We start from the raw sequence: 144,179 nt of genomic DNA, 5'->3' as shown, positions 1-144,179 counted from the left end.
TTTTCCTAACCTGGCTAAAAGGATTCAAATTACTAAGTGCCATGCTCAACAAAACAAATGCCAGTGTCCATAAGCATTTTTATTAGTAGTTCCACTTACAGGAGACTCCCTACAGACACTCATTCCTATCCTTACTGCCTTCCATTTCATTAGCCATTCCTTCCATCCCAACCCCATTTCTGCGCCAACCCTAAACACAGTTGCACCAACAAAACTGAGGCAGCCATGAGCAGCATTGCAGAGGTAGGAATCCCATGACACGGAAACAGTCTGAACATTTTACAGATGACATATACCTGTGACAGAACTAAACAGCGATTTTGCCTTTATTACATCAGCAAGATGCAAGGGTGTAAATGCTAGTCAGTCTTCTACCCACCTGTTCTAGAGATTTTATCCTAACAACTGAAATAATACAGCAAACACTTTTGTCAAATAGAAAAAAAAGGAGCAAAGCTCAGGAATATGGGTAAATGTCAAAAAGCAGAGCCTAGAAGGTCATTAACAGTTTTATCAATCCCTAGAAAATAAACAGGGATGTGAACTCCCAGAGCACAGCATGTTAGCTCTCTACTCTTACAATGCAGAAGATATGGCTGTGTGTATCATCATTACATCGTTAAGTTTTCTCTCAGACTGAATATGAGTCAGAATTTCTCACAAAGCAAATCAGGCCTTAGAGAAGGTGGAAGGTGAAATGGATCATGTGTCTTCATGAGGAAGAGTATCCTTTTCTTATGAGAGACAACAGTAACTGGGCCTGTTTAGTCTAGAGAAGACTGAGAGGCAATCTGATCAAAACATGCAAACATCTTAAAGGTGACTGCCAAGAGGATGGTGGCAGATTCTTTTCAATGGTGCCCAGTGACAGGATGAGAAGCAATGACCGTAAAATAAAACACAAGCAGTTCCACCTCAACACGAGGAAGAATTTCTTTACATTGAGAGTATCAGAGCCCTGGAACAGGCTGCCCAGGGAGTTCATGGATCTCCCTCTCTGGAGAATTCCAAACCCACTTAGACATGTTCCTATGTAACCTGTTCTAGGCTACCCTTCCTTGGCAGGTGAGTGGGACTGGATGATCTCCAGAGGTTGCTTCCAACCCTAACAATTCTGTGATTCATGTCACACTGCCTGGAAATAGGAATGCAGGGCTGGGCTTTCTTCTAAAATAAGAAGGGAAATGGAGGACACTGGCTGCTTTTATTAATTCTTTGCTTCATTGTAAATGCAGGGGAAACATTTTTAGATAAAGAAATAAAATAGGCTTATTTAAATGGAAAATACAGTTGGTTTTTTAAACTTTCCAGACCAGTTTCAAAAAAATTCTACCTCTGCACTCCTAAATCCCTATCTTGCATTCACATTTTACTGATGCAACACACTGGAGTAAAACATGAATAGAAGTATTTAATTTCTGTTGTTTCAGTTTTAATCTGATTCCTCTGTAAGCACCTTAACAGCTCTTTCTTGGGGGAATTCTGTTGTCACAAAGCTCCTCTAGGGTTTTCCTGGTAAATTTGCTGGGCCTCTCTGTCCCTGTACAGATGATGTGTTGTCCTGCCCATTTTGGTATTAGCTATCCAAAGGGGATGTATTAATTGATGATGGGCTTAGCTTTCAACCTTTAATTATAGTTTTCACTTAAAATGTTGCATGATCAGTCCGTTTAAAGTCTCCTGAATATTAAAATTTGGGGTGTTTTGCCTGTAGTGAGTGAATCTGGGCTACAACTGAGAGATGTCCAGTATTTCTTGTATCTAGTGATCCACAGAGCAGAATTTCAGTGGAAGTACCTAGTAGGAAAGCAGGCTCTTTGCCATAATTTTGTCTCTCCCCTGCTCTCATCTGCATGCATTGCATCATGCAAGGAGGCAGACAGTTCTCTCACCTATTCCTCCAGCCTTCCCTGGGAGCCTTCAGTGCCTTTTATAAACTCATTTCTCATGCCTGGAAATAAAGGGTTAGTCTTCCAGATTCCAGCTGAAACAATGTGTTGAGCAGACTATGAAATCCAGCATCTCTCTTGCATGTCCCCTCCTCCTGAGAAGGAGTTCACTGTCTTAATCCCAAGAGATTTTAATGTGCAAACTACATGCCAGAGCAGAACACTACACACCCATCCAATGTGCACAGAAAGCAGGATGAATCCACTAACTAATATGTTGCTACATGACATGAACTCGCTGCTTCTTCCCAGGAATATTGCCAGTGAAGGTATTCAAGGTCATCTTGCACAGAAAAGAGACATATCACACACACATGAATGATTGTTCCTTGAACTACAGCTAACTTCACAGAAAGATGAGTTAATCTTGGCCAAGTTAAAATAAAATATTCCAGAGACTATAAGTATTGTGCAGGGAAGCTACAGAAGCTGTCCAAATGGATAATTAACAGTACAAGGAATAGTGGATAAAATGTTATTGGTGGAGAAGAGCTTAGGCATTCAGTTAGAGACGAGAATTTAATTGTATTTCAAAAGCAGGCATCTATAGCACCAGCCTGATTCATATGGGTCTCCTTTTTTTTGCCCTGAAGGATATTCCCCAGCTCATCTAGATACTCCTTGGCTTACTTTTAGTTTAAGTCTACATTAAGTTCAGATGTGTATGTGGACATTCTTGTCAGTCATATTGCTATAATTCGTTAAAGAAAAATAAAAGTGAGGCTACCTGAATAAAAGTGTACAAATCATATTAGACTAAGTGGGAGCTTCTGTTCAGTTTGATCCAAACACAGTAGTTTATACAGCAATAATGCATAGTAAAATAGGTAGAACAGATTGCTATGAAATCTCAGTGTTCAGGTTATGTACATGAGCTTATATCTTATCATCTAGGATTAATATCTTTACAGTACAAAATCATTTCCTCTACATCCAAATTTCTAACCATTAATGTCATTCAGACATCCTGAATTGCTGGTCTATAGAAGTCAAACAGTACTAAATTTACTTCTGGGTGCATGAGGATTTTCACAATCAGAGCTCTTTGTATTAAATGCCATTCATATTTGATAACTAAGTGGAAGACAGCAATCCCCATCCAGGGGTATCCATCTCATCAGCTAGTGTTGAATCCCACAAATTTTGTGTGCACTAAATTACTTTTCTTGGTTTCTAACATGTAAAACCTGTTCAATACTTGCCATACTGTAGTTACAGTTATAGTTTTTCTGGAGGAGTCCCTACCATGGGCAGAGGAGCAGTCACAACACAGATCATTAAAACTGATCAACTGTGAACCTAAGGTCTGGATCCACTTTGCAGGAGTGATTCCTTCTGACATCCTTGCCTTCTCTTCAAAGTGTCATTACCTCTTAGCAGTTCTCCTCCCTTACAGGAGGTAGGTCCTTCTTCTGAGGAAATGGCTCATGGTATACATTTCAAGTAATGAATTCCAAAAGGGACACAAACTTCTAGCCCACAAGCTCTTGGGTATCTGACCTGAATAAATGGGACTGCAAGCCCCTCAAACTGTGTAATCATCTCCCTTGGGCACAAACCAATTTAACAGAAAAATTAATTCCAACATGATTCACAACTAAGTGTTTCATTCGTTGTGAGCAAAGAGTTCTCAGAATTTCAGTTCCCATAGGGAGAGGGAGAAGGGATATTTTAACTATCAACCACAGTTTGGGGTAAAATAAGCACTGAAACACTTCCCCAGAAGTGTTAGGTTCAGGTTTTTGTTTTTTCTGGTTTTTTTTTCTCAGCTTGATTTTTCCATCTGTAGGTGAGAAGAAGGTGAGAAGGCAGCAGAACACAGATATGGTGATGGAAGCTGGAAAAGAAGTAAAAAGGATTGTGTTAGCACTTGCATCCAGTCTCAACTACAGAAAATATATGAGCTCCTGTGGACTGAAATGCTGTAGATGTGTACAATGCATGCACTTACACAAGCCGAAGAAACCATTTGCTTGGTTTTTCTTCTTTTTTCCTTTTTTCTATCAGCACCAGAAACACGAGTTTTGCCCCTTGCTAGAGGCCTGAACTCTTCGTGTGCACATTTTAGAGTATGATTCAGACTAAGTTCTTTTTTTGTCACTGGCCCCATTACCTAATGTTTTGCAGTCCTGCCCAATAAAGATTTATTCATCTCATATGTTCCTGGTTGTGACCTTATGTTCGGCCGCAGTTGGACTGCTTTGCAATCCAAGGCTCTTTCCTCAGCATTCCAAACCTGGGAGCTGCTGTGCCTGGGAAGACCAGCCTGCAGAACCTCACTGGACAGTAAAACAGCCCTTGAAGGCCCAAACTTTTTCAATCAAGCATTCAGCCTCATCTGTTTTGTTATTGCATTAATACTGCCCTGAGGAAAATCACAAATAAGAGTCCAATATTTCAAATATGTTATTTAACTGAAGCACGTTTTCTTAGATTCAGTTTGAATATTGCAATGCTTAACTTTTCTTTGAACACCCCTACGTGCTGCTTATGATGAAAGTGTCAAACCCAAATTTTCACTGAAAATAGGAACCCGCCATGAGGTTTTACGTGACTGAAGTGGGCACTGTACACCCAGTGGGCCAGCCCCCTGATCCAGACTTATTTCACACTGGAGTTTTCTGCAGCAAAATCTCATCCTTTCACAAACTGTGTGCAGCTGTGCAGTTCAGAAAATGTGACTCAAAAGTTTTCTTTTAAAGCATTTCCCTCCTTCACTCTCCCTTGATGGTCAGAAGTCCATGAGGATCATCCCCACATTTGTTTTAATCCCCTCAGCATTTAGTTCCTCAATCCAGCTATTTTTCCCTCCTGGTGAAACCCCATGGCAGAACTACCAGCAGCATTTCTTTCTCTGCTCAGGGAAAATCAATGATTAACACAGGAGAGGCTCAGTGCTGACATATCTGAGGAAAGGTGGCATTTCAGTATCATGAGATACTCACCTTCTAATAGTTATTTGACAATGATCAAAAGATCTGTGATATTAATTGCAGCTAATTTTTCTTACTCACTATGCTGAAAGTGAGGTTCAAACTGTGCAGGATTAATGGCCCTTTGCTACTTATGAGGTTCTTTATGGCTAATTTGTCCCCATCCATCAAGCTTGGTTCACTCATGTATTCAACAAAATGAGCAAGGCTTTAACTATCAGGGAAGGTGACTTAATAAAAAATAATGAAGGCTATTTCTTAGACACTCTGAAGAGCTCAGTACTTGAATCTTTCAACTCGCATTTATTTACCCAGATGACCATTTAATGCAATCTTCCATTTTTCTTTATTCATTTTGCTCAATATATTGTTTTCCCATGTATTTCACTATCTGTAAAAAAAACTTAAGACACCAAGAACATAAAAAAATAAGCTGTCATTATTACATCAGTGGTTTTGATAGGAGGCGGTTGGGCTGGTAAAAAAGTTGTTTAATCTGCACTGTATTCACTGACTTTATAAGGGACCTATCTTTTGCTCTTGTCTTAAGTCACAGAAAGGTGTATTTGAGGTGCTGCCACTATCTGAAAAGTACTTTTCATTGATCTGAGAAAGAACATATATGGAGACTGCAATCATTGTGTATTTCCTCAAAAAAAATCATAATATCAAGCCTTTCCTTCAGATTGTCACTGTGAGAGAAAATTCAACAGTGTTTGACCAGAAACCTTAGACTTAAATAACAATAGCTGCAGAAAAAACAGTTTTTAAACAGGATTGCATTTCACAGCTTCAGAAAAACGTGAATTTACCTCACTTTGTGTGGGTTCTCCAAACAGGGAAATCAAATTCCCTTTGGATTCTTCCCCTCCGAGCAAGGGTGAGACTGAGTCATCCTCCATTTGTTTGTCTTTGATGACAAATATTACTCTCAACTTACAATGTCAGCAAGAAAACAGAGCATCTGGAGCTTGTTCAATTATGCTTCTACCTTTCCAAAATGCTACATAATAAATATGCATATGGTTAATTTCGAACACCTGAATACCTCCACTGGCTTTAGCTGGGATGATTCTAACATTAAAATTTGCTGATTGAAGACCATCATACTTATTGAAGCTGTGCCCCATTTGTGGTAGCAATGTGTTGTTCCTGGCAGCAAGACAGACCTTGAAATTCCTTAGTTTAGACATGCTCTTCTGCGAGCACCATGACATTCAGGATTTAACATAACCACTTATGCTGAAGGCACCACCTCTACCCACATGGGTAGGTTTTTGGACAAACTACACTGTTCCCTGCAGAGAGCACTGCTAAGACTGCCACTTTTGCCTTTGAAAGCTGCTAATTCCCTTTGCGCACCTGTGAGTCCAAAATGCAAGGTGTATGATAGAAACCTTGTGAAAACATAGCCCGCTCTGCAGCAAGCAATGGATCTAGTCTGGAATTTCATGTCTTCTTTCTTCAGTGACTCAATTACAGCGCTATCTGAAGCAGTGACAAAAACAGAATGCTGGAACTTCAGCTGTCCAATTTAAAGGCAAATAATTCCCCACTAGACTACAAAATGCTGCAACAGAAACTATGAATATTAATGTATTGCAGTTTCAGCACTCAGAGTCTTTTTTCCTTGCTGTATTTTGCCCTGCTGAGCAATGAAATAGGGGTTCTGTAGCGCCAGGCTCTTTTCACAACAGACAGGATGAAATTGTTTCCTTGGTTAGACAGCTCACCCTTGAGGTATGCTCTAAGCATATCCTTTTTTGCACATCTATACTGCGACTTCCAATTAGGGAGGAATATAAGCAGCGAGAGTCAGCAGGGGAGAGAATATGTTCTTTGTTGCCAGACAGAAAATTCCTTGCTGAAAAAAGGTTAGGATTCAGCATGTCAAAGTTCCTTTGCTTTTAGTCATGCGAGAGAATTCACATACATGTGCATGGCTGACTTCTTTCCTAGAGCCTGTTGGAACTACAGCTCTCAGAACTTGGACTATTCAAAGAGCTGGGAATGTTTGTCTGATCCTCTGCAGTAACACTTTTATAAAGAAAAGCTTTCTTCTCCCAAGAATATTTTCATCTGCAAATGCAACACAGCCTCTTCGCCATCTGATAGAAGTTTTCCACTAAATTCAATCTGAGCAAAGTAACTAAGCAAATCCTACTGTTATTCCTACCTGTTGTTGTGTGCTGATCTTTTGTAGTCATTCCTAATGCAATACGAGATGAAAAAAATAATATATTTTTAAAGTAGGGGACAAAAATACACAGCATGGGATTATTTCCAAGTTAGTGTTCACCATCAAAGATTGAGATGGCTGGACAGTGCTAAGGCAACATTGAGCAATTAACAACTCAGATTAAATATCCAACAAAGTTCCATCTCAGCTGGGATTCTAAACCATGCCCTTGAGCAAATCTTTGGGGAAACCACCAGTAACACTCCTATCCTCATAGTTCATTACTTTTTTCTGGGAATACAAAATTATTTAATTATTTTCAAGCTTCACAATATTTTAGTCCTTATTCATTTTTGCAACAGATTGCAATGCCTTAACGATGTGCCTGTTGTTTACTTGGAAGCAGAAAGGCTAAGCAGCACCTAGCTCAATCTAGCACAAAATCTGAAGCAGATTTGGGGTTAAGTTTGAGCCCATCATGCCACCTTTGCAGTTTCTGAGGTTTTTTTTAACTTTTGGCTTTGTAGCCTCAAAGTAACTTCAGTCAAAATATCTGAGCATTGTCAGGTTTCAGGTCAAAAGTATGTCAAAAGTAGAGTTTTACATGAATCCGACCCAACAGTAAATCCCTCTCTGCACTTGATATTCAACATAAACTTCCTCGAAAAGTTTTAGGTTTTGTGGTGAATATTTCTCACAGCTCTAGGTTGAATAAAGCTGGAATGTTATACTCCTCTTGGCAGGTTTCATCCAAATCCCAGCTACTTTGACAGACAACCTCCTGACTGTGGGGAGAATGGGTCAAGGCAAGGACTTGCTTGGTGTCCAGTCAGATTCTCCAGCATTATGCACAGGACAGTGCCAGCCAGAACAATAAAACAAGACAGCAATGGTCACTCTCCTTTTTTCCTTACTAGTTTCAAGTAGCAAATATTGAGGACGAAGTTCTAGGGGAATGCCTCATGAAATGCTTATCTTCTTTTAGACTCATTACTACAATAAACAACATTTTAGAGTCACAGCAACAAATATTTTCTGCAGTCTGTCTAAAATAGTCATTTTTGCACCCTTAGAGGGAGTCTCAACTCCCCATTTCAGCTGCCACCCACCTTCAAGAATGCCCCAATCCTCTGTTTATCCCAAGAAAGTCCACTGGATGGTTAAATTTCTGTAAATAGGTACCACACAGCTTTCCTTATCCCAACTACACAGAGCACCAGCATAGGAAAATTCTGCACCAGAAAGACCTGAGAGCAGAGATTACAAAATCACTGAATGGGTCAGGTTGGAAGGGACCACAGTGGGTTATCTCCAGAGAGGGAAGATCCACAGCCCCTTTGGGCAATCTGTTCTAGTGCTTGGTCACACACACAGTAAAGAAATTTTTCCTCATATTCAGGTGGAATTTCCTGTGCTTCAATGTCTGCCTGTTGCCTCTTGGCCTACTGCTTGACACCACTGAGAAGGGCCTGGAAACATGCTCTGACACCCTCCTTTCAGATATTCAAAGACACTGATGCAGTGCCTCTCAGACATTTCTTCTCGAGGCTGAACAGGCTCAGGTCCCTCAGCACTTCCTTGTAAGAAAGATGTTTCAGTCCCTTAATTATCTTTGTCACCCTTTGTCACCTGCTCCAGAAGCAACTGGATGCACAGTTTTCCAGATTCAAATATGCATAGACCAGCCAACAAGAAAAGATTTTTGTCAGAGGTGTGATATGACCATGCACAACCTCTGTCTGTGCCAGGGGATTCTGGTGGGTCAATCACATCACTGAAACTGTAAAGACAGTAGCTTTGGGTGGCAGGTAGGCCCCAGCTTCAGGAAAGAGATCACAGAATCACAGAACCACTAGACTGGAAGAGACTTTCAAGATCATTGAGTCCAACCCATGCCCAAACACCTCAACTAAACCACAGCACTGAGTCCCACGTCCAGTCTTTTTTTAAACACATCCAGGGATGGTGCCTCCACCACCTCCCCAGGCAGACCATTCCAGTATTTTATTACTCTTTCTATAAAAAACTTTTTCCTTATATCCAACCTATATTTCCCTTGGTGCAGCTTAAGACTGTGTCCTCTGGTTCTGTCAATGGTTGCCTGGAGAAAGAGACCAACACCCACCAGACTACAGCCACCTTCCAGGGAGTTGTAGAGAGTGATAAGGTCACCTCTAAGCCTCCTTTTCTCCAGGCTAAACAACCCCAGCTCCCTCAGTCGTTCCTCACAGGGCTTGTGTTCCAAGCCCCTCACCAGCCTTGTTGCCTCCTATGGACACGCTCAAGCGTCTCAACATCCTTCCCAAACTGAGGGGCCAGAACTGGACACAGCACCCAGGGTGTGGCCTCACCAGTGCTGAGTACAGGGGAAGAGTGACCTCCCTGCTCCTGCTGGCCACACCATTCCTGATACAGGCCAGGATGCCCTTGGCCTTCTTGGCCACCGGAGCACACTGCTGGCTCATGTTCATTCAGCTCTTGACCAGCACCCCCAGGTCCCTTTCTGCCTGGGCACCGTCCAGCCTCACCATCCCCAGCCTGTAGCACTGCGGGGCTCATTGTGGCCAAAATGCAGGATTTGGCACTCGGATTTATTAAACGTCATCCTACTGGACTCTGCCCATCCATTCAACCATTCCAGGTCTCTCTTCAGAGCCCTCCTATCCTCCAACAGATCGGCACACACTCCCAGCTTAGTGTCGTCTGCAAATTTAATGATGAAAGACTCAATCCTCTCATCCATGTCAGCAGTAAAAATATTGAACAGAGCAGGCCCCAGCACAGATCCCTGAGGGACACCACTGGTGACTGGCCGCCAGCTGGATGCAGCACCATTCACCCCCACTCTCTGGGCCTGGCCATCCAGCCAGTTCCTAACCCAGCACAGAGTGCTCCTGTCCAAGCCCTGGGCTCCCAGCTTTTCCAGGAGTATGCTGTGTGAGAACTGTCAAAGGCCTTGCTGAAGTCGAAACAGACAACATCCACAGCCTTTCCTGCATCCACCAGGTGGGTTACCTGGTCATAAAAGGAGACCAGGCTGGTCAAATACAACCTACCCCCCAAACCCAAACTGGGTCTGATACCCTGGCCATCCTGTAAGTGCTGTGTGATGATACTCAGTAAAAACTGTTCCATTACCTTACTGGGTACTGAGGTCAGGCTAACAGGTCTATAATTACCAGGATCCTCCTTCCTACCCTTTTCGCGAATGGGTGTCACACTGGCCAGCTTCCAGTCATCTGGAACCTCACCAGTGAGCCAAGACTGCTGGTAAATGATGGAGAGTGGTTTCACAAGCTCATCTGTCAGTTCCCTCATCACCCTGGGAGGGATCCCATCTGGTCCCATGGATTTATGAACATCCAAGTGGCTTAGCAGTTCTCCGACTACCTCTTCCTGGATAACAGGGAGACCATTCTGCTCCCTGACACCATCTACCAGCTGTCCTCAGGACAAGCTGTCTTCCCACTAAAGAGTGAGGCAAAGAAGGTGTTAAGGCACTTCCACCTTCTCCTCATCTGCAATTACTAAGTTCCCTCTCACATCCTGTAGAGAACAAAGGTTGGTCTTACCCTTCCTTTTGCCATTAATATATTTGTAAAAACATTTTTAATGTCCTTTACAAAACTTGCCAAATTGAGTTTGAATTGAGCTTTGGCCTCCCTATTTTTTTCCTACATGCCTTAGGAACTCCCTTAAATACTTCCTGAGAGACCTGACCCTCCTTCCAAAGACGATACATCCTCTTTTTATTCCTGAGTTCCTTCAAAACCTCATTGCCCATCTAGGCTGGATATTTGTCTTTTTAACTCATCTTTTGGCACACAAGGACAGTCTGTTCCTGTGTCCTCAAGATTTCTGTTTCGAAGCACACCTACCTTTCCTGGACTCCTTCATTTTAAGGGACTTCTTCCCAAGGAACTCTCTGAGTAAGTCTCCTAAATAGGCCAAAGTCTGCCCTCTGGAAGGCCAACATAAAAGTCTTATTGATATTCCTCCTCATTTCACCAAATATCAAGAACTCTGTAATTTCATGATCACTATGCCCCAAGCAGCCTCCAACCACCACATCTCCCACCAGCCCATCTCTATTTGTAAACAACAGTTCTAACATAGCCCCTCTGGTGGGCTCACTTACCAGCTGTGACGAAAAGTTGTCCTCCACACACTCTAAGAACTTCCTGGACTGCCTCTTTTCTGCTGGGTTAAGTTCCCAGCAGATGTCTGGTAGGTTAAAGTCACCTACAAGAACAAGAGCTGGTGATCCTGAAACATTCTCCAGCTGCTTATAGAATAAGTTGTCCACCACTTCTTCCTGGTTAGGTGGACAATAACAGATTCCCAGTAGGATGTCAGCCTTTTCAGCCTTCCCCTTAACTCTTACCCATAGGCATTCAACTACATCATCATTAGTTTCAATACCCATGGCATCAAAAGCCTTCCTAATATAAAGGGCCAGCCCTCCACCTTTTCCTCTTTTCCTGTCTCTACTGAAGAGATTGTAGCCATCCAGTGCAGCACTCCAGCCATGTGAGTCATCCCACCATGTTTCCATGATGGCAATTACATCACAGCTTTGCTGTTGCACCATGGCTTCCAGCTCTTCTTGTTTGTTACCCATACTGAGTGCATGCATACATTCACCTCAGCTGGGCTATTGATTTCACCCCTAACTCAGGCTTACCACTCTTGGGCCTGTTCCCAGAGAGCCCAGCTGCATCCCCTTCCCCCCTCAAACCTAGTTTAAAGCCCTTTCAATGAGTTCTGCCAGTTCATGAGCAAAAATCCTTCTGCCCTTAACAGAGAGATGGAGCCCATCCAGTTCCAGCAGGTCAGTGCTAAAAGTTGCCCCATGATCAAAGAACCCATAATTCTGCTGATGACATCAACCCTTGAGCCACTTGTTGATAATGTGGGCTCCTCTATTCCTTTCATTGTTTTTCTCTGCCACCAAAGGGACTGAGCAGAACACCACTTGTGCTCCTGCCCTATCAACCACCTGACCCAGCACCCTAAAGTCCCTTTTAATTGCCCTGGCATTCCTCTTTTCAATCTCATCACTGCCAGATTGGAGTATCAGCAGTGGGTACTAATCAGATGATTGAATCAGCCCAGGGAGTCTCCTGGTGATATCCCATACCCGGGCCCCAGGGAGGCAGCAGAGCTCTCTGTGAGATGGATCCAGCTGAAATATGGGGCCCTCTGCTCCCCTCAGAAGGGAGTCACCCACTGCCACTGCCCATCCCATGCCAAGCTGATATTCAGAAGGCAGATTGCCTGCTTCAGACTCGGGCAGCAGTTTTCAGTATTGGTATCAGCCCTGGAGAGTCCCCAGACAAAAACTTCCGAACACATAGGAACCTGCCTCCTCAGTTTTGTCTCTCATTGTCATGAAGAAGACCCAAAAAATATTTTTCAACAATTTTCCTTGTATTTTTCTTCATAGCCATTACCAAAAGGCCATGAAAACAAAAGTAGCTCAATATTAGAAGTCATATTCCTTCATTTGAAAATTTACATTGTTGACACTTTTCTGTAATGAAAAGCATTGTGCAACACTGCTTTTAATTTATCATGCAGAGTAGATTAAAATATCTGAAGAAATTATACTGAAAATACTGCAAAACAGAAAAAAAACCCTTTGCAACAGTCCTCATTTAAATTATTTCAAACATAGCACTTCATATTGCAAGTTCCCTGACACTCTACCTGTATGTTTGATCACTGGAGGCAAACACTCTCCTTCACAAAAGAGAACATTCAAGGTTTTCCATCATTCAAAGTGTCCTACAGGCTTAAGAATAATAGAGCTGCTGGTAAACTGATGGTGAATTCTAGTCAGGCATGTATTCAGAGGAGAACTTCCTGATCCCTATAGGCTTAAGAAAAAAAAAGGCAAAAAAAAAGCCTGTTTCACCAGTCAAAAAATGAGGCCCTGTGGGTCAGTTCTGCAAAACCACAAACAGCACTAAATAGAAGGGATTACTAGCCTCTATTCAAACAGGGCTCTCTTGGTAGGTTGTGTTACACAACTTTTCCAAAAGCATGTTAGATATTGGCAGACACTGAGAAATATCATCCAAGTCCTGTTTTCGCTCTCTCTCTCCCTCTTTTTCTTCTTTCTTTAATATACTCCGTCAATTTGGTGTCCAGGAGAGAGAAAAAATGTTCCATGAAGAAATCACTTTGAAGCCTAATTTTTCACTGCCAAAATACTTGGGACACTTGTTTTTTCCAGTATTTCTCTAACTCTTGTTATCACTACTGCTGACTCATCTCCTGATGCCGAGGGAAAAACAGTTTTATGGGAACACAAAGAGGTCACGACTGAATTATTTTGGCTGTTATAAATGGCTCTGCAACTCATTCTCTGCACTGCTATTAAACAGATTTTCATAAAATCTGGATCACAGCTAATGTTCCATAGTAGAAATATTCCCAGAGAGGTGGAGAAGCATGCAGCCTTACCTCTCGAGCAGAAGCAGCGTCTCTCAGCCAGTGGTAGTGAACATCACTCTCCTGAGTACTGATGAAGCAGTACTCCACGGCAATTCCATTCAGCACTCTCCAGTGGGAAAAGAATGTCTCCAACCTTCCCTATAAGTTCCTGTAAGGTGCAGTAAATCAGGACTGATATGTCAAAGCGCTTCTGGAAAACATAGAAGTTCTGCTCTTTGTTTCTCCTTTTTTCCCTGCCTCCAAAGCTTGCATACAGATTTTGTTTGTACAGAAACAAAAAAAACCCTCTGAATTATTTCTCCCTCTTTCATAAGAGTCCACATTCTCTCTGCATATGCATATAAATATATTCAAAAGCAAATCAAGTAATTGCAATGAATCACTATTTCAATGAATTTTACCTGCATTTGCTGTCTATTAACAGAAGTTATTTGTAAATTCCTTTAACAAAAACTTGTTTGTATATTATGCTGTTTGTGACTGGTTCAGTGTACACATTTATAGCAACATTATGTGCAACTACATCCCATTAATCAATCAAATGGGTTGTATCTATTTCTTTATCAGAGGTAGAACATTATGTGATAAGAACATGGACAGACTATGCAGCTAAACACAACATTGAGCAGGAATCTTTAAATCTTTCTACTTTTCTCAAGATTTTAATCAAAGTAATAATCAAGAGTATTGATCAGATGGCTGTGTGTGTGTGCTTATGGGAAGATAGCAGGGATAGGTCATGAAGAGACATAAAACTGAAAAGTCCCTTCTATTAAGAATCACTCTTGGATGCTTTCCTTACCATGAGCTAGTAAATTGTTCAGCTAATCCTCATCTGGTGAGATTAAAGAGCATTTTACAGTTCACATGCTAAAATGAATGCCTAATTATTTATAGGTAAAGGGACATAGTAACAGAGGGGAAGCTTTCTCCTGACCTGAAATGTTAGTCTTGCAATTCTCACCCTCATCAGACAAAATATCTCACAAGCAGTAAGAGAAGCACATGGACTGGACTGCTGCATTTAAGGGACAGAGTGGCAGCCTGAGGACAAAGCCCATTGCTGCTGCAGGTTGTGCCTGAGACCACCCTGGGGCAGATGTGCCCTTTTCCCATCACATTCTGCAGCCACACCTACAAGCAAGGCAGACAGAAGAAAGCTGCTCAAGTTTGGCATTTCCTTAGGTTTTAGCCATGGAATGCTTGCTCCATAAATACTATTAGCACAAAGAAAGTTGTTCTGGACAGGGAAGTAGTCAAATTTTGGCTCCTTAGAAAGTCAGAGACTGGATTGCCAACACAGAGTAAACATGTCCAGCTTCGGCTGCAAGTTGAGAGAAGGTCTTGAGGATTGCAGTATCAGAGAGAATCACCTGCATCTTTCCTAAACTCTACCTCAGGTGTCCTCTTCCTTAATAAAGTTCTTGGTGAACTTTGTTCCATCTGTCAGTTACTTGGAACTGTCACTGAACTTTGGAATATTTCATTAAGGCCTGCTGTGGGAAGTCTGGAATAAGCACAATGAAAGAAAAGCAAGAATAAATCTTCTCAGTACATGTTCAACTGAGGGCTGATGGCTCAGATTACTGTTGGCACCAGCTTCTCCTGAGCATTTCTAGTCCTGGCATTCATGAGAGCAGTGATAAAATATGGCTAACGTCTGTCAATCCCCATTTCAGTGGTGAACTTCACAGTTGAATAAACATACTTCTGGGCACTACAGTTCGATTTTCTTTTTAAGCACGTAGTTTCCTTATTCCTTCTCATAGAAATTACTTTCATAGGAAATTTAAAATAAATAGAAGAGAAAATTCAGTATAGACATGTGGTGTTCATCAAGGAGAAATTCCAAATCAGCAGGAGCTTTCCTTCACAGAGCTGGAAGCCACTGCCATGCCATCATCATATGCTCATTTGGATCCCACCAGCTACCATGGCTGAAGGCCATGAGCCCCCTTGTCTGCCAGCTTGACCAACTGCACTTTCAGCAGTTTAGTCTCCAGAGGCTGATAAAATGGGGAAAAAACAACCTATCATGTTGGGTATTGTCCTATTTTTGTTCCTAGGAATGGGTCCTGAGCCATGGATCCTAAATAAGGTTACTCTTTTAGTTGCTATTAAAATGCCAGAGCACCACTGCAACCATAGTAGGAGTTTGCTTACTATGACACTTAGGATTACTCTTGGCCATGCATCCTACAGAAGCACGGGGCACACTTCTTTCATCAGATGGGTGCACATGTGGCCACTTACAGCTTCCAGTGATGAGCAGTCTTTTCCTTTAAGCTTGGATGGCTTGTTTTGAATCAGTGCAGGATAAACATTAGGTAGTATTTCAACAATTCACCATGTCTCTCCATCCCACAGAATTTTCAATGCCTTAGAAAGAATTAAAAAGCATCACTAGCTCTTAATTGTACTCCAGAACACATTTCTAATGACAAGCAGCAAGCGTCCTTTTTATATATTTATCTATATTTGTACACTTCTTCTGAAATATTTTCTGGTTTTACCCTGATGTTTCCATTTAATTCACTTATTCTTTCTTTTCTCATGATTGTATCAGGTCCTGTCAGTTTTCAATTAACTTCTTTCAGTGTTCATATCCCTTAACATTTATAACTATTTTGTTTCTCCCATTATACTCCTTTCCTGGTTTGCATGTTGCATATATTTACACTAATTCAGTAGAGGCTTTGTAAGTTGCAGTTCCTCCACCTGATGTAGGCCGAGGCATAGGATATCTCATATGCCACTATACAAAGGAGAAACATACCATGAAGGAAATCTCTTTTGCCATCATGAGAGATTCTTTCCACAGCCCCCATCTGTGGGATGAAGCAGGTTTGGTTGTGCCAAGTAAAATCCTGGCTCTGTCAGAAGAACATTTGTCATAGCTACTATTTCTCCATTTCTCTCTCTCTCACCACAGCCTTGAACTTGTCTAATCCAGAAGATGCTGAGAAAGTTTTCTAGTCTGATTCCTTCCCAGTTGTTTTCCCAGCTTCTATTTATCTCCCTGTGATATGCTTTGTCCAATAGGAATTATCATTGTGATATTATTTATAAATTAATTTTTCAGGCTAATGTGATCAAGTTTGGATGTAAGGAAAAGGTTTGTTTCCAAAAAACTGCTACTTTTGGCAAACATATAATGTTCTTCTACAGTTTTTATACCATATAAAAACAATACCTGATTCTTTTGGAAACTAGGCTTGAAAGATCTTTGATAGCAATATATTATCTTTACAAATCCTTTGAGTATCACAAAGCCTGTGGACGTTTTGGTAATAACTTACATTGTATCTTGATGAAGATCTCAAGCCAGTATGTCAACACCATAGAAGCCCTCCAGGATAAATAGCACTTTACATACTGCTGAACAAAAGCCATTTTCTCTTTCAAGTTTTCATAGCTAGAGGATACAAGCAAAGTGACTGTGGCACAGCCCCAGGCATACAAGATCCCCTTGTCTAGCTACCTTGCTAATGAAGTGGATCCAAAATGGCAAAAACCCGTCAGTCTGAACTTTTGTTCAAGCAATGTTCAGCCGACACAGTGGTTATTCCCCATGTCAGTAGTCACTGGCATCATCCTCTGCAACAAAACTCAAACCATTTGTTCAGCATCTGCACCCAATTAATTCTGTGCTTTAGCTGTGGCAGGGTGCAATGAATAATCTCTCTACAGTTGTTCATTTGTACTTGCAATAAACTTCACGATTTGTGCACGTTTTCACTTGTCAGTAGGGCACTGAAACACAGATCACAGAAAAGTTATTATAGTCCAGCAGAGCAACAGATAGACCTACAACAAAATCATTTCAGTTCATACAGATCCTAGTTCATTCTTTCTTCACACTGCAAGGCAGAAGGCTCAAACCTGGAAATTTTTTGAGATGTCAGACTTGGGAACTTGGGATCAAAACTCATTTTGAATATCCACCAAGTTTTCAAATCTTTTCCATCTCTCCTCTCTGAGAGGACTAGTGGGGTCTCAGCACAGTCAGTTAACCCAGATTAGGTCTTGATTTCAGACTTTGCCACTCTGATTTTGAGCATATCATTCAATCTTTCAATGTTTTTGCTCTCTTGCTTAAAGCTAAACATTCAAATTGATCACTTCATAGAAATTTTGTGAAGATTGATTATTTTTCTGTCATGTTCACCCATTGCAGGCAAAAAGCATCAGAGAATTTTTTAAAAGGAATATTTGCTGTCTTAAAGCTGCAAGTTATATAAAATCAATCTAGTTATCCCCCTTAATAAAGAGTAGACTACAGCATCCATATGTATAAAAGAACAACATCTTCAAGAAGAAGTTCTGCTCTGTTAGAATTTCCCCCATAATCAATTTGTTCACATCCATTAGGAATATTAATGGTCTGCTCCAGAAGTAACAGCTTTCAACAGTCCAGGTTTTGCAAAAGCATGCCTCTATGAAAACCCTTGAAACCAATATACACAGCAGGCAAAGCAAAAAGTAAAAAAAGTACATGTTGAAAAGAACATGCTGAAAGAAAAAGTGCTGGATTATTTCTTTCAAATGATGAATATAATGTTGTACTTCACTTAAAAGTATCTGCATTTGGATAGTCTCTCATTTCCTATTTCAGGGCTAGGCATGTTATTTCCTCAGGTACTGAGAGGTTTTGTTTCAATATTCAGGAGCCATAATCTTTAAACATAAGCTTCCCCCAAAGTAATATATGCTACCCTGAAAGCTTATCTGTCATCAATTACATAACAATAGAGAGACTAAAGGCTTTCTGTGTGTTTTGCTCTCAGATGTCAAACTGAAGCCACAAGAAAGCAGTAGGGAGAACTTCAGATAAAGAGTATTCACCATTAATGTGAATATGAGTCTAGATTATGTTCTTGTAGTGAGTCCAGCATACTTCCAGAACAAGACTTCATCAGCTTACTGAAGAAACAGCTTTTGAAAGATTTAGAGCAGAAATGAACCCAGACATCTGGGAAACTTGGGTGAGTATGGATGCAATTTCCCAGGGACCGTCTCACCACAACATCTTCTTAACAGGAATCAAAGTTCAGTTTAAGTTCAGGTCCTGTTATGCAAAGCACTTCAAGAGATTGGTTTGAGTTATCTGATAAAGGAATTACCTACCTATCCCAAACCACCTTTGCCATGATGTTGCATTCTCACCTCAGCAAAAAACTGTTACCAGGGCCACAGAGTCAACTTCCACCTTGGGCAGCCTCTTAACTGATGTCTCACACCTAAATGTAACATCTAATGGACTTACTTAAATTTACTGCACATTGACACTAAAATAGAAGAATATTAAAAAACACCTGAAAACGCACAAAGGTATTTATATCATAGAATGTGGGAAATCAATTAAAATAAAATCAACTATCTGGAAGATGCTCAAATGCTGCAAATTATGTAAAACCATGCAGATTTTGTGTTAGAATGATCTTCAAATTCCTCTGTAAGATATTTGTCCTCCTGCTCCCTCTTTTCTTATTTCATGGAAAGGCTCAATGACAAAATAAAAACAAATCTTTTAAGCAGATATGTTTTAGTCTTCTGATTAACATTCATATTTGCTGTGAACCAGATCAAACTTATCTGGGAAAGGAACTTACACTGCAGTAACTTGAGGATGTTTTTGCAGACCTTTTCATTTGATAAGTTAATTTTTAAAAATAACATCTACTATTGCATTAATTAATTTGAATTTCAGGTTTTCATATGATTCTTGAGTTGCCTTAAATTTCTATTGTGTTCTTAGCAACAGCTTGAGCCTGTCACACCAATTCTTCAGAAAAGCCAGCAGTTCAAGTACATTTTTCTTTCACATCTCACTTTTATATATATCTTAGCGTCTTCTTATCTTGTGGTTCAGTCCTGGGTAAAATTTGGGTTTGATAGAATCAAAGGCTACTGCAATTTTTTAATTTTTTTTCAGATACAAATCCTGTAGCTTTCTGGATTCCAAAGTCCTTAGTGTGAAGACAAGGATCAAGGAGGGTCCTTTGGCTTGTGCCCCTCTTTCTAACTCCTATGTCAGAAAACCTCACTGAATTTAGTGCAGCTAAACCTATTCTCCAGCCTTTACAAATACAGGCATAAAAGCTATACCTTCTGCTACAGAACAAAACTGCCAAAAAGAGTGGTTTCATTCAATAAACATTGCTCCCTTTGGACATTATGAAATGTGGAATGCTTCCAAAAATCTGCTGTAAGTCCATGGGCATGCAGTGCCTGTGTTTGAAAATGCTGGTCTTCATTTTTGTTTGCATCCATAGCCCTTTCAGATCTGTTCTTTCCTCTGCTGGAAGCACAATGTGTAAACTAAATTCTGCCACTTAGTAGCTGTGCTGAAGGACAGCAGATCTGCTCTGCCTCAGCCCTGGTCCCTGCTGCATGTTCCAGAACTGCCTGGCAAACTGCAGACGAAACTTAGGTGGTGATGGAGAAGTCCTGGGAGCAGATGTCCCTCCAGTTAAAAAGAAAAAGGGACAGATGAGCTCCAGCCCTGCTCACCTTCACTCATTGCCACTTTTGACACAATTTATACTCCAGGAGTGTCAAGAAAGATCGCAGCTGCTTCTGATTTCTCAGTGGGAAGGTAGGTCTCAAAGTCCCAGATAGAATCCAAATGGAGATGGTACAAGCTATTATTAAATTAATATCCCCTGCTGGAGTGGCAAGTTTATTTAGTACACTTTCCTGTACAGAGAAATATTTCTCCAAAACAGACCTTGGAAGACAACATTTGTGATCTAAAAACCAGGAAGGCAGGGCAAAGGGAAGATAGGAGTGCATTAGGTGCAAACAGGGAGGAGCTGGCAGTGGGGGCTCCAGCAGAAGCCCTGCAGGGCACAGCTGAGCCCAGCAGCTGGAACCTGTTAATTTTATCCAGGTTTGCTCAAATATTGTTGGGGCCAGAAGAATCCTGACTCATCACTACCATTCAGCATGATGTGGTGCATCAAAGATGTAAGGAGTTGTCACCACAGCTGAAAGCTGTTCTCAGCTTCCGCTGAGACAAAATCCATATAAAACCCTCAGCCTATTGATATGGTGAACTGTCTGCTGTGCACCTGATATTTCTGTCTGCTGGGCACCTCATCCTCATTGTGCTCAGTATCTCACAGGATCAGATCAAACCAAAACAGAAGTGGAAACATTGGCTGTGTCCAAATGCTGAATGTTTTTGTGCACTGTGCCATCAGTAATTTACACACTTTGCTTAACCAAGGCCTTTGTCAGACAACCAAGAATATTATTTCTGTCCAATTGAGCAAGTATCACTTGCAATTTATTCCTGATTAAAAATCTGAAATGAGGATCTCAAACCTGTTTTCATACAAATTCATGTAAAAAGCATAATTTCCAATGAGAATAAAATTGTACAGCCCTGATTTGCACCTGTCAGTTTACATTTATTTTATTTTAGGGATAACGTTGCCTGCAAGTTTGCTCCCACATACAAAGTAGAAGAGAAAGAGGCATGACTGATCATTCATGTTTGGCTCTCAACACATTTGTTTTAAAGCAAACATCACTTTACTTGCTGTAGCATATAATAGCAAGTAATTCTTTCAAGGAGAAACAATACATTTTATTGGACTTACTGTAGCCACTGGATAATAGATAAGTTTTCAGCACAAAAAAATAATCTCTGAAAGTGCCCTAAATGTTCATCTGTTTTCTACAAGTCTTTCACTAGTAACAGAGGTAAGATGATAGCTTTCCCTAAAAACTCACCCTCACATTTACTCTGAGATTTTGTTTAATGTTCAGTATCCTAGTGGACAGTGGCAACCCCCTAGCTGTTGCAGAGCAAAACACCACTCCTTTCACCTGAGCCCTGCCTGTTTTCACCTGCTGAGAATGCATCCCCATGCTCTCTCCCGTAGTTTTCATAGTGTAGCAAAGTGCAAACAGAGTGCAAGTATTTCTGTGTGCTTCAGGGGATTTTCTGTTCCACTGAACAAACAGGTCAGTCAAGCCTCTGGCCATACAAACATGAGGAACAGGCCCTGCATTTGGAGAGCTGCCCCACATGTTTGCAGGGTGGTGAGCTCCCTGGCTCAGGAGGGAACGGGGCAGCTCTCATCCATTCATCCATACATTTGAAAGAAGCTATTTAAGTACATTTGGAATGTAACGTAATTCATAATTAAAATTCAAATAGGAAAACAGTTAATAACACTTTATGGAAGTGGGCTGTTTAGGCATAAACTACCTCATGTTGGAAAGGCACATGGACATAGGAATGATTTCCATTCAGATAAAAAAGGAGAGTGTTTGTATCCTAAACACACAATATTCATTTACTGCAGTGACACATATGCCACAAGCAAGGAAAATAATACAATATTGGAAAATTTGCAAAGTGTTTCAAAAGCATCTAAAAGGAATTTACTTATTTACACCAGATGTTACAAATTAAATGCAGCCTTACAAAAGAAGATGAACACTGTTCAAGTATTCAATGTTTTCTAAGGTGTGACAAGAGTATGGAGATCACAAAAACCTCCCAATCATTTACTGCACTTTCCTGCACTTCTGCAACAAGAACTTGAAAAACTTGGGATCATAGAATGGTTTAGGTTGGAAGAGACCTTTAGAGATCATCTAGTGCAACCTCTCTGCTATAGCAGAGACATCATTCACCAAGTCAGGTTTCTCAAAGTCACATCCAACATGACCTTGAATACTTCCAGTACAACTTGTCTGGGCAAACTTTCACCACTGCCTCACCAATTTCATCATAAAAAAATATTTTCCCTTGTGTCCAATCTAAACCCACTCTCTTTCACTTTAATACCATTGCCCCGTGTGCTATCACTACAGGCCCTTACAAAATGTCTCTGTCTTGCTCAAAAGCTCCCTTCAGGAAGTGGAAGGGAGAAGGTTCCAGGTTCTCCCTGGAACCTTCTAGTGCTCTAGCCCTCTGACCATCTTTGTGGCTCTCTTATGGATTTGCTCTGTCTCGAAGCACCTCACAAGAGTGGAGCAGGGAAAATCCTCCCTTTCTCTCTCTCTCTCTGCTGGTCATGCCTCTCTTTCTGCAGCCCAGGCATGGATTGGCTTTCTGGGCTGCAAGTGCTTACTGCTGATTAACCTTCAATTTTTCTTCCACCAATATCCTTAAGTGTTTCTCATCAGGGCTGCTCTCAGTTTGATCACCCCCAGTCTGTATTGATACTGGGGATCACCCAGCCCAGGTGTAGGATCTTGCACTTTGCCCTGTTTGCCTTAAGGAGGTTCACACAGCCCCACCTCTCAAGGCTATCAGGTCCCTCTGGTTGCCATCATCCCTCCAGCATACTGCACCAGCCAGCTTGGTGTCAGCCTCAAAATTAGTAGAGTGTTTCCCATTTGGTTGTGTCTTGTAAGTGAAAACAGCAAGTTGAACCTCTAAGTTTATTCAATTCAACTCATTTTACCGTGCTGATAAATATTTCTATTAACATTAAACTATATACATGGGCAGGGCATGCAATATATATAAATAAATATGATCTACTTCAGACCTCTCTGAGCTGAGACAACTTCTACTTATTCTTTGTAGGCTGGATTCTGCAGGTTGCTTTAGTTTGCCACAAATTGGTCCAGATCATTTTAAAATAGAAGATAACCCAGAGCACAGTAAAAGCTCTGCCCAGTAAGAGCATCTCTCAGCTGACTGCAGTGGTACATAGACCCTCCATCAGAAAGAGCTGTTGTCCTAAAATTAGAGCTACAAAGGATAAAAGGTCTCCCTGAAAAATGTCTCCCTAATCTTATTTTATCTCTTTTAGATGTCTGGAGAGAAGTGTAATTATCTGAAAGACTAAAATCTTGTCTATCTTGATTATTGCAGACACTGACTAGATCCATGTGTAGCCAGTGTACTGTGTTCTCCCTTGACAGTTCAAACCAGAAACAATTCAGGCATTAGCTCCATTTAGTAGCTGCAGAGAGTATGCTTTCCTTTTCCAACTTTGCAATCAAATGCAAATTGTAATTTTATTCACTACTCTTCAAGCCATGTGAGTTTTGTAGAAGGTGTGGAGCCTGGTCTAATTCTGCTGGGCCCAATGGAAGTTCTTTTCTACTAACTTGCTTTAACATCAATTGCACAACAGGAATTCATTGGACCTCAGGCACAGCCATCACTTTTTGAATTTATTAGTCAAGACTGTCACACACACCCACAGAGCCCCAAAACTACATTGGGTAGTAAGAAAAGAATCCTAAAAAGATATTTATTGTAAAATTTAGACTAGCTATATGCTACATTGACTAAGCTGCTGCCCTTGGAAGAGTCTAAACACAAAAGCCTGCAAAGAGATTTAAGGAACTTACCTGTGTAGAGAGAGGGCAAAGTCACACCAATAAATGAGAAAAAGATAATGAGTTCTTTGCAAAGATCTCTGTTGTTGACTTAAGTTGCAGTCTGGTGAATGCCAGAAGGGAATATGAACTTTCACTGAAAAAAGCCAACCTCAAAACAAACAAAAATCCCTAAAATGTCCCCCTGAAAATTAGATCCTTATTTGCCATCAAAACAAGCGCAAGATGGTGAAAGTGAACTGAGTCTTATGACTGTAATTTGTTACACAGTCACTAAGATAATATCTGAGCCTCAGCATCTGCTGACTGCTCACAAAAACATTCTATTTAGCAACAGTTTTGCTGATACTGTATAACAGATTTGCTTTATTTTCTCCTCCTTTTCCCTTTATTGCAAGAGATATTTATACAGAAATAGAATGCTTGCTTCTGAGGAGTTCATCTGTGCCTTCTGGCGTTTCCACCCCTGTTATCACAAACAGATGATCAAGACCTGACACAGAGCACCAGCTGAGAGAGCTGACTAACCCTGCTGGAGCAAAAGGCCTGGCTGGTGATTCAGAACAGAATATTCTCTCAGGAGGACCCTGAGAGACAAACCAATTCTTCTGGACACTGACCTACATTTGCCAGAGAATTACTAACTAATCTGTCACCCTAATTTGAGCATATGTGTTGGTGTACACACACATATTCTCTAGTTCATACATGTCCTGCATATAATTGTTTGGCTATTATTACTTCTTCTTATCACTAATAAAATAAATAACAAGGACCTCTTTGATTTGTTGATGTTGTCATCAGTCCTGCCATGATATGGGGGAAAAGGCTACTCAGATTTTGGTCAAATTAGTTGCCATAGATTTTCCCATGTCCATTGCATCAAGGACCCATCCAACCACTCATCTTCCACTGGCACATCTTCAACAGCCACATCTGTATTCTTTTGATTTTACCTGATACTGCTAAACACAATTCTGGCAACAAAATTTATTCCATCTCATTCCAAATACAAGCCAGTAGCAATCTCCTAGGATTTTCCACCACCTTAAATTATTACTATTACACTGCCATAATTTGTCATGGTGCAGAAATGCTTACCTAGTTTTAAAAGCTGATGAAAGTACTATCAAAGTAGGTGAACACTCCCTAAACAAATTCCAATATATATTTTAAAATAAAGAGACATGCCTGACTTTGATTTTCACTGGGAAACTGAACCAACAGTGAGGATATCCTCAACACAATGTAAAAACACTCTCAGTAGAAATTCTGCTGTTACACTAAATTCAATTGCAATTGCAAAATTGTCCCATGACACAGGCTCTTGGGAGAGGTTTTACTATAAAAAATCCTCAGTCCTGGTTCTCAGACAGCAGGGACTGGCTCATTGAGCATCCCAGAGCAGTTAGATTATGGATAGCATCTGGGTTACTGATGAAAAAAAGTGTCTAATTTTAAAAACTTGCCAAAATCAAAAGCTCCCACTGATGTCTCATTTTCTAAAGACTGTAATGATTCATCATAGATCTTTGCCTTTTCAAGTTCAAGGCTCCCTGCAATCACATCCTTAGGAGGAGAACCTGGTTGCTTAAAACGTAAAGGAAAGGAGGAGGCTGTGAAATTCTGGAAAAACAAATACAACGAATGCTCAAATGCTAGGTACCAATTCAACCCAAGCTGAGAAAAAGAAACTCTTTCTTTCTTTCTTTTCTTTTTTTTTTCCCCTTCTCCCTAAGAGAATAAAAAAGCTGTTTAGGAAGTAACCTTTCTGTGACAGACTGCAAATCCCATTTGTTATTCCACTTCATCCAAGGAGCTGAAACCCACTAAATACACTGCAAGCTGGGGAAGAGCACAGCCTGGTGAAAAGAGCTGTGCAAGCAAATCTCTTCCTATGCAACTGCAGTTCAACAATAACTCAGAAGGCCCTTTTTCCCCAGTGGAAAACAGTGACTCTTTTCCAAAGGGAGCTGTCGAGACTCCAGTTCTCAGCCCTTCTTATATATCAAAATCCTCTGGAGCTCACAGACTCCAAGTGGGGATCATTTGGGCATGGAGAGTAAGAACTGACTCCTCCAGCAGGACCCCACAGCCCTAAGAGAAGGCCAGCACATTCTAGCTGAGTAGGAAAGGGTAGGGCACAGGTTAGTCAGGCTTTTTCAAATTGCACTGTAGCATTTCCACCTTCTTCCTTCAGTAAAAATCTGTTATGGTCTTTTTCCTAACAGAGCACTAGTAAAGAGGAAAATTCTGCTTCTGGGAAGCCTAGGCTATCTGATTTTATAGCAAAGGCTTTGGGTGAAGTAAGTGAACTGAGATAGTTTATGTTTTTTAATTAAACTGGCTGGAAAAACAGAGCTCTGCTGCTGACCCTGCTGCTCAGTGACTCAGAGGGGGTTACAGCTCATCTTATCTTTGCATTTTAACAGCTTTTACCAATCACCTCTCCTACATCTCAGTTAAAGTTGATGGAAATTCACACAACTAAGACACAGAACATTTCAACAGTATAATTCTCAGTTTCACATTCTTTCCTCCTGCTCTAGTTGTGGGAAAATAATGGAAATCTAACATGAGATCTAAAGTTGCACAAATGTGGAGTGGAGGCCTGACTGCTGGGATTCAAACAGGGATGTGACCCTTCTAGAGACCATCATAAGCTTATTCTGAGAAGTGAGGGATGTTGTGGTATAGCTCTGACACATCTGATGACAATTCAGAGCCACCAGAGATTCTGACTCAATTCTCACCACAACTGCCACGCCTGGATGGCATCCAGCAAAACAGATTAGCACTAGAAAACTAGTTGCTAGAGATGTAGGTGGGTAGCAGATCACAGTTACCACCTCAGAAGAAACTTCATTTTTGGAAAAGGATTAGTAATTTTATAACTATCTCCAAATTACATCTGCATGTGTCCCAAGTGCAAACAATACTGCATACTGGGACTTCCACATAAAAACTGTGCAACTTCTTTGCTAGCACTCTGTCATGAATGCACCAACACAGAATTAAGCAACAAGAGCAGCAGACCAGGGGTGTACCAAACAACCAGACTGTCCATCAGCCTAAGACACGATCACTTTCAGAAGGTCTGACAGTTCAGATTTCCAAGGAAAACATAAGAAAAGGCGTGGGAGACTTAATAACTGTGACCTTTTCCTTCTGACTAATGGTCCAATTCAGTGGTTCTTTCAAAATGAAGAATCTTTCCATTGATGTCAACAGATGTTGACCATCACACCCTGAGAAAGAGATGGTGAAACTTCTTGGTCTCTGTGACTACGTTGGTTTTAAGAAAGAGCACAGTTTCCTTTTAGGCAAGTCTTGACTAATAAACTGTTGCTTATGCTAACAGTTTGCCATGGCTGCTGAGAAAGGGACCAGCCCTCGCTGCAGGTCTCTACAAATTTTGTAAACCAGCTGATTGCTGTTCAGGACATGGAGGCAAACACTGCACAGCATTTCAAGGAAAGGAGGTCATGGAAAGAAACTAGAGCTCTTAAAACAAATGAGTGATTGTAAATTACAGAGTTGGTTGATGAAGTTGCTTTAAGTGAAGATGCAGCTAAGAGTCAGAGCTGTCCCTTACTAAAGCCAACGAGATGTTTTTGCACAAACCTGGTAATCAAAGGCTACACAAAAGTTGAATTTTCTGACTCAGATTTTACACCACACTTTGCACCCATCTCCCATACCCCATCTGCCTCTCTTTTCTCCCACAAAAGAGTATTCCTGTCCCAAATTATTTATCAGGAATTATCCTGGGCCATAACATGCCTGGATCACATCAGAGCACTACTGAGACACATGTTGGTCGCTAGTGACCAAAATTATGCCTGAGAGCATGCTGGCAGTGCAATGATCAAAGGACAATTCCCTAACCTCTACCCCAGGACTCCCCTTACCTGCTCGTATAGACATAAGCAGGAAAAAATGGGGAAAAAAAGCCTTGTGAAACCAAGTGCTCCTTACTTGTCACCATTAGGTGTTAAACTGTAATGCTGTCTGCTCTTCAGGAGGTTTCCAGTTTCACCTCAGCTTCGGCTTGAGGCACCAGTTCATTCATTCTGAAGCTGTTTTAATGTGGAATGAGAATATAAAAATGTGTTCACACCTTTAAAATTTTGCTAAATAAAACAATAATCAATTCTCTCATACCTCTCAAGAAGGATCACATCAAAAATGTGCACTTTGCCAAAAGACCCCTTTGGGAACACAGATTAAGGCTGGGCTCCTGCCTCTCAGAAGCTGTGCAGCCAGGAACAGTGTGGTTGCATCCCCAGCTCTAAGTTTGCCAGCCAGAGTCTCTAGCCAGCTGTTTGAGATATTTGAGGAAAAACACAGATAGCAGGCTGCTAGAAATTACATGCATTATCTTATGACAATAAGGTCTGTTTTGAAATTTAGCTCTGAGTATTTCTGTGGAAATAACAAGGAAGGACAAGCATTGTGAAGACAAAACAGCACTGGAGTTTCTATTTCCATAGCAATTTATAAAATCTGTGATTCTATATGGTCACTTTTTGAAAACAGTTTTAAAGGAAAGGAAAGTTTCCAAAGCAAATGTAGTAGCCATGTTCCAAACAGAGGAAGCAAGGAGATTCCAAGGTACATTTGAAATTTACAACTCTACACTAAACTCTGGCACAACTTAGAGCTGCTTTTTCACTGGAATCATCAGCTTGGAGGTTCCTTGGTTGTTGGTTTGATTTTTGTTTCATGTGATTCTCAAGTCCCCTCCTGACACAGTAATTTCACCTTTCTGTTCCTTGGAATCTGCTCTGAAGAGAATATGTTCATTATAGAAAATGACAGACCTGAAACTTGACAATTTTGGGAAATGAATTAAAGACTAGTGTCAAGATCAATGAACTTTCAGGACAAAAGGAGTTCCCTGCTACTTGACATGACTTACCATGAACTGCTGCTTCCACATTGTTTGGATGTTGGCATTTGTTCAGCTGAGTTTGATCTCTTATTACAGCTGGCTATCAGCCTGCTGCAGCTGCTCCTTCTTGACCTTTCACTTGCAGTATATTTTCTCCCCAAAATCTGTTAGGATGCACAAGGCTGGGCAGCACTTCCCTGGGGATGACAAATGTCATTGGCAGGGCCTTCAATACCTGCAAGAAGGCCCCTTCCTAGTATGATGTACATTAGGAGGAGCAGAGTTCTACATAGCAGAGCAACAGGAGTGAAGAGGAAAATATCTAATGTTTCAGGTTGCAGCTGTCTCATCTATAAAATTGAGAGGCAAGCAGCTACTGGAGAAACCTCGAAAGCAGCTACTAGAAAACAACAAGGGACAAAGATGACACTGACAGGGCCTGTAGGAATGCAGTATTTCCCAACAAGTAATTAATTAACAACAGCTTGGTATGGTGGAAGGGAGAGAAATTTGGACTCCCATACTACTGAGAAAGTCTCTCTTTTTTCCTTCTCCTCTTTCTGTCTGCCTCTTCCCTTTCTGCACCCTAAGGCTCTTCTCCCCCTGGTAACTGCAGGGTCGCTCACAGCTGATGCCTTCAGAAAAAAGGATTCTTTGAAACTATTGAAACAGATCATCTCTGGTCCTAATTACACCTGGAATATAAATCACATGTTACAACCAATGGAATGTCTTTATATCTCTCTCGGGGAGAGGGAGTAGTAATCTACTCAGTAAAATCCAGCCTTACCAATAGCCACGGTCAAAAACCAAATCAGTCTTCTGAGGGTACCACAACATTTCCCATTTTGATCTCTGTAGGGAAACTAAAGGAAAACAATATAGGCCTGTCATTTTCTGGGCTCCTTGTTTTGGAGGGCTCCTAAGGTGACTCAGTGATGTAGCAAAAAGCCAGTAACTCACACACCTTACCACCAGGGATTAGGGCATAGGCACCAGAGAACATACTTACCTGCACACATTGCCATTTTGTAACAGAATCTCAGTTAAACAGTGAACAAATGTCAAATGTTAAATAATCCCTCAATTTCAAAAGGAAAAACTACTATAAGCAGTTGCCACCTCTTACAGCAGAATTAACCATGTCAAGAAGAGCTCCTCTCCAGGTGGCACAATCACTCAAGAAAGAATCCTTAGATCCCAATCACATCCAGGAAGGCCAAGAGCAGATCCACTACAAACTGCAGAGCTTCCAGAACTGGAACACATAGCAAGTGTTCCACTCTAAGTCCACTAAACAATGAAATTCAGGAAGTGAAAATGCATTTTGTAGCTCATGGGTTTTTTTCTGTCAGCATTCCAGGAGCAAAAGCAAAGAATAACTGTGGGAAAGATCAAGTGCTTAAAATCCTCTTCAGGAAGGATATTTAGTCCTTAAAGAAAAATATACATTAAAAAAATCCCCATCATTCCAGCATTTCGCAATACACATCTCTTGATCATTGGCATTAAATATAATGTTCTGAAAAGCTTGAAGAATCACATGACTGTGAGACTGGGAGAAAAAGGCATTTATATGGTTATACAAAAAAAAATGCAGTTTATTTCATATCTTGGGACCACATCCTTGGCTTTATTCAATTCCAAGCTTTTTAAAGTACAGTGCATGGAAAAACTAGAGATATGGATTATCAAAATTCATATATTTTCACTGGACACAGGTCTTAGAGTTGTAGGAGAACCATAATTCAGAGTAAAGAAAGGAGCTGAAAACTGCTGTTTGAAAATTATGCACTTTTTATATCATTCATAGTTATAGTGGAGCCCTAGTTTAATAGAAATACTACCTAAAAAATTTAAAAACCAAACCAATAAACTTCACCTTAGAAACAGCAAACGATTCTTTAATAATTTATTTGAAGCCTGCTACACAAAGTTAAATTTTCAGAGCAGTAAAATCACAGAGAAGGTGTTACTTTAAAGAATTTCTACAGGAAATTCAAAGCAAAAGCTGTGTGCCTCTAAGTATACTATGAGTTTCCTGGCAATTGCTAGTCTGGTGCCAACAAGAAAGCTTAGGAATGCCACTATTCCAAGACAACTGGCTAGAAAGCATCTCATTTTTCCAAGGCAATAAATCCTCTCTAGCATATCAGATAAGAGACAGGTCTCTCTCTTGACATGCAGACCTATCTGTTTTCATCCAAGTGGTGAGCTGGAAATCTCAAGACATCCGTTTACTCTAGGCCAAGAGTCCATAAAATTCCAAGAAATCTCTCTGGAGCTTACCTCAGAAACAGAATACCAAAGCAGAACAAAGAAAATAATTAGGAATTTGCCTTGCCAACAAATACAACATCTCTTTGTTCTGCAGCTAACACAACCTCCCTTCCTATTGGCAGCATGCACAGAGTGAGAGAATATGAACAATATGAAGCATTAAAGATAAATTTGGAATTTTGTCCTTTGATTAAACAATGCTTGACTCCCTTTCTGAAACCAAACAAATAAGAGCTAGTGGCAATGACCATGGGGAAATTCTGTTGAACTCCCAGCCCCCTTTTTTTATAGAAATACTGAATGCACATGATAATAACATCAAAAAAAGTCTCATCAGCAAGATGGAAAAAAATGAAACTTTCCTCTTACGAAGATGAACACCATCTTGGCTCCTTTAAATTGCCCCCACTCAATCATTTCCCTCCTTATTTCTTCCTCTTCTTCATATTTCCTAATATAATATGGATTTTATGTAGTCCATTAACAATAACAAGAAATATGCCCAAAAGGTTTGCAAACAAAAACTCCCCTGGACTTTGGTCTGAATCTTGACTTTTCTCAACTCCACCATCATGCTCAAACAATTCATCCATCATGGCCTGAAACGTGCATGGACAGACAAATGGGATTGCAAGAGCTCACAAGAGGAGAAAAGCAAAATGGCTGACAGACAAACACTGGACAGATTTTCCCCTGAAAGAGTTAGCTGGAAAGAAAAGGCAAAGGTAAACACCATCCATCAGGCCTTCTCATTAAATCAGAGCTCTTCTTGTCACACAGTGGTTTCACCCATCTGAGCTAAATGCACAAATTTAGCTGTCTTCAAAGTCGTTTGGCAATTGGTTTTGTTGTATTTGTGCCACTTACTACTGGCAATCTATGTTCCCTTACAAGATCCCTGAGAGGAGAAATCCCCATTCTGAAAAAATAGCCATAAGCACCAACAATGCTGAGGGTATATGGAATTTTTTTCTAGTTCCAGAGGAGCCACAGCACTGCAATCCCATCCTGGGTAAAAGTGAAATAGTCAGGTTTGAAGCATACCTCAAATTTCCATAGGAAACTAGAGAGTAGAGCAAAGAATTAAATTCAGCATCAATTGAATAAATTTCATTCAGGTCTCAGGTCGGCTCTGTCTGACCAGCATGCCTTGTTTCCTTGAGTTCAAAAACCAGTTTGTTTATACTACAGAATCTGCCAGAGAAGCCCTTCATTCTGTTTGCAGTATCCACACAGTGGATGGGATACATTTGACTAAATAGACTTTCTCAATCAACCTAAACTCAAAGAACTCTTTCATGAAGACAAGGTAGTCTTCAAAACCCATCCCAATAAAATTCAGCCCCAAAGAGCGGACTCTTGGATCATTCATTTTATCATCAGTAATATCTGGCTTTGGCTTTAGATGAAATTATCTCATCTGAACACTCATCTAAACAACTGCTCTGACATTCCAGAAGCCTGTGAACAAGATTATTTTATGGAGTTCAGTAGCAAACAGTGCAGCACAGTGGGTGCCGTGGGAGAGGCAATCCCAGCTCAGCACACACCTAAGGTTACACACATGGATAGAACTGTTGAAATTGGTGGCTTTATCTGAGTGTTTTCATATTTAACTTTCAAGTGGGTGCGGGCCAGAGCAAGAACAAACAGTGAAATCTTGATTGGTGTTGTAATCACCAAAGGTCCCACTGAAGTCAGTGCTGTAAAGATGCCATCTGTGGCAGCAACAATTACACCCAGCAATTCCTGCAGACTTGGCATGCTCTCCTTAGTGCTGCTATTCTGGTCTGTGCCAGTAGTACTGAGCACATACTTTTGTTTCATTATTTACCTTCTTTTTCTACTTTTCCCCTCAATAAAAGGACAGATCTGAGACACATAATTTGCATTATTGCACATTCAGGGATTTTCTGGCATTATGAAGAAAGTAATGCAATCTATATATATTGCACACCCAGGGATTTTCTGGAGTTCTGAAGAAAGTCATGCAATCTATATTAAAAAACTGTTTCATTAGGTACCTTATGCTTGCCGTGAGATTCTAGAACAAAATTGAATAGTTGCAGTGACTCAGATGCTCACTGTTACCTTGCTAGGCCAGTATCCTGGAAGAGGGGAAATCTCCCAGAATGTGTGCAATGTTGCCATCTGTCTCCCTGCCCTCTCTGCCTGCTGATAGCTCACAAACACCTTAAGTACTATATCCATTTTAACAGACAGGGGAGAGAAGAACTTTTCTAAAAAGTTTCACATAGCACAGCAGGAATTGCTAGAGAGAACACCAGGTCCATCAAGTCCAAGAGAGACCCTTCAGCATACAGGGTTCTTTTCTTATTTATTCCCTGATAACAATTTTTTTGGTGTCACAGGTTCAATTTCAGAATCTATTGAGGCTCCAATATCTGCTGGGCAAGGCACTCCTGCGTCATAAGACTCAACAGTCTCAAAAATCACGTAGTGGTACACTTGTTAATAAACACAATTCTGGAAGCCCACTAGACATCAGTGTGCCAAAAGCATTCAGATGGCTTGTCCACAGCCTTGTGAACAGACACAGCAACAAGGGTGTCTGGGTAGCCCATATTTTGCATTCAGGGACATCCCTACAGATATTTGGCTTAAACTGCATTACAGGCACTGACTGCAAAGCCAAGGAAAACACAGCTTGAGAGCTATTGTTCCTTGTTCACTTGATTTATTTCAAAGTATGCATATATGCATACAAAACTCAGCAGATACCTCCAACCATATATCTGTTCATCTGTGGTCAAGCAAAAAAAGACAAGATCCCTATGGTGCAGAAGGCACAGACAAGTATCACACGACATTTTTCCACTGGAACAACCGTCATCATCCACCACAAGCAAAAAATGGTGATGCCAAAAACATCACACAGATGCAGCTTTCCAAGTAACCTCATAATCTTCTAAACTTAAACATTTTCTAATAAGGAAGAAAAATTTATTCCATTGTCAGTCTCAATCATTGACTTCAAAAGAATATAACAGTCCAGGAACGAAAAATCAACACCAGCTACTAATGATTCACAGCAGTTAACCAGTCTAAAACTTAAAGCCCTGGGTTTGGGTGCTTGTAATTTTCTGCAAATTCCTGCTTTCCAATAAAAGAAAATATTTTCCATGGTGTGCAGGAGATGTATAATGTCAAGGCCCACATACAAGCATAGAATCAAAGAACAGATTGGGTTGGAAGGGATCTTAAAGATTATCTACTTCCAAACCCTCTGTTATGGGCAGCGATGCCTTCTGCTAGACCAAGTCGCTCAAAGCCCCATCCAACCTGGCCCTGAACATTCCAGGGATGGAGCATCTCACACTCATTCCTGCCGTTGTTAAACATTTCAGCAACCATTTCCTCTCTAAATTGTTTCCTTCCATAGAGGAATAGGAATCCTCAGAGTAGCACAAACCACCTTACATAGTGCTAGGATATGTGTGCAATTGTAAATACAAGGTGAGAAGTACAAAAAGTGATGAGTGCTAAACAGAGAGCAATGCACCTGTAACTCATGTGGAAGCACCATCCCAGTGCAGGCTGAGCTGTCCTCCCTGCTCCCAATGCTCTTCTGTGGGAGCCAAGAGGTCTCAGAGAGAACACAACAGAGCCTCTCACAGTCTGCATTTTCAACCCATTTCTCCTCTCTGGATTTACTCCCTCTTTAATCTGCTGATAGCTGTTTTGACACAGAGTAGTATTTCACTTCAAACCCCTTCTCAGTGCTTCAGTGGCCAAAGCGTGGTGGTGCATCAATATAAATCAATGGAGATAAGCCGAGAGTTGTTAAGAGCTACAGCTGACATCTGTACCCTCAACAGCTCAACAATTCACGCATAAACAATAGCCACATTTCCTGGTTTTATGTTCTCATAAGTTAATGAAAAGAGATAGGTTTCCCATGAGAGGTGCTGGAGCTCCACACAGCATTATTTACCCTTCTTTCAAAAGCATAATCGTCGCCAACGGAAATTACTCAGAATGCAGTAAAACATGTTTTTCTAACAAAATGAAGTCCAAATCCTGCTTCCTGGACCAACATGAACTTTCCAATAGAGGACAATAAAGCTACCTCTCAGACCAGGAAAAACATTATTTGGGCCTTTTTCTGAACCATCCAAGAGCGGTAAATAAATATGTAGAGACAAACATTTCACCTCATTATGCTTTGGTTTATGGGGAACTGGGGTGGTGCATGCACAGGAAGATTCTTTAATGATCTCAGGTTGATACTGAACAGACCATGCTGAAAAGCTTTTTCTGATTCACTAATCCCAATCAAGTAGTGATGTTACAAATACATTTCAACAAAAACACCCACATCTTTGTCAATGCTTTCAAAATAATTAGCTGTAGATCAAACTAATTTAGATATACCATTAAAAAAAGCAAAATTACGAAGCCATTTTTCTTTCCTGTATATTTTTAAAGTGCGTACAAAGAGGGTTTTTGTAGCTTAAATAGGTAAAAAAGAATTTTTATTTCTAATCTTTCTGCTTCTATACTGTGGAGATTGTTTCCAACTTTATAATTTCAGGTCTGCACTAGAAAATTTTACCAGTTTTTGTACTACAGGGTCTGAGTGGGATGGTCTATTTCTTTCTTCAGTGACAAAATTGTAATGGTTTTTCAATTCCTCCACAAGAAGGAAAGTACTTTAGTAAAGTATTCCTCAAGTGTATACTTACAATGCCATGAATTTCTTCAGGCAAAATTTTTATGTTGTCATCATAAACTATGTTTACCTTAGATGAGTTCAGCATTCTGGTTAGAGACAAATCTTTTCTGATGAGATTATGAGGCCACTAAAACTTTTATGCATGAATGGTGGCACTGTTTTTAAACAGAAACTTATTTCTGTTCAAATGGGCTCTTTATAGAGCATTTTCTCATATTATGATTGCAGATATTTGATCCCAGCAAGCAATAAAAAACTAAGTATGTTTAGTTCTTCTCATGTATCTTCAAAAAACGACAAAGTTTTACATTACTCATTTTTTAAATTTTAAAATCTTAAACAACCAAAATTTTAGACAGTATTTGAGAGTAACAGGGACCAACATGGACGACCGGGGATGACTGGTTTTTTCCTGCTGTGTAAATATTACTTTTCTTGTTTAAAAGTCAAAAAACAATAGCCAGATATGGTTACTGGATATTTAATAGACAATCATTACTCTTCTTCAGAAAAGAACCCCAACATAGTAAACAAACACATCTCAATAAGAAGTGTTCCACACCAAGGTCATTACCTGATGTCCCAGACTCTCGGGCACCAAAGCCCACTGCCACCAGCAGACCTGGGAGGGCAGAGCAAACAGAGCTTTTGCACCACAATAAAAGCTGATGACTGAACAAAAATGGTGTGTGATTTTTCAAAGGCCAGATGAAGTGTTTTATGCAGATGACAACTCTGACCTGGACTTCTACCCTCTAAAATGTTTGACTTGTGTTTTAAAAGTATGCACCTAGATGCAGACGGATGCAACAGGTGAGTTTACTTAAATAAATACCCACAAGCCTTTCTGAAATTATTAACTTTTGAAAATTCCAGAGAAAATCTAGTTCTTCAAAAGTTAAGGTCTCTACTTTCATTGAATCTCTTCAGCCAGAAATCATGGTGGCAAAGAAATTCTTGCTCTCTGCAGGCAATTTGCAGTGAGTCCTGATGGGGTTTTTGTTACCACAAAGCATTTTTGGCACAATGGGAAAAGTTTTTAAGGCATCAAGATGGAGCACTTGTGTGCAGGTTGAACACTTGGAGTGTTCAGAGGGTTTTGTGCTGAATGTGGGCTGAAATGATAATGCAGAGTCCTCTAGCCACGCACATGTCCTGTACAGCAGCACCCTGGCCCAGACACCATCCCAGCTGCACTCAAAGTCTGTCGTGGCTCTGACTGCTCTGATAAGCAGCTCAGCTGCTCTTCCTTTGCCATGGAACCTTTTGCAGTCTAGAAACTAAAACAAAATAATAAACAAATAGAAAGGAAAAAGTAATTGTTTACCTCAGAGTAACTCTGAGACTCTAAGATGAGATGTTAACTTAAAATCTACCTTTGAGGGCTTATTCAGTTCAGGTAAGATAGATTAGGCTGATTAGGCTGCTTTTGCACTGCCCAAGGGAGTGTCCTGCCCTATAAGAATACCTGACCTACTCCTATTCCTTCCAGAGTCAAGGAGCCCAGAAGCACAAGGATTTAAAACCAGGAAAAAGAGTTGCTAATCCACCCAAACAAAGCTGCTGATTTAAAACCAGGAAAAAAGAGTTGCTAACCCACCCAAACAAAGCTGCTGAGAAAGCCTGCTTGCTGTAGGTTGAGTAGCCCATCTGTATTCCTTCAGCAGTTACCCACATGGACCCCGCCTACCAGTTCTCATAACACCTAATTAACACTTGCAGGGGTCCTTAAACATGGTCTTCTGAAATGGGCACCCAATCCACAGGGAACACCAGGCCATGTGGGAAGCATTCAAAATATGGATCAAAACCCACACAAGTGCTTTAGAAATTTCAGAAATTCAGGCTTTGCTTCAAACCAATCAACTGATGCTCTACAAAGGATGCATTTTTAACGTGCTTGTTTTGCCTGCTGATTTCAATTTGCTATGATGCTCAGAAAATCTAAAAAACATCAGTTTCAGAGCCATCCAACCTCCAAAATGGAGCTTCTCCTCATCTTTAATTTGATGTCTTCCTGTGCCATGGCCTTTCACTGCTGGTATGTCTTCAGATGGAAAGGTTTTAGGTCTTGGGTGCTGACAGGAAGACTGGGTGGTTGATGAAAGCCTATCCCCTTATCTTAAAAACATTTTAAAGAACTTCCCTTTTACTAAAGATATTACTTAACATATAGACCTAGGTCTAAATGTAAAAGATATAATATGTAGAATATTCAAATAATCTTTACAACATCATGATCAGAAGAAAGTTCGCATAAATGAGAAGAAACGTACTAATTAGTGAACACAACAGAGCTGTATAAACTAAGAGATGCTGCATACCACAGTTGCATTGAATGGCAATGTGATCTAATTTAAGAATAAAACCAACATGAGTCCTCCAGGTTTGAGGTCCCAGGTGAGAGTTTGAATATCTTCTATGACAAATAGCCTGTAATAACTCCAGTAATTGTGTTTAAATAATTTTCCAACAAAGAGCTTGGGGGTTTAAAATGTTCTCTATTTTACTGCATAGACTTGCTAAACGTGTTAGAGGACTACAGAGGTAGATAAAAAGGAGGGCAAATTTAAAACAATAACAGTGAATAAATAGGATCTACTTACTAAAAGAAAAAAATATCCAAATTACAGAAAGATTCCAATAAATCAAACCACTTAGTCCTTGAAAGAGAATTCTACTGTCTCAATGGTGCTAACATTCAATGCCCAGTTAGCCATTACTTCATCAAAATTTCAAGTAGAGAATTACTGGTGTGCTCAGGCTGTCTTCAGATTTCCTAGTATTTCCTCATTAATGTTAATATGCCATTAGAACATTGTGCACTTGAATTAGTGACTCATGATATTAGACATAGCCCTACGGCAATCAAGAGTCACAAATATCTCATAGCACACTTCAGCAGCAGCGCTCTGTAACATATCCTTTGCATCTGAAATTCATCACTTCCTCAGCAATCTCATAAAAATGGTAACTTTTAGAGGTGCCTGCAGCAATGCAGGCAGAACACAAGCCCTTCTTCCACAAGTTACTTCCCAGTGCTGTTATTAGCATTCAGTGATGGAGCTGGCTGGTAGGGAGCAAAGCTCTGACATCTTGTCATGTTGCGTCAGTCACTGCTGATACAAACTGGTGAATAACGTAGGATAAAGCCAGAACTTCTGCAGAGAATGGCAAAACACCAAAACGACAGCAAGGTCATTACTGAGTGATACTCATTTTATAGTGTGTTTTACTTAATAACACTGACAGCAGGTAGTTATTTTAAATGCAATAAAAGTAACTGTTTCTTGGTGTCAGCTGAAAATGAGACATTGTAGGACTCCGGGCTTATAAAAAGGAACCAAACAACCAAGTTTAAGACATCTTCAACGGAAGATGCAAAATGAAAAAAAATCATTTGATGGAGGAAGAAGAATGCAGAGATATCTCCAGTTCCACATGACACTAACAAGTACTGAGCACTACAGTAAGTGTGGAAAGGAGATTAGAAAATGTTATCTATACATCTGCCAGTTGCCCACCTTTCCCCAGGCTCTACTAGCTTTTCTTTATATGGAAATATTCTTTTTCCTTCAGTGCTGATTCCATTAGTGTTATTAACAGTAGTGTTGATCTGTAATCATTGCACTCATTCACCCAACTGCAAAGCACCAACTTCCTGTACACACCAAGACTTCCCCACATAGCACCAAATCTGATAAGGAAATAAAAGAGATCCTTAAATTGCCTGTGCTTTAGGAAGAGTTCAAAGTAATCTGGGAGCCATGAATTGTGCAGGAAAAATTGAAGAACAGATTAATAACTCTAATTACAAAACGGACATTATCCTTAAATGTTTCAATTTGAATGGGTAATTAACTGAGATAATGGTTGCAAATACATATTCTGAAGTGTTCTTACCTTTCATGTTTAGGTAAGGCTAATATCCTTAAGGAAGAAATGTCCTCAAAACATGCTTACTATATTAACCCAGTCTTCCCCACACAATGCGAAGTTCTTCTTCTGGCTTAACTCTTCAAGCAATAGATTTTCTACAGCAAATTTTCTTGCTGGTTTTCTGCTGCATAAGCTTCAGCAAGATTAATCTGACTTCAAAGCAGGCAGTGCTCTCTCAGTACTCATTGGCATCGAGTTTTGTAGTGAAGAAATAAAGTTCTGCTGCATATCTTACTTGAACATTAGTCTTCCATCAGCCATTTGACAAAACACTGAAAACAAACTCTGGTTAAGAAATTAAAAAAAAAAAACAGTTAATGAACACAACTGCCATAGGTGGGCATGACCTGGTTTTTGGATTTTTTCCCAAATGCACATGTTAATAAAGACCAACAAAACTGACTAAGAGGATATTGCCCTTTTTATGTTAGTAGGATAGCTAGACTGGAAACTGCACATCTCATGTCAGGAGCCATGGGGAACAAACCCTGTCTTCAGACCTGCCCCTTATCAATGGGATATTTTCTTATTCAGAATTACAGCTTTGTTTAAGTCAATATGGCACGAAACATTCCAAAAATTTGACTATATCTTCAGACCTGAACTTGGTTACTCCTCCTCACAGCTATTGATGAGGGCACTAGGTACATCCTAGGTCACCTGAGATATGTACCAAGGACAAATCTATTCTTACCTGGAAACTTTCCCACCCACTCCACACTTCTGAGAAACAGAGTCATCAGCAGGCACAGAGAGGTTGCTGCCCACCTTGAGTTCACAGCTGGGGACTAATTGGCATAAACATACTCAGAAGATGTTGTCACTCCCTTTGGCAGTGAAAGCAAAGCAAGAGCATTCCTCCCCAGACACCCAGGCTGCTCCATATGCTCTTTATGGCAAGCTGAGTGGCTGCAAACCCCAGCTATACACCAGCCAGAGAGGAGCTGAGCAGGGAAAGAGTCATAACATGCTTTGGCTTCCAGCTGCTCCCCTACAGGCTGACATCTCTTAAGTAGGTGTACATTTTGTGAAATAACACCCTGAGGCACTCAGAGGAGCGGGAAGTTGTTTTCCAGAGCAGCCACCATCAGTCCCTGTATGCACCACAAAATTGCTGTAAGCCTCAAAGTTTCACACGACTGCCTCAGACTTGGTAGAAACCCTTTGGTTACATTAAACATGAAGATATTGAACATACCTGCTGAGAGACTGGAGGTGTGAGATTTGAGACACAGCAAGCTGGAAAGCAGAATGGAGGGACCTTTAAAATTTACGTTGTTTTTGTCTCTAAAACACATTTCTGGAAGCACAACAAGGAATAAATAGCTACTGCAATGGTGAAATGACAAGAAATTGTAAGAGAAAAGGCGTCACATAGGAAGGTGACAGGGAAAAAAGATACAGCAGGAAGGAAAATGAGGAAATATAGCAAGAACTCAGACTGGAAGCAACAGCCAGAAATTTTGATTCCAGATGAAATGTTCATGGTCAGGCTCAAGCAGAAATAGGTTTGAAATGTATTTAGGATGTGTTCACTCACAAAGATCAAAACCTCTTTGCCAGCTTTCTTTCCAACAGTTCCTAATGCCAGTACACAGAGCCTTACCTCTGCACAAGGCTTCTACAGCCACCCACATCTTAACCACTGGACTTTCTGAGACCTTTCCTTTGATGATTTAGAGGGTATGGCCATGAATTAAGGCTGCACCTTTTACCACTGGTCAGGAGTTAACTGGGTTGGTGGCTTTTGAGGGGCTTTTGTGGGGGTGTGTGTGTGTGTGTGTGGGTGGGTGTGTGTGTGTATGTGTGTGTGTTTGTGTGTGAAATGGGGAGGGATAATGAGGGAAAGTGCAGCCACAGGGTCTTGCTCTGAGCTGCCTTGTCTGAGCCAGTTTCTATTGCAGTTTCCAGACCAAGAACTCACTGTTTGTTCGTGGTCTGTGGAAACCTAACTTGTGAAAGTCTTTTTGGCTCTCCTCCTCATTTCCACTAGCTAAATTGCCATAAAAAGCAGTCGTGTTATGCAGGGATTTTCACCTTTGGCATTTCTGAGATGTCTAACCTTCTTGTTTTTCACATTTCTGCCCTGTGTCAGCAAGTGGTGGGGCTTCAGGAAACAATCTGTGTAGTCATGATTAGCAGAGAAAAAGTCCTGTGGAGCCGTGAACTGTGGAGGCCAAGTGGCCAAGTAGCAAGTGTGATCCACTGCTGGTTTGAAGAAGTCCAAGAGAAAGGGGAATTAAAAGAAAGTTCTGATTTCTTAGCTCTACTGGAATGTCTCAGTGGTACTGGCACAGAGAGATTCAAACCCTTCAGAGATCCCTGCTCTGGCCCCAGCCTCAGAATCTTCTTTACCTCCAAATTCACAACTGAGCCTCGCTGGTAGAGGCTCCTGATTCAAAGGTCCACTAAATCTCTCAGGAACAGGGGGCCCAAAAGCTATGACTGGACACCAGGGAAATCCAAACCTTGTAACCATTCTTCACAAATATCTTCATCATTTAGAATCTAAATAAACCTTTCCAGAGTTGTCAGTGGGTACAACTCTCACAATAAGAGGGAAACAATAGATCTACAAAGTGCAGACACAGGATGTTCTTAGAGGGAAATTGCAAGTTCAGCTGTAGTGGAGGTAAATGGGGTGACAGGACAAGAAGTCTGAAGGCAGGAAGGAAGTTTCCTCAAGGTAAAGAGGATTTTTACAGTAGATTTTGCTTTTTATTCAAAACTGATTTGTTTTGTGCATGCCTTATCCATAGAGCAAGGTGACATTCCACTCCCCTGTCAGACTTCTAAACATTCTCTTTTATTGCAGAGTGTCCCGTCATCCACCTTGAGATCAAGCCCAGGTGGATTGCATTGCTCTGGGCTGATACTGATGGTGCATGTGGTAAAATCTGAGCCTATGCACCAAATCCATGTGGTACACCCTATCTCTCTGTCTCACAGTGGGGTCCAGCCCAAGCAGTGCCAAACCGACACATTGCATTTCTCTAGTGCCCTGCTCGACATTGCTCCTGCTTTTCTCAAGAGATGCCAGTTTATTTCTTTCACTTAGATTTCATTTTTGAATCTTCTTATTGACACTCAAAAGAGGGGGTTGGGGGAATAAAATAAAATCAGCCAGGCCACAGTTACTTTGACTGAGCTAACTATAACTACTAGTGAGTAGAAAAAAACTTGGGAAACCATCACCACAAGAAATGCACTTAAACTAAAAATATTATAGTATGGTTTAATTGGGTCTTGATCTGGGTTACACAAAAATTTCTCTTTTACTGTTTTTTTTTCAATAAAAGGTCACTAGAAAGTCAGCTATTATGTATAAACTCTAAGTGATTTTGTGATTTCTTACAAAAACAGTCTCATGCCCTCCGTTTTACTCAGATGAAAAGAATTTAAACTGAAACCCACAGCTACCATACCTAATTATGAGGTCCAGCAGAACACTTCTCATAGAATGGCTTCATTTATGCTTCTGTAGATGACTTGACACAAAAGGAAGTGCTAAGAAGCTGTCCAAAAATTGATTTTGAGCAACTAAGGGGTGTGTGGACACTATATGAAGAGGATCAGGGCTAAGGAGACTATGTAGTTACTACAAATTGTGAAAATGGAGCAGATTAAATCAGGCACTTGTGCCAACCTGATTTACTTGTTCATGCACACTTGCACATCCATACTGCTCTTGTACTTCTCCAATAAAAACCAGGTATTATGTGCTATACTTCTTCTGAATGCCAGGAAAGAAGCACCTGGTTTTTGCTTCAGTTACTGAACTTTGCAAATCACAGTTATCCTTTTTTAAGAACATCATGGGGTTTTAAAAAGGATGGTTTTTGCAAATTCACACAGGCATAGTGGAGTCAATACATGATTTTCATTGAGACAATGCCAAGCTCTAACTACTTTGAATGGCCCTTTAAATAAATAGATGAATATTAAAAGCCACTTCCAGAAATAAACTGAAATAATTAAAATAATTTCTGACAATGCTTAAAGAAAACTCATTTCCAAGCAGTAAAAATTGATAGTCAAATCTTGCTATCCAGCCATGGCACGTGAGATTTTTGTTTTGATGTCTATTAGTTCTGTAATTGTTTTCCCTCCAAGAATTCATTTCTGCAGATTTGGTAGCTCTCTGGAGTTGTTATTAATTACTCTAAAATAATTTGTCCTGAAAAAATTGCTAGTGTTCTTAATAAGTGGCAGGTCTGAATGCTTACCTGCATGATTCATGAACATCAAACTAATCACAGCTCGTCACTAAAAATACTAAAAGTTCATTGCAGTAATTACAGCCTTTAATGCAGAACATTTCATATAACTGTCTTTATACAAAGGTCTCAGTTTCATACAGATGTCAGCAGTGGCAGAAAATGTTCCCTTTTTAGGAGAGTACTGATCATGATTTCAGGTGAACTACTCTGCAAGAGGCTATCTGCATGAGAAATGGAAGAAATGGCTTGGATGGGAACCCACATCACCTTATCCTGAGATGGGATTAGTTACACCTGCCCTCATACAGCCTATGCTTAAAGACATCAGTGATTAAGACTGCCTAGGGAAGTCATGGCAAGGCTTCATCATACTTATTATCATAAGGATTTTTCAAGTGTTTAAGCTGAGTCCTCAATGATCCTGCTGTGTGGTGTATTTCTATTTCTTTGTAAGATCCACTACTATTCTTTTCTTGAGGCTAAAGAAAACCTCTTTTTTTTTTTTCCAGACCTCCTTCAGTGGTGGTATTTTCTACATGTGAAATAACTTTTCAGAGGAAATGTGTCCACCTCATCCAGAAACCTGCACAGGAAAGCAAGTCCAGCCCACTTTTACAGGCACAGACAGAGTAGGAGGTGCTCCAAAAGCCCCCTGTGACCTCTGACTGCAACAGGCAGCCTCTGTGTGTGCATCTAGTGCATAACTCGGCATGTTGATGTAAAATCAGACATAAAGAGGCAAAAATGAAAGCCACATGTGACAATGAGAGATTAACCGAGGAAACAGGGATGATGAGAAAGTTGGGATCATGACATGAACATAAACACTGAGTATGAGGTTGAAGGGGTTTTGTACATGTCAATAAATCAGATGAGAAAAGCAGGGAAACTATCTACCTCAGCATTTGGTTATACTGTGACATCTGTGGAGTGCTGCAGCAAATGACAGCACACAAATATTCACATTTCAAAGAAGACTTCAAGAAGAAAAGAATGAAAAATCCAGACATGTTTAATAAAGAGCTGTTAAATAACTAAAAAGATGAAAATCATCATAGGAATCCAGCACATTTAGTTCACAAAGTTACTCAGTTACATCCTCTGGGATTATAAATACATTTAGGCCCTGCACACAAAGCAAATGATTGGAAGCTGAAGTTAAGATTCAGAGATAACCAAGATTCAAACTCAACTCACAAGTGTAAAACTGTTCAGAGTGTTTCCCTGGACTTATGGATCTGTCAGTTGCCTTTTGAATAGTAGACTCTGTACATTAAATGTCAAGGACTCACACTTAGATCAGGATTTGATTAAGTTAATGTTGCAATCTCAAAACTTGCTGAGTTTCAAAATTCTTAATTCACAGGGTTATTCTCAGTCTTCAATTTTAATATAAAGCAGTTTTCTTTGTTCAGAACAGAAAAGGAATGGAAGAATATGAAGTTATATGACTTTATGTAGTAAAGCCCACAAGGAGAGACAGCTCAGCAGAGACTTTCACTTGCATTGTCCATCTCTGCCCATGGCATGGCCAGACAGAAATGTTCCTGAGACAGAAATGTGCTGCTGAGCTTCCCACAGCAAGCTCCTCACAAAAATTCAGCTCCTCCAAAATGATGTGTCAGCTTACACAAGATAGGATAAAGGAGACGTGCTTGGTACTGGAGATTTTCTGCTGGAAGTAGCTGAAACACTTTTCTTTTCCTGGTCTGGCAGAGTCCCTCTATTGATTTACCTTATCTTACTCAAGTCTTGTTGATTTCTCTGAATCTGATTTCACAGATATTTAATTAAGCTTCTTTAAAACACTAGCACTACTGTTGAAAATTCACATATGAGATAGTACATTAAAAGGTATCAGATAAGGGGAAATCCCAGAGGTGTATGAAATGGCTTTTAGTGTCTAAATGTGCTGGCTAACAATTAGCAACACACTGTGGGAACAGAAAACTGTAACCAGAGATGTTTCTGACCACAGTTTTACGGGCCCCTGTAGAAGCACAGAAAAGATTGTAAACTTTAATCCCATTTCTAAATTGTATTGAAAAAAAAACTGTTAATCTGGGCTAAAAAAGAAAATTGCTTGCGTCTGGAAGTAATAAGAAGGCTAGAAAAAAAGGAGTGTGATTGTGGCTCCCTGGTGAAGCAAAGTTGGATATAGATTTAGACTGCAGAAACAGACATGAAATCAGATGTTACAAATATTGCAAAGAAATGCATAAATGAAATATAACCAGTGAGAACCTGTTAGTAGATCAGATTCTTGTTTACAAGCAGGTGAACTTTAAAGGGAAGATGTATAACAAGTAGTGTTCCCCTAGATAGAGAGAGGTACCATGCAATTGCAGTAAGAAGAGAGAAAAAGATTGGGAGAGGGAAGTTAAGTGCAGTGGTGCAAGGAGCAGCAATTAAAAATTGGTGCAACACAATGCCAGGGCATTTAAATGAAACAGAATATTGTGGGGAGTGAGGGAGAGGAATCCTGGGAACTTTCCAAAAGCAGTTCAAAGCTGCAGTAAAATGGCATGTGTGAATGACATTTTGAACAGGGTTATCAAGATGTTGAAGGAATCCCACAATAATATTTTGTCAAGCTACAAAAAAAGTTACAGGATTGTGTAACTACCCAGTTTCCAGAGATGAACAGATGGCACTAGTAACAGAAAAGGAAAAGGCAACAGCTGAAATGAAAGCACAGAAAGATGCAAACTCTAGCAAACAGTAGAGACTTGCACAGACCTGAGAAACAAGCTTGTACACAAACAAGAACACTAAAGAGAAAGGGGCATGCAAGCGATACAGAAAATAAACCAGCACACAGTCAATAACAAATGTACAAGATACAGAAAAAATAAAATTAGAAAAGCAGTGATGTCATGTAGAAAACTTAATGGAAAAACCTTATGCACAGAATCATCACGTCAGGGGTTTCAGGAACAAATTCAACTGCTGATAACTTTGAGATTTCTCACAGATGACAATAATGAAAGACAGTAAGTAAAAAGTAAATGTTAGTCATACTCCTCAAAAAAAAAAAACCCCAATAAACAAAAAAAGACAGCAGTGAATGAGCAAGAAAACAGAAACCAACGAGAAAATCAACACTTTTTTTCCCCATGCTAAAGTGTGTCCTAAATAGTGCAAATAAAACCTATAATAAGATGAGTCTGGGGACTTTACTATAAACAACACTTAGACTGATGAAAAGGGGAAAAGACTGAAATTTCACACAGGGAGGAAAAGCCACAGCTTCTGAATAAAAAAAAAAAGTATATGATAACTAAACCTGAGACATACACTAAAACTAAGACATAGGAAAAAAATATAAAATTGAATAAAACCAGGTCATTTACAAGTCAGATAGAGTATATAAGTGACACATTGTCTATCACTGACTCCAAAGAGGTAAAAATGCTACTACATTATCAGAGCAATAATCTAGGGTATAAAACCTCCTAATATTTTCTCAGAAACCTCCAAGTACATCTGCCACCTGATACAACAAATGGAGCAAGCTTCTACAGGATACTGTCTCAGCACACTGCAGCTTGAGTGTTGATGGGAGCTGGAAGCCAGCTACCACATCCTGAAAAATAAAGCATGAATGAAGAGGCAATCAGCATACAGCATGAGATCAGCCAGGCAGAGCAGAAATACCACTCCAGGAAAAGGCAGTGAGCTGCTGGATTGCGCATCAGCTTCATTATCAAGAGATGGTCAAGAAATACTTGGAAAGAACATCTTGAAATAAATGCCTTCTTGACAAGAGCCACCCAGAACTTTTAAGAGTAGGTAAAAACTAGTAGCAAAGGATATTAGAGGGTAATAGCCAATGAGTAGAGGGGAGTTTTTGGGTTTGCTTTTTTTTTCCTGTTTCCACTTAGTTGATTATGGGGTTGTGGGAGTTTTGGGGTGTATTTTTTTCATTCTGTTTCATTTTTAATGAAAAATATCACAATCTTCACTAAAATGACTGAGAGGTGGATAGCTAATTGCTGAGACAATGGCCTTGCTATGTGGAAACACATCCACTGAACAAGAACTTTGACCTCACAATCAGAAAACATCACCATCTCAACTAATGGAGAATTTTAAGGCAGGCACTAGAAAGACACAGCAAAATAAAGCAGCGGTTTCTAAGTGGGCATATTTATTATTCTGCCAGATTGGCCCTGCCAGAGAGGAATTCCTCTCTGTGCCCACAAAGACAAGAAACACAGAGAAAAGCTGAGCCAGGTTGAAAGCATCACTTAAAAGATGACTGGATCATCAAAAACAAAAGAGTTGTCAAAAGTCTGAGCCACTGTCAGCAGGAAAGCTATTTCTGAAAAGTCAGAATTGCCAAATTCGTCCCATGACACTCAGTTAAGTGGTCATGGTACTTGCAGAAGTCAAGTTAAGAGCCAAAGAGATAATGACAGCTTGTAGCACTAGCAGCAGGGTTTAGATTTTAGAGTTACTAGTTCCAGAGAATTTTTCACAGGTTAAAAAAGAAGAAAAAAAGATTGAAAACAAAGAAAAAAATAAAAAAGGAAAAAAATTAAATGGAAAAAAGAAAGCAGAGAAAAGAAAACAAAAAGAAAAAAGAAAAACAGAAGTATTTTATGAGCAAGAAGCTGGGTGGGGCTGAGTTGGTGGCCAGGATTAAACCATGACACAAACATAAACAAGCTAATCTATCCTAACAGATGTCCTGATTTTTAAATTTATATCTCAAACAAATATGACAGAGGGAAAAGTGATGCAGTCTCCCTGAACAGGGCACTATGATCTTACATAAAGAAACTGAAAACAACTTTCAGGACTTTTTACTTGGTCAGAACAACACATGTGAAAGAAGAAGCAGGACTAGGACGCCGCACTCTTGTGTCTCACTCCTATCTCACACAAAATGTGAGGGAGCCAAAAGAGTCTCTGTGACAATTTATCTGCTTGAAATGCTTTTAGCCACAGGGAATGGAGGTAATTTTGCCCAAAATTTACTCAGCTCATTAGGAAGCATTTCCTACCATAGAAGTGAATATGTGAAGGTGCATGAGAAGGAAATTGGTTCCTGATTTCAGTCAGCTCTCCATCCCCCTCTTCACTGCTCACATGCCTGTACCTCATAGCACTGTCTAAAAGTTATTGTAACCTCCATGGCATGCATCAAGAGCATAAGATGGTTTAATGAGAAAATAACCCTTGCCTTTTTTTTCTTTTTTCTTTTAAAGCAAGCTTTCTACTATATAGTTCGTACTTGCCACGAAATACCATCATAAAACCTTAAAACAGCCCTTGGTAATGTTAATACTGCGAGACCATGTTTCAGTTAGTTTAACACATAACACATTAAAATAAGCACAACCTGGTTTGGGTTTTTTTCCTCCCTTTCAGCCTGACCCAAAATATGCTAACCTGATAGAAGGAGGCCAGGAGTGTTGCAAAGGCTCAGGCTCAATACATTGCCTCTACAGCCACAGCTGCACCACCACAGGAGAGCACATGAAGAAGTAGCGATGCTTTCTGGAGATATTCAAGGCACAGATACTTTTGGGAAAACAGGGCTGGCAAACTAGTGTCTGATAAAGTCTGGGAAGCCACAAGGGAACTACTCTATGTGTACAGCTCAACAGGACATAGGACTCTATGACATTTTCCAGTTCTTCCTCACAGTTGGTCTTCACAAAACCCAAGACTTACTTTCTCTCCCCATGAACTGCTCAGCAAGGTTAAAAGGGATTCAACATCCAGTAAGTGAAATAATTCATCATTATGCTGTCAGCAGTAGAATCCAAAAGAGATGTTATTAAAAAAGAGAGCAAGAGTAAAAAAGCCAGTTCTTGAGTCTGTTGGATGTCAGCATACTGCTTCAGAGTCCAAGGCAGCATTACAAGCATCCAACTCTGAACACTTCTAATAAGTTAATTAAAGAAATATTGCATTCCTATTCATAAAATCTTCCTTCTTCCAGAACGGACATTGATTGATGTTCTTAATAAATAAAAGATCATCAACTTTTATTCTATGATAAATCTTTCAAATTGCCAAGTGTTTGCACTTTCCTGCTCTACCCACTGCAACTCCTGCAGCTGCTATGAGCTATTAGCAATATGTCAAGAATGAAAATATGGAACTGTTCTTGTTCCTTCCCAAATGCCAGAACTGACAACCATGAAACAGAAAGTGACATTTTCAACAGTTTTTACCTGATCCCATCATCCTTGATGAAAATATGTGTCCAAATAATAATGCACAGCACTCTACTCCTACTTGAGTTAACCTAATTCTTTCTTTGACTGAAGTAGGAAGAGACCTTTCATATGCCAGTCCACAGTCCCTAACCATATTAAATGTCTCTATTTCTCATTTCTCATCTGTAACTTCACTTGGGGTAGGGGTAGGTGGTGGATGGAGCAATGGATATGACAAAAAACCCAAAACCAGCTCTAACAAACAGGCCGTGAAAAACCCAATCACATAACCCAAAGAAATCCTGAACCATACATCATAGTTGTTAATATCTGGCCATGATAAGCAGTCCACAATTGTTTACAGGACCAAATTAAAGAGCAGAATATGTAAGTTTGTTGTTTCTACATAGCCACATGCCTACAGTTGGGGCAGGTCATGATTCTTTCATGCAAAAACCTTGTGAAGCAGTAGTCTAAAGCAGAGAGGTTTGCATAGAACTATTTTGCAAAAACATTTCATTTTTCAAAATATTCTTTAGCTTTGCGCCCAGAGATACAAAGCTAAAGCGAACAGATTTACAGTCCTTCAGGAGGACCCAGTTAGACTAAGACAAAAATAAAAAAGCAGCAATGAGTTTAAATGTGATAAGGCAAAGCACTGATTTTCAGTCCACTACGTTGCTCCTTTCAAAGGCATCCACATCAATCCCTGCATTGGCTACACAGGGAGATAAAGCTCCTGTGCTTTCCTTGCCTGAAAATAGTTGATGCAAAAATTCTCTTTTCAGAGTTCTTTATCTCCAGTATAACCACCTTACCATAGTACCAGTAAGAAGTCCAATTCAAAGTAGATTGCCTGCAATAGTTCATAGATTCATTTACTTTCCTATTTAAAAAATAAGCTTTAAAAGCTTGCTTGACTTTCATATTCCTGTCCCTGCAGTAAAGTTTCTGAGGATCTGGTCAATACCTTGCTGCAACAACAGAATCACAGTAGTAGCAATAAATATATATTATAGTGTTAGACAAATAATGAGTAATCTGCTTTAAACTATTGTTTAAGGATAATTCTGACCATGCTGACACTCCCTATCAACAACGCCTTTAAGTAAAGCTGAGAAAGACACAAATACTGATGTGGGGGAAGGTGGTGAACAGAGAAATCTCCTTTCCCACTAATGAAACAACTGAAACAAGTAAACAAAGACACCCCCAGTAAGTGAACTCTGACAGCTTTTTTCACCTATCATCTCAGTAACACAGAAACGTGGAGGCAGGTAGGTGGTGAGGTCTGAGATGGATACAGGCAGTAAAGATCTCTTTCACCCATCAGTGATATCTCATCCAAACCAAAGGGAAGGAAAAGACAAGAGGGTTCACACCCTAAATGGAGAGAAATGGAAACACTCCTGAGCAATTGAAAAGGAGACAGTGGTACTCAGACTAATGGTATTGGTTATATTCTGCTTAACCTGTTCTCCTGGGTCACAGAATATCCTGAGCTGGAAGTGACCCTCAAATCCAACTCTTCAAGGGTTGATACAAACCTACAACCTTGGTGTTAATAGCACCACGCTCTAACCCACTGAGCTAATCTCAGCAGTCAAATGGTGTTTGTCCCCAAATTTAGGGCCATTCCACTTCAAAGATCCCACTGTTTGAACGGGGCCCTTGGACAGTCAAAAGGGAAAGCTTGTCCTCTAAATATTCCTACACAGTACAAAGGCATGGCACATTCAATTTTCCCTTGGTGAGATAATTAGTTTGCCAAAAGGGAACCCCGGGCTACAGATCTGACTGCTCTGATTTCCTACACTGTGTGACAGAAAGGTAGTAGTAGAAGTCAGCCTTCTGCTGACCTCTGCAAAACAGGACAAGAGAAAGAGGCTGGAGGCCTCAATTCTTGTTTTGATACAAACAAAAGCATTTTTTATTATCCAGCCTACAATAAAAATGAAATTTAAAAAATCAAATAATAATTCCCACAAAGGTCACAGCAGCATCCAACACACTTGGAAACAGAAGGCAAATGTGATGTTCACCTTGAGGTTCCTGGGTGGTGGGGCAGAGTGCACTGTCAGCATGCATGACACCGAACTGGGAAGAGCAACTGCTACACCAGAGGCTGTGCTGCCATCCAGAGGGACCTCCACAGGCTGAAAAAATGGGCTGACAGGCACTTCATGAAAAACACAGTACTACACAAACAGCTACAGAAAAAAAATCAGTACCAAGGTTATGCTGTGGAGGGGAAAATATTTTGTTGTCATATGATCAAAAACAAGGAAACAATAAAAGTCTTGGTAACTTGCTCTTCTAACTCCTTTTTGTGCTCAGCCCAAGTTGCTGAAGATACTGAAATCTGCAGAGGCCAACTGCACAGGCACAGAAACACCCAAGCATTCTGCAAGGTGTTAAAGTGCTAGTAAAGATTTTCTGTGGAATCTTGCAATATCTTCCAAAAAGACATTTTGTGCTCTAACAAAAGTTTGCACCAGGTCAGCAATTAGGTTTATTTTTCAATGGGCTTAAAATCTCTGTTGCCATGTGCCACGGTAGCACATAAATCTTTCCATCTCCTTGTCCACCAAAGACTTATCAATACTAGACCTTCAGTTATTGCTGCTCATTCTGAAGCTGCTAAGGAGCAGAGAGAAAAAAACTAAGTAAATCCTGGGTTTATTGTTTCTAGGAAAGAAGATGTCGGAAACTAAAAGATGAGAATGAATAAAAGGTAGCTCAAAAAATTGCAGCTTGCAACTTACAATGGGTGTTCAGCAAAATTTCAGCCAAAACCTCATTTTTTATGCCATCAGTGAGAAGAGTGTCCTGGGAGTGGAATTTCCACCTCTTCTTGTGGTGCAGGCATGTTCTTGGAGCAGTCGCACTTGTTTCATAGAGAGGGTCAGAGAAAGAGAGGAAAAAATCTTGGCTGAAAGGCATTCAGCCTTTCAGCATTTAGCCTACATAGCTGATTCCAGAAGAGCTACAGGCTCCACATGGGACAAGAACAGAAGGAGAAACTTCCAGATTCTCCTTCAGGACATGACCATAAATGTACTGCTTAGCCTTAGACTAACCAGCTTCCTACTTGCCTGTTGACAGCCACCACCTGGAAGCTGGATAACAGTCCACAGTCAGTGTGCCTCACAAATACAGTGGGACGTAATCGTTAACATTTGCAAAGCACATAGATAAAGTTCAGATGGAAAGGTTCACTACCACTGAGTACACAGAGATGGAGGGAAGAGATAACACATTAGCTGTATTTGCTGAATGGTGCAATATAATTCAATTCTACAACCATAAGCAAATACAGCTGTGCACACGTGCATGCACACACATTCTCCTTCAGCCCACGTGCTAGCAGCTATTTGTGTAGCACAAAGATGTGATCCTGGAAACCCTGCTGCACTCACAGTCCAATTCCATCTTTGCAGTACGCATGAACGTGGGCAGGGTGTCTTGTAAACATCTTAAAATACACATAGTGAGAAAAAGACTTAGATTTTGCACATTTTTCCCTCCTATTGCAATAGAGGCAGTATAGAGAAGGTCAGGTGAACAAAAATAGCTGTATGTGTGTATACAGAAAAGAGAAAAATAACTTTAATACATCCTTTATGCCTTTTTCTTTTTTGCTAATGTATCAGTTGTCCCCAGTGTTGTATCACCAAATGGCATAAGCACAGCTCTCATCACCAAGTGCTGTGTTGTCATCTATGACCTCTGCAGAAATGGTGGGGTCCCATTCAGAACAAACTTACAACAGTAGATAAAAAATTGGCCCAGAAGCCCAGTCACACTGAAGGCAGTCACAGCTGATGAATCATGAAGACTGCAGAGAGATGAGCAGGAGGCAGGAGCAAGCAGTTTGTACTCCCTGAACAGCTCTCATGACCTCTTCACCCACAGTACAGGGGCTGCAGCCGTGCTCACGCAGCAGGTACAGCGGCTGTGCTTAAAGCAAAGGCACCTGGCACTCTCCCAGTCACCTGACCTACAGCACAGGCAGCTATTTCCTTCTAGTCAGGGTCCACTGCCTGGCAAACATACCTGACATACTCCTACAGAATTACAGGATGGCAAAATGACTGTGTTAAGAAGAAAGACCCCTCTTCTACTTTAATGGCATGCAGTCTGAGGAGACAAATCTGGAAACAGTTTACTCCTGTGAGAAATTAGTTGAGAATCCAGGCTCAGGTGTTGCGCTCTCCCTATCTTCCTGAAACAAACTTTAAAATATAGAAGGGAAAAAAGAAGAGGAAAAAAAAAAGAAATCTTACAGCAATGAGAATGATACAAAAATTTCTGTATCCATTTTTCCCTGCTCATGTTCTTATTTGAGAATTATTCATGAAAATTATGACTATTAAGGAGAGAACCAACTCAGTTTTACCTCAGCTGTACATTTTTGCTTGAGAGTAAATGCAGGGGATCTGTTTAAGTCTGCTGTAAGGTCAATTTGCCTTTGTTTGTTTGCTTGCTTATCTGTTTTTCATACATCCTTTATGCAAATGAAACATGAAAAAATCCCCCAAGCATACCCCTGCTTTTAACAATTATATTTCCGTCATTATCGGAAAACCTCATGCATGATTTGGAAGAATTGACCCCAAACATTACAAATTATGTGTTTTAAAACAACTCTGTATATCTACAAAGAATTCATTTAAATCAAGATCAAGGAGTGTGATGATCTTTCCTAAACCATCACTTGACTCAAACTTTCCTATCTCCCTGGATCAGTTTCCTCCAAGAAAACTGCAGTTGAACGAGCACATTGTTCTCCCACTCCATGAGATTATGAATCCCTTTGAGTGGCCTCATTTTGACTGGGTATTTCCTTCTCCAAGACGAGCCACACAAAGAAAATTCACTCAGCACAAAGCTAATGCTTTTGACAGACTCATGGTGTTTCCATGAAAACACGAACCAAGGAATTTTCCTCCCTCTTTGCAAAGGTGGAGACATGCCAATTCAGGCACCTTCACGTGCTCTGAATGGAGGTGCAGAAGACCCAGCCCAGACACCAGGACCTGGAGAGAACTCCCCTGCAGAGTCCTCAGAAGTCACTCCAGAATTGTCATGCTGCCCTCACTTGACTGCCCAATTCTTTACTGTCTGCGACCTCGGCTCAGTCACTCACCACCCACCAAGGCCCAATTTCATGCTTCAGGCCTGAGCTGAAATCTATATATTGTATAAAAACAGAACATGGTCAGTCACTTGAATCACAGGAAATAAAGCATGCTTTAAGCAACACCTTGATAAACCAGAGTGCATTCTTCAAAGCTGATCGAAAGAGCAGACTTTTAACTATTAGTATTGCCAGTCCTTATCTGAAGCCATTGCAAAAGTTTTCTCTTTTCTCATGTTACTCAGGTGCCACAAAACAAGGGGATAAAAGACAGGTCATGTTAAAGAAATAGTATACTATGTGAGAAATAAAAAGAGAAATCAATATAGAGACTGAAAGAGGAATAGAAATAAAGATAAATAGAGAAACAGAGAAGGAAAAACAAAACCAGAAAAACAGAACAACAGAAAGAAAAACTAAAGAACAGAAAAAGAGGGAAAAACAGAAAAACAGAAAAGAGAACAGAAAGCAGAACGGTTGCTAGAAAAACAGGCACCTCACCTGAGGAGTATCTTCATTTCCAGCACATTCTTCACATCCAGCTTCCTTTCCTCCACGCAAAGTTTACAAGTGCTGAAGGACTAGTGTAATGAGTGTCCATGCAGATATCTGAAAGCTGCTATAAAAATGACATTTTTTTGGTTCCGTGATACACACTGTAGTTCAGGAAGAATTTTACTGGAAAGCAAAAACTTTCTAGGTAGAGTTTGTGTCAGATACCACTCTCTTGAACAAGAAACATCTCACACAAGCCATTAGAGGGACTCCCTAAACTCACAAGAACTTCTCTGCTGCATCATTGCTAAAACTCTTTCACTTCAAACTTAGATTGTGTGTTTGTGAATTTGCTGGCCTTCTGCAATTAATGAAGTTTTTTTTTCAAGGTTAGACACCTGAAACACTACAAAAATAGTCCCTTCTCTCTTGGCATTTCTTAGGTCTGCCACATCTAGAGCCTTGACAGGAGGGATTCATTTTGTATGCCTCAACATCTCACCATTTTCCAACACATCAGGCCATAGAGAAAATCTTTCCCTTCAGTTTAAGTACCTGGCACTTTAGTGGAGTTTTACAAACTTTTCTTGGAGTGAGAATGGATGGAATACATTCCGAGATAATTTGATGCCTTAATTGACAGCTCCTGTTACTACAAAGTGTCTCTGGTGACATCCTGCAAGTCAAGGATTAAGGGCTTAAATTACTTTATTCCTGTGTAAATCTTTTACCTTTATATTTAGAATATGATCTAACAAACCAGTGTTCTGTTCTGACTTGTCTTTACATCAGAGCTAGCAATTGTTTGGGTAAGGAGGAGAGTCCAGGTTGCCAAGGAGCTGCAGAACATCATTTCAATTACAGAACAATCAATGAACACAATCAAGCTGAATGCTGTCAAAAGAGCTCAGAGTCTCTTTTTATATTATTAAAAAAAAAAAGGAGGGGCAGGCATGAGGACAAAAAAATGGACACATTTGAAGTTCAAAAGTGTTAATTTTAAAACATGCAGCTAAAATAATCTATCACCACCTGCAAATGATGCTAACCACAGGGTGGGGGATGGGGAATTCAGTTAAAAAACATACAGTAGGAAGGTATCATCAAGATTTATAACAAAAGCTAAATTAGGAAATTCAGTAATTTTTTTGTCAATTCTGTTTTGTGAAAGGTTGCACAATCAGTCCTAATATGGAAATTTCATTCAACAATACTGTCAGATTAGTCACTAAAAACAACCTCTACCCTTGAGGAACAAAAGTAGCAAAGATTCTGCACCTGACTGAAGTCTCCCATTTTACTTACATTTTCATTTCAATATACAGTGCAGAAAAGTTATGCATTCCTCAAATGCCTTGACACAGTAACAGCAAGTCCTGAAGGTAGTGCAGTATTAAATTTTAAATTGGTTTTTTTTCCTCCATTTGAAGGAGCAAAATTTGCAAGTTTTATTTATCCCTCTATTTTTTAAGAAGTTACTGAAGTTGGGGATAATGAATGATGAAGGAGAAAAGGCAAAATGCTTATTCAAGGAAACTTATTTGAGAGGATGGTTCATTTGTCTTTGAGATAAAACAAATACTTCAGTAGAATCCTTTTGTTAAAGTTGTATTTCTTACACTAAATAGCTGCAATACATGTCCTTTAACTTATAAATCTATATGTGAAATATTGTTTTTTACTGCAAACTCTGATGTGCAGCATTATGTTCACCAGAACCTGGGAATTCAACCCTGGTTTTGTGCAAGTTAAAGGAGTTAACAAGCCCAGAAATGACAAAATGTGATGAGAGCTGAATTCATGTTTGGCATAAAGAAAAAAGGCCACAAAGTTGGGCATCTGAGCTAGAAAATGACAGTTTTTTGTGACACATTTTAGCCTTAACAAAGCTCTTCAATCACAGCAGTTTAGTATTCTCAACTCCAGAAGAGTGGTACACTGATCGTTCTTCACTTTTTTTTATGAATATTACATATAACCAGTGATGATGCCTAAACAAACTGTGACAACAAAACCACAACTTGAAAGCAGTCAAGCTCTTTGGTATGGTGGAAACATCAATCCTCTTAAAATTTCAGGATAATTTTCAATGGCCTATTTTGAAAAAAAAAGCAAATTAACAAATTCACAGCAATTTTACACTTGATAATAAATTAGTTCCCACCTGGAAAGGCCTGCTGCTTCTATAGTTATTTCTCACAGTACACAAGCTTTCTTTTAAACCAGAGGATAGTTTCGGCAGGCCTTAAGGCCCTTTAGTGCACCAAGTAAAGCCTTTAATGCAAGTATTACCATCAGTTTAGTGAATGAATTACCAGTAGAATTCAAAACAGAATTAAAACCTACATCTTTCCTGGCCTGTGTAGCTTCAAAATGTCTGCAGTTCTTGTTTCAGACACAGAAGAAATATTATCAATTACTCTAGCTACCTAAATAATTGATTATATATAGACAGCATATAAAAGTACACTAACTTTGTATAAATCAAGATTTTATGGTTTATTGGGTTTTTTTTACAATTTTTGTGTGGGATTTTTTTGGTGTAGCTTGACCTGAAATCATTAAAACATATCTACATCACTTTTTTCAAGATTCTTTTATCACACAGTGATCAATTTTTTACATTCATTTTCTGTAGATCTCTCCATTCCAGTTTTCCAGAGTTCATGAGTACTGACATTACTGAGGAAGCACAAGTTCAAACACACCTACACAAACAAGACAAACTAGACAAAATATTGCAGATAAGGCTACACTTTTTTTTTCTTTTTCTTATATCTATAAATTTGTTTCAACCAGGCACAGAGAACTTTGGAACACAATATTGAAAGCCATCTATGATAATCTTTGCAGCTCAGGTATTTGCAAATTTCCCAGTCAAGCACTCACCCCTACAGCTTCAACAATGTATACACTGATCTTTGATTTCCTCAGCACTGCAAGTGAATCATCCCCAAACACAGTGGTTCTAAAACCATATCATATTTACTAGAGTAAGACTACAGATGGGCTAATAAGTGGCACCACATCCTCTTGAGCTGTGTGCTTTACTTCAAGACAGAGCTGGCTGCTCCAAGGCAGGGTTCACTCACAGCAGTGACAAACATGCACAGCTGAGCCAAGCACAGGCCATGGCTGGGCACAGCCTGGGGCACAACAGGGAAACATGCTGGCCACAGCAACCAGAGAACCAGGACTCGCACACATAACTTAAGAAAAACTGCATTGTCAAACTATACTTTTACATGAAGTTCAAGCACAAACTTTTTCCCAATATTCCCAATTTGCAAGAAAGGTCTGAAGGACACACCCCAAAACTTTAAAGGTGTTTAATTCTGCACATTGAATTCCACGTTAAATCACAAAATAAACACTCGCTTTTCACCTGTCAATTTTACAAAAAACCCTTACAACTTAAGATTAGCAAATACATTCCCAATCTACAGCCTCATGTACCATTACTAATTATAGGTGTCATTAAAGAAATGCTGTCAAAACATACATACAATAGATATTGTGGGTAAAGGACACAGTGAACACATTATTTCATTCTCTCTAACAAATACCTAGTGATTATGGGCAGTGTTTAATGCTGATGTTAAAAATTACATGATTCTTATTCTTCCAGTCCTGTATTACTGGTAAGAAGAATTACGATTTCAAAAGTGCACATACAGCTGTGAGAACTGTGAGAGGGAGGACTGTGAAGAGTACAAATTAGTGCTTGTTCCACATAGGTGCTGCTATAGGTCCCTGTGGAGCCCTTTCAACGGTCACAAATTCTTCAGGGTTGTCAAAAGCTTCATAGTGGACTAATAAGTCTTGAATAGCACACTCCTCAATCTGGAAGGAAAAAAAGAGCATGTATGTCAGTGTCAGGTCTACATTTACACCATAGGCATGGTTATGAACTGGCTTTACTGGTCCTGAATGCATCACACCTCCTAATTAGGAAGGAGTAGTAGATGATACATTCTTCAGACAGCTTGAAGAAACCTCATGTTTTCAGGTCCTGCTCCTCATAGGAAACTTGAGGCACCTCAATACCTGCTGTAAAAGCAAGAGAGCTGGACACAAACACTCTAAGACACCTCCCCATTGGTGAAAAATTCTTAACACAGATGATGAAGGAGGTGATAAGGCAGACATTCTGATGGATCTCATACGCCCAAAAAAAAAAAGGACTGGTCAGGGATGTGAAGGTTGAGGGCAGCCTTGGCTGCAATGACAATGAGATGCTGGAGCTCAGGATTCTGAAAGCTGGGAACAAGAGAAATGGCAAAAAACTTGGGACTTTAGAATAGAAGACTATGAAGGCATCTACTTAGAAAAATTAATGGGATTTGGCCCCAGAAAGAAGAATGGTCCAGGACTGCTGGTTGACTTTAAAGATCATCTCTGCCAAGCTCAAGAACAGGCCATGCCAATGAGCTTCCTAGACAAATAAGAATGGCAGGAGGACTGCACAGCTGAAAAGAAGAGCTCCTGACAAAACTCAAACAAAAAAGGAAGCATACAAGATGTGGAAGCAGAAAAATGTGACACAGAAGGAGAACAGAGACACTGTGTGACCAGAAAGGACAAGAATTAAGAAAGTCAAAGGCCATCTGTGGTGAAATCTGGCAAGGAATATGAAGGGCAGCAAAACAGGCTTCTACTGCACCAAAAATGACAACATGGATCCACTACTGAATGAAAAAGACATGGAAAAGGCTGGGGACCTTCATCTTGGTCTTTGGTGTAAAGATCATGTCTCTAGCAATGCCAGGTCCTGGAGATCAGAGCCAGCCAAAATGACTGCAAGACCACTCTTAAAAAAACCTTTGAAAAATTGTTGCAATAAGGGTTCATTCCTGAGGACTAAGAATCAAGTGTCATTCCTACCTTCAAGAAGGGCAAGGGGATCTGAATGACCACTAGGTGCTTCCTGGGAAAATGGTACAGCTTAAGTATTAACTAAGAGTTTAAGTGGACAAGCTTAAGAACAGACCTCATAAATGCAATGTGAGACAGACAAAACTGGCAGAACTGGAGATCTCAAAGGGGCTGTGACCAGTGGCACAAAGTCCACCACACCAACGCTGAGACTAGGACTGGTACTGTTTAACATCTTCATCAATTACCCACAGGAAGAGACACAGTGCACCCTCAGCAAGGTTGCAAGCAGTAGAGAATGGGAAGGAGTGGCTGATATACCAGACAGCTGTACTGCCAGAGACCCAGACAATGCTGAAAAAAGAGCTACAAGGAATCTCATGAAGTTCAAGAAAGGGAAACACAAAGTCCAGCTCCTGGGAAGAAAAATCCCAGACACCAGTACACACTGAGTGCTGACAAGTTGGAAAGCAGCCTGGCATAAAAGGAGCTGGGGGCCCTGGTGGACAATTTAGCCTTTTAGCCAGCAGTGCTCTCATACTGCAAAGAAGGGTGACAGTCTCCTGTGCTCTATGAGGGACAGCACTGCCAGAAAAATGAGATGACATTTTCCCTCTACCCAGCACTGGCAAGACACACTTGAAGCGTTGGGTCCACTTCTTGACCTCCAAGTACGAGAGAAACATGGGATATAATGAACAGTCCAGTGACATGGCATAAGAGCCCAGTGCACCTGACACTGAGACGATGCTGAGCACGCTGAACTTGTTTAACATGGATAAAAGAAGGCTTAGGGTGATCTTATCAAAGGGTATAAATACCTGCTAGGAGAGAATAAAGACAACTGACCCATGCTCTTCTAAGGGGTACCCAAAGACAGTAGAAGGCAAAGGGCACAGATTGAAAACAGAAAATTGCATTTAAAAATCTTTTTTCATGTGAGGGTGGTCCCTGGAACAGGTTTTCTAGAGAGGCCATTAGTCTTCATCCTTGCAGATAATCAAAGGCTGTCTGGCTTTGAGAAACCTGCTCTAAACCTCCTCTGAGCAGGGGTTTGGATTAGACAATTTCCAGGGGTTCATTCCAAACTCAACCATTCTCAGAAGCTGCAAATACATTTATCACATTTATCAGCCATTTTGACTTTAACAGACCTTATCAAATAGCAGTGTGAAGTTATTATTAAATTATATTTACTATCATTATGTAAATGACATGCATTAATACATAGTTAATACTAATAACTGATCTCTGAAAGAGCCATTGGAAACTCCTCGTGTTACTTTAGAGCAGCAGTAACTTAGCACTTTACCTGGATCAACGCCAAAGGTTTTTCTCTGCTCCTAATAAGAGTAGCTTCCTGCTGGAGCTCCTCCTCTACAATGGCTGAGAACATAACAGGTGCTATCACAGGAGAGCTGGCTGGTGATGCTGTTGACCAAGGACTGCAAAAAAAGAAAAAACAAACAACATTATGAGGCAGTATCAAGGTCAGCACAACACACAGTAAAGAAGTTCCAGAACCTATGCCACTACCAAACTTACTTATGACTCTCAAGCTGTGGAGAATCCAGAACATGGTCTTCCAGACCTGAATTACTTCTAGTGCTGCACCTGGAGAGAGGTAGGAAAGGAAAGAAAAAGTCATTGGCAGAGCATTCTCCTACATCTTATTGTGAAATACAAAACTGCAATAGGAAATCACAACAAATATGTAGGATTTTTACAGAGGAAAGACATTAGGATATAACGTGGAATTTGTTTTTAAGTGTGATACTGAGACTGAAAAAGACACTGATTCTCATTTCTAACTACCAGACCCTAACAGAACTTCATCTTTGGCATTAATTCTGGCATTTCCTAAGATTTGAGGATTTGATAAAAGAAGTTTCATTTCTGATTATTAAAAAAAAAGGCTCTTTTGCTTTTTTACACGTCAATTAGCCCACTGAGTTATGCACTAACAGCACTACCCATAAAAGTTGGCAATTAATATGAATGAACAAAAAATTCAAGTTAAAAGGATAAAGATTCAAGATAAAAAACTGAACTGTCCTGCATTCAAAGTAAGTGTTTCATGCAAAAGAGTCAGTGCTACAATCTCACTAGAGTAAATTCTTTGAGTGCAAACCCAGAAATTATGGACTTTCAGTACATATCCTGTAACCACCTCTCACACTCACAAGAACAGCATAAAACTAAAATTAACAGAATAGAAAAAATAAAAATCTTGAAATATCTATATAGTTCTTGACAGGAGGATATTTTATTCAGTTGCAAAATGTTAACCTCTCAAGAAAAAGAAGCTCACATTTGTTACACTGTATTCATTAAGAGACAAGTGTATTTGTCAGAAAAATCCTATGCCAGTAGGAAGAGAGGGCCCTATTCTCATGATTTAATACCTATCTTTGACAAAATAGTTTTGCAATTTCCAGAACCTTAAGAAAGTGCTACAACATAATGTGACATGCTGGCGAACATTTTTTGAATTATTCTAAGGCACTGCAAACAACTCTAAGGGTGTTGCTGTTTAAAGAAATCACTTGTAATTTTTTTTTAATGCTTTGGTAATCCTTTGTAAGTGACCACAAGCTATTGGATAAAACAGAAAGAAATCTATAGAAAGTTAAGAGAATTCCAGTAACTACCAAGTTCTCTGTCTGAAATATTTTCCCCAGAACACAATTCCAAGGATAACAAAAAACATGATTCCTACCACTAAGTAGTAAGGGCAAGATCTCAAAAAATCTGAAATCTAACATCCATCATAAAAAACGGATTTAAATTAATCGTGTTGAGCTTTTTGTCACAAAACATAATTTTTCCCACAAAACAAACAATGCACATTGCCAGGTCATGCATTCTTGTTCTCAGTCTGAAAAATATGAACTGAGTAAATGGATTATGAGATGGGTGGAAAATGGTCCAGAAATGGATTAGCTGTACAAAGTCCAACTGGAAACCAAGCACTAGCAGGGGTCCTCAGGGACTGGTACTGAAAGCAATCCTGTTTAGCATCTTTGGTAGAACAGAATAGAACAGAACAGACCCTCAGCGGGCCACAGCTGGCTGTGGAGAGGTTGGGGATGGGGCATATTCTGGATGTCAGGATGCCTTTCAGAAGCCCTCAAGAGGCTGGAAAAATGGGCAATTGAGAACCAATGAATTTCAAAGGCAAGTGCAAGGTCCTGTATTTGGAAGAGAACAATCCCATGAGGCAGCAGTGGCCAGGACTGACTGGCTAGAAAGCAGCAGAGAGAAAGCAGAACCTGCAGAGTCCTGGCTGACAGCAAGTGCACGATGTTACCAGCCAGTGCCTCTGCAGCAGAGACACAACGGCATGCTGGGCTGTGCTAGCAATACTGCAGCAAGGCAGGCAGAGGATGTTGTATTCCTTCATCTACATACAGAGCATCATCCTCAGTTTTGGGCTCCACAATACAAGAAGGATGGTGTCAGGTTGGAACAAGTCCAGGATTTGGAAGAATGTGTTTTGTTAATCCTAAAGGGAGGCAGCAAAGGGGAGATCTCTTTGCTGTCTTCAACTACTTAACTGCAGGACAGAGAAAGATGAAGCAAGAATCTTCTTAGAAGAGCACAATGACAGATTAGAGGCAACATACACAAGAGGCAGAATAGTAAATCCCACATAGATAAAAGGAAAAATAAAAATACCATACAGAGATGATTATCCACTGAAACATGTTGCCCAAAAAGTCGGAGTATCTTCACACTTGGAAGCAGTCACAACTCAACCAGACTAGGTCCTGAGTAACATGATCTAGTTTCACTGACTTTGAGTAGGAAGCTAAACTACATAATCAAAATTATTCTGTGATTTCAAAGCAGGGCACTTTTTTTTTTTAGCTGCATCCAACTCTGACATCCTCAGCACAAAAACCACATGGACCTTGCTGTAAGTCCAGAGGAGGCCACCAAGATAATCAGAGGTATGGAACACCTTTCCATCCAAGGAAAAGCTGAGAGAATTGGGTTTGTTCAGCCTGGAAAAGAGAAGGCTTCAGAGTGACTTAATTGTTGATTTCTAATACATGAAGGGACCCTGAAAGAAAGACAGAGAGGGACTTTTTACAAGCACATGTAATGTCAGGACAATGCTTCAAACTGAAAGAGTGCAGGTCTAGTCTAGATATTAGGAGAAACTTCTTCACTGTGAAGGTGGTGAGGCACTGGAACAGGTCTTCCCCCAGGGAAGCTGTGGATGCCCCATCCCTGCATGTGTTCAAAGCTTTTACTGCACTTAAAGATAACAACACTGAAAAACAGAAAAGAACCAAAGAAAAAGAAGACAAAGAGGAGATGAAGGAAGTCTTCCGTGCTTTTATACTGATGTTAACTCTCAATTTCATCTCTTTTTCCACCTGCTTTAATAATACTCACCTTCTAGCACATTTGACAGTACCTGATTTGACAGCTACACTCTTCTTTCCATTCCCAATCCAAAGAACTCACAGCACTGCTATAAATGAACCCAACTGGATTGCTACACTTAACAAACCTGATGACTTCTATACAAACAAACAAGCCAAAAAACCCAAATAACAAATAGAAAAATCACCTCAACAGGAATTTCCCAAAAGTGGAATTAATAGCTCCAGCATCACAGTACACTCTAGTGATCAAAACATAAGTAAATACCTATATCATCTCCCTGACTTAAAGTCAATGGGGCTTTAAAATGTAGGAAGAAGTCCAGGTATTTTGAAGCTGTTTGTACATACGTACATCTGTGTTTCTTGCTAACAAGACATTCAGTCCAGATATTAAATCAACTGCAGATATTTCAACATTCTAAATTAATTCCTCAGCTGGCATCAAAATTACTAGAAATGGAATAACACAGGAAATGTGAAGCTAGCATATACAGAAAAATGGAAAAAGAGCCACAGAAACATAGAACTTGGAAATCTGGAAGTCTTAGAAATTAAGACTGATGCAGACACATAAATGGTTCTGCATGGAAATAAACCAGCCAAGCATCATCAGTACTGAACCAATGTGATTAACACAGTTGGCTGAACTTGCCATGACTCTTTGTGCAGCCACCAAAATGTCCCAGCCCTGAGTTCCTTAGTGTTTCTTGAGTATTTGTTCATGAGACACCAGGTCAGGTTCGGTGCCTCTCTGATCTAATAACTGCTCTCAGAAAAAGAACACAAAGCCTGGTCTCCTGCAGAACCCTCCTGGGTTTTGCTATACCATTTGAGTCATGAGCTACATATTAGCTCATTATTAGCCATGACAGAACTAGGCCATTCCCACACGAAGCCGCAAACACTTGTTTCCACTAAGACACTTCCCTGCTCCCTAGAGTAGCACCGTGAACACAACTAGGCTGCCACAACTGAGTTAAGTCATGTCAGCCCCATGCTTTTAGCTTGGACTGTGAGCTACACATGCACAGCATAACTCCCAAGGCTGACACGCCCCTGGAAACAACATAGCCACATTCACATGCCCCAGATCTTGGAATTATCTCCCTCTGGATTAAATGCAGTTCAAATCACCACAATTCATGACATGGTTTACCTAAAAAACACAAACCTTTACTGCGAAAAATTGGAAAGTGACAGTACATAGAAGAATGCTTACTTCACCATCCAAAATACCCTCATCCAGAGATATAAGAAAACTGTCAGTTTAATTATCCAAAGGAGAAAGACAACACAGGAACATATAGTCATGCAAGCATCTTCAGTGTCCCATCGCCAAGTCTGACATCAATAGATGAGGATTGCTTATTTCTACACTTGTGTAATTTCCTCCCCTTAAAAAGGAAGGGGTAAGGGTGTGGATAATTAATCTTCACATAAATAGCCCTTAAATGCCTCAGGTAAAAAAATCAGAGCCTATTGTGACAAACTGTACAGTCAAAAAAATAAAATTACCTCAAACTAGAAACTCTACTCCTAAGTTTCAGAAGGAGGGACTAGTCACCTAGGCTCTTTACACCTACTAGAAAAAAAAGGCATCTTCAGACACAATTCAAAAACAACCTGAAATGGCTTTGGAGGGACCTTCTTTTCAAAGTGATGATAGTCAATTTAGCTATCTACTAGTCTTCCACTAGCTTAATATATCATTTTCGGACATTTAATGTATTAAACCTGCATTCAGCTAAAATAGTCCACTTTGAGAGTGTGCAGACTGGCCAGACTGCACAGACAAGACAGGGCAATGCAAAAGGAAAAGAAATTACTTTATGAAGATTACAGAGCTGTTGTGGCAAAGGTAATAATATCATCCAGTGCAGATTCTCTTATCACCAGCCCCTGGCATCTCCTATATAATGAGAAGTTTTATTATTGTCCTAGCAACAAAATGAACAATACCTGTCCTGCAAATTTGTGTTTCATGTCCCCACACCTCCACTCACCACAGTAACTTCATCTTTACCACTCTCGTCCTGAGGAATGCCTCACCATCCCACACACTCCAAATGCCTCCTACCTCTCTCCTCAGACACTATCCCACACACAATGTTCCTGCATTTCTATCCTCATTTTATTCTTTATATAGCAGTAAAACATGTACTACTTCTGTCCTAGGGAAACACCAGTTTTTATACAAGCTGAACAACCAAAAGCAAGACCCAGCAGAACTTTCTTTTCCTCACAGAGGAGTCAGTTACTGGAAGACAATGGAACAGGAGTTCATAAAAAAACAGCCAGAAAATGACATAGCTCCTTGTGCACCCACAGCTCTGCAAACTTCTCCCTCAGCACAGCTGCGTAAACTTGAGTCAGATTCCTCTGAAGTTGTGTTGTAAGAAGAGCTGTGTGAAGGATTACAGAAGGTCCCCCTCTTTATGCAAGAGCTTCACTTAAGCTCAGTCCCTCAGGCCTTTCTTGAGCTATGCTGCAGCTATGGCCAAGCCCAGCTTTGCTGCTCCTGACCCTGACTTGATTTGCAGGTTTGACGTCAACCTTGCCTGATCCCAATGCACCTGTCTGTGCTCACTGACTGTGGCTCATGCTGGTTTCTGCCACAGAGCCTGCCCTGCTCACCTCCCTCTGGCACACTGGGGCTGTGCCTTTACCAGGGAAGCCACCAGACAGCCAGTTGTGCTGTCATACCTGGGTTCCCTACCACTGTGGGTCAGCTGGTCTGCAGTGCTTCCAGATAGTAGGTGACAGAGTCTGTAAGATTTTCAGGCTCTCTGTTTTGTAAATATATTTGAAATGTCTCGCATTCAAAGTTACTGATGATAGGGGGAAGAGATGCAGGTGGGTGGGCAGTTCAATCATACAGACCTTCAAGAATAAGGCTGAAATTCTTTCCTCAGCTTAAGCAGTTATTTTAACCCAGAACAGAGATTCTATTAGAGGTAGCAAGAGGATGCATGGCTAAAACATTTTGACCAAAGAGCAACGTTGTCTAATAACTAGAGATATTATTCACACGTGCCTTATTTTTGTCCTCAGAACTGTAGCCCCATAGTAATTATAATACACAGACATAACCAGTGCATCAATGTTTCTGTAAGCCTGCTTAATCCATGAAAAACTGCACTTAAACAATAAAGTCACCTTATAAGAAAACTCAGATTAGGAAATGTCAGAACTGTGTTTGAATAAACTAGTTTTATCCACTCAGTGGTTACACAAAAATACTTCTTAGCAAAATGTTTCATGAATGCCATATCTAAATGCTCATGAATATCTAATTAGTGCAGAGGTTAGAAAATACTGGTTTATCATTTGATACATAGATACATAAGCAAACAAATTCAGATATGTTTGGTTTGGAGTCTGAAGTTTTTATATACATACACATATATATATATATATACACACATATATATATACATACATATTTAAATATATAAAAACATGTATCCATCTATATAGACACAAACACTTTGAAACAAACTATTAGCAGTGGCATTAAATTGTTCAAGTCTTTTAGCTTTCTATTCTTAAGAGTATTTCATTCATAAAATCTTATTAACAAAATCATCAGAAGAATGCTCTTTTTAAATCACAATTTTATTCTTATTTCAGCAGAATTTAACAGATCATTGTGCTTCTTGTACAATGGTTGACAAATCATAAAAAATGTATTCTTACCTTATGGTGTTTTGGACAGATGAATCTTCAGATCCTTTATAACCACACCTTTTAATACCAGTACCCGGTGAATTATTCACACTCATACATTTTTCTTCTTCCATCACAAGATCACGGAATGACTTTGGCAAAGCAGAATGTAATGAAGATGACCTTTTCAAAAACAAAAATGAAACACAACCAATGCACTTGATATTTGCACTTTCCCAGATCCCATATTATTCCATGATTCAGATAGCAAAGAGGTCTTTCTACATAAATATACAAATAAAAATACTTTTATTACTAAAAATATATTGTTACTTAGGTTTTGTATACCACCATTATCCTGCTAGACCCCATCTGTTACAATAAGTCATTTTGGGTCATATAGATAAAGAACAGGAAATAAATATCTATGAGAACAGAGGAAGCCAGTAGTTTTGAAATGTCATTAGAACAAAAAAAAAAAAATCAAACCCCACCCCTCCACCTATTCTCCCCACCTCATTTTTTCATAAATTAATTCTTTTTTTCATAGATAGCTTCTCTTAGACAAGCTGCACCTTTTCTAACAGTGCCAGTCCTTGAAACGTATTTTCATAAATCACAATGCTCCAGGTACTGTTGGTCTAACATAGGCAGTTTACCACCATGAAAGTCAAGTACACCTGATCTTTTCTTCCCAAGAAACTGGTATCCTCAATTTTCTTTTGTCCAAGCACAAGTTACTGAATTGGAGCCTGTATATTATCTTCCAAAAATAAACCAGTAAGAAAATACAGCAATTTAGCATCTTAGGTATCATGAACACTTTCCAAACCCAAAACCTCTTTATTTACAGAATTCAAGGCAGTTACCATGAGTCCTTCTCTTACCTATCAAGGCTCTGGAATTAATTCTTCATAAACACTACAGAAGTAAAACAAGCTTTTTATACAGTGCCAATTGTTTGCGCAACTGCCATAAGAAGAGCAGCATCCCAAGTCAAAGACTTTAAAGCTACATCTGGGTGGGACACAATTTAAGGTAACAAAGGAATTTTAAAAGTGCAACATTTGTATCTGAAATGTTACAACAAAAGCACCTGAAATCTATGTCTGATGTTAGACCACCCTGGCTTAAGTCTGGATCTTTTTTTTTTATTTAAATATTGGATAAGCAACACAGAAGACACAGAAAGCAGAATGGGAACCTCCAGATACAGGGGCTCAGAGTCATTTTCATATCCTCTGTTCCTACCACCAGCTGGCACACAGAAGTTCAGGCAAGTGTTTGACCAGAGCTCCCCCAAAACTATTATACTGAGTAGACATATGGTCCATGGGATCTGCTGTCACAGAAGCTGCTTCTGTTAGTAACATTTTAAGTAGCCTACTTTGATTTGATTTACCCATTTCCATAAAAATTCTGTACTGCAATCAGATCCACTTGCAACAGAGAGCTAAAAAAAAACCAACCCACAAACAACATCTCCCAAAAAAATCAACTGTGTCATTCTCAGTTTGTGAACCTATCCAAAACAATTATTTGTGGCTTAAAATTATTTGTCTGAAAAGTGGTAAAAAATTTTCCAAACATGTAACAACTCTAAATTGCAGCTTGTTCTGTCAGATACATTGACATTTTTGTCTAATTTGCAAAATTAGAAAAACTAATTTATACTTAAAAAAAACATAGAGTATGACTATGGTTCTCTAAGACGTAACTGCAAACCATCAAAGCATGGAGTTCCAAAACAGCTGCTGATGCTAAGTATAAGCTGTCAAACCGACAACCTAGACATCAGGATACACAATTTTTAATTCTCAAGAGACTTTGAATTTCTTCACGCCTCTGGTCTTGAAAAGCCATAGACTCTCTTGAGCTTAAAAAAGGCCCAAAACATGTAGGCAACACTCCCACTTCCTTGATCAAAGTAGGTTTAGAGAACTAATAAAGTCAACATGCAGTTAACATCAGACATTTTTTCAAAGTATTACTAGAGCAGTATTTTATTTTTCCCTTCTAATTTTCAGTTTTCTTCAAAGGAAGAAAGAAAGTTTCAGATTCCCAAAAAACTGTGAAACTGGAGGTTTCTCTTGGTGGAAAAGGTAGGGCATAGTGTATAACAGACTTTCAGTCAACCAAAAAAAGCCAGAAGGTCCCACACCCTTCTGGCAAGTGTGCTTCACCGCATTCAACATCCAAGTTGAGTATCTGATTTCACTGGAACACAATTTCTATGGCTTTGAGTATATTGCAAGTGTGGAAAGCTCAATCGACTGCCAAATGCAGTCGATTAATAGTCCACTGTGAATTTACAGGCTAACTCTGCAAATATAATATTAGAGTAGATGAGTAACAACCATTCCACCTCACACAAAAAAATACTTTAAATAACTAGCAGGGGCAATCGAATAATTGATCACTTGCCTAAAGCAGCTTTAAGTTTATTCAATAAATGCTTTCTTCCAGCAGCGAGGCCTAATTTTAAAATTTCATATAGCTCCCACTGGTTCTGTGCTTGAACTCTTGAGCTACCGGTATTTTCCAGATCGGCAGCCAGAGGAACGCAGGAGGAACGTGTGGAATCACGCACGGTGACCACATGAGCGTTAGATTGGATTCCACCCTCCTGAAATATACCCTAGCCTTTCCACCTAAGATGGTTTGTGTAACACGGTAGGCCCAGCTCTTTCCAAAAACTGTTTAATCAGAACCTTAAGAGCACAATATACTTTTTGGAGACATTTATCAAGGAATATTCAAAAATCAGACTTTATTTGCTTTTTAAAAGCAAGGAAGAATTCATAGGCAATTTGAAGTTTAAAAAACACTCAATAGGTAAAGAATTATCTATCAGAGAATAGATGAATTATTCAGGCAGAACCTGTCTTTCTTAAATCTATACTGGCTAGACCTGACGATCTGGTTGTCCTGCACATGCCATGTTAAGGCACTAAGGATGATCTGCCCCATGAGCCTCCCTGGAGCTGAGGTCAGGCTGACAGGCCTGTAGTCCCCCATTCTCCACCCAATCCTTCTTTAGACAGGTGTCATATTGGCTCACCTCCAGACACCAGGGCCCTCTCTATTTGACCAGGGCTGCTGGTAAATGATTTAAAGTGGCTCAGTGGTCACCTCCACCAGCTCCCTTGGTACCCTTGGGTTGCTCCCACCCAGCCCCACGGACCTGTGTGTGTCTAAGAGGTGTAGCACATCATGTAGCACATAATTCCCCCTGGATTATCGGGGATCCATTCCAGCCCATGGGGCAGGGTACCTGGACAATGATTCATCTTACTATTAAAGACTGAGACAAAGAAGACATCAGCTGCCTCAGGATTTCCTTCATATTTTGTCACTGCATATGATAAAAGGATGGAAATTCTCCTTCACCTTCATTTTATTTCTATAAACAATTTTGTCTTTATTTCTTAGAATTTTTATATGGAATTGTCTTCATGGATAATTACAACATAAGTGGTGAGATTACAAATTGCAGATAGAGTATCGCTTTTTTAATAAAGGATAGAATGACTCAGTGTTTACTGCGCTCATCAACATGTGATTCAACCATCAGTTTCTCCTAGCAAATCTTAAGCCTCAGAGCTGTAACAGCCCTGCGACACCTCCATTAGCTAAGGCAAATAATTAACCTGCTGCTTGACCTGCAAAATCACCTGCATAAAGCAGGTAGCATGTTCTTCAAAGCATTTGAGAGGACCAGTTTTAAGGATACAAATTCATCCACTCACTAGACTTCAGAAGATGAATCTTGCAAACCTTGTTTCTCCTTTTGTCAAGGTTCAGAGATCAGGAAAAGTCTGAATCCTTAAACGCAAACCAACTCATTTGTCTTTCCTCTTAAAAATAAAATTGTGGGCTTTGCCTAATATCACATCAGAACAAATTTAAGGGATTGGGGGAGTAAATGAGACCCTAAATTTTAGTATTAGGTGTACATGGATGAAAATCAATAGAGAAGACAGAAAGCTTAAGAGCGACTTTGATGGGTATGCTGAAACCTTTGCTCCCACTGAGGTACAACAAAATAAGCTACAGAGAGAGGAGACTGACAATTCTTCTAGGGTAACAGTACAAATGTAATCTGCAACAAAAGTCTAGACCTTCTTGAACAGGGAAAACTGGAAAAATGGCCACATTTACTTAAATGAACTTTAAATGAACATTTACTTCATGCTTAGAGCATGCAAATAGGTTTATTCCTGAGATAATCAAACCCATTAAATTTACATAGTTTGAAACTTCTGTATGTTTTGTTTATGCTTTTATCCAACACCAACAGTAAAAGTGAAGAACAAAGCACAACTTGGGCTAGCACCTTATTATATTTGTTATAAACCTAATGCACTGAACAGATGATAAACTATTTTTGCATTAGTTACTATGATATTAACTCAAAATCCTAAATTGTATGCGATCAGCATTCAAAGTCATTTTAAACCCCTATGCATCCTTCCACCACAAAAACTGTTAGAAGCACCCAATGTTCCCTCCAGCTCCGAGACACCTAGCTAACTTTGTTATCCCTAATTTGAGTCAGTTTTCTCTAGTGCAGTCATTCTAGACCTTCCCCCAGGAAGGGCTAACATTTTCCTTTGGTTTTGACAGAGAAAAAGCACCATTCATAATGGTTTTCAATAACCTCTTCCTAACTAAGTTTCAGAGCTAGTTCTTTTTCTTCTGTGATTTACTTCAACACCATCTGCAAATACAACATCGTACACAGCAAAGCACCAGATGGGATGCAGTCTTCTGACTCAGAGTAAAATTTCAAAGAACTGTTAAACTGCAACCACTGCATTTCCCTACCCCCTTTGAATTTCTAGATTACTTCCAAATGTAGATTCAAATAGTTCAGTCTGCCTATTCAATGTAAAAACTCTCTAAAGAAAAAGAATTGATATTTGATTTATAACATACCACACATTCCCCAGTTTTGCAACTTTTGTGGGTGGAGGTGGTGCAGTTACTAGAGTGGTAGGCTCTGGGCTGCTAGCTGTTCCATTATCTTTCGCTGCCAGGGCAATCATTTTCCTTTGCTTCTGAGAAAGCTTGATTCCATGAGACACCATTCTGCTGTGAATGAACATTGCAAAGAAAGAAGTTGTAAGAGCCATGTCCTTTGAGATGACTCACCTTTAATCCTGCAAATTAAACTGAGAAATAACTTCTTTCCTAAACAAAAATACTTTGCCTAGAGTGCCAAAAGGCAAGGGGGGAACAAGGGCTCAGATGGCTAGGAAGCAAAAAAAAAGAGGATCAATTAATATCAAGAGTGACAGAAAGAAAACATCATAGAAATATTCTTCACATAGATGTCCATAAATGAAAACATGCAGAGTAGGAATCAAGTCACCAAAAGAGGACTACCACAAGATGAAGACTACTTTCTAATCTTGTGATTTTTTTAGAGATTTTCAAGCTTAGGTCCCTTAAACCAAAAATATTCATACATTAAAAAAATGTATACAACAGCATAAAGCCATTTCTTCTATCTGCAACAATTTTCTTTCCTAAGCTATTTGGATTCTTCAGTCTTGGCTGTTTTGTTTGTAGTTTCTGAACCTATGTATCAAGGAAGCCTCTACCAGGTTCCATGAGTATTGTCCTAAGTCTCCTTTATAAGAAAGCCACACCTCAAAGGTCATGAAAGTCACCTCCTCTTCTCTTCCGTATGTTGCCACTTAAACAACACTAGCTTTAACACACTGCCTTGTAAAAAAGCACATTTATCTCCCTGTGTCTTTTGGGATGCATCTACAAGAAAGAACACCACTGGCTTCTGTCTGAAGAATTGTTAACATCAAGATATGGTTTCTGGGAGAGGACAGAGAATGCAAGACAAGAAATGACCTTTCCAAATCCAGTACTTGCGCACAAGTAATTTCCAAAGTCCTACGGACAAGAATTAATTCTTTTTGGTCAGAAACAGAAAGGCTCAGCAGGACAGGCCACTTATTTAAGATACTAGCTTACTTGCTCTTTTGCAGTAGTTGACAAAGCAAGACTAAGAGTAAAATAAAGGAATAGATATTGTATGCTCAAAGAAAAACAACATAATGAAGTAAACAAAGCTGTTCAAAACCAAATAGCACAACTTTTCTCCTGCTTTTTTTAAACTAAATGGCCTAAACCACTAAGTAAATTCATAACAACTTAGGCCTATCACACTTTTTTATAGATTTTGGTTTTTTACCAACCTTGAATTTGCCTTTGGCATGGTTCCACATTTCTGCATACTTTCTTCAATTTCCATGATGGTTCTCAGATCCATAGCAGGAGGGCTGGCAGGACTAAATGAAAAATAAAAAGTTACCTTACAAGGCATTGATTTTTACTTACATTCCACAGTTCCAGCCTTCACTGAAATCCTCTAAATCATACATAGGATTGGTAACTGGTTGTATAATTTATGTCTGTTTCCTCAATTATGGCAAACCTCAAATAAAATGTTTCTGACAAAACTTTTATAAATATATACATATTTAAGAGCACACTATAAAAATACTTTCAAGACTCATTATAGTACAAAACAAAAAGATGTGAACTATGATTACTTTAAAAAAATTAGAACCCTAAAGATTAGATACCTAACACCATGATTACTTTAAAAAAATTAAATAGCTAAATAAGGATACTTATTTAGTAGTCAAATGCTCCTGCTAAGTTATAGAGAGCTTGCAGCTCTGAATATTGGATTAGATCTCTCTTTTAAGCGCAGGATTAAAATTATTTCACATGATAAACAAAACAGTTTTTGCAGTCAGAGCACTACACAAACATCAGTAACATTCTCAAACTTCATGTATCGGTGTCTTTTTCAGACATGACCTGATTTTAAACTTCCACAGAAATATGCATGAATTAAATCTACACATTCTCAAGCTTTACAAAAAACTATAAATTAAAATGGGTGTACTTAAAGGCATCTGTAAAGTAAGCTGCATTACAACTGAATTCAGGGACAGGCTTTGGAATAAAACATAATCAGCACTTCCTCCATCTCTCCTTACAGATAAAAAAGAATATTCAATTTTTCATTATACCAAGTATACCAGTTAAACCTGCGGTGTTAATTTTTACAGTCCTTTTAAGTCTAAAGGCCTAAAAAATGTCAAAATACAGTGGAGCTTCCAAAGGCTTCAGGCATGGTATAATTCTACAAAAAACTCTCCTGTATTTTTCACAGTATTAACCAAGTAGGTGTTATAAAAACAGATGTTAAAAGTACAGAGTGGAAGCAATTTTAAAAAACAATTTATATATATATATGCATAGCATTGTTTTTCTCAATTAATAATTACAAAATATTCTCATTTTATTAAATTACCAAGATATTGAGTTCATGTGTCAAGTAATGTATGATCATTTTGAAGAGCAAATAGCTTTTTAGTCTGAATAGAACATTGTTAGCTTTCACTACCAAGTGTAAACCAGTGACTATAAGTATTACTGCACCTGAAACTGGTTGCTACCCAATTGGGAGAGCTTGCAGAGCTGTGTCTGGCACTGGGAATGGACTGTGGAACAGACTGCATCACTGCTGATGCTCCCTTGTATGACTTCATCTCCTTGTTAGGGTGATAGGGTTTCATACCCGGACTGCATACTTTCTCCTTCATCTAAAGATCAGGCAGAAAATTGTTGAATAAACACTTCAAACACTAAATTTTATTTTCTTAATCAAATAAACTACAACTCTTCAAAGTTGTCAACTCCATTGTACAACAGGTTCACAGAAAGACTCTAAAATAAAAACTCTGCTTTTGATGGACTAGATAAACATAAATAAAAAAAATGCTAAGAGGAAATCCAACCTCAGTCCTCTCTGGATGAAATCCTTTTGTGAAGTCAGGGGACTGCAAGTCTCTGGGACTACCCACTCCTGCATAACTACCTTCAGAGTCAGATGTTAAGAGTTCTGGAAGTGAGTCTACTGAGTTAGCTTTATCCAGTTTTACTGAGCCTAGAAATACAAAAGGATAGTAGAAATATTAAATCATGAGAGCCAGACTAAACAATGCTTAATACACACAAAAATTATTCACACCATATGATGAATATACAGTAATCAGAAGTTTACCTAGTCCAGAATACTAGCCAGTGGTAAGTATAAGCAAATTTTTTTGCTATCCTAAATATTTTTTCAGAATAACATTACTCCCAGTTTTCTTCTTCTGTCTCAGAATATACAAATAACAACACTTTTCCTTTAAATTCTTCTACCATCTTCTCAATAAAAAGTGGATAATCTATTCTTTATGTTTCAGAAAAAAAAACCACAACAGAAATTTTCCACTTACTAAAACCACATAAGAAAATGTGTATTATCTTTATTTGATAAAATACATGCTTTTAGCTGAACTTTGGGTACAATGACAAACATCCTTTCAAAAAAACCCTTATCTTAAGAATTCACTATTTAAATTCAACTATAGTGTTCATTAGAGAAGAAATAATCTTTCTAAGATTTCCTCCTTGAAATATAGAAATTGCATTGCATATTACACTTCATGCTCTGGTTTTATACCTGAAAGGAATCTCTTTCCCACTGACCTGTAGAGGCCGGACTCTGAATAATATCTGACAGATTATATCCTCCAGAGCTGTCAGATCGTTTTCTTGGCTTCTTTTTTGCCTTAGTTTTTGCTTTTTTGAAAAGGGCTTCCCTAATAGGAAAAAGACCAAAAAAACCCACAGAATGCATTAAAGCCAAAGAAACTGAGAACTACCCATGTCATCACCTTTCTCAGTCAGCAGTAGCAGTTATACTTCAAGCAGTAGTGCCTCATCTCAGCAGCTGGCACTTTCTGCCTGCTCCTCTCTGCTTATGCACTGGCACAATCATTTCAGAAATGATTTTGGAGGAAAAGAAGAATCCAGGAGGAAAAGCAAAAAACTCTTTCCAATCTAGATCTATCCTCTGGACTATTATACTGCACACAGACTTCTGCTGAGACAGTGGAAGATACAGCTGCTGCACAGGCTGGCACTGCCACCTAGGTCAGATTAAACCTGCTACATTTCACAGCAAATGACATAAAGCAAATTACAGACAATTCTCCACTTTTTTCTCTCTTGCTTTCTCCTAAATTACTGAAGCTTAATAAATGCCACAGTTGGTCTCAATTTTCCCCAACATAAACATTGCCATTGTGATAATACTAATTTTACAATAAAGCAGATACAGGGTGATGTTATCTAAATGTCATGTGTTCCTGCATATGCTATTAGGAAGAGTGAAATCAAAGAAGACATCTTTCATTTTAACAGGACTACTAGATATTCAGAATTACATTAAATGCAACTACATATTCAGAATTACATGAAATGCAGCTACAGTGCACTATTTCAAAGCTTCTTTAAGCAGCTTTTTGTTAAGTAACTACATAACTACTTAATAACTCCTGCAGCACAACCTTACAGTACTTGTGGTGTCTATTTTTTAATCCTTGGACTACCCAATTCCCTAGAAGCTACCACCCAGCCTTAAAAACCACTGAAAGGCTTGAAGTCGAATACAAAATCGCCTCTCAGTTTCCTTGATCTACTAGTTCTTACCTACACTTGTTTATTTAGTGCAACTTTTCCTGACACACGTGCTCAGAACAGTACACAATACTGCAGGTGAGGCTTTTTCTGCAGGCTGATGTTTTATCCCACTATTTGGAAGCCTGTTACCAAGCCATCCTATCATACTACAAAACTCTGTATTTCATTTGACAAGTCTGTTAATATCAAGAAATTTAGATTATCACAATTTTTCATACAGATCTATAGTACATTCAAGTCTAGTTTTTTCTCTTTTGATCTCTCCTAATTCAGCGAAGCATAATGAACTGCACAGTTGGTCTCACACATATACAGATACTCTCATCACATGCACAACCCCCAAACATCGCTGTGAATGCTCGTTTTGCAACCTTTACTCATATGCCACTTATAAATTGAAAGTGCTCTGCTGCAGTTTTGCAACATTTTCAAAGACTTAAGGAAACTGAGAATGGTCTTTGAAATCTCATTTCTTAATCTTTCAATTCTGAACTTAAATGCAGTCAGGCACCAATACCACACACAGTTCATCCAGTTAAAAATATTGATAGAAACAAATACTTACTGAGAATTTTGTTCTGTATTCATTTCGTCCCTTAAAAAGACAAAGTTCTCTCCATCTTCAGGCTCAAAAGAACTTATATCAGGTCCATCTGGATATGGAGTAATTACTCTCCTGACCATAGCTGGAATCTGTAGTTGTAAAAGCCGTTGCATTAAGTTTCACTGAAGTTGTATGCTAGCAAATTTATGTAAGAGGGCCAAAACCGTGCATCATTTAAAACATTTTCACAGATCAGGTAATTAATTACTTTACAAGCTTATAAACTTGTTGAAGATTGCATGCAAGATGTTTTCCATTACCATCTGTATGGCTGATTACCTTGTCAAGTGAGCAGTTTGCCTTATCTCTCTCTTTGAATGACCACATTCACACCTCCCTCAGGACCTCTGCTGATAACAGACTATTGAATATCAGTGCATGACTGATAAGAACTATAACATCCCATTGTGAGATGCTCCGCCCAGAGGGAGGAGCCAAGCACTGCCACCCCAATATACTCTGAGATTCTGAAATTGCAGTTAGTTTTTCTCCACGAGATTCCCCAGAGGAACAGCAGCTACCTTTTCCTCCTGGATCTTCAGAGGAAGACTACATCCTTCTCTACAGAACCCCCTTGCTCCAACAGAACCACCCCCGATACTTCAGAGGACTGCAGCCACATTTTCAAACGGACTGCCACCAACACCCTGACCAACAGGGTGTCAGGTTGGGTTCTGACTCTGTCAGTGTTGTTCCAGTGGACTGTATTGTTTATTTTATTCTTTTTATTTCTTCCCTATTAAAGAACTGTTATTGCCTGCTCCCATATCTTTGCCTGAGAGCCCCTCAATTTAAAATTATAGCAATTTGGAGGGGTGGGGAGGGTTTACATTCTCAATTTCAGGGGAGGCTCCTGCCTTCCTTAGCAGACTCCTGTCTTTCCAAACCAAGACAAAACTTAAGTTATATCTTTAAGCAAAATTGGAGAAATATCTCAAATTGACGGACTCAAAATGCCCATGCTTCATCTATTGTTAATTTATGGCAAAAAATGCTTAAAGATGTTGCACACATTTATCTTTTACAGTAAGAGAATACTGGATTATAATGGTCTTGGCTTTCACCATTGTATTACAATTCAATTTTCACATTATTCCTCTTACTGATGTTAATATCTGTACGATCAGCCTGAACTTTTTAGCTTTCTTCTAAGTAAGGGATGTTCTTTTTCCATAGGTTTTGCTTACACTGTTCCAAGCAACTTAATTACAGAACATTAATACGTTTAATCTGTATAATTAATTTAAAAGACACAACACTTGCAGCAGTAGCTAGTGAATGATGAAATATGGACTCCTTGATAGTGATAATAGCAGAAGACAACTTTATCTTTTGAGTCAGATGTTCCGTTTCAGCCTGTCACCTACAGACTCAGCAGGTACATATTTATCACATCTATTCTCATTTTACACCTAATCAGCTTATACTCAAGTTGTACAACTTACCATTTTCCTGTAATAAACCGAAAGATCCTTCACAACTTCATCACTTAAGACATCCAGAGTCCTAAATAAAAAATAATTATCTTTATCCTTAAATACCATCTTAGCAATTTATTAAAAAATCACATTAATTAAAAATTCAGATTAACATTTTGGATGAATCTCACCTACAGGTATTATCACCTATTCATGGTGATCAGAGTCTAAAGGAAGACACTGAACACAAAGTAAAAACTAATCAATAATACCTTTGTTGTAGTGTGGGATTAAACACACAACCTTCCTACCTACTTTTACCTAAGGTCACAGCCAAAACAGACCTATATAGTTAAGTTACCAAGAACTGGTAGCTTTACCTATTTCTGCATACTGTCCTCCTGACATGTATCTAAATACTCCAAACCTATGTAAATTCTCCATAAAACTCAAACACAACACACAACATAGACATTTATGCCAATAAATAATACTACAGCAACAAACTTGACTCAACAGAACAGTCTTGTCCATGTGAGCAGTTCTCCTTGCAAAAAGTTGTCAGGAGTTAGCTCTGTTTCTCAAGGTTTCTCAAATTAAAACTCTTTCTACCCAATACTAACATTTTCAGATTTTCATTAAAATGTAGCCCGACTCCTAATTGTAGTAAGAATATTACATGCAGGCTTAAGACGAAACAAGTCTGAATTCCAGGTAATATTTAAGGCAATATTACTAGATTTTAACTCTTCTCTCCAAAATCAAAGGTTGGAATGTTTATATTTTATAGAGAGGTGAAGAGGGAAATTGCTAACATGAATGAACTTCTGCATCTGGGATGCAAGTGAAGCCACTGTGTGACGTGGCAATGAAATGCTGGCATTCTGAACTGTTTCAGATCTCTAAGAACTTCTTTAAGTGAAAAGAAGTCTGGCAAAAAGGAGAGAGAGAACTCACAATTGAGATTTTTCTTTTTTTGGCTGGGTTTTTTGGTGCATTTCTTAAGGTTTTGCTAGAAAAGAACTTAATTCAGTGCTGATAAGGTTTGCTCTGAGAAGATGATATGTACTTAGGAAACAACTTGACGGCCTGTCCAAATGCATCAAGAGAAGGAAGGCCAGAGCACACCTTCATCTTCTCAGAACTTTAGAACCACTGTGGAAAGCAAGGATAATAAATTAATTTGTTCAGCTCTCACTTCAGACGTTAAAGCAAAAAGACTACCAGAGGACAGGTCCATCCTCTTTGGAAAATGAAGCAGCTATTTAATACACCTACTTAAAATAAATCAAATATTCATTGCTAACAACCATGTTTTTTAAAAAAACCCACCCAAACAAACAGTCCTAAAACAAACAAAAAAATCCCCACAATAATCCCCATCCCCCAAAAAAACAACCTCCAAATGAAGGGAAAAGCCTCACAGCAGTTTTATGCATCTTCAAAAAAGCTTTTAAAACCCCAAAAAAGACTAGACCTAATGTTAAAGCCTGCTGAATTCCAGAGAGGTTCTTCATGCCAGACTGTAACATATGGTTTTGTACTACAGAACTGGTACAGTATGTACAGAGATTTAACTAGCTTATCTCTCCCTAACTGACAAAAATGAGCCTACCTTTAAACTAGGAGCATTCAGCTGCATTTTAACATTAAACTGTCCATATTAGTTATTCCAATCCTTCTACCTTTTTGGGCTTTTTAAATTTTACAACTAATACATGAACACATTTGCATTCCTGCTTACCTTGCTTCAAGCAAAGCTGCCATGTTGAGTCCTATGAACTGCAAGCAGGACAATTTTAGCTGTTCAGCATTATACATTGCTGAGAACTCCAACAGCTCAGCAGCATTCTTTAAGGTCACTGCAGAAACAAAACACAGCAAACTAAATTAGATAATTGGCTGTAGTATCAAGCAGCCATTTTAAGACTTATTGTGTAGCATGATCTAGTTATTGAAACGTATCTTATACTATCCCATTCCTAGAAAAAATGTTAATGCTCCAGTGGCCATAAACTATAGGAAGCTCCATGCAACTTTGCAGCAGCTTGTATGCAATGGCTGCTTCACAGAACTAAAAAGCCCTGCCTACAAACAGATCAGTTTCAAAACATGAAAACCCATGAAAACAAAAAGGAAAAAGAAATATAAAAACAGTAAGTTTCAGAAATAGCATAAACAGTTGTTAAACTTCCAAATGTTCCAATTTAGTAGAGATAAATAAAAAATAAGGAGAGTGAAACAGGAGAGAGGGAACACTAAATACAAGGACAGAAATAGAAACAGAATTCATTTTATCATACTTTAAAGAAAAGAAATTTCAATTCAATGAAATGAAGATTTCATTTGGGTTAGATTTTTGGGGTTTTTGGGTTTTGTTTTGTTTTGGTTTTTTTTTTACTTTTTTTATTAAAGAGCCTGAGCATAAGTAATGGAAGATCATGTTAATACTAGAGTATTGCTCAGACTAAAGAAGCAATTATTAACAGACATGCAATGAACGTCAAAATATAATCACATGAAAGGAAGATACACAAATTCTGGGCTGCAAAAGGCAAGAACACCTAAAAATACCATTTTTTGTTCTCTAACCCTTCACAATACATGTGGAAGGACTCACATTTTTCTGCAATTGCTACTTCACAGATTTCTTTGAGTCTGGATATAAGAAGCTGGTCTGCTACCACAAGAACGTTACATATGAATTCCACATTTTGAGAATCTGGAAAACAAAGCATCATATAAACACTGGGGGCAAATCAAAAGCAACTATAAAACAGACAGTTTCAATGAGATTTTACCAAAGCACAAATATAATGGCTTCGCAAATTTTGATGGGATTTTCACAGCACAAGAAATAGCTTAGAAGAGCACCAACAATCCACTTTTTGAAGCAACAGAAGGAGGGAAAAGGAAAACTGCAGTTTGACAAACTAAAGAAAAGGTAAAACAAGGCCTGGGGTACAGCTATCCCCTCAAACTCCAAAGAAAGAGTCAAGAATTTTGATTTTTTTAAATGTAACTCCAACACAAGCATATTACGTTTTGAATTTCTATTTTAAAAATATAAACATTGCAAGAGCTACAGTTGAAAATATATTAATGGCACCTTTGATGGCAAGAGCTTCATCTGTATACAAGTAATCCACAATTATCTGTAGTATGTCAGAATGGATGGGCATTTCCAGAGCTGAACAGGTAGCCTAAAAAGCAGAAACATTTAAAGAAAAAAAAAGAAGAAATAGAAAGAATAAGAGAGGCTGACTACTTGGAAAAAAATGCAAAATTAAGACAGTACCTATATTAAGAAAATAACTCAGATTGAAGGTGACATTTTCAACGTTAATTACTTAAGCATTTGTACAAAATCTGTCCAAGTTTCTCAATCAAGAATTGATTGTAGCAAAGCAATTAAAATCTTTTCAAACTTCTGAATAAATACCCATGAAACAGTTTCATGTTTGATCACTTTGATCATCTACTCTAACAATCCTCCTTGACTATATTACTTTACAAACAATTGCCTAAAAGTAGAACTACAGGAACCCTCTATGCAAGTACTGAACTGCTTTCCTTTCAAGGTCAAAAGAGCTAATGAAATCACGAGTTCCCAAATAAGTAGTCACTACTGTTAATACCTCTGAAAACAAGGTCCTCATCAAGCCCTCCATTTGAACCATCCTAACCATTAAGATAAAGCTTTCATAAGAGCAAAAATTGGCCACTAAACCATGCAACTGTCAGCAACAATTTTGGTTTACTTCAGGTGGTACCCAAGTAAAGCTTCATACTAAAATATTTACTTTGCTTTAGAACATGCTACTGGGTACTGACATATTTTTCCTCTAAAGGTTAAAAATCTCTTACAGACATTAAGGTTTTTATATAACATCTACAGCCCTTGCTTCATAAAATATTTACTTATTAATTTAGGTTGATTTAGGTTTACTTACAAAATAATAGGCAACTTATGAACTACATACTACTGGATATACAAAACTATGATACAAATGGACACTCAACACTTAAAAAAAAAAACGCTTAAATCAATAATTTGTCTCACAGTGTTGCAAATATGTTTTCTCAGGGATGATTTAGGAAAAGGCAGCACAGTAACCTGGAGGACAGGTGAAGTTCTGTTTCACAGCAGAACAGAACTGCCAGTAATTCACTTAAGTACTGAATGTTCTTAATGTATTGCCAGAAAGCTAAGAAATTTGAGGAACTCCTGCGCAATGCTTTAGTTTTCCATCTCAGAAAAATGCTTCTCCACTTAGACTATTCCTCCCTTTCGATAAACATTATCAATAGTGCTCAGGTAGTTAAACAGAGACATTTGATGAAATTACAATGTCCAGGAACAACCAGGGCATTGACACACAGCTGGCAAATAGGAACCAAGACAAATCAAAGATCTATACCTTTTGAAGCAGCAGTTGGTGACTAAGTAGAATATCCCTGATATCCTCTACTTCATTTAACAGCAAAAGTCAACTGGAGTTCTACACACTGACCCTCAATCCTGTTCTCTCTTGCACTCAGTACATATGACAAGATATTCCAAACTGCATACAATTTAAATTGTACAATCTTTTACAGAAAGAAAATGAAAATTCATCCAAAGCAATATCCCATAAGAACAGTCCAGTCAATGGTTTTTATAAATCCATGAACTAGCTCAAACTAAACCCCGAAAACAAAAGCAGTAATTTCCTTCAATATACAGTATTACATTTGCTATTCTCATTTAATACACAATCTCAGTAGTACAAATAAAGTGTAATCAAAAATGTGGCTTGTGGGGTTTTTTCCTCGCAAATAGAATCAAAGAATCCAACCCTTTCTTTTCCCTAGCATTTTGGATATGTTATTATAGGAAAAACTGAAAAGCTGTCACTTATTTGATGCAAAAAAATGTACCATCACACATGGTTTTGGCAAACTTACCTCAATCCACGAGCTGCTTAACATGCTGTGAAAATAATCTGTAAAGAAAGGCATTTCAGTTCAAGATGCAATAAAATGACAGTTAAAAAAGACAATATAACTTATGTTATATAAAGATATAAAAACACACACATACCAAGTCTTGCACAAAGTACACACTTATGACACGGGAATTCCTTTCCATCTAAAGATTTCAGGGTCACATCGCAGAGGTATGAACTAGAAGATATTTAATAGTATCAGAACTGTGACTATTCAGATTTACAACTATTACAAGCTGTAAACTCTACAATTAAATGATAACTTTAGCAAGTTAGGATTTATCCTTTGAAATAACATACACTTGACCTTTAATAATACCACAGAACATGAACCCAAAAGAACAGGCACAATACTTTCCAGGGAGAATTTCTTTGTCCAAAGTTAAGCTTCAAAAATTCCATCTGAAATATTTCCTTCATAACTCAGTCAATTACTGTTTCAAAAATGCTATGATTAAATAAATTAATTATGGCTTATTTTCATCAATCTTAAATAGTCTTAAATGATTAAGTTATCTATTTCTTCAATATCAGGAGGCACCATAGGCCTTGATGATGCATTTTAGGAATGAACCCCAATTCTGTGAAACCAGCTACTGTCATGCAATGTTGCTTTTCCTATATAGACAGATTATCCAGGACTTCGGGTATAAGTAACTCGATCACATCAATGGAATTAACAAACAAACATCACTTTGCTAAAAGCAAATTAGAAAGCATACTATGCATTTGCTTATTTCCAATCCATGTATTCTTATTGTTACAGAAAGCAGATTTACAGAAGTCAAATTGCTTTTGACGGGATTACCCATTACATTTCTGCTGGCATTAGCATTCAATGATACAGTTAATCCACAGAACACATGAAGGTACAGTAAAAAGAAACAAGGATATACCACACGTAATCTATCCCCAATTACTGATCTACAGATCAAGTCTATAAATATCTACAGAGAACTTCCAAACCTGAGTTACTATGATAGAGACAATTGCATACGAGAAGTTAAAATGCAGTTGGATCAACCTCAGCCCTTACTAAACATATAAAGAGATGACAGAAGAGGAAGATAGTGGGGTAGGGAAAGTTGATTTAAAAAAATTACCATTTCTTCTGATTTAACTTTGGTTTGTTCCCATTCTTCTTGTTGACAACGTTAATTTTTCCATTTTCTAATCTGACTCCATCCAACCTGCAAATTATTAACATTAGTAATAAGCAATATGATTAGTATACACTTCAAACCATTAAGAACAGTTCCACAAAGTAACAGTACTTCAGTGGGCTCATATTGCGAACACGAAAACGAATCATCATACAAAAATAGAAGCCAGTTGTTACTTGAAAGGTCTTCAAGGAAGATGCAAAACGGAACTGACATTCTTTCCTCACCTTAGATATGTATTTATTATCTTAGATGAAACCTATACTGTATAGTTAATGCCAAAGTTCAATACTACAGAGTCAAAAAACAGAAAGTTAAATACATATCAGTACCAGTCAACAAACTGAGCAAAGACAGTGGTTGGGATTCTGTGACAAGGGGTTGTCACAAGGGGTTGTCTCACAAGGAGTTTCAGGGTGAAGGAAGAGACATAGATCTGGCTCCATGATCAGAAGGCTTGATTTATTATTTTATGATATATACATCTATTTAAACTGTACTAAAAAGAAAAGGAAAGGAGAGTTTCTAGAACTTGCTACCTAACCTAAGAATAGAAAAGTAAAGAATGACGACAAACTCCGCTCTCTCGGCACAGTCCGAGAGAGCTCTCAGTTCTGGATTGGCCTTTATTTCTAAACATCTAATCTGGGCCAATCCAGACAGAATCCTGTTGCATTCCACAGCAGCAGATAACCTATTGTTTATGTCTTGTTGCTGAACTTGTCAGCTTCAGCAGGAAAAATCCTGAGAGAGGATTTTTCATAAAGGAAATGTCTGTGACAGGATTCAGCACGGGCTCTTTTAGCATCCTAATTCATAAAAGGAGGCTTGTGAATGGGATGGTAAAGACACAGGAGTGCTGCTGGTGGATTACAAAGTAATACACCTTTAAAGCAAAGTACTTTACCACAGAAGTGTTACTTAGCAACTCAGTTTTAGCAGCAGCCTCACATCTTGATTGTGTATGCAAGAAGAACAGTAAGAAAACTGCCCTGAAAAAGCTCATATTCCTCTCTGGAAGAGACAAATGCAGGAAAAAAAAAACCTGAACTGATTAACGCAGTTCTACAGAGACATTTGATCTCAATTCCACTTGTTTCAGTATGTAACATAAAAATTACATCACTTGAGCAAGAATTTAAATTTGCTTTATGGTGTTTTATACTAAATACATTTGCTGTCTTGTGAAAAGACTACAGACCACAGCATAGAAATTATGCAGTTCGAAATTCAGTTAGATCAGCTGTCTCTAACATAACCAGTACTGACATTGTACAACAGTCTTTCTGGAAAGTCCGATGATTTATACCAGGTATCAAACCTCACAGAGCTCATGTCTTAGAGGATACTGTCATGATTTAACTCATCTGGCTAAAGACCACACAGTCCCTCACTCACTCACTCACTCTGCCCTCACCACCCACCAGTGGGATGGGGGAGAAAACTGGGGAAAAAATAGTATAATTCATGGGTTGAGAAAGACAGGTTTAATAGGGCAGAAAAAGAATGGAAAAATGTAATAATGCTAACAGAATGAGCACATACAAACCAAGTGATGCCCAAACAGTGATGGAATAGCTCACCACCCACCAACCTGAAACTCCTATATGTACTGGAAATAAGCCCAGTCAGTTCCTAAGTAGCATCCCCTCATCATCTCCCCCTAGTTTCTATTCTAACATCAGTGTCTTAATTTCCACTATTGTCATAAAAAATGAAGTTAGATCAGATTACATAAAAAAACTCCAGGGAGAGCTTGTCAAAATAGAAATGCATTTCCTTTCACCTACCTTCCACTTAAATTGCTGAGCCCAAACTTCTTTGCTGCACTTTGCAACATTTTAATGAGGTTAGCTTCGTCACCAGCTTTGCCTTTTTTAGATTTGCTCTTCTGTTTTTCATTTATAACTTGCACTTGATTATTTCTATAAATCTCAAATGCAGACTTTCCATTGACATTTTCATCAAAGCTCATTTTGCTGAGATTAGAAATTAAAGTATCTTGATATTCTGATTTTTCTTTATATGAGATTTTTGGCTTATAACCATGAGTCAAAAGATCACAAGTATCAGTGTATATGAACTGCAGAAGGTATGCAAACAGATCTGGATGGACCTTCTCAATTACATAGAGATCACATCCAACAGCATCTTCATCTTTACGGTAGATGTCTGGAGTGTCTAGCTGGTTGTCACTGGCAAGAAAGAGCCTCCTGAAGAAGTCAGAGCGTACAGCCAAGATGTATTTGTGCACGGGGTACATTCTTGTGCCGATCTGAAAAGTCACATCATGGATGCTGTCCATTTCATCTGTTTCATCTAACAGTTTGCCAAAATCCATTCCAAAACTTGATAGTGACACACTTGGAATTTCATAGAGACTAAAACAAAATCAAATCCATAATAAAACACTATTTAAAACCTTCATCACGTTTTACATAGTATGTTTAATGATGAGAACAATGATGTTTCCATTTGGTTTCTTTGTTTCTTACATTACTGCACTGCTCAACATTTCTTGTCCTGTTCTTTACAAAAATAACTAATAATATGGTATTTATTCATGAATAACTACATAAATAAAACCTGTCTAGCTTCAGTATATTTACAGTATATAGTATTTTGCCTTTACACTGTACCAGTATTATCAGAACTATCTTATCTTCATCTCATTTTTCCAATGTGAAAACACAGAAACATTTGCTGTACTTCATATTACAAACTAAAGCAATAAGGGAAAAAAGCTAATGTTCAGCTAGGAAACTATTATGAGAGCATAAGAAACATGGTCCAGTATTCTATTTATTTATTTTGCTTTACACATTTCTTTCCAAACACTCAAAAATTCACTTGTCACTTTTATTTAAAAGCTGATTAATGGTGATTACTGAAGGGGTGAATTTCTACAATATTTAGAACTCAGAGTGTGTTAGGAAATACATGGCAAATGCTTGCCTTAAACACTTCAGATAAACCATCAATAATGTCTATTATTATGCAAATACATAAGCTTAGGCCTTTAGATAACTTCAACATAATTACTAAAAAAGTACTGCTCTCTAGCAGTATGGATAACTGTATTTACTGTGACTTCTATATGAGCCAAAATCCGTTTGGAAAAGAGTTGTTCAATCACAATCACACACACAAAAAAGGAAAAATTACAGCTGTTGCTATCTTAAATATACCTGGTTTTAGGATCTGACTGTAATACAGCAAAATTGCAGCCACTAGGATCAGTGGCAATGCTGACAGCTCGGTGGACAAAAGTCAGCTTCTGAAGTCGAATTCTTTCATACACACTGGTTGTATCATGTTCACAAGTCACATCACACGAAGGATGCTGAAGGCTTGATACAGGTTCTGTTAAAAAAAAACAGAAAGTGAATACACATCACAGAAAGATCCTGCTAATTAAAATACAACTAATACAACAAAAAGGCAAGACTATGACTTTGGTATGTCCATTGATGGAGTAATTGAATAAGGCTAAACCATGCTGAATATTTCAGCTTGCTTACTTAAAGAGTATATAGGAGGAGAGCTGACAATTTCAGTTAAAATTTTGTCCTGTATGAGACAGATATATTCCTTGCAGAAAAACAAACCATCAGGACCAACTTTCAGTAATATGAGCCAAGTTAATAAGGTGGAAGTTGCTTTGGACCCTGAATTGTGCCCAGATAAGGGACTGAGAAACAGATTTCACAGACTTAGCAGAGCAAGCAAGTATATGCTCCTTCTCTTGCTCAATAACAATTCTCTTTGGACTCATCATCTAGTATGTGACAAGATCATTACACTAGATCACTGTGCTACTATTATTCTCCTGAAGTACTTTTTTTCCCAGAAATCTCCACCTAAAGGTGTACTGAAGGGTGCAAAGTCAATCTTAGTATTACTGAGGAAAGAGTCCAGGAGCAGTCAATGCTAAAAACTGTCAGTCACAGAGGAAAGAACAAACTTGACACATAATAATACTGTTAGAGATTGTAAAGATTCAATTAAACTTTTTTACTGATTTAAAAGTACTTAAAAACCACTAAGAAATCATGGCTAACCTTTCTTTTCTGAGTTTTTTTTCCCTTCTTCCAGCCACTTCCCTGTAAAGGCTTCACCATCATGTGTGACAAACATGATTTCATTCCCATTCAAGGCAACATCAGACATGAAGACTTGCCGGCCATACACCCAACGACACTGCTTCATGGAGTTGTTAGATGACTTCCAGCAAAACACCTATAATACCAAATTTTTCAAGAAAGGGAAAATCCTCATGTCATTTAAAAGCAGTTACATATTACACACTACTTTTTTCAACACAAGAACATGCCATCTCAAAATTGCATATAAAAGGAGAAAGACATTCTTCAAAATTTTAGGATAAAGTGTTATGAGCATCTATTAGAGAGAATCCACAAGTAAAACAAAGAAAATCTATCATGATATCAAGATCCATTTGCTCATGAAGAGTATCTGAAAAGCTTCTCCAAATACTGAAATATCTTCACAGCAGTCAAGTATAGGACAGGTTTTACTGACATCTTGACAAGGAGAGTAAAAGTCAAGTCAAGAAACAAGTTTTATCTAGTTTTTAATTTACAGATTTGTCCAGCTGGTTTGCTTGTAAATTAGACAAAATTCAAAGCTAGCACACTGGAAATTTAAACCATTTCCTGTTAATTGTTTGACAAAAATCTCAAATTTCTCTGTACCAGTCTAGGTTTGAAATGAAGATCATGACCAAACACCAACTTCAAAACCCTCAGGAATATGAAGCAGTGCATGCACAGCAAGACCCCAACAAGGTACACTGCATATGTCTGAAAGGTAGTCCCCAGCAAGGTAAAGTCAGAATGTAGCATCAGCAGCGCTAAAGTCAGACCTTCATTTTCTACCACTGAAGGACCTGCACAGGTCTGTTAGCATCCACATAAGGAAGGGACAGAAGAACTTGAGTAATCTATTACATTTCCCCTGCCTTGAGCCCTAAGAATTAGAGAATGTTGAAATTGAAAGAGATCTTTGGAGGTTTTGTAGTCCAACCCTCTGCTCAAGCAGGACTACCCCGAGACAGCTGCCCTGGAACATGTCCAGACAGGAACATGTACAGACAGTGAGTATTTCCAAGGATGTTATTTCACAACCTTAACTGGCAATCTGTGGCAGTGCTGGACCACCCTCAGTGCTTCCCAATATTCAGATAGAGCCTGCTCTATTTCAGTTTGTGTCCACTGCCTCTGGTACTGGCTCTGGGCACCATTCACATCTTCTTCACATCTTCTCTTCAAGTATGCATATACAAGATTCCCCTTGTGATTTTTATTTTCTAGGCTCCCTTCAGAAAGTGCAATTAGAAAGTCCTCCCTTCAGAAAGTACTCCTTTCAAGAAAGTGCAATCATGCCAAACCAGGAAGCACTGACTCAGTAAACCCAAGTTTTAAGATCCCATCCCTCTCATTAGTCAATAATTTGTAATGCCTGAAAGCAGTGATGATCCCAATACTTGTCAGTATTCAACACTGAAAGATATAAAATGCACATGGACATTTTTCCTCTGATGCAGGAAGATCAAGTAATCTCTTCCTACTAAAGCAATGTCCCAAAGATGTTGAAGGGGCACTACCAATACTACAGATGCTAGAGGCTACACCTCACATGATCAAATACTGAATTGAAAGTTTATAATCTCTGAGACAACTAGTGACCTAACGAAAAGATAAGATCTCAAAACATAATTTAGCCAAATGCGAGGAAAGAAAAAGAAATAACCACATTGCTCCTTATTTTGATATACAAGCACCTTTTTCAACATTGCTTAAGAAGGCATTTCAGTAGGAAAAGCTTCTTTGTAAACACCACTAGATGGCAGTGAAGGTTGAGATGTCTCAGTAAGCAGATCGAAAAAGGGATTTAGTAGGGTCCTGTAACCAGCACTTAAAAAGAGTAAGGGAAGAAAAAAATAGTGAATGGGGTGACATCAGACTGGTGACTTGTCATTTACTGGGGTTGTTCCACAGGGCCCCTCATCCCTGTTCTCTTCAACATCTTCATAAATGACTTGGAGGCAGGACCGGAAGAGACACTGAGCAAGTTCACAGATGATACAAAATTGGGAGGAACTGCTGACTGCCTCCGGGGCAGGGAGGCACTGCAGAGACCTTGACAAATGAAAGGCTGGGCAACCACCAACCATGTGAAGTTCAACAAGGGAAAGTGCTGGATTCTGCACCTGGAACAGGCCAACCCTGGATGTATGGACAGAGTGGGGAATGAGATGCTGGAAAGTAGCACCTGGGGGTCCTGGTCAATGGCAAGTTGAACGTGAATCAGCAGTGCCCTGGCAGCCAGGAGAGCCAACCCTGTCCTGGGGGCATCAGGCACAGCATCACCAGCTGGGCAAGGGAGGGGATTGTCCTGCTCTGCTCTGCACTGGGGCAGCCTCACTCGAGGTGCGTGAGGGGCAGCTGAGGGCTCTTGGTCTGTTCAGCCTGGAGGAGACTGAGGGGAGACCTCACTGCAGTTACAGCTTCCTTGTGAGGGGAAGAGGAGGGGCAGGCACTGATCTCTGCTCTGTGGTGACAGTGACAGGACCCGAGGGAATGGCCTGAAGCTGTGTCAGGGCAGGTTTACTGCAAAAAGATTCTTCACCCAGAGGGTGTTTGGGCCCTGGAACAGGCTCCTCAGAGAAGGGATCACAGCACCAACCATCACAGAGTCCAAGAAGCATTTGGACAATGCTCTCAGGCACCTGGTGTGACTCTTGGAGATGGTCCTGTTTAGGGCCAGGAGCTAGACATGGTGATCCTTGTGGGTCCCTTCCAACTCAGCATATTCTATGATTCTGTGAAATTTGTTATTTTCTATGCATGACTTTGTCCTGTCTTACATTTAAAGTTCAATTAATCACTATGCAGCCTGCTATATAATTATAATTATAACAACCTACCCTTCCAGCTTCATCCAGTGCCAGAATGCAAGTCTTTTGACCCCCATTTTCCTTAAGATGCTGGGTATCTACTTTATATTCCAAATATCCCCCACTGACAAGAACTTTTTTAAGGTTCAGCTGTCTGAAAGAACACAAAAAGTTAAATTAGTATCTCCATATGGGTACTTAATGTTGGTTCTATGACAGTTACCTTTTTAATTTACACAAGCAATAAAAAAGTAAAGTTGAGGCAGTGACACTGAAAAATTACTTATGTTTAGTTTCATCCTACTGGTTCTATTAACATAGTTGCTAATATTACAGCAGACTATAACTTTTGTTTGTTTTTAAATATATCACATTGTATATCTGTAAGTTCTTCACAAAATTCCACAAGTGAAAATTAGTAGATAATGTAGCTTTGATTTCATCATTACAAAAATTTATTCAGCTGTTTGTATTAAAACATCTATCCCATCCCAGCAGGTCATTTCTCAGGAGTTTGCTAGGTCTTGGTTTTTAGCTGATCAAAATCATACTCATTATCTTTTTTCAGTTGCTTAGCATAAGAGCACAGGACACAGCATTAAGGTTCTTCAAGTATCAACACCTTCATTTACAGCCATGTAGAAATTAAGTATAAGGTAATCATTGGGCTGTAATATGTCAATAAATACTATTAGAATTTGAAGTGAAGCTGAAAAACTAGGGGGGAGTTATGTGGGCAAAATCAAATCTAAAAAGATCTATTCTAATCTGCCATTGCAAACTAAATAAGAGAACAGGATTAAATATTTTCCTAAATTCATGAGTCAAGAACCAAGCCTCTTCAACAGGTTTTACATCCTGGTTTTAGCATACATACCAAGGATTTTACAACGCCCTCCTTGCAACCTAAATTACTCTTTATAATGTACTATATCTACACATTAATTAGGAAATTCAGACCCCAAATCACTGGTTCAAAATCATAACAACATAAATAAACAGAATAGCAGATCTTCAACATCTCTACCAAGATGCACTTAGACAAATTCAGGATAACAGAGAAGAAAAATACCAGTTTCAATGTCTTCAAACTTACAGCACATAATATTTCCTCCTAATGTGTTTTTTCTTTTGTAAACAGTAAGTGGCACCTTAGCCTCTTGTAAAAACAAAACCAAAAACAAATGAAGAAACAAACAAAAATTATAACCCTAGTTCATATGAAAGAACTACAAATGAAGAAAATACAGGGCACCACTGTATTTTCTGTACTTTATGCACAAAAATCTTTAAAATAGCTTGCAAGTATACAACAACAGTGAAATTTTCCCCTATTGTTCTTCATGACAAATTAGAAAAGTCACACATACTTAGAAGCTATCTTTTTGCACTGATAGTCTGCAAGTAAATAAATATCTCCTCTTTCAGAAACACATACTGTAGCACCATCACTTGCAGAGACCAGGGACACAGAGATGTCTTTATGGTGTAGAGCAGAGACTTGGCGAGGTACAGTTACACATTTTTCTCCATTAGGATCCAGCAGATAACCTAGAAAATGCAACACACTCTAAAAATTATTTGTCATCCCACACATTGTGCACTTATACGATACTTTATGACACTACTTTGAAGAACCTTTAAATTCCAGAAGATTTTTTAGGTAGTTGGATAATTTGTCTCCAAAATATTTACACAAATGAGACCCACCACACCTACTCGTTACTTCACTACAAACGCCTGAAAACCAAGACCTGATACATAAAAATGAACTAAGGCATATTCAATATGGAAGATATTTTATGTGGTGGTACTGCTTTGATTCCAAAAAAAGAGTATTTATTTCATCATACAAAAATTCAAGACAGTAGAAATACCATAACAGTGGCATAAACTACAGATTACTTTGGACACTGGAATACAAAAAATAAGCTTGTCAAAAAAATTAGTGTAACTGCAGGTAAGCAGGAAGGCAGCAGTTACATGAAACAGGAAAGGTTGGAGCTGTGATGCAAAATCTCTGAAAACATTAAAAAAATAAAATAAAAACAGGTCATTGCTGCTCTGCTGCAACAAGAAACCTAACATCATAATAATCCTAACATCAGGCATAATCCTGTTTTGTGTGCAGGGCACTTATGCCTGCACCACAGAGCAGAGCAGGGTACAGATACCAAGAAACAAGCAGCAGAGCTGCCTCTACAGCTGGCAGCAACCCTGCCACAGGACAATGTAGGGCTATGCTCAAACATCTTATGGGGGCAAGGTTTGCCACCACAGGTCTACCATGGCGCCCAGCTGACACAGATAATATCACTTAAGATTCAATTACTGTCTCTCTATGATACTGCACTGGGCCACATGCTAGCTAGAACAAACCCCAACCATAAAAAAGCTTATATGATGGGTGCTTATAAAAAAAAGGCAAAAACAAACAAGAACATACTTATTAGTAAGGTATTTCTCTGACAAAGACAATTTTTTTCACATACCTTTGACACCTTAACATAGAAACACAAAACTACCTGGAATCTGAGGCCAGACCTGATGCAGATTAAGTACCAGAGATAGCTAACAGTTTTGTTTGCCCATAGACCCAAAACTGCAAAAATGCAAATCTAAACCAATATAGCAATACCTGTTTATTAAAAAAGATAAAAGGAATTTAAATGTCCCATTCATATAAAAAATCAAGTTCACTAGTTGGTAATATATTTTTAAAAGGTTCTTCGTTGACTTCAGAATAAGAAAAAGTTAACTGAAGATTTGGGTAATGGTATTGCTGAAAAAATCTAGATATAGGCAAGTATAGGCACTTTAAAAAGTTAGTATGGAAAAAGTTATCAGTAGCATGTTTACAGTGCTTGATGAAAGAAGGACATAGGAGAGCTGAAGGCTAGTTTATAATTTATTAAAGGCAGTGCCACTCAGATTGCTGGAAGGAGACAACCTTGCCTTGGAGTAATTTCCAACACAGCAACATTCTGTTTCCTTAAAGTCTCCAGTAGCAGGACCATACAAGATACATGGAAGGTAAAAGTAAAAAGAGTTCAAATGAGAGCTAAATCTGACAAGCTCCTGTCATCTCTAAATGTGAAAGTAATTGGTAGGAATGAAAAATATTCTTTGAAAGAAGTGTGAAGGGATGATGTCATCAGATTGGTTAAAAAAAAAAACAAAAACAAGAAAGAGAGAAAAAAGCTTCATCCAGGCTTCTGTTCCCAGAAGCAGATGATAGGTTAAGCATGAACAACATCTTTCAGTGGCTGGGTTTTACTGTCAGAATGCTTCTACCTTACCTAGTTGGCCACCATTCAGCCCCATGGTATACACTGCTTCCTTAGTCCATAGCACAGTATGGAATCTGCCTGCAGCCACTCCAATCACCACTCTACCTTTCAGGTTTTTTGCTTGAACCTAAGCACAAATCCAAAGTACATCTTAATATTAAGTAGCAACAGGTGAATTTCATATGTACAAACTTCTGACAACATTTAACTCCTAAATTCATTAAGAATGAAGCACTAATATCAATCCACATACAGTCTAATAAATCAGGTTATTTCAGCAGTTTGTCAAGTGGGGCACTATTGCACTAATGACAAAAAGAACAAAACTTTTTGTAATAGCTAATCAGAACTAGAATCAAGTCTCCTTAGGCTGTCTTCATATGTAAGATGTAGAACAAGACTGAACAGGACATGGATAGCATAGCCACAGAAGACTCAGGTGCTGCAAAATGTCAACTAGAAGTTTAAACTTGCAAGTCCTAATGGCCTAAACACACTGCAGAACACTACACTACTAATTCCACACTTCACATTTAACTTAACTTCTCCATATTAAGATGATAAAATCATAGCAAATACTGTGGATATAGAGCGGTCATTACACTACCGAAGAACACATGGTACCCCACGACACTATCCTGTTGCATTTTGGCCAATCATTCTTTTTTACTTTCACAACACTAATAGTGCCATGCTGCTCTACTTCAGATGAAGTTAAAGCTTCTTTACTTAAAAAAAAAAAAAAATTTAGACATTAGGCGTAGTAATATAGTTAAGCTGCTGATGCCCATACCCCCTCTTCCCAAAGCATTGACTCCAGTGCTTCCAGCAAAGGATATAATGCTCAAACCCTGAGAGCCATCATCCAACGATCCAAGATCCTCAAGTGATACATACCTATTAATACTTCAGCTACAGAAAAATTTGGGGAAGAGGGAAGAAAAGGGTTTTGGCAGTTGTACCTTGTAGCATACTTCACACTACAAATTTTGGTCTTGTTCTGGTTACAAACTCAGACATCAGAACACAGTTAAGATCTGAGATGTCTGATAACACAGAATCAAGATTTATCTGAACTCACATTAAACTTAGCTGTTCTGAAAAAGTTTAGGGGTTATTTTTATAATCTTCACATTTTACTTTCTGTTAAGAAAAACCAAAACAGCAACACCAAACAATTAAGTTTGACTGATGTTATTTTTACCTGTCTTGGAACATTGCAATTAGAAGGAGGAGGAAGAATACCCAATTGATGGAAAGTATTCAAACCAAATGTGTAAACATATCCATCTTCTGTTAGAACAACAGTATGATCCTTAGCTGCAGCTATCTGGGAGCACTGATGACCAGTTAAGCTTTCCACAAGTCTTGGAACCTGAATCAGGGAAAAAAAGTTGATATAAAAGCATATTATTTTGTTATTAACCAGTGGTCATCTATGAAACTAAAGTTACACCAACAGAAAGTCATGATCAAATATTGAAATAAAGATAAAATGCATTTGGGCACACAACATACTCATTAACATAACAACCACATCCAGTGCAGTAAGATTAACTACTTTAATTTGAAATGCTATCAGGGAAATGTCCTTTTCTATCACAGAAGATGAATTTTAAACCACCTGTTCTGAAATTAGATTGGGAACTACATCTTCAGGACAGCTGAACAAATATTAACTATCACGTGGTATTTTAAGTACCACAAACACTAAAGCTATCTCCCTCCAACACAGGATAATCCTAATGAAATTTCACAGAATAAGGAAGCAGTTCTGTATCTTTGAGGCTCGATGCACTCTAACATGACTTCTCCTTTATTCAACCACGTAACATCACAATTTTGAAAAGCAATTTGAAAAAAATCCTAATTTAACAGAATTACTTTCTTTAAAAAAAATAAGAAAATGTGAGCTCTAGTCTCCACTGTAGCATTCAGCAACAGAATATCAAGTTCTACCAGATACTCGATATTATAAATTTTTAAAACTTACTATGCTGCAAGATAAATGCTATACTACAAGGTAGGATAAGATGCTTAAGTCTAAGAATTGTATTGTCATCATACTTAGTCTTCTCAAATTTTAGTTTTGTGCGTTGCAACAATGTACTATTCAAATGAAAATGACTTTTCAATTAAGTTGCAAAAGTCCAGTAAAAAGCAACCCTACCAGCCCTCTTCCTGCCACTACAGTTTCCCAGCACTGTACTGCTGTTTCTCTGCCAAAAAAGCCCAGACAAAAAACATTTGCTTCCACTTATCTAGCATCAGCTGGCCTTTAAATCAACTCAGCCATAACACAAGTTTGACCACAGCATCTAGCTATCTGAAGTTAAACTATAATTAAATGCACATTGCTCTACTCTCTGCCACTTCACTATTAGCACTGGAGAAGTTTTTCTGTTGCTTAGTGGGAAGCAAGGAGTTTGGTTTGAAATTAATAGCAAACTCATTTTGAAAGTACACTGACAGAAACTCTAATTCCCTTTTTAAACTTGCTGCTAGAAATAAAAGAAGCATCATAGTAGACTACAACGAGTAATACAAGACAGCATACCAAGCACGTTTGTTCATCACCATGACCCAAGCGCCCTCCTTGTCCATGTCCACATGTATACACTTGGCCTTTGTGGGAAAGGAACACAGAGTGGAATTTGCAGAGTACCACCTGAAAAAATAGCAAAAAATGGATGGGGAAGAGGCAACATAGGACAGATTAATTTTTCTGGATAAAGTGAAAACACCTGCCACAAGTACTTTGTGAAGAAGTTCTGCTTTAAAGATATATTCATCAAAATACAAGTAAGATAGTGGTATTAAATCATAGGACACATAAAATACTTGCTTTATACATATTATGTACTGCCTTAAGCTATTTGAAGAGATCAACAGTTTCAGTTTATTAAAATAAGATCAAGCATGGCCCCATAGGCTAACAGAAACGCAAAAGACTGAGCCTTAAGGTCCACAATGCTGCCTCAGAAATGCCAAAGAAAACATGTTAAGACTTCAGCACAGATTGTCTGCCCTGAATGTTTGCTCAAGCTGTACTTTAAACTTTCAAATATTCTCAAAGTGAAGTCACAAGAAGTTATTAGAGACATGTGCTTAACAGCATATGCTGCTTTGAACACAGGATGAATTTTAACTCAACAAGTACCAAGCACATTTATTATTCCACTTCAGTTCAAAGTGTGACTGGAGTCACACAAGAAGTCAGCAGGTCAAAACAGTTACAGAAGTGTCAAGCTTCTGAATGTATTTAAGGACACACAAGCCATATATCCAAAGTAAATAATGTAAAACACCCTGTTCTCCCCACAAAACAGAGAACCATAATTTCAGTAATGGTGATTAGGGATGCATGGAGGTAAGGAGGTGGGCAGAGAGGGGAAGGCACCAAGAACTGTTTTTCCATAGAAATCTTCAATGCTTGATAAGTCCTTGGTTACCTTTCCCTCTTACACACCCCTCACCAGGAAACGTGCCTATGTAAAACATGAGGAATACCTGTTTAATATACACGCCATTCCGAGGAAAAAGGTCCACCAATTCAGGATGATGTCTACCCTGCTGTCCACCATGGCCCAAAGTAAAATTTATATTGTTTCCCCAGGTGTAGACTTCTGTGGGATCTGTAGTGAAAAAGATCCTCTCTTGTAAATTTATCAATATTGTGCATATTGACTTCAAAAACAACAATTGTTATTTCTATCTAAAAATTGAAGAGGATTTTTTTTTACCTAAAACTGAACTTTAAAAACATTTAATATTATAAGAAGTAAGATACCATGACAAAATATTCCAATAATATTGTACAGATGATCAACACTAGCATCAGGCATCTCACAATTTATGAAGTCCCAATTAAAAACAGAAAATATTGCATACACTGGTACATACATTAATACATTGTTGAAACAGATCTCATTGCAAAATACAAATTAGACTATTTTATTTCTTACCAGTTTTCTTGAACACCACATGGATAGGCCTATCTTTCATCACAAGATCCAGGGCTGATAAGCCTTCTTTATCCTGAACATACAGACTAACACCATGCTGAAAGAGGAGAGGAGAAGAACTGAAGTTAATTTTAACTGCACAGCTTGATGTAAACCAAGTAAACCTTTAAGGAGCAAAACATATCTTTAATTGAAGTTTAATACTGATAAAAGAAAATTTTTAGATTCAAGTAAACTGTATGCAAATCTAAAATAAACCAAAAACATTGCAAATATGTTCTGCCATGTATATATCTTGTTGATATATTAACATGGATTTTATTGTCTCAACACTGACTGTGTAATAAACTGTAACCAGCAAAACACAAAGGGAACAGATGTGAAGATAAAGCACTGACATCTAGGAATGGCAAGTGTTCACCAAAAATTAATTTATCAGCTTCAAAGGATGCATTTTCTTAGACTGGCATTCTACAGAATCAGTTTTGACAAGCTAGACAAGTGACAAAATTTAAAAAAAACTACTATTACTTTGAAAACAAGTAAGGAACAGAGTTTCACGGTTGCTGAAAAAAGGCAAGAGGACACAAACAGCCAGGAAAGAGAGCACTAAGGAAGGTTCAGAGGCACAAAGTATGTACAGGTAATTGTTTCAGAACTTAGAGAGACACAGACAATCTCTGTAAATACTATTTTCTCAATACAAAAGAGTGCTGCTACAGCAGCATTGATTTTAGGAAGGAAGTCAAGTGCCATCAATCACTTCCCAAAAGGGAAAAACTCCACATGTCCTCAAATAGAGCCTAATGGCCAACTCAGCTGAACCTGTGTACCTGAGTACCTGAGGTCATGGCTAATACAAAAGATACCTTAGAAAACCTCACACTTAAGAGGTAAACACATGAAATACAACTTTATTTGGAAAAACATTCCCCAGAAGAACAACAGCATACATCTCCAAATTATAAAGACAACCCTTCGTGCAACAGGGCTGGGATTAATTCACCATATAACATAAAAGATTGACCTATTTTTATCACTTAACAGATAGCTGGATATTCTTCATTTCTGGAAGTTGTTTAAAATATTGACTAGTAGACAGAGGCTGTAAGGATATTCACATGGTCAGAATTTGTAAAAGCAAACTCCAATTGCTGAGTGGCAAATCTTGTAGTTAGATACAGTCTGAGAATAAGCCAAGAACACCTCCAGCCCACAGCAGAAGTCTGTCATCCACACTAGTTTAGGAAGCCAGGGGCTCATACTGGAGCTAGTACTGTTTAACATCTTGACTAACAACCTGGATGATAGGCTAGAGTGCTGCTCCCTCAGCAAAAGTGATGACAGGAGACCAGGAGGAGTGGCTGATAAGTCAGAGGGTTATGCTGACATTCAAAGGGACTTTGACAAGCTAGAGCAACAGGCTGAGAGGAACCACATAAAGTTCAACAAAGGGAAATGCAAATCCTGGCCCCGGGGAAGAACAACCCAGTGAACTGGTACAGCTGGAGGCTGAATGACTAGAAAGCACCTTAGTAGAAAAGGACTTAGGGACTCTTGTAGACCACCAGATGACCACAAGCCAGCAAGCTCAGAGTTAAGAATACTGAAAGCTCCAGGGCTGTAGGTGGGAGCGTTGCCAGCAAGCATTACTCAGCACTGGAGTGCTGGGTTCAGGTCTGGACTCCCAGACAGACAAGGACATACAGGAGCAAGCTCAGCAAAAGACCATGAAGATAATGACTGGGCATCTGACATTGAAAGAGAAGCTGAGAGAGCTGGGATGCTTAGCCTAGAGAAGGTTTGGGATGGGGGAGGGGGACAGCATGCCTAATCATACATAATAAATACCTAACTGGAGGTGAGAGGTAGGGATGACAGTGATATCCAGCAACTGAAAAAGTGACAATGGGCACAAATTAACATATAAGAAATCCTGTTTAAATCTAAAACACATTTTTACTGCACTGATAGTAAAACATTGGAACAGAGATGTCTGATGCTCTGCTCAAAATCCAAGCAGACACAGTCCTGGTCTGCTCTAGCTCACCTTGCCTGAGCATGGGGGCTAGACTAAGCAATCTTCAGAGATATCCTTCTATCTCACCTATTTCATAATTCCATTCTGTAATCAGTTTCTGTTCTTGCTATAATACCTTAAGAACACATCCTTTTTATAACACAGTACAGCAGACAGACATCAGTTAAGGAACTAGAGAGAGCACCCTCCATGAACTGTTTTGTTCTGCTTCGTAGAAGAATATCAGCAGAGTTGGCTAGCAAAAAAATCTCATTCACTTATGTAACTGACAGAAAAGTAAAAGACATTGGGGAAAAGCTGTACAGGCCTCCTGTAAGCAAATAGCAAAGATACAGATATACACACATGCACTAGAGGACTGAATACTTTTTCATGTATCACGTACACAGTTTCCAGTTTTCTAGAGAACAGAATCATACTTCCAATGCTTATAAAAACATCTACTTTTTTCAAGTTTAATGAAAACTTCCCCACTCTGTAAGGGGATAGCACATGAAATAAATATTTAACAGTCATCAGACCCTACCAGATCCACCATCTTTCTGTTTAAAGTCTTGTAGAAAGCAGAGAGTTATGTCTACTAATGGCTAGTCACTGTAATTTTAAAAGACTGCATTTAAAATGGAATGTTCTCTGCCTTAAAAGGTTTGTTTATAAACAACCTTGAACCACAAATATTTCATTTTCGCACATGGTTAAAGAGACTCTGAACATCTCAAACAAACATGTCTTCCCTTTGCTGTACTTACAAAAGGAGGAACAGAAGGAAGATTTATTAAAAATATATACAACTTGGTAATTGGATGGGAAGAAACAACAGTTGTAAGAAAGGAATAAGGGGGACTGAGCAAAAGCCCTGGTTTAAAATACTAATGAAATGGAGATTCACTTAACAGAATACTCCATATCTTGAATTGTTTATCTCTTAAATATAAGATTAATTTCTAATTATAACTCCATTTAATTTTCCCTTCTTTTATGTTCTCTAACATCAATTGATACAATTACTGCAGGTCTATTTTCAGAGTATCTTTCGTCTGACCACTCTCCATTTTTAAGATCCAGAGCCTGATATCATCTACACAAACAAGTCTTCAAGGAAGTCCACAATTAATCAGGGATCCTTTCTCAGTGCTGATTTCTGCATGGGCAAAGGCAGACATCTGTATTAAGAGACAACCTTCAAGTAAATCAATGCACTGCAATCCGAGCACAGTATTAAGACAAGCCTCAAGAGGCTTCCAGTCAAGTTTAAAAACACACTTTCACATAAGCAATACAACTCTAAAAATTGCAGATGCCAAGGAAAATTACAGTTGCTAATCACTCACCTTCAGTAATGACAAAACACAATCAATGTATCCATAAAATATACTTCTGTGCAAAGCTGTCCATCCAGACTCTTTGTCTTTGGCCAAGAGATCCACTCCTTTGGTCTCAGCCAACCAGTCCAGCACACCTTTTTTGCCACAAGACGAAGCGAGATGTATAACGTTTCTACCAAAGGCATCTTTGATAGTTGCAGCATTGTAGCAGTAAGAAGAGAGAAAGGCCTTGATCTGGCCTTCACTTCCTCTGGTAACTACAGAAATAACATCCAAAGCATGCTGTAGAGATCGACACTTTGAAGTGCACTCTGGCATGTAAGAATTCATCTTCAGTTCTAAAGCTGCTCTTCTCCTTAAGGGGAACAACCCTTAAGTGTATCAAGGCACTCCAATTCAGTACACAACACAGTGCCTTAGAAAAATTGTAATTCCAAGGATGTAAATCCAAGTTTATTGAGCTGCCATTTGAAATCTTTGTACTGTTATGTTTGGCACTTGATCCAAATAAATATTTATAAATATATATTTTTAGAAGTCTTATTTCACCATCTTATATAACAAATAATTTTGTCCATAGAAAATACCAGAAGTGAACTACCTCTAGCGTGCAGAGGGGGATTCCCCCTCCACACTACCTTATTCTTCTAAAACTCCATAATTGCAAGGGAGACCTGAAAGAGAGCAAACCAGAACAGATTAGTAAACAAAAACACTTTACCCCTGCAACTGCACTGATTTAACTGCATATCAAACTAGCGAGTACAGGACAAGACAATGTGACAAGGGCTGACTGACCTGCCCCATGCCATCTGAGCTTATACTCAGACATTCAATCAGATTAAAAAAGCATCACTCCCTTCCCCACCCCAGCCTCCAAAGGCACCTCCTACCTTTTTTGACATAAGTTGTTTCGGCCACAGAGTAAACTAGATCCAAAAAAGTTTGCTTTCCCACTCTGAGAATCCTCAGGATCCTGACTGCTTAGTGTCTAATTGTACTATTACTTTGTCATTCAGAAACTAAGAACTGAACTAAAAGACTGGGTGGGGTGGAAGCCATCCACCAAAAAATCCCCTCAACTGTTGAGCACACCATGGCTAACAGAGGCATTGTTAGTAACATGGTAGAAGGAAGGAGCGACCACCAATCTTCACAACCACTGCAATAAAAGGATTGTGTCCCACTTTCTCTTCCCTGGCCTGAACACCTTTCCATGTCCCTGCAGATTCTAATCTGCAGAATCAATAGGAAGGCTCCTCTCCACCACTCCCAGAGCTGCTCACAAAGGTGGGACAGAGGATGGCATCAAAGCAAATAAAAGCAGCTTCTACAAGAGAAATGAACTCAGGCTGTTAGCGCTCATGCAGGGCTAAGGTCTAAAGCTCCTGAAACAGGCAAGAAGAAATGAAGGTCTAAGTTGGAATGGGTAAGGGACAAAGAAGAAGGCAAAGGAAGTAAAAATAAGAATTCTTCTTCATGAAAATATATTCACAGTCTGGGGCATACAGCTCTTCTGCTTAGCTGTGCCTACTTATCTTTAGCATATACATCTTTCTCTGGCATCCCTTTTCTCAAAAAGTAAAGGAGGCCTGACAAAAGCACTCACCTAGCCTATGAAATGTCTGCAGTTATAGTCAGAAGTGTTACAAGACATGCATATTGCAGTACAAAAATCACACACAAACCCAGAAAACAGAAAAAGTGAACTACATACATCACTACGTACAAGACCCCCAAAAAATCACTCTTCAGCCTTCCACATATAAGTTTCAAACTGAGTGAAACAGTATTCAGTTCATGTTTTTGTTTGTTATGCAAAACATAATTTAAAGTTTTTCTATCCACAATTAAAATATTCCAAGAGAAGCTGATCAATGCCATCCTGAAAGCTAAAAAAGAACAAACTAAAAATGTTAACAAGCCCTCAGAGTGGGGAATGGGGATGATAAGACAGGGATAAGGCACACCAAAAAAAAAACAACAAACAACAAAACACAAAACTCTCCCATCCTACTCAGCTTAGCAGTCTTTATAAATGTTCACATCCTACTCCTTGACTCCAACCTCATCAAAAAGGTTGAGCTTAGCTTGCACTGCTTTTCAGGCACTAAATGTATAACCATATTTTCTTAATATCTTTATTTGCAAACACATATCAGAAAAATATGGTTTTGTTTGGAAAAGAGAAATCCCAGTCCTCCTCCTGTTTTAAGAATCAAGATTTCCATAAAGCTGCAAGCAATCAGCTTAGAGCAAACATTAGCAATAGAATCTAAACCTTCAAGAAAAAAAAATCTAGTCCAGAGTATTCATTTAAATATCTTATAACCAACCCTCCAGCAATTACTTTTCAACCTCATTCAGAAGGGTTACAATACTCAAAATGCAAATCTGTGGACCAGAAGTTATTCAGTGTATACCTTCAAAACAAGTTCAAAGAGCAGGCAAATGAAAAAGAAAAAAAAATCATTTTTATTCACTACAATTTAGTCCCTCATCCCTGACCAGGGGTAGCACCAGGAAATCTTTACAAGACTTGAACTGACCACAACTGTTCGGCTCACATTTGTCACAGCAAGCTTCAGTTCATTCTAGAGGGCATTTTCCAAACAACATACAAACTTCTGCAGTAACACAAGAAATTTATCATATATATATGTGTGGACTTTTGTCCTCTAACCTTCTCAAACCTCAGATTATAAAGACAAGTAAATCCCTGTAACAGGTTTGGAAAAAAGCTCTGATCTCAAGAATACAACCTGACTTGTTGCTCCAAAGAACTGAAGTGTGATAGGTAACTACTAGCACACTCAGACCGCCAGTACATCAAACACCCTTCTGAAACTAATAATTAAAAACAAAACACCCTCAAAAAAAAACAAAACAAAACAAAAAATCTACCAAAAAAACCAAACATTTCAAGATCTACAGGAAAAAATGTATCACATTTCACCAATATGACACTAGGCAATAGAATTATGTCATGGAAGAAGTAAAAATTGTATGCATGCCTTGTAAAGCATCTTAAGCATAGCTCATTGTTTAAACATTACTATTGTTGCTACACAGCAAAATAAAGGTAAAGATAAAAACAACATTAAGAAAAATCACTCAGGGGATACATAAGGTTGACTAATCTGTTAAACTGGTATGAAATGGCACCACCACCCAAGAAAGCAGTCCTGCTGTCCCCTGTGTCATACCTTCCTTTGTGCAGGTCCACACCTATCTAAGAATTGCATGAGAAAATGATCCAGAAGAAAGCAAATCCTGAGACTTGTGCCATTACAAGAAATGAACAAAGAGGCCAGACAAAAATTTATTGAAAGCACCCGAGCTCCAGCCTACCAAACACCAAAATAATGTGAATAACAAATCAAATATTGGAAGAATAAAAAGTCTGCTAGTAAACAGAAATATAAGCCTGCCTATCATACACTAACTCCATCACAGTGACATTTACTTCAGCTATGTGAAACCTGACTCTGCTGAATTATTTCTTTATAAGTCATTCCAACCCAGCCTTTCTTTACTGTAAACATTACAAAACTAAATACTGTATTAGTATATTGATATATACACCTTGAGCTCAAGACAGAAGGCTGTTGATCAAGTTTTCACTTAAGGCAGTCACACTGGCAACAAACACTGTCACATTATAACAAAATCTGAAAAAAGGTCATCATCAGACCTGACTGTTCCACAAAGGAAGTCCTTAAGAGAAACCTTAAAACTTTCAAATTGTGAACTGAAGCTCAGGTCAGTGTTGGGTGAAAGCATTTCCACTATGAAATGCCTACTTTCAGTATACAGAGTCACAGCTGAACAGTGAGCACCTAAAACAAGCACAAAACAGGAAGCACCAGCATTTTTTAAATTTGCAATTAAGATGATCTGGAACATGGTGTCATTTCGATCATATGTCTCCACTTTTATTTGCAGATATTTCTGTAGGCTTCTCAGCATGAATCACATCCATGTTATAATACTAGTGTCTTCTTAATGCTGTAATTATTAAAAGACATAAAAAGCTAAATGAGGCTATAATATTTTTAACACTTTTATGATACAGTAGGCATTATCTGGAATTCAAATTATTTTTAAAAACTGATTCCTAATTAACATTATAGAAAAAAGTCATTAAAAAAATGAAGGAATTAGAGCAGCATTCAAAGTATCCCAAAGATATTGTATTTCAGCAGCAAGTGGGATTCTAACCCTCAGAGACATGAGCTATTTATTATACATGTTCACAGCCCAGGAAAATGTAAAAGACTGGAACCAATTTGGAAGCAATTCTTTAGTAGCAAGAAAGTGTTTGTGGTATCTCTCCTCCTGCAAGTGGGTAGGTAGGGCTGTCTTACTCAGCTCTCCCCCTCAGAGAAGGCAAAGCACCACTGCGCCAGAGCTGTCAGACGCCCTCCACGAAGGAAGGTGTCAAATGCGTCATCTGACCCTATGGAGGCAGAACTCCTACAGCCGAAACAGCAGCTCTGCACCTACTGTGCTTGTCTCAAAAATCTGTTTCTCTCAAGAAGCCACTACAAAAATCAAAGCTGTCACACCTCTCCTGAGTATGAAGTGAACAAAGATTCTACAAATACCTTAGTGACTAAGGATGATGGTGATAGATTTCATTTCCTGCAAACAGCAGACATGAAATCTCAACATTTGGGAAAAGCGAATAGAGTTGGCAGAAGCCTCCCACTGTGAAGTTCCAGAAACCTCTCTCTGTGTATCACATTCGCTATCAATGCATCCCAAATTTTCTCTTTTTCCAGAAAGCATTTCCACAGAGGTTGTGTGCTCTCAGCTCAGAGGTACAAGGAAACAGCAACCAACCCTCACCTCATGGGTGGAATGTCAATGTATGTTTCTAGCATCCAGTCTGATTTGGTACTAGAACTGCCATCTGTGGTCCTTTCAATTCTTCCTGAATGCCTATACTCAGGTGTTAGAGCTACCAAAACCTGGCTAACATGATGTGGATACTGGTTAGAGCTACCAAAACCTGGCTAACATGGATGTGGATACTGGTTAGAGCTACCAAAACCTGGCTAACATGGATGTGGATACTGGTACCAAGACAGTGGCTGGTAGCTGCTGTTGTGCCTTTTTTCATTTAATACAGTCAATGGTCTTACATGCAAGTAAAAGAGAACACAGAAGAGATTCAGCTACTCAGAATTCAGTGCCACTCAAAAACAGATTGCTGGGTTTGCATCTTCAATGTGCACTGCATTAAAGTAACTCAACTGTCAAATTAGTCACATGGCCCTGAAACCCATCCTTGGGCTGCTTTACTAAAAACATATTTCTCAAGACTTTAAAAATGGCATAACTTCCTTCCAGTCACTGCTGTTTTGTCAGAGTTTAATAATTTATTTTTTCAGTGTTATTCATTTTACTAAATATATGCATATGGTGAAAAATTACCTAGCTCCCCTAATTTGGCTCTCCTAAAACAGAACTAAGTAATGGTTTCTATTTTTCATATAAAAGAAGCATACAGCTTTCCTTGTCAAGTCTAACACCCTTCCTTTAAAAAAAAAAAGAAAAGTAAAAATAATATGGTTTTTCTGAAGGCACTAAATTAATTTTCTTTTCCTTTTGATAATAAGTTGCTAAGTGAAATAAGACTGGCAACATCACACATTTCAGGAAGGTTTTCTCTATCCTTATAAGGGTATTGCAGTATCTTAAATATTTCCAGTGTGGAATGGAGGGGGTTGTTTTTTAAACAAGCATGCTGACATTTCTCCACGTTGGTCCATTCACATTTGCTTCATAACATCACAAAAGACCTGTAACCATAACAGCACAGAAATCCTTAAAATATTTGTACCTAATGCAAACTTCACTAAACAGACTACTTGATTAGTAAGCTAATAAAAAACGGCTTACATAAATAAAGCCATGGGAATTTGCTATTGTGTTACCACTTTTCCAGGACTTTCTGTTGACTATATTCTTACCTAAAGGCAACTTTCACTAACACCTATTGAAGAAACAGTTTAGAATCTGACAAAAGTGACCAGAAAATTGAGGCTAGGTAGTAATATAACAGCCTTAGCACTGGCATTAAGCAAGATATCCTCAAGGAAACACAGATGAATTCCTAGATAAACAAAGCAAGTGCACCTTTCAGGTATAGGTGGCACATTGTCCTAGCCTTTAAAAACAGTCAGACTACTAATTCCTGCTCAGATTACATATCCACAGACAGTTTAACCTGTCCACAAATTCCTTGTATGTTTGTTGAAGAACGGGCAAAAATCTACACTTTCCAATCCCTTGAACACAAAATGTATTTAATGGGGAGTAAAGTGATTGAATGTACAAGGACAACCAGGTAAATCTAAGCTATGCAGTAGCTAAGTGTGGTTTAGCAGCCTGAAATTCCCACAGAGAGACCTTTAAAAAAAGCAGCTTCTTCTTGACTATATAATAAGAGCACTGAGACACAGAAAAGAAGGGTTCTGCTCTCCTCAATGCACAAAATATCAGAGTCCTGCTTCTGGTTCAGATAGTAAGTTTTAAGGGAAGCAAGTAAGTAGAGAAAAACTTGGAAAGAGACACTAGGATTCAGAATGTTTATGGAACAACCCCTGAGTACAAGCAAATTGGATCTCTTTTCTCCTTCAGCTGTGACTTCAGCAGACCACCCAGAGTCTCTGAATAAGGCGTCTGTTACACAAAGAGGAAACATCAAAACTCCAGTCCCTTTTACTCCTGACAGTGGACAAAACAGTCATTTGTTCAAAAGTCATAAAAGATTCAGATATGTCAAGAAGGATTTTCAAATGAGAAATTGAATGCACATGAGGCTCTCAAAACAAGCTAGACAACAAGCAAACTTCTCAAGTTATAAATAAATGTGACCTGCCCAGAAGCAAAGCTACGAAGGAAAACAAACTTGCTTTGAAAGACACCACATTCCACCATGCCCACTATGTCCCTTGGGCCACTGCTGCTTCTTTTCCTGGGATGGGGCCTCCATGCCACCACTCAGCAGAGGTATACCCCAGCACAAGTGACCTTTAGAGGCTCTCTCCAGCTTTTCTGTAACTTCCTTCTTCAACAACAACAGCATAATCCTTATCAGAATGAGACATTCAGCAATACAACAACCCTAATTCAGTTGCTCCTAGCTGAGCTAAGCAGCACTGCCAATTAAAGGCTGACACATCTGTCAAAAAAAGACCAAAGTACCACTGGTAGCTAAATTCAGCTGCAAACGTCAGAGCACATCTATCACTTGGGAATCATTGTACATAAACAGTAAACTCTGAAATACTGCGCTGCACTTATCTAGAAATACTCAGGACTGCTTCTGCTTAATAACTTAATACTGTTAAAAAAAATAAAGTGCTATAGGCAAAAGTACAGTGAATGCAGCTACAGTCCCTTCCACAATCCATCAAGATCTTGCTTCAGGCTTTATTGAAAGAGATAACGCTGAAGGGAAGTTAAACACAACCACAAGCGCACACTAGAACTTCATCCCACTTCAAATTATGTCAAATAAATCCATCAAGGACTTTTCCATCTTGGGAAAAAGTGACGTTTTTGAATTAACTGGGAACTCCTGGTACAGTTTTATTGTAGGCTACCCACATCAGATGTTGGTGGGCGATTACTGTTTTTAGTAAACCACAAACCGTGACCAGCTTCCACAAAGGCAACTACGCTGACCACATAACCAAAAAAAGAGTTAGAAGACTGCATGGAAGTATCCTTTTAAGATAACTTAGGATACTTTAACGAGACCGCGGCCCTCCAGTGCTTACGGTGGTGGTCTAACCCAGCAGCACTGTGAGCTGCTACCAAAAACAGACAAGTATCACCAAGAAGGAGAGAAACACGCCAGGCTTTCCCTGAATCCACAGCTAAGGAAACCTGGCAAGAGGCTGCTGCCAGTGTCAGGGCGGGGGAAGGTCTGAAGTGCTTCAGGGAGCCAGAGCGAGGCCAGGGGCAGGCAGAGGGGCAGGGGCCATTCTGGCTCCCACTGCACGCGTCCACGTAGCCGAGGAGCGGTGAGAGACTTATTGGCACAGGCGGCCGAGCCACGAAGCCGGTCCCCTCCCATTCTACGTGGCCGGCCGTCCTTTACCCTCCCTGGCTGCCTTGCCCGGAGCTCTCCCCATTCCTTCGGCCGCCCACCGCCGCCGTCCCGACCCCTGCGCCAGGACCGTCCCCCGAGCGGCTCCCCCGCCGGAAGCTCCGGCCCGCCCCTCACCAGTCGCTAGATGAATGGACTCGGGCGGGCAGGGCGGGACGCGCGCTGAGCAGCGCAGGGGCTCATCCTCAGTGACTCCGGGGCAGGGCCAGGCTAAGGCTGCAGCTGCTATCGCGACAGCTCCGCCAGCGACAGCGACAGGCGGGACCCGCGGCTCTCAGCGGGGCGCACCGACAGCGGCCGCCGCACCCACGAAGAAGCGAAACGCCGATTGGCCGCCGCCCCGCCGCACCTCGCGCACTGATTGGCTGCGGCTGGCTTTTCGGCCCCGCCCCTCACGGCCGAGCCCGGATTGACTGACAGGCGGGGTCAGGGGGACGAGGGGGCGGGGCCCGGACGGCCGTGGTGTTGCTGGGGTTAAACCAAGATGGCCGGCGGGGATGTGGGCTGGGGTGTCGGTTCTTGTGCGGGGCAAGGGAACGGGCTGGAGTTATCGGGGAGGGGGGAGAGCTGAGGGACCTCCTTCTGGCAGTCTTGGCCGGAGAAGCACCGTGCCTTGCTGCTAATGGTGGGATGGGATTCTGGTAAGGTCACGCCTCCCTCCCGGAGGGCTCAAAAGCAGATAGTTACATACCCAGCCTATGGGTCCCCACAAAGTAATGGGGAGAAAGCGTGGAGGAGGCTGTGCCCATTCAGACTGTGTTAAACCACAGCAGTTTCTCTTTCTGACAGAGCAAGTGGTCTAATGTGTCGGATACAGCTTGATTTTTTTGTGAGGCTTTGGACACCGTCTCAGGGCAGTCTCGTAAGCAAAGCCGGTGTGTGCGCAAGGATCGGCCCAGCCGTGAGTCCTGCGGGGCACTCCTGAGGGCTCAGGCCTTCTTGGTGCATGTCTTGGGTGATGCAATAGGTGGCACAGATTACAAATTAAATCAGGAACACGATTAGGGTGTACTGTTTAAGGGTAGGAAGTTGAGCCCAAGCAAGCAGTACCCAAAATAAAATACAGAGTAAAACAAGCACACATCACCTTTAAAAAAATAAAAGAAATTGATGTATTTTTTTCCAAGAAAAACATTAATGATGTATTGATATTAATGTAATGGCCAGAGTTCCTATATGTTTTTTAAAGCCACAGCAGTATCCCATGCTGTGTGAGCATTATGACCTTAAAACAGCATAGCTATCTTTAATATCACAAAACAGTTGAAAAAAAAAAAGTTATGCATGTTCTTTAGTAGCAGTTCAGTTTGGGAAAGATTCAGTATGGATTGTATTTAGGTGAATCTCAAGCATTTTTACCCATGCCATCTGACTCAGTTAATGTGAACTGTACAATCTGCTCTCTGATTTTCTCTGTATAAACGTTTTGTTTGCCAGCAGCCATTCACCATTATAACTAAAACTGCAAGCTACATGAAATTTATTTATGCATTATTTTCCAAGTGATAGTTTCTTGGTGCTTCAGTCGCAAATAAAGGTTGGAAGTGGCCGTGCTCCAAGTCTGCTGCCAGCTGGCCTAAGGACAGAGATGACCATCTGGGGACATGAGGAGGTCCAAATACAGTTGAAGTCAGTTCTGAGCAATGCTTTGTTGCATAATAACAAATTCAAGTGAATAGCCTCAACGGACTTTGGAGCAGCAAAGAGCATGATGGAAAGATTAAGAGGCTTAAAGTAGAATAATGTCTAAGATTCCATATGAAAAAGATAATATCTGGAAGCTGGACTGCCCCATAGGTCCTTCATAATAAATACTACTGTGAAGAATAGAAAACTGCAGCAAGCAATGCAGAAAAGTAGGAAAAGAACAGAGTCATGAATAGTACCTGATGGAGTCCAAACCAGACAAAACCTTGACAGAGTAACCAAAGGGTTTTAGCAATCGTTTTCTATGCAAGAGTTTTATCTTTGCAGAACTTTTAATATATGCATGGAAAAATAAGATATTAGCTGTTTTGCCTGTTGTTTATTGTTTAGGTTTTTCTAATTTACCCTAGCCTACACAATAATAGAAATTCCTGCTATCTTGTTTGCTCTGCAAAAGCAGCAGCAAACTAGTGAACACCATTCACAGAACCGTGATGCTACAGCTTGATTTGCAGAGCTATGTTGAGGTGCAAAAGTAATATTGTAAAACAAAAGTAGCCCAAACAGGGTAACTTGAGCCTCTGTTTAAATTACTTTTGTTGGTTTTAGTTTCTCTGCTGTGGAAAATTGCAACACTGTTGCATAAAATACTATTTTAACTCTTTTGGAAAAAAATTACAGACGTGGAGATGAAAAGCCAGCAACAAGTTGCTGAAGAGTATTTTTAATTAGGTATTCCAACAGCCAGATTTGTAAGTTCCTGACACACGTAGCATGTGTCTGTCAATAAAGAACTGTTCATCTGGCTTTTTTCAGTCTGTGATGAAAATATCTGAATTATCAGAAATAAACAAGTAATTATAGGAAAAAATATGTCTCTAACTGCTGTCGTTACTTTTTATAGAAGCTCTAGACTTTAATCCATAAAAAGGAAGGAAGGGCAACACTTAAAAAGGAAAACCAGTATACTTAGCCATCTTCAGAGTTTGAGGAGGAACATCAATTTTGAGCAACTTAACTAGCCTACAGAGTGTATTTTTGTCTTTATATGCTTCTCAGCTCATTTACTGTTGAAGAATTACAAATTGACTGAGCTCCAAATCTGTGTACTCGTTTAAGGTTAGGGAAGATAAATCTAGGTTATAGGGAGGACATTACCCCATTAGGCAGCTTTCTAGTGACCTATTAATCTTATCCATCCATCCACTGTAGTCTGCACCAGACTTAGGCTACTGGAGGAATTAGAGGAGGAGATTTAAGTGACAGAAAGGAAAAAAAGAACTTTATGCTTTTTTCTGTCTAAAATTGATCCTGAATGTTGGGAAAAAAGAGTGATTTTTTTTAAGTCACTAATCAAAAAGTTCAATCTATATATCAAAAATAAAAATAATTAATTCTTTCCTTTTTGGCTATACTAAATGTCAAGTGACAGATTTCTGCCTTCACATATCTATTTATGTGCCTTAGCTGGCCTAATTATTACCAGTGTCCTCTGGAGCCTTGAGTAATAACTGTTATTGGCAGCAGTAATATTCTGCTGAAGAAGATATTAATCAGGCTTAATTCTGCTACTAAAAAAGTTTCTCATGATCCTTCTCTTCAATGAACTGGAAAAAAAAGAGTATAATATGCTAGAAAATTTGTATTACAGAACTAATAAAGCAAAATTCAATGTAACACCTCTTAGAAGGGAAAGCTTGCAAAAAAGTGTCTCCAAATTTACTAAAACTACGTGCATCTTGATTTAACAAAGCTTATCCTCTTACTCAAACAGACTGGGTCATTAAATTCCTGGTGTATAACAATCTAAGTGTGGAGAAGTCCAAGGATCAAACAGCATGGAAATGACAATGATGATGGATGTGGGCTTCCCAAACTGATCAATCTACTTGAGAGTTCCCCTGTGAAGCAGGAAATAGAGAGGCGGTGAGCTTCCAGGAGCTTTCTCTCTGTGGCTCCAGAAAAGCAGGTTCTTCATCTTGCATGGCTGGAGCACTTCTGTGTAGCTGTGCCATGTCAGAAGCTCCAACATCTCCTCTTCAGCTTGCAAGATTTCCAGCTTGACTAATTAGACCTTGGGAGCCTCTCTGATGCCCAAGGTAGATTTTTCTGTTACTGTAGTAGTCCAGATACACAAAAAGGATAGTTTGTTATCAGTGATGTGAGACATGTGTGGTGACAATGCATTGTCCCCCATTTGTTCAGAATTCCCATATTTTTAAAAAAACCTTTTGTAAAATCCTGTGATAAAGGGCCTAACATACACGAAACAAAAATTATAATGGTATCCCACAGGTACTAAAAGAACTCTTGTGGGACCTGGTAAAGGGACACTTACTAGAATGTAACCTTCAATAAAATCAGACACTGCAGTATATGTAAAGTTAGTGTAGTATGATCTGTTGTGTGTGAAATATTTTGCAGAAGAGCATTATTTTAAACAAAGTGGTTGTTGGACTTTCTTTTATTTTGGGGGAGGTTTATTGTACAAGTGCAGCAAAAAATTCACTTTGTGGCCTGTCTTTCCTGCGTCACCCTTATCTTACTGAATAGAAGGAGCAGGGCTGCAGATTATTTCAAGGCATCAACCTTCTGTGGAGAGGAGAGATGGACAAGACGACAAGAGAATCAAGGACAATGTCTTGGGCTTCATACAGACTTTCCAGTGAAAATCTCAGAGTCCACATCCATGGCAAATAACACTGCTGGTCTTTGGCAGTCTCACAGAGAGGGGAAAGATCATGGTAGCTAAGAGAAAAAGAAGATCTGTTTTTCTCTTCTGAACCTGTGGCAACAGAGAGAAACTGCCTTTCTTGCCTTACTCTGATGGTGGGAAAAAAGAAATTTATAAAAAAAACTTTTTGTAAAGACTATGTAAACATACTGTTTATGGTACTGATTTTTTTTTCCTGTCCATTTCATGCCCAGATGCAGCCGCGTTGATGCTATCCCTGAAAAAGACATCTGACCCCCTCTCTTGCATCAAGCCCCAGGTAGAGTGGCCATGCTGGCAGTAGGATCTTGCTGTGCTCAGTTTGGGTGGCAGAGGGAGACTGGAATTGTCTTGCACCACTCGTGTCCATCCCTGCAGCAACTCACTGCTGTTGTGGAAGGTGTTGGTCCCCAGTAGCACTACATTAAATAGTATGTTGGCAAAGATAGCGTGGCTTTTCTTCCATCACCTCCAGACAGGTCTCTTCTGGCCTTACCTTACTCATTTTAGGTCTTTAGTCATAAAATGCTCTCTTGATATCAGAGTGTTGATAGATAAAAAAACAATTTCAAGAGAATGAAATCTCCACAGCTACTAGAGACACACCTTTGCACTTACCTTGCAGTGCCATCTACAGTCGGAAAAGTCTTGCGACACTCAGATGACGCCTCAGTGTTGTTCAGTTAGCAGGCAATTCTGCAACAAAAACCGTGGCACCACAGTTTTCTTTACAAGTTTAGCTTGTGGAGTGCAGGCTCGGAACTCGAGGCATTTCTCTTGACCTAGTTTCAGCTGTGCCAGCGCCTTGCTATATATTGCATCAGGAAGTGGGAAGACTATTCATCCTTCCTCACTCCATGGTGAGGTCTCATGGTCTGTCTCAGCAATCTAAATAAGCACCTTTATTGGGACTACTGAAAACAGGAACTTAACTTTTCTGTTTTAAATTGTCCCTTGTATGAAGCTGTTTGTGATCACTGACTCCCCAGCAAAACAGAATCAGAGTGGCCTGGGTTGGAAGGAACCATAAAGGTCATCTTGTTCCAATCTCCTGTCAGGGGCAGGGACATCTTCCACGAGACCAGATTGCTCAGAGCCCATCCAACCTGGCCTTGAACACTTCCAGGGATGGGACATCCACAGCTTCTCTGGGCAACCTGTTCCAGGATTCCATGGCCTCTTCACACTCCCATAAATTATTTCTTCCTATTGTCTAATAGCAAGAAATCTATCTACTCTCAGGTTGAAGCCATTTCCCCTTGTCCTGTCACTACATGCCCTTGTAAATAGTCTCCTTGTTCCTTGCAGGCTCCCTTAGGTACTGGAGGGAAATAGAAGGTGAAATGCAAATAGAACTCTCTGAAATGGGTTGAAACCTGTGAATGAAAGGGTGTATAAGAAACAGTAACTATTTCAATACCTAAAATTTGATACTCAGTTTTGTTTTAGTGTGTGATGAAAGTGGAAATGAAGATACAAGTAAAACTATAAAAATTTCAACAATTTTTAAAACATATAGAATTATAGAATAGTTTGGGTTGCAAGAGACCTTAAACATCATCTCATTGCAGCCCCCTATTATATGCAGGGACACCTTCCACTAGACCAGGTCAACCCTTATCCAGGTTGGCTTGACCAAACACTTCCAGGGACGGGGCATTCACAGCTTTTCTGTGTGACCTGTTCCAGTGCCTTGCCACCCTCACAGTGAAACACTTTTCCCTAATACCCAATCTAAACCTACTCTCTTTTAGTTTGAAACCATTAGACTTTTTTCTATCACTCCCTGATAATCACTTTCAATCTTTCTCACAGGCCTTTTTAGGTACTGCAAGGCTACTGTAAGGTCTTCTTGGAGCTTTCTCTTCTTCAGGCTGAACAGCCCAAACTGTCAGCTTGTCTTCATAGGAGGGGTGCCCCAGACCTCTGATTGTCTTTGTGGCCCTCCTGTGGACTCACTCCAAGACATCCAACATATGCCAAATTGCAGGGGAAAAAGAATAGGAAAACTGAAAATGCTCATTTTTCTTCTTACAGATAGCTCCAACCTACCCAGCTATCATTTAGGCCCACTGTAAATAGATCAAACATAAATATGTTGTATTTCAGACAGAGTATATCAGAAAGCGTATAGATTTTTTTCCAATTTTCCAACACCTTTGAGGAATTTTTTTATTAATAGCTTTCAACATTAAGTCTAGCAACTTTGATGTAACTGAGTTTCTGCTAAGGATTCTAATGGCAGAAGTTAAGCAGCAGCATTTCTGTGAACTGCCATTGTAATAAACATATATGGAAATTATAAATTCTATTATTTGTTCTAGTTTCACAAAGAAGATGCACAAGATTTGGTGGATTTCATACACCATGCTGATTTCTAAATTTTAATAAAGTAATCCCAAGTTTGATGTAATTGTTTCTGATTGGTTTTTAATTTTGTTTACTTCCAGGTATGAAATAGGTTTCTGTCTCCCCTTATAGCATTGGTTATGCAGTGTGAACATCCAGTACAACACTGCAGGTACAAAGGGGTGTTTTAGTAGTACTGTAGCCCAAAAAATCATTAATGTCTCTGAGACAGCATGGATTGAGAAACAATACTACAAATAACACTCAACTCTCTCCTGCTTTCCTTCCCAAATGAAAAGTAAATTCAACTACCTGGCCCCATGCCCTGGGACTAAGACCTCCAAAAATGGGAGTCCAAATAATACAATTATAGTGTATCTCACTGCACTCATACCTGTATCTCATTTTTGTAAAGAATTCTCCCAAGAATCAAGGCAGCTCCTACCCTTACATTCATTCTAAAATTCCTCAGTGCTGGGCAGTCGAGGATTACATGTAGATAACGTTGCTGTAGATAATCATGGCTGTCTATAGGATAGGTCTCTCTCTCTTCTTTTGACTGGGAAGGTAAATATCATGTCCCAGATCATGACTCAAGGTGATGATCCACATCTTCATGACAGTGGGCTGGAGTTTTGCAATGTAGTGGACACACTGTAGGTACAGGAACACAAACATAAGTAAAGTGAAGCGATTTAGAACAGGAAAAAAAAAAAGTTTTTCCTTCTTTTCTTTTTATGTACCCAAGTGGTTAAATAGTCCCTGTTATCTCTGCTGGGACATTCTTCTGCTGTTCCCCAGCACAAATTCATGCACAAATTCAAGAGCTTATGCTCTTGTAGTTTGACTTGCTGTGTCAGACTAGCTTACATACTTTCTCAGAAGTTACCAATCCCCCTTTATGGCTTCATTACACAGGAAATCTTTTCAGATGTGCTAAGGGCAAATCTTTCCTAGCAACTGAACTAAAGGCATGGACCTCTTCCCCCAGAACAACATCATCTCCCGTGCAAACTGCTACATGTATTCCTCATCTATTCTGGATGGAAAAAGCCTTCAAGTCGCCCGCAGGGAGAACTCCCAAGGTACAAATCTGTGGACCAAACATTAATCAGTTGTGAAGAATAGGCTGCAGCTCTCTCAAGGACATCGCGCGTATTTTGCCACTAGATGCCACTGTCGAGCCATGTTTGGTCTTTGAGCCGGCTTACTCAAACGAATGGCAAGATATATTTCTAAGCAGTATTTTGGATAGCCTTATTCTTAAAACGTGAGGGGGAAATACAGTCTAAGAAACTAAAATTTCTAGCTAAAATGGTATACTTTCCAGAAGTAGAACCAGGGAAACATATTTTCAGGCTACTGCAAGTAAATGAGTTCATGTTGTATTTAGCTGTTTAAATAGTTACAGTACTATTTAGAGACAGAATGAAATTCTGTCAGCTACTTGCAAGCCTACTCAGACATTACAGAATCAGAACTAGGGAGAGAAGTTGGCATGTGAAATTTCTGTTTCATTTGGCCAAGAAAAATTGTTAGTTCTTCCTTAGTTTTGCTAGTCCTCTTATCTGGGAATATATATGCTTTCCTCACTGAGCTGAAAAGCTTCTATTCTTTCTCATGTGAAAGACAGCTAATAACCAGCAGCCCAGAGAAAAAGAAAGGCACTGATAAGCTGGACCATTCTTTCATCTTCTTTTTCCAATAATAAAGAAAATAAGAGATTTCCCGTTATTCTGAAGGTATAATATGGAGTAGGTGGACTCCATCCAGCTATTTGACTGGGACTAAAGCAAACTTGCAATCCTATTGCTAGGTCTTGGAAACAGACATTATCCCTTAATCATATGCAGTTCTCCTGGCCTAGAATGTGTTCACATGGTCCCACACTTATTTGGTTTTGTAGTTACCTGAGAAGCTATCCTTGTGCTAAATATTGTTCAGCTCCTGCCCAAGGTACTTGCAGGCAGCAGGACCATTTCCAGGCTTGGATAGGCTAGCAGAACAGGGAGACTGACCTGAAGCATCAGCTGAGAAAGAGTGACACTCTGCAGTAATTCTGATGCTGTTTTGATCAAATATGGAACTGTTTTAATTTGACATCATTTGGAAGTGAAATAAAAAGACTTGTGCTCAGAATCTGTAAGTGGCAATTCAGTGAATGTTCAGTACTTTGAAAAATGAATTAAAACCTGTGGTATTTGAAATTCAAAATGATGTTAAAAATGCAAAAACATTCATTCATTCATTCATTTTTAAAAGTAATTTTTACCATGCATACATCTTCCCTATCTGTTTCTGCTTAAGAGTTTGGTCAGCAGTAAACTGCTTGCAGAACATGTGGCTGCTACTTCTTAAAAAACAGCCTTATCAGCTTGCTGCTTTTAAATTTTTTTTTTTAACAGAATAAACTTTTCAGGGCAGATTATATAGAGGATTGGATCAAGTTTTTACTAAGCCAGTAAGTACCATCTCAGATCAGTGAAGATAATGTAGTCCCACATCACTAGATCTACACTGAAGTGATGTGGAATTCAAAAGTACTCCTTTTTTAAATCTAAATCAGACCAAATCTTGTTTTCAGCAGAGCCTCACAAACCTGCTTGAGCCTGACAGAACAACTGCAGCAGAGACATGGCAATAAATGTGTAGGACAGAGGACAGGATGGAGAGGCAGGAATCTTGTGGACCAGCTATGCAAAAAGAAAGAAAACGTGGAATACACCACAGTCTGTTACACAGCTCACAGCACAATTCTGACATCTTGCTTATCAGCCATAGCACTGGAATAATAGCATAATACTGCCCAGTCTGCAAATAGGTGTTTTAGCAGAGATATGTAATATTTCCAAGGTATGTGGGAAAATATTTCAAAATCACTGTGAGAGCCAGGAAGCTGCAGGTTGGCTCACCATACTAGTTCTATTCCAGCCCTTCACATAATGAGAGTGTAAATGGAATAGGGAGTGACAAGAGTATAGACTCCTTGTCCTGCTAAATAGTACATGAAAAGATTATGTTTAAAAAAAATCACAGATTAAAATGGATTTTAAAATAGAAGGACAGGAAGCAACTCTCAGCTATAGCTGCTGGGTATCAGTTTACTCACCAATTACATGGTTAAGAAAACCCCGGGGGGTTTTGCCCTGCTGGCTGGCTGTGGTGATGGGATCCGTGGCTATGAGACCTTGAGAGCTCTAGGGGGGGACCCTGCCGCTCCAGTCCCCATCCCACTGTGCCCTGAAATTTGCTTTATCTTGAGGAAACTGCTCATTTCTCTCTGAACATACCCATTTGTATTTCAGGTATTCTTCCTTGCTCTCTCAGCTCTATTTTTATAGAAAATAATAGAGAGAAACAAAGATCATTTTTCATGCCAAAGCTCATTAAGCAGACTTGGTTTAGCTCCCAAGCAAAAAGAAAAGGCAAAAACGCAATGAAGGAGCCTGTTTTTCCCTATAATTCAATAGTGTCCCTAAAGAACCAACCTGTGAAAAATTATTTTTGTCTGTCTTTTAGTTGCCTTAGTAAAGAGTTTGCAGCAATGTCTCTGTCTTATGCCTTGGGCCATCTATATGGCAGCACAACAAAATCTTTATAATCTTCTTACCAGTGCAGGCATGTTTTATGCTATGTGACATTATGCTATCCTGTCACCAAAGCACAGAAAAACAAGGCTGGAGAAAAATACTCAGAGGTGGTATTCTGAGGTAACAGACCCATTAAGAAATTTTTAAGTGACTAGTGGTGCACAGCTGTAAAAGGGATGAGACACAAAACACAATTTCTGCAGTAAACAGGCCTAAATAGGAGGGATTTAATGATATCATGTAGTCAATGTGATGATTCACTGGTTACTCTGTAAAGACATTGCCGCTACAAGCCCTCCTCAGGGTTGTTTTCTTTCTGCAGCCTACTTTTATATGACTTAAAGCTTTGTATTCAGTCTTTTTCAGCCTGAAAGATTACAGACAGATTTTTCTCAACTCTCTCCAACAAAGAGCTCAGTACAGGCACTACCCTTGCACAGCAGCATTTGCCTTGTCTCACACATAGCCAAACACCAAAGCCAGCATAGCTTTATGGAAAGGACAAGCTGAAGAGGAAGAAAATACGGAAAACTTCTTCTATAAAAGCAGCTTCTGAAAACTAAGAAGCTTAATTTGTCTGCTGCAGTCTTTAAAGGAGTATCTCCCTTTAACAGCTAGTAAATCTCTGATCTGGGACTCAGCTGCTCATCGCATAAAAATGGCATATGTCGCTGAACCTTCAGATGCCTCAGCACCTACAGATATTTTAAACTCATAAGCACTCACAAAAAGTTGTGTCCAGATGGCATAAGGCTTAAACATAGTTTCTCTGTCTCCTTGGGACTTGATTATCTCCTGCCTTGCTCTTTAAATTGCTTTGTATCTTCTAATTTATGTCTCTGTAAAGCATTGTCATTTTGGTAAGGTGAACTATACACACACCTGTAAGTGGCTGCATAGGATATAAAGTAGCAGAAGATTAGGTCTGTGGTTCCAATCTGTCCTGCAGAAGGAAAAACAATCTAGAGATGAAAGGACAATAGGAATTACCAGCTGCTAGGACAAAAGATAAACAAAACCATTATTCTCCCATCAGTCAAGAAAGCAGAAAAAAAAATCTGGTGTGACCTCATGCACTTCATCTCAGATTGCTTTTCTCAGATCCTAAAATGTAGCTAGCTACATAATGAAAGAAAGTCCCTTAGAATGTTTTAAGGAGTTTTTCCTGAAATCATATGAACAAATGTCCTCCTGTTACCTTCAACAGAATGCTCAGTCACTCTGGCAAACAGCAGTAATTCATTCTATTGCACACTTACCTGGCACAGCAGGTACAGTAATGCCTACAACAATACAGCTGAAGTGCCAGGCATTTGCCTCATGCACCTGAAAAGCTGGTGGGGAGGTAATTTCTTCCCTTGGTGCAAGAGAGAATGCTACCAGTGCATCTCTTGTGCTGTGAGAGGAGAACAGAAAATGTTAATGCCTCTCAATGAGGAAACCAGGCTTTCAACAGCTGCCCATTGTGCCCCTTGCACAAGGAGAGAGGAAAGCATTCCTTCGTCTCCTGGGGCACGTGAGAGCCTCCCCATAAAACTACAGCTGCTGGAAAAAGTTCAGGTTTGTGACTCTGTAATGTATCTAATCAGTCCTTTTACCATATCTGTAGTGCTGTATGTGCAGCAGTAGACATTTATAGTGACTGTGCATAGTTCAGACTTATATAATGCAGCTTATAAAATAATCATATATACCGGTGCTAGTCGGTCTTTCTACATGCTGCTAAGCAAATGGGGCTGACTCAAAGCAATACAGATATGACCCCTTTCACAAACCATTTTACCTCAGAATACTTTTTGGCTCCTATTAGGTCTATCCCCCTTGCCAAATGACATCAACATTTTAATTCTCTAAAGCAATCCCAATTCCTCCTATGAAGGACTTCGATAAAAATGAAAAAAGGGGGGGAAAAGCCTTTACAAGCTTGAAACAGTCAGCTTGCTCAAAATGTAAGTTTTGAAGCTGTCCTGTGAGAATACTAAAAAAAAAAAATCCTGTGATGATACTAAAAAAAAAAAATCTGATTCAGCTGAGTGCATAAATCTGATGGATACTGTGAAACATTAAGACTAAATAGATCTGCTACACTGTCTAGATGCTGCTCTTTATGGTGAGTTAAAGAAAAGCGTTGGACATCTCTGGGATGCTCTACACATTATCACAGAAGCTTTTTGACAGCTGTAGGGCTACTTTGTCCAGAAGGAGAGTATCAGAGAGCCATGGAAGTTGTAGATATATTTTGGATACCAAAGCACCAAAAAAGAACCTCATCATTATTAAAATGATGTGTGATTTAAGAGATGCATTCTAGTGAATAACTTTAACCAGGATCCCAGAAAAGTCCGGAAATGGAGGTGAGAAACTAGTAAGGAAGATGAATGGGTTAAAAGAACTCAGCACTAACTCTGCTTGAATGGAATCAGTGCCTTCCAGAGGAAAAATGCAGGATGGTTTCTTTAAAAAAACAGTACCTGTAATCCTTTTTTATTCATTACCTGTTTTCATAAATTAAAATTTTCTCGAGTTGTTGAGAAATAAGCATTGCCTTATTCCAAGGATCTGTATTTTTATTACTCTTACACTCAATAACTGGCAAGTAGAAATATTTCAGTTGATACAAATGCTAGTACAGGGCTGATTTTCTTTCTGTCTCTGTATAGGGAGTTTGGAGTGCTGCTCCCTTCCTGGGACTGGGCTAGGAACAGGAATGTAACATATGGAGCTGTTTGTAGAATCAGCATTGAAATTTAGTCAAGCAGCTTTCGTAATTTTAAATTTGTTCTGACCCAGCAGAGTTATTCCTGTTCTATAATCAAGTTTATCATCACTGTAATAGGAACCGTGTCTGAGGTTGAAGAAATGTTACTTTAGCAAAAATGAACGTGATAAAAATGCCTCATCAAAAATTGAAAATGCTCAAAGATGTTAACTTTTTAAAAAGAAACAGGAAACAAGTCACCTAAGCTGTTGAAAAATAACGGTTTTACCTATTTTCACATTATTGTGATTTTTCAAAGACTGTCTCGTAAGCAAAATAATATATTCTATAATGCACTTAGCATCGCACCCAAAATAATTTCTGCCCATTTCAACAAAGGCAGACTTTTACTTCAGCTCCATGTAATGCATCTCTGGGATTCTTAAGCTGCCAGGTGTTATATAAAACATTCTTATAGAAAAAGAAAAAAGAAAAAGTATACTCTGTTCCTATAAAAATAGCAGGTCTCATCATATTAACACAGTCAAAGCAATCTCATATGCAAAAGAAATGAAAATAGCTACAGCAGGTTGATAAGGAGCAACCAGTATAGGAAACAAAAGAAGCCAACATAAGTGATGAATTTTGAATAAAATGAAAAGTTCTGATTAACTTAAAATTTACAGAATCTGAATGCCTCATTGATTGCCAATTGCCTGACAGCGTGTGCAACAGTCCAACATAACTTATCGACACTAAAACCATTTCCATATTACACAACATAACCAGGTGGGCAAATGTCACTGTCAGAGAGGAAATGGTAAAAATAAAAAGGAATCTGTGCAATGGCTGAGGTTACAGCCTAAGAAAGCCACATGCAAAGGCTTTCTCCTACAAATCTCCCCTCTTCCCCACAGTCTGGAGTTATATACATGGGCCCATGATCATTTACAGAGAGGCAGCATAGATCCATGAGAAAGTGGTTTTGTACTAATCCAAGAATATAAACGAGCCTGAGTGTATAAATATAAGGGAGGTTAGATTTCCAGAACCAGAAATGTTTTATTATTGCACGTAAACCACTGAGATTCAGAAAGTCAGTTGTAGCTTTAACAAACTAAAAATACTCCTATCAAAATTCACTTGACATCTCAGCTAAAAAAAATCCAAGCCTTTAGCAAATATAATTTAAATGAAAAAAAATATGATTTGTTCAATCTAGTCCAAGTTTTGACAGAAGGTTATTTTCTAATTAATTGAATGAAAAAATAGTTCTCTTTCCCATCCAACTGAAGACCTCTCTTACATACAATTAGCAAATGCCTTGACAAATTTAGCTCTCTTTTATTTTGAAGCTCAGCATTTGACCTTTTTACACTCTCAATATTGCTTTTTACAAATTAACTTTATTTTTAGATTAAATAATTACAGCACTTCTAGTTTTCTTTCAAGAAGAAGCTACCATCAAAAAGTAATTATGGGATACATTCTCCCCATTCATGTTTCACTATTAAAGGCATTGCCTGAACAATTAATAAACCTTCTTTAAGAATATGTTTGGCAAGGTAAGACTTGAGATTTAATAAGCATAAATATATTTTTTCCTTATAGATTGAGTAGAAAAATTTAGTCACTAACAAAAATTGTTAATTGTTTTTTTTCCCTATTCCCAAGGAAGATATTTTGATATTATATCTAGAACCTTTATTTTTTGAGTAGTGCTCTTCTACTTATCAAGAGTCTGCAAACAGTATATATTTACCTTGTAGGGACACCAACTGTGAATATTGAGGACAAGAATATCTCTGTAACAAGGAAATAGTTAGAAGCCCTACAAAAGTGCCCTGACTTGAGAATTTAGTTACTTACAATGAATGAAATGCCTGGAACCACTTTGGCATTTGCCAAAGTGTTGGTTTTTTCTGAATGAAACAATTCATCATCAGACAGAATCCGAATTCACATGCTGATGGATTAATCATCAGTGTATTATCAATTAACCTGAAGAAAACAAACAAAAGACTTAAACTGAGGAAGAAATTAGTTACAATTCTTTTGAAAAACCTGAAAAATATTTGAGATAACAAAATTATTGTTCTAGTCTTCACACTTAGTATTGCCAGTGTAAACGACAAAAATAGAACCTGGGAATTACTTTGTCCTATCTGAATGGGGAAACAGTTAAATTCTGAGCTGCAACATAAGTAACTTTGTAATCAGATAAAAACATTTCTACAGAGCTTCCACTCCCATTAAAAACATCTGCAGATTGTCACATTACCTGTGGCTTTCAAAACTTTACATCATCTGTCTCATGTACCTCTTGGTTAAAACGCTGGTCCTAGTCTTTTGTGACAGCTTTTCAAACATGTTTTCCCTCTCTCCTTACACAGGCTCATTTTCTATACTGGCCAACACTTTTTAAAAATAACTACACTATCCAGGGCAAATATATAAATAAGCAATGTTCCATCATTATAGAGTTATTTTTCCATTGGGTGGCTCCACTGGATTCAAGGTATGCTAAAATACTGTTTTCTGAAGGAAGAGTAAAAATAGAGGATTTTGAAACAGATCTACCCAGCAGTAGATGTCCTAGCAGCATTATATGAAATCTTAAACTCATTAAATGAAAGAGACCAATCTTTTTTTCTCTTGTATTTTTCCAGCAGTTGACTTTGCCTTTGTTCTGATGCAGCTCCGAACTGTGAATTGGCAGCATGAGATTGGCAAAGTGAAGGCATTTTTCAAACTGATACTAAATGATGGACAAATGCCAACTGACTAGAGATTTAGCATTCATGACATGTAGAAAATCTACCACTATTATATGTAAGCAATAAATTATTATCATCCTAATACTTTTTGAGTTTTGGTCAAAAACACAGTGAAGAACAAATGAATTTATCCTATCCTTTTTTGGTTCCCCTACCACCTTGCCTGGCTGTTTCCTGGACTGCAGCAGTTCTGTAGAGGTACATGAGTTAGCAGTTTGTCTAAGCATGTCAGAAAGAAGATGTTGACTGAAAAGAATAAATAACATACTGAAACTACTAAAAAGAGAGAAAATTACTTTTCTGTCACTGTAGAATTGTAAATTTAAAAAAAAAGGAAAAAGTTTTACTTGCAGCCTCAAAAATGCCAGTGTTCTTCATCTCCCATTCATTTGAATAGGAATATATAAATGTAACAAGTAGTGCCCGTGTAGTTTTGCAAATACTAAAAACTTTCTTTTTCACACTAAAATTACTATTAAATACTGAAACTGATTTACATTCAAGAAAGCACTCATAGCTTAGTATTATTTTGTCTGGCTTAAATGCAGCATGACCTCCATGCCCAGTGTGATCAATTGTCAATTATGGTTAAAAACCACCATCAGCAACACCTACATGAGAAACAATAAAGCATATACAGCACTGAAAACTTCAGTGCATTTTTTTTCCAGTGTGACCTAAAGATGATTTAACTATCTTAACAACTGCTTCCCAGCCATTTTCCCCAGCAGCACATTAATTTTCAAATGTCATGTTTATATACTCGATATTAGCATCCCAAACTTCAGAATATTTTAACTTAGTCATAAAAAAAAACAGCTCTTGCCATCCTGGATCTAGTTTCATGTCATAAATCCCTTCAAGCAGGAAATCCTAGCAAGAACACCTTTGATATGTTATATTGCATCACCTCCATTGCAGGCTGTGACGGCACCATCTTTTCCCCACTATTCTGTGTTTCCAGCGATACATTTCTTCCACTTAGGGGAACCTCTATATCTGTGTGTCCATAATGCCTTGAGGTTGTACACAACTGGAAACTGTTTTTTCCAATTACTTCTTTTACCTTACCCTTTTGTGGGTGTGAATTGTAGAAAAAAGAATATGGGGACTGAGAGTCTAAGTTTGTGCTGTAGGCTGTGACTGTTCTGTCCCAAATGTGAGTCAGGGCAGTCTCAGCTTCTGCCACCCTCAATATCCATGCAATAAATTGCAGGTATATATGGCTCACTCTCAAACTAGTATTCCTTTCAAAACGTTCTATGTCCATGCCCCATTTTCTGTAGAGGCCATCTGCACCCAGAGAAGGGAAGGAGCTTCAGAAAGCCATTTTACACCCCATAGGGCATTTTGCTCTGAATATGGCACAGGGAGGCCCTAATGAAACAAAAAAAAATCCAACAAAATTTTCAGAAGGATTTTGCAGGATGTATATTGTGCAAGTGCATTTCCAACAGTTTATTCAATAACATCAAGCATACACAATGGTTCTGAAGTGTATTACAAATATATGGAAATTTAAAACTAATGTGTTTAGCATTATATTATCTATTGAATTTTAAAGGCAGGAAATCTTGAATTTCTTAATAAATATTTTAATTGATGTTTCAGATGGCTAGAGAAAGTCATTACTAAAATTGGTAAAAAAATATAATTTCTTCCAGAAAAATGTTCAAATACTTTTTCTTGCCATTTATTAATAGTATTGTATGGAAAGATGGATCACAAGTAGATCTAAAAAATAAAATGTTTTCTGTTTCTCCTTATGTTCAATACCATTAATTTTAAATTTAGATATTTTAGAATTTTGTCCCCTGTACTCTCATCTCTCTCTGTTTTGTCACAGAATGTAAACAGATTAATTAAGACCACAGCTTCACTTCCATTTTTCCCATTATTTTGACTGAAGTATTTCAGAGCTAGAAAATAAAAAGGGATGGTGTGAACTTGTAACAATTTTACTTTTTTAAAAAAAAACTTTCAAAATACTAAGGATGCATGATTTTGTTTTCGAATTTTAGGTTGAAACAAAATAATGTTTCAACAGAGAATATTTTCATTGTAAAATCTTCCAAGTGAAAAGAATTGGCAAACAGTACTCATGTTCATAGTACTGAAGATTTTTAAGCTCTGATTCAAAAGTTTATCAGCCACAAATCAGCAGAGTTTGGGAAAAAATGTTGAAGAGTTCATGTTTGAACAGAATTTAATGTCTTTCTTCAGCAATGTGTGTTGGCCACAATAAGAAACAATATGCTGGACTAGGCAGACTTTTGCTCTAATCCCATATCAAGAGTTTGGCTCTTTTTCTGGAACTGAAATTCTTTCCAGTTTACATTCAGAAAAAAGAAACCTAACAGGGTAGACCTCAAACCTTATACAACATTGAGCTGATAATTATAACAGACTTTGTAATGTAAAATACATTGTATTACCCATAAAAGATACTAAAATAGTTCAGCCCAGTGACATTAACTTTCCATGGCTAGGTGGAGATGACATGTATCATGCTTTACTATTGCACTAAATCATTAAAGCTAGCATATTTTTAAGCATGCAAATTTGGCCAAAGAAAGCTGAGGTCTTTTGATCCCGACTTTAATTTTATTGGAAAAAGAGTGCCAGAACAGTCTACAGTTATATGTTCTACATATAATTGCAGAGGATCTTGTGGTTCTTGGCTATGACATCACAAAAACAGAGAAAGAAAAAATTAAGAATATATTCTTTAAAAACACTCAATTACCACATTAGTTCCCTTTTATCTTTTCCTCTGTTACCATAGTGGACTGACAGATAGATATAGAACTCCCAAGGTATATAAAGATTGGACTCTAGCAAGAGGTACTTGGACTGAAGCAATAGCCAGAAATTGCACAAAATCTGTAAGTGTTCACAGCCATGAACTAAGGCAATGAGGTTTCCAAAGTTACAAGAAGCAGTCAGAAAAAAAAAAAGAGTTGCCTTTCACACAGACAGATTCACGTACACCCACTGGCCATTGCGATATTTGGGACTCTTTTCAGCCATGACAGAAATACAAGCCCGTATTAGAGTCATGTGTTCACCAGTTCACTTAGCTGATTGTAGCACAGGGAACTTACTATGAATTCTGACATACTTTCTATAAAAAGGTAAACTAGCACTAATTCAGTGTAGTAAGGGCAGAATTCTATAGTGTAGGCAAGTTTATTTTTTATACTAAACATGTATTTTTGTTTCCTGAATGTCATCCAATCACCTCTACCCACGTTGAAGTACTACAACTAGCTCCCGTCTTCACTCAATTTTAGCCTGTTTTGAAACAGAGGTATCTTCTGTAGCCTTTTTCCTTGGGCAAGTCTTTGCCTAAGCTTTTAAAATTTATTTTAGTCTTTCCATGTAAGTCAGCATACATCTAGTCTCCAAATCATTTTTACTGCTCCTTCCTTCCTCCTTCTTTCTTTCCTTTCCTTTCTTTTCTTTGCTATGTCTTGCCATTTTTCCAGTCATAGAATGCCAGAATGGAATGCAGTATTTCAGGTGTAGTCATCGATACTAAAGGGGAAGGAAGGTATCATCTTCCTCCTTTGTTGACAGAATATGCCATCTCCAAAAAAAGTTACTGTGTTCCTTGTTCCTCCAACCCTCATTGGGTTAATGCAATCCCTAAGAATGCGTTCCTTTTAGAACATTTCAGATGTAGTAACCCAGAAAGATGAGAGTCTTGAGCTAAAGATGGAGAAGGATGGGAAGGCAAAGAAAAACAAAGGGTTCAGTAGAGGAAGATTCTATAAACCTACATGTGCCACAGTGGTCAAATGCAGATAACAAATTATCAACAATCATAAAGGAAAAGAAGCAGGGGACTGATTCACCAAGTTTTTTAATATTGTGTACTCAATCATACTTGTGAAGGAGAATCCTACCCAGGCAGAGAGGTTGCATTTTAAATCTGCTTTGTCAGATCGTAAACAACAACACAATGTGTAAGACAGGGGAGAATCAAACCCCATATGTTCTCAAATCTGCTGAGCCTTTTATATGGCTTTTTGGTTTGTTTTTGTTTTTTTTTTTTTTTTTTGTTTGTTTTTTTTTTTTTTTTGTTTTGCTTTGTTTAATGGGGAATTCATAAAATTCAGCTCTTCCCTACAAAGACTTCCAGTTTCAGCAGATGAAAATCTTTCCGTGAAAAAGGCTTTCCGTGGAAATACTCCCAACTTGCAGTCCTCTGTGGTTAGAGCTCCCACAACCCTGAGTGCTGGAGTCAGCCACCCTTACTTGCCAGGGAAGCAAGGGCAAACTGGGAAACACCCCTGGCACCACGAGGGGCTGCAAAACCTTGGCACAGCACTGCCTGCGGAGTGAGGAATGAGTGGGACTGTCAAGAGAAGTGTGAGGAACACATTGGCCCAAATTCCCTGCAGATCTGGGTTTCTGCTTCTCAGAGACAAAGAAGAAAGCAGTGTATTTCAGGTCTCCCTTCCTTTCTCCACTACAGCTCAGGGACAGCCCCAACCTATGCCATCCTTTAGGAGTCCTCTAGAAAAACTGGAACCCAGCACCTCAATACAACATGGTGCCTTCCTTACACACTTTAACGAAGACAACATTGCCAGTTGGCTAAAAAAACGGGATTTTGAGTAATGCCTCAGCTGAGAGTGACTGTGTGTAGCAAGGCAGGTCACCATGGCCCAGAGCAATACTAATCCAACAAATAATCTGCTCAGCCAATTTCCCAGGTTTGTCTTCAGACATCTAGATTGATATCCCAAAAGGACAAAAATACACAAGATTTCTAGCTGAAGCCTACTCATATTATCCACCCTGCATGGTGAATCAGAGTAATAAGGAGTAATCAGAAACCATGTCATTCAAGAAGGACTAAAATCAGAAAGCTTATTTTGTAGAAGGAAGAGTTTTACTCACTGTAGTGATTTACTCTAAGTAGAATTTATTTGGAAAATAGCCTAGGTCTAAGAACTAAACTTGGATACTTAAAATTAGAACAATGAAAAAGAAATTACCATTTTAAAATCCATATAGGAGTCCATTAAAGATATATTAAAAGTAAGACACGCATTGTTCCTGAGGAAAGAAAGAATAAAAGCATGATTGAAAATTTAGCCTGACCTGTTTAAGCATGTTAAATTCTCAGTTATATTGTGATGATCTTGTAAGCAGTTATTCGGCTTGGATCATGTTGCAGTTACTCTACATGTCAGAACATGCTGAGCTGGAGTACAGGCAGAGGGATAAGCACATAGTGCTTATCTGGAATACAGCAAGTCCTCTTCCCCAGTCTTTTTTCCTAGTACATTCCTGACTCCAGGTCTGGTAGCTGGTTTTGCTGGAAGAAGTCACCATTGTTTTTTTCTCATTTGAGTAAAAGGTTTTAACAATAAAACACTACTATGAAACCTGGGGAGCAGCTAAAGAGTCCATCTTCAGTTTCAGCAGTTTTCATCATTGCTTACATTCAGATAGGGGCATTTTGTCTCCTGTAGTCCCTTCTATTCCCAGCTAAGCATGCAGAAGTCTCCAGAAATTAAAACAGTGCACTGACATGCAATTAACTTACTTAAAGACCCCCCAAAAAGGTTACTTTCAGCTAAAATATTTTTTCTGTTAGTTCTGGCAAAATTTATGTTTTCACAGTATTAAAAATCAACATCCTCTGTATTAAAATAACTTTCATTTTTTTCAATATAAAACAATGGAAAGCGTATAAGAAAACGCAAATATCGATTCCTTGAATATTGTCTTCTCTACAGCTTCAATCAAAAACTATCACATGAATTTAAGTGCACCTAAAAAGAAAACTGGAGCCTGAGTGTTTATGGTTGTGAACACGTGAATGCTAAATAAAATTCAAACAAGAATTCAAGGCAACATTTGGTTGCCTAAGTAGTTTTATGACAATCTTAAGGATTCTGATGGTGTTTGTTCAAAGGAAGCCAAGCCTCAGGAGAAACAGGGGGCCCTTGGAGGACCTGCTGGATCTCCCTATGCGAGGAAGCAGATGGAATTTGCAGCTTGCTCTTCCACTTTTGTGGGAAGATATTTTTGGTAGGAGAAAAGAATTCTGGTCTCTGTACAATTGCTCACTTGGTTTATTATCTTTAGCACATTATAAATACCCTTCCAAGGTCATTTCCTATGAAGTGCTGAATATCTTCATGAAACATTGAGGCAATGTAGAAACATTTCACAGATGAAACAAAAATGTCCCCACTGATAAAGAAAATAAAAAAATATGACCACTATTGCATGGAATCCTACCGCAAGTTATTCCAACTCCTTGGACATCAGCTGCAGTCAGGCCACTCAAAAAGGGTATCCAGCATTGTTTAGTATCTGTCCAAGTGGGCATTGAGAAGAATTTAGCATGGGATCCATCTCAACAAGATTAACAGTCTTAAATTCCAGTATCTAATATAATCTTTCAGATTTTCCTAAGGACAGTGGAGTGACATGAGCATCTACAAATTATACTTTATTCCTTTCTAAGCTGAGAGCCTTAAAAGGGGAATAGCAACACCAAAAGGGTCAAATAATGCAGTTATCAGAGGTTGTCCCCATGACTCTCTGCAGTCCCTTATGTAGGTTTTCAGTTTGTGGAAGGTGAATTACTGATTTTTAAAAGCAAACAGATCTCATCACTGTCACGTGAAGCAAGATTTAACCTTTTAAGGAAGAATGATCAGAGGTTTCCTTCATGATTCCAGATGGCCAGCACATCATCCAGCCTCAGCCTGGAGCAGCAGAGCGAAGCATTTTCTCAACCCCCACACTGTTTAACAAGAGCTTCTCAGTCAACTCCTAGAAATATCAGCCACAGGAAGAGTTTCCTAATAGTAAATTAGCTTCCAGGTTGCGTTCTTTAGCCAAGAAAATATATTTTTAAATCCTATACTTTAACTCAGGCAGAAGTTTTGCATAACCTTTATGCAAAAAACTATTAGATGAGATTCCATGGTCTGTGCAATGCAAATTCACATATAAATCAATCACAACAGCAAAAACTGATCTGAAACACATCAAGGTTGGATTTTTTTCATTTTCCAAGTATATATTACAAACACACCCAGGAAATCCACTCAGTATATGTTGTCTTAGCTAGCAAGAGTTCTATTATCATTATATGTTGTCATATATATCATGAGTTCTATTATCATTATAGCGCAAGGATTTCATATCCTCAGAGTTTCACACCTCCTCAATGTTTCTCGTAGGCAGCTCCTCTGAGCACTGATTGTTCCTGGTCCTTGCAGAAGTCATCTGGCTCCTCTGACCTCTCTGACTCCAGTTGTCACCAATCCACTCTTTTGTACCACTAGTTCTTATTTGCTACAGGTGTGGCCTGTTATCATCAGGCCTGCTCCTAATCTTTAGTAATAGGGTCCAGCTGCAACTTGCTGGGCAATAAGATTACATTCTACATTACCCATACTGTATCCCCCTACAAGTATAGATGAATTCACCAGAAAGTACCATATTTTTTTTTCAGAGTATGCCTCTAAGAAAAGTTGTTTTATTTAAACAAGAAGAAAAGAAATCAGATTTCAAGTTATTTTCTTCCTCTTGCAAGCTTAAGCAGGTTTAGCAGGTACAATTTGCTACTGGAATAATAGGAAAGAATAGGAAAATACTTGTTATCTATTATTTGCATTACAGCAGCACATTCAAGCACCTGTCAGCAAGCACTCCACAGAGATGGAAAGAAACAATATCCCCTGCCCAAAGAGCTAACCTGCTGTGAAGGACCAGAGGCACAGTCCCATCTAGACAGTCCGGAAGTGCTTGAACTGCTAGGAAAACTATGGTCAGGATCAGTGTAATTGCTCTTCATTATATTATTTAATTCAAAATGACATTGTATCTAAATATTTTATTAAAGGTGGCTATATTTATGCTGATTTAGTAATTTTTTCTATGATTTATTTTTGATAATATATTCAGTTATGTATTTTTAAAAGCCATCTCCTTTTGGAAACTATTTATTGATCACTGAATTTTACTGTTGTCCAGCTGGGCAATTTGGGTATGGCAGTGTTTCTTTGACTTTTTCAAAGAATTTTCATAGATTAGGAGAACAAGTCTTTCTCTTACAAAATGCAGGATATCTTTCCCTATCTATTTTTCTGCGCACTACACTAAGAGGATGTCAACAACCTCTCAACCAACTAAAATCTCCTGCAGTGTAGTGCCACTGCTTTTCTAACTCAACACTAAAGCAATAACTTCCCAAAGTTCTGGAATTGCTTGTGAGTCCAAGATGTCATTTGTATCACTATTACTTCAGCCATTGCATATTTTCTTTTCTCCATAAGCTTCATGTCTTGCTGCTCTATCAGCTGGACAGCCCTTGCCTGACACCCCAGCTTTGCTGCACTGTAACACCACTGTCAGGCTAGAGAGAGAACAATCCAACAGAAACTGGTGTTTCAATTCATTATTCTCCAGATTCTGGGGCTGATTTTATCAGGACTTCATACTGGATTCATCTCTTCATTTCCCCTACGGCTTTTGGCAGCTCTGAGATTCCTGCTGACTCTACCAAAAAAAAAGGAACACAGTTTATCAGGAAAGCAGAAGGAGTGTAACTCTGACATACGGGGAAAAGGAAATCTTGTGTAGGCAGTCAACAGAAGGATAAGGAAAGCCCAAAGGAGTCATCGCCTGAAAACTTTCTGTTTCACATTGCTGAAACTGGTTATTTGCATACACTGGTGAATCTTTTGTGTTAATTAGGTGTTATTTAATGATCTGAATCACTTTCTAGGGACCAGTGGCCAAATACAGCCCACATGGCAGCTCACACCATTCACGACTTCCTCAAATACCCCCACTGAAGGATAAGGTAAGGGAGTTACTCGATTGCAAACCAGACTTTGTTACACTCGGGTTGTTCAGCCCTGCCAGGACGGTTCTGGGACAGCCACAGCCACTGAAGCTGCTAAACATTTCACACGCAGACAGGTACTTACAGGCTTTTCCTCACCATAATAAAGTTTAAATCTCAATCTTGAACTGTCGATTTGCAGGTTCATTTCTTTTCTTAAAAATCACTACTATTATATCTTTTAGGACCTCTAAAGTTCCCGGTGGGTTTAAGCGTAGTTTTGGTATTATTTTGGTTTGGGTTTTTTTTTTTGCTTTAGCTTTGGAGCTCACTCGGTGTATTTCGTGGCTGCTGTTTTTCCCTCCTCTCCCGAAACACGATCCCTGGGTAGGCGGGCGGGGGCAGTGGCCGCCAGCAGCCGGCACGGCACCCCGGCGCCCGAAACCCGCCGGGATTCCCCATCCTGCCGCCGGCCTGAGCGCGCCCATCGTGGAAACCGCGGGGAACGGCGCCCAGCAGCCGCGGCGGGGCAGGCACAAGTACGGCGCTGCGGGGCGGGGAGCGGAGCGGAGCGCGGGGCTCTCCCTTCCAGAGGCGGGCGGGAGCCGTTCCGTGCCCGGCGAGCCGAGCTGAAGCCCCGCATGGCGCGGCTGCACATGGCGCGGCCCCGCTCGGCGGCAAGGTGAGTCTCCGGCAGCACCACCTGGGCCAGGGGCCGCGGGGCACGGGACGCCGAGCGGAGCCTCCCGCGGGCTCCCGGGCCAGGCAGCGGCGGCGGCCGAGCTGGAGCGCGGGGGCGGCGGGCGGGAGCCGGGCGGGGCGCGGGCGGTGGCTCCCCCTGGTCGGGCGGCGCTTGGTTTCTCCTGCCAGCGGAGGCAGGGCCAGGCGCGGCGACGGTGGGCGCGGAGTTGGCGGCAGGGCTGGGGGCTGACGGCGGCGAGCTGCGGCGGAGTTTGTGCTGTACGCGGGGCGGGAGGTGAGGGACGGGGTCCGGGACCGGACTCGGCTCCGCTGCGCTCCGCGGTGGGGTTTGGGGGCGGGAGTTTGTAGCCGCCGCGGCGCGGAGCGGAGGGGAAGAGCCCCGGGGCAGGGAGGGCAGGTGGGGAGCGGCGGGACACGGTGGGCGGTGGCGGGTCAGACCCTCCTCTTCCCCTCCGTGCTACGCCGGTGGAGTCGACGGCCGGGTGGGAAGGTGGCGGCGTGAGCTGGAAGCGGGCGAAAACTTGTTCCTCCGCGTGTTCTCCCGCTCTGCCGCGGGGCCGGGGCCACCCGGGAGAGCCGCGTATTATCGGGGGCGGGGGACGAGACTCGGACCGAGGGAGGGTGGGTGGGCGCGGGCAAGAGGAGCCGCGCCGCCCCGCCGCTGCCGTCTCCCTTTCCTCCCCTGCCGTAGGTCTCGCTGCGGGAAGCGGACCGGAGCCAGCCCCCGACGGGAAACGCCTGCCCCCGAAGAAAGGGCTGCCCGGAGCCGGTCCCCGCCTCGCCGCGCCGCCCGGAGCCGGAGGCGCCCGGAGGGAAAAGTTGCGTGTGGGGCCGGGCCGGGCGCGATGCCGGGGCGCGGCGCGCTCTGCCTGGGGCTGCTGCTGCCCGTCCTGCTGGGCTGCGGATCGGCGCAGCCCGGCGGCTGCCCGGCCCTCTGCGAGTGCTCGGAGCCGGCCAGGACGGTGAAGTGCGTGAACAAGAACTTGACGGCGGTGCCCCCCGACCTCCCGCCCTACGTGCGCAGCCTCTTCATCACCGGCAACCCCCTGACCGACCTGCCGGCCGGCGCCTTCCCCGCCCAGCGCCTGCCCGACCTGGCTTCCCTCAACCTCAGCGGCAACCACCTGCGGACCGTGGAGGCCGGCTCCCTCACCCTGCCCGCCCTGCGGCAGCTGGACCTCAGCGGCAACGCGCTGGTCTCCTTCAGCCCGCAGGCCTTCGGGGAGGGCGGCAGCCCGCTGGAGGAGCTGGTCCTCCGCGGGGCCCTGCGCGACCACGGCGTCCTGCTCAGCCTGGCCGCCCTGCTGCAGTCCGGGGCTCTGCGCAACCTCAGCCGCCTGGAGCTGGCCGACAATGGGCTGCTGCTGCTGCCCGCCGGCATGTTCACTGCCCTGCCGGCCCTGCGGCAGCTGGACCTCAGCAACAACTCCCTGGTGGGCCTGCGAAATGTCTCTTTCCAGGGACTGGGCCAGCTGCAGAGCCTCAACCTCAGCGATAACTCCCTGGGCATGCTGTGGAACAGCACCCTGGCACAGTTCCGCAGCCTGCCCGCGCTCCGGCACATCGTCCTGCGCCGCAACACCTGGGTCTGTGACTGTGCCATCGAGGACCTGGTGGTCTGGCTTAAAGAAAGCGACCAGGTGGAGGGCAAAGAAACCCTGACCTGTGCCTCCCCTGACAAGATGTTGGGCAAAGCCCTGCTGAAGATCAATGGCTCGGACCTGAACTGCTCCGTACCCGTAGACCTGCCCTCCCAGCTTCAGACTTCGTACGTCTTCCTGGGGATAGTCTTGGCTCTCATTGGGGCCATATTCCTCCTAGTTTTGTACTTGAACCGAAAAGGAATCAAAAAGTGGATGCACAACATCAGAGATGCCTGTAGGGATCACATGGAGGGCTACCACTACAGATACGAGATCAATGCAGACCCCAGGTTAACAAACCTCAGCTCCAACTCAGATGTCTGACAAAATGCCCCAGATGCAGGGCAGTGCAAAGTACCTATGCATGAAAAGTAGACTTATGCTTTACTCTTGTGCTTGCTTCCATCTCCCCTGAAAAGTCTCAGACATGCTTAACTTGAGGGGGATATGCCTCCCTGTGATGTCAAGTTAATTTTTGTTTTGAGACACTGAACTGCTGACCATGGCGTTCAGCTGTGTGTAGGAAACAAGCTGCTACTTATTTTCCTCCTTACCTGTCTGCACTTGTGGGAAATTTTTTTTCAAGATGTCAAAAGAAAAAAAGGATTCTCTCTGATGATCCAAAGCCACCAGAGTTTATAAAACGTTTACTGATGCAGACGCCATTCAACAAAAGCTGCCTCAACTTTTTGGGAAAAAAAAAATGTTCCTCTGTGCCAGTTTTGATCTTGTATATCTGAATTGAGATGCGATGATTACATTTCATAGACTATCTTGAGATTTTAAAAACCAAACAAACTCCTTTTAACAGCTCTTCAGAAGGAAATCAAATAGCGAGCATGCACAAATACTGTATAGTTTTACATGTTAGGAAATTTATGATCTCAGTAAGTCTCTTACTATTTTGTAGTTATTTTTGATTGCAGTTTACGTGACTTGACAGAATTTTTTTATACAAACTGCATCTAAACTCCATCTAAACTCAGTCTGAACTGTTAAATTCAATAAACAGTCTTACAAGAACTGTCGTGTTTGCTGTTCAATGAGAAAAGTATGGACATCTAAGAATGTGAATAGTGCTATAATCTCTGAAGTAATAGCCCTGCAGTAGTAATATGAATAAAAGTTTATACAAATGTGTAGCTTAGAGCCATAAATGTTTGACAACTTTGTGATATACACTAGGAGAATTACACTGAGCTTAATTACACTGAGAATTAAACAAGGGGAGCAGTTTCACTTGGCACAAACCCCTCAGACTGCTCTCTGAAAGCACCTGCATAATGTCAAGACAGATGCTAGGGTCTGCCTTCCTGGGAAGGTACAAGCTAATAGAATTTTCATAAGGTCTTCTCTACCAAATTAAAAAACAAAAAAACAACCAAATTAAATTGTGGAGTACGTAAGCTAAAGAACATTTTACCTGAATGGAATGGCTTATTATAAAAAAACCATACTTATGTGTCCTGAACTAAATTAAATGCAGCTCAATCGTGCGGTCAGGAAGCTCTAGGCTTATGCATCACTACAGCATTTATTAGATTGCTGTTTCCTTTTTAAGGTCTTGATACTTGTGAGGTTCTGTAGCGATCTACTTCCAGTAACTTGATGGAACTTTACATTTATATTAATGCATTTAACAGGTGCACTTCAGTATGCTATGTTGTTTGCTACTTGCTTGGGAATGCATTTTCTTGTAAATAGATAAAGCATGCAAAAGAACCCTTCAGAATGCCTAATTTTAAGATGCAACTCTGACCACATATAGAAAGGTTAGCAAGAACCTTGCAGTGGCTGCCAATAATTAGTGCACTTTTTCTAATATATTTATGGTTTTTTAATGAAAAAAAATACACCAGCTGTAAAAGTGTGATGTGACTTGATATATATCAGTTTATCTGTGGAGCTTTTTCCATGGTCACTGTTACTTGAAGCTCTTGAGCATCTCTCAAATTTTACGAATTGCTGGCTAATTCCTTTTGCTTTCGAAAGTGACAGTTTTCTCATAGATGTATACATCTGGTAAGAGCTCAAATATAAAATAGTCTTTGAAGTATCAGAAGAAATATAATCTATTTTGGGCATTGGTATTATTCAAAAGTGTTTCTCATCTTGTGACTTCAGACAAAGCAAGTAGCACAATTTGCTTTTGATTAATTTTCTACTGCTTTAAATTGGATTTGTTTAACAGCAGTGATTTTTTTATGTACTTACATGCATTTACCCTTAAAAGTAAAAAAAGAATGGATATTAAGTACAACAATTGTTTTGTAAATCATTATATTTTGCAATTAATGTGGAGTAAGTGATAGCATATTTTCCTGCTGTAATTTAAATGTATGAGCAGTATCTGGTTAACGGCATATTAATTAAATTTGTCAATTCTTACAAAGCAGGCTGCCCGTCTGAATATTAGCTGCCCATATTTTAAGGATAGTGTGAAAACCCCCGTGTGAAGAACTGTTACTGTTGCCACTATGCAAACCCTTCATACTTGCTGTACATCAGATAGGTTATGTAAGAAGCTAGAATTTACAGTTGCTGCGCTGTGTGCTTTGTTGTATCCATTATCCTGGAGATTATCAACTTACACTTACCTGTACAGTGCCAAGAGGAGTAGAGCATCATCCTTGCTTAAGATGCTCCTGTAATACAATAGATAAAATATGTGCAAACCAAGCCATTTCTTGGGCAATTTCCTGAGTATTGTTAACAGATTCTTTAAAGCAACTACAGTAAAAGCAATTATCCGTGATGTGTTAATGTAACGGCCGTGCATTTGTAGAGCTGTGTAAGGACAGGCAACGACTTTAATTGCAGTCTTTCACCAATGGAGCAAGTATTTGTATAGTGAGCAAGTGTAACTGTTGTTGCTGTTACTACACATATTATTCTAAAGATTATTATTACTATTATTTTTGTATCTTAGTCAATGTAATAGAAATTTATTAGAGATCTGGTGACAGCTACTTTAAAATAATTTTTGTCATTTGCTTACATGTGTATTTATTAGGATGTACATTTAGCATGTGTCAGTGTTGTGTTGGATGATGTTCCCCTACAGTGTTTGACCAACAGTGAATGCTTTGGTGTTTTGTACAATGCATTATTTGATCTTAAATTCCCTTCCATAAACAGTGCTTGAAATTTGTTTTGCTTTTCTTTTACAAAATAATTAACAGTGGTACTCAGATGACACATAAAAGTAGCTCCCACACTACTCCAGAACATGGTTAAAAATGAAACACCTAAAAAATTAGTTTCAACTTTCTTCTGAAACACGTTTTATAATCCTACTCTGCTTTGACACCTGAGATTCCAATTGACTACTTCCAATTGACTATTTCCAGAGCAGCTTATTCATTCATTCTTCGATAAAACACATGTAGTTCTAAATACCTCTAAAATGTGTTTTGTATACATAAACCCCCTAAGTTCTGTGTGACATAGTTGTCACTGAAAAACATCCAGACTATAAAGTAGTGGGTAAATCTTCATGAAAGGCTGCACAGCTAAGAAGCAGAAAGGATAATTTTTCCTAGGTTTAGCTGCTTTTTTAAAGCTAGTATTAGTTGTAACAATCTTATCATTTTCTTAGAAAAATAGCACAAGGAATTTACATAGTTTTAATATCTTTTATTAAAACACTTTGGATAAGTGATGTTGCCAGGTAAAAAAAGTTCCCCAAATCCTCCTTTAACCAAGATAGCTTTAAATTAGATAATTTTTATTTTACTAGATAATTTTTATTTTGCCAAGCCATAATGTTCCTAATAATTCTGACATCCAGAAAGTGGTTTGAAGTTTTGCAAGAACTGCTTTAAGTCTTTTCACTCAGGGTAATTTACTTTTTAAGCCCTGGTGACAGTCCCCAGTGACATGGCAGCAAGCAGAGCAGTCTGTTCAGACCTGCATTCTGTTGTTGACTGAGATGTCACTGAAAACAGGCATGGCAAATTATTCAAAATATGACTGCACTAGGATCTCAACTCTCATTATTCTTCTAGCATTTTCCCTGTGGTATACTCCAGTCATTCTGCATCTGCATAATTTCTTTTTTGCCTCATTTTCTCAAGAAATCCATTAAAAATAGTATCATGAGTCTGCACAGGTAGAGAAATCAGTCTGACTGCACCAATATTTTGAGGTTTAGCATCTTTATTTCTCTTTAAGCCTTAATGTGGAAAAGAGCCTTTGTCAAAGTGGACAGAATGAAAATTTGATATGCACTTTTTCTTTCTCTTTAGCAGCTGAATGTTCAAGAAGAACCATTCATTCTCTGCATATGATGAAGGAAAATAGCATTTGGTAAGAAAAATGTTTTGGTTTCAAGCTTCCAAATGACATTTATATTCCATAAGAGAAAGTGTAAGGGAGAAGCTTGTGAAGGAAACAGAGATATCTCTTCATAATGGGTCAGTGCTGGAAGCCACAATGCTATGGATAGGAACAATTCCTGATTGAATCTGTCCATTACCTTCTGGTCATTTTTATAGGTTCAGCTCAAATTTCTTCCTGTTGCTATAAATAGAAACATTTTGTTAACAAGTGCTGTCCCATCTTACAATATTTGCAGTGAAGGTGCTTCCACTGTGAGTTTCTTGTGGAATATAATAGAAGATTGAATTTAATTCAGTGCCTGCTGATTTAATAATGACCAGATCAAGCTCATAACTTAATAATCCTTTTTTTTTTTTTTTTTTTGCAAATATGCTGCTTACAAGGGGAAAAGACCTTGGCTTGAAATCAAACAATAAAAGCCCAATAAAAAAAACCAGGGGAGATAGAAAGCAGAACATTTGGAGAGTGCAGCATTTATTAGGTACTTCACTCAGAAAAGAGGCAAACCACGTGGGAGCTGAGGGTCCTTTGGTGATACAGAAGTAAGTGTACTCTGTTAGCTTCCCAAGTCAATACAGCAGTAGCAGAAAAGTGATGCTTTATACCAACACAATAAACCTAACAGCACCTCTCTCCCACATTGAAAAAACCCCACCAAGCCTTTAGAAGGAAGAATACAGGTTTGCAGTATAAGTATGTCCTTAAAAAGGACTTTCACTTTCTCAACTGTGTTACAATTTATGTGTTGTCACATCCTTGGAAAACCTTGCTATGCCAGAAGTCATCTGTTGCGTAGGCAAAGCTTGAAATCAGTCTTTGCATTCCCAATGTTGCCTAAATAGAAAAAGCAAACCATTAAGGAAATTAAACCAGTA

General features: G+C 39.4%; 2 protein-coding genes across 5 annotated transcripts; one reads left to right on the top strand and one right to left on the bottom strand.

Annotated features, from left to right (window-relative positions):
- Positions 1 to 58,148: 58,148 nt before the first annotated feature.
- IBTK (inhibitor of Bruton tyrosine kinase) lies at positions 58,149 to 112,341 on the bottom strand. Of its 2 annotated transcripts, none has more exons than XM_030944865.1 (29): positions 112,138 to 112,341; positions 103,902 to 104,569; positions 100,530 to 100,626; positions 100,075 to 100,199; positions 99,122 to 99,232; positions 97,769 to 97,939; positions 96,574 to 96,691; positions 94,645 to 94,825; positions 93,305 to 93,428; positions 90,417 to 90,594; positions 89,544 to 89,718; positions 88,146 to 88,736; positions 86,296 to 86,382; positions 85,288 to 85,370; positions 85,152 to 85,189; positions 83,314 to 83,407; positions 82,825 to 82,926; positions 81,949 to 82,066; positions 80,232 to 80,292; positions 78,748 to 78,875; positions 77,187 to 77,299; positions 76,448 to 76,596; positions 76,089 to 76,252; positions 74,831 to 74,923; positions 73,551 to 73,706; positions 68,643 to 68,795; positions 62,095 to 62,163; positions 61,862 to 61,994; positions 58,149 to 59,517 (listed from the first exon to the last, which is right to left on the bottom strand). In XM_030944865.1, the coding sequence occupies exons 2-29, from the start codon at positions 104,223 to 104,225 to the stop codon at positions 59,392 to 59,394; spliced, it is 4,062 nt and encodes a 1,353-aa protein (XP_030800725.1). In that variant the 5' UTR covers positions 104,226 to 104,569; positions 112,138 to 112,341; the 3' UTR covers positions 58,149 to 59,391. The 2 variants fall into 2 exon arrangements, with proteins under 2 accessions (XP_030800725.1, XP_030800726.1); XM_030944866.1 differs by having other exon boundaries at positions 73,551 to 73,703.
- Positions 112,342 to 137,101: 24,760 nt separating this feature from the next.
- Positions 137,102 to 142,114, top strand: TPBG (trophoblast glycoprotein). 3 transcript variants are annotated; one of them, XM_030946224.1, is made up of 2 exons: positions 137,102 to 137,157; positions 138,012 to 142,114. In XM_030946224.1, the coding sequence occupies exon 2, from the start codon at positions 138,166 to 138,168 to the stop codon at positions 139,285 to 139,287; it is 1,122 nt and encodes a 373-aa protein (XP_030802084.1). In that variant the 5' UTR covers positions 137,102 to 137,157; positions 138,012 to 138,165; the 3' UTR covers positions 139,288 to 142,114. The 3 variants fall into 3 exon arrangements, with proteins under 3 accessions (XP_030802084.1, XP_030802082.1, XP_030802083.1); XM_030946222.1 differs by lacking the exon at positions 137,102 to 137,157 and adding an exon at positions 137,170 to 137,300; XM_030946223.1 differs by lacking the exon at positions 137,102 to 137,157 and adding an exon at positions 137,453 to 137,594.
- The last annotated feature ends 2,065 nt before the right edge of the window (positions 142,115 to 144,179 follow it).

Source organism: Camarhynchus parvulus, chromosome 3 (assembly GCF_901933205.1).
Source record: "Camarhynchus parvulus chromosome 3, STF_HiC, whole genome shotgun sequence".
Classification (NCBI taxonomy): domain Eukaryota; kingdom Metazoa; phylum Chordata; class Aves; order Passeriformes; family Thraupidae; genus Camarhynchus; species Camarhynchus parvulus.
Note: the sequence above shows the minus strand (reverse complement) of the source record. Positions and strands in the feature narration are given on the sequence as shown.

Excerpts from the sequence above, each read along its gene's own strand:
- IBTK (XM_030944865.1), bottom strand. The coding sequence starts at position 104,225 with ATGAATTCTTACATGCCAGAGTGCACTTCAAAGTGTCGATCTCTACAG. Across the intron at positions 94,826-96,573 it reads GCTGAATGGTGGCCAACTAG|GTTATCTGCTGGATCCTAAT; the intron begins GTAAGGTAGAAG and ends TGCATTTTCTAG. Across the intron at positions 86,383-88,145 it reads CTCAGCAATTTAAGTGGAAG|GTTGGATGGAGTCAGATTAG; the intron begins GTAGGTGAAAGG and ends AATAATTTGCAG.
- TPBG (XM_030946222.1), top strand. The coding sequence starts at position 137,260 with ATGGCGCGGCTGCACATGGCGCGGCCCCGCTCGGCGGCAAG. Across the intron at positions 137,301-138,011 it reads CGGCCCCGCTCGGCGGCAAG|GTCTCGCTGCGGGAAGCGGA; the intron begins GTGAGTCTCCGG and ends CCCCTGCCGTAG.